The following is a 144,179-nucleotide window of genomic DNA, read 5'->3' as shown; positions in this document are numbered from 1 at the left end:
GTGAATACACATGAAAAGAACCAGGAGACTCACTCACAGTAAATATACATGTCAGACATGTAGGTATGTGCACTGACACACACACAGGTACAGTACAGGACTCTGGAAGAGAACAGTTTGCTCACCTGAGCAGGACAAAATGGAGAAGGAAAAAATAACTTTCAAGGAATTGTGTGTGTGTGTGTGTGTGTAAGGGTGAGAGAGAAAGACAGACGGAGGTCTTCAGTGACTTCATCAGGTAGACGATGCCCTCAACAGGCCAAAGATAAAACTGCAACATCTGGACCTCCTATATTCATAATACTGTGCTTAAAGGTGTGAAAACTATAATGAAATAAACATTAACAAAAGACTACTGCAATACAAAAGATGTAAATATAATGTGTAATAATATGTAAATAATATAAATACTGGCGCTGCCAATGGAACAAAATCATACAAAGAGAAAATATGTGGACAATACAACACAACAGTATCACTGCTTTAAATGTGACTCTAAATGAAAAATGTCCTCATCCACTGTCAAGTTCAATGAGAAAAAAATAGCTATATTGAATGTTTCAGTTGACACTTAAAGGGATAGCAGTAGGTTTGTTTGTTGTTTTAATTGTCGGTGCAAGCTATTTTTAGAACGGCGGAGCAGAGCCGCGAGCTGCTCAGAGCTACGCTACGGAGGCTCATGGGATTTCTTGGTTTCCCTCATCAAACTCATCAAATACACAATCCAACAACTCCAAAATGCTCTGGTGGACAAGTTGTGACCTGCACATTCACCACGCTATGAGATAATAACAGAACGTTACCAGACAGAGTTGTTTTAGAGGTAAATACAGAGACTGCTTGCTGAAAAACTGTCCCTGAAGGCAACATGCATCAGTGGTTTTGCATTTGCATTTCCCTCTAAAACAACTCTGTCTGGTAACGTTCTGTTATTATCTCATAGCGTGGTGAATGTGCAGGTCACAACTTGTCCACCAGAGCGTTTTGGAGTTGTTGGATTGTGTATTTGATGAGTTTGATGAGGAAAACCAAGAAATCCCATGAGCCTCCGTAGCGTAGCTCTGAGCAGCTCACGGCTCTGCTCCGCCGTTCTAAAAATAGCTTGCACTGACAAATAAAGGTAACAAACCTACTGCTATGACTATAGGGATTATGGCAATGGGCCAATTTGCCAAAATGTTGAACTATCCCTTTAAGAATCACTGTAAACATGCCCAGTGAGAACCAGTGTCTCCAGACAGAGCTGTAAAAGACTAATACATGTAAGGAAACAACAACGACAACTCCCAGAGACTTCAGAGACACGAGACTCAGACCAGCCTGAACCCGTCATTCAGACCTGACACAGGTTCAGACCACATCTGGACCCGTGTCACCGCTGTGTTGTACAGTCTCAGCTGCAGACACAATCATTCAGAGCAGCTGTTTGTTCACATCTGTGTGTGTCCTCCCTCTGTGTTCCAGGTGGGCTCTCACAGAGAAGACAGCGGCAGCGTGGGCGCTCTGCGCGGCGGACACTCCATGGCAGGTCAGGTGCCGGTGCCTCAGCTGCCGGTTCAGTCGGCCACCTCGCCAGACCTCAACCAGCCGGACCCCTACCGCGGTGAGTCTCGCATCAGACAACATCCACACACAGGAAGAATAGATTGCAAAGAATGTTTCCTCTGATGTTATTAGGCAAAGCAAGGCAAGGCATCTTTATTTATATAGCGCATTGATCCATACCAAGACAACTCAATGTGCTTTACATAAAGACAAAACATTAACAAAACACAGAGTTAAAAGCAGGAGCAAAGAAGAATAAAAAAGTAAAAGAAAAGAAAATAGATGAAGTTAAAAGTTCTTAAAAAGAGCTCAGCTATAAGCACATGAAAAGAGAAATGTTTTTAACCTGGATTTAAAAGTGCTGACAGTTGGGGCTGATCTCAGTTCTGCTGGTAGTTTGTTCCACTTGTGTGCAGCATAACAGCTAAATGCTGCTTCACCATGTCTGGTTTGAACTCTGAGCTCCACTATCTGACCTGAGTCAGTAGATCTCAGAGCTCTGCTGGGTTTATACTCTACTAACATGTCATTCATGTATCCTGGACCTAAACCATTCAGTGATTTGTAAACCAGTAGCAGAACTTTAAAATCTATTCTGTAGCTGACTGGGAGCCAATGTAAGGTTTGTATCCCATCATGCTCTTGTGCACACACACAAACAAATTAATGACACAGTTATTAGTTAGAGGAAACAAGAAAGGGAGAAGAACAGGGTAAACAAATATGTGGGCATAATAATAATAATAATAATTTAAAGGTGTACAGAAATGGCCGTTTGTCCTGTTTGTCGCGCCGAGTTGTCACGAGCTGCAACACGAGTTTACCCGAGTGAGGAAAACGAATTTGATTGGTCGTTATCGAGCGGGCGGGATATTCAAAGTTTGGGGCGAGCCCGAGCTCCGTGTGTGTGTGCCTGTCTCAGACGTTTGAATGACGAAAAAAAAAAAAACATACTTTCATCCCGGATTTACTCAAAAATAGAATTTTGCACAAAGTTTGGCCTACAACGTCTGATAGATGAGTTATCACATTAATTTTATGATCCAGAGTGGGCTCAAATTCAGTTTTCTTTTCTGTACACCTTTAAAAAACTAACATTAAAAATGAGGATGAAAACAGGTAAAGAAAAATAAAGAAACAATGATAAAAAAAATTTTTTAAAGTGTTGTCATGGATGTTGGCACTGAAAAAATAAGAAAAGGCGAGACATACTGTGAAGATGAGAAAAGAAGAAAGTGATCGCAAAAACACCTTATGGGAAAGACAAGAAAAGATAAATGAGAAAGGAAGAGCAAGATGGAGAGATGTGAACAACATGATTAAACAAGAGAAGAGAGTGAATGTGGAGAATAATAACAGTAATCACGGTGTCAAAATGGCAGAAATGTGAGGTGGAAGAAAAAACAATAAACAAAATGAATAAGATAGAGAAAGAAGAGAAATAAAATAGTAATAAAGGAAACAAATATATATTCTTAAAAAAAGAAACAGGTGAAGCTGAGGAACTTCCCCCTGAATGAGGATCAGAAAGTTGAGAAATGAGAAGAGCCAGATCTCAGCTGGCGAGCCTCGACTTCACCGCCCGAGTGGAAAAAAAAACTGAATAAATATACTTTCTATGTGTGAGATGGATATAGTGGAGCAAACGTGTATATGAGTGCACTGTGGAGCAAATTAGCCCTGAGCTCATTTTTAAAAGCTGAAAATGAGTCTGCTGGCAGCAAAGTTGAGCCAGCAGCGACCACAGCCAAGTGTGTAATGAGGTGAGAGAGAAAGCAACACACTCCCTCTCACACACACACACACAAACTCAGCCAGGAGAAGTTGTTCCTTCCTCTTGCATCCGTCCATAGTTTACACTCACACACTTTTCAGGGTGTGTGGGGGCTGTAAATAAAGAATATTAAAATGTTTTTGGCAGCAGAGCCTGATGAAGTGGCAGTGCTGTGGCTGTGAAGCTCTCTCCATTTTAAAACACTTAGAGTATGAACAGTAAACATTCATGTTGTTTTGATAGGGTTCAGATTTATGCTACACTCACTAAATCTACAGTCATACTCATTCCCAACATGATCTGATCTCTCCAGAAGAAGATGACTGATCTTAACCGTCATATCATAAATCATGAGGGAGGAATATTCCACTATGAATCTACATGTAGGTCTACGGTCCACAGCCACTCAGTTGATAGCCAGGGTTCCTATACAAGTATGGAAAGTATGGAATTTGATTTTGTACATTTCCAAGTCTGGAAAAGTCTGGAAAATGGAAACTATTGTATGGAAATACATGTATATTTATCTTCTTAATACATATCTGGGTTTGGTCTCATCTCAAGTTATTTGGGTTAATTATTTTGTACCTAGCTACAATCTCCTGGAAATTATTTGGTGACATAATGGCATACAAATTCAGAATAATGAAAACAAATGATTAATTGCATCATTTATTTACATGAGGCACATCTAATTACTCTAATGCCACAAATTATTTGAATTCTTCTACTGAGAAGTCTGGAAATTAAGGTCTGGAGAAAGTATGGAATTTTGAAATGTGAAATGTGTAGGAACCCTGGATAGCTCTTTGGAGTTAGTATACAAAGATGTTTGGAAGAAAGCTTGTAAGACTGCAGTCACCCTGGAGCTGCTCCACACTAAAACCTCTTTTTGTTTTCCAAAACATTAAATATTCATGACAAAAACAAACAGTGTTAAACAATGAAAAACTCTGATGAGCTTCATCCGGCCTGTGTAAGTGTGGTTAGATCAGAAACTGAGGAAGCAGGAACACACAAGAAGCAAAACCTGACTGTGAAGCTGGCTGAGGAAATGATGTGACTAAAAGCGCTGACCTTTTAACCCCCTGGTCTGGTCTCCTTTGTCCCCCTGCAGCTCTGTCCGGAGGCCTTCAGGGCCAGAGCGCCTCCTCCGTCAGCTCAGAGATCAAGTCTGAGGACGAGGGGGACGAGAACCTCCTGGACTCAAAGTCCTTGGACGCCAAGAAGGAGGACGCAGACAGCAAGGAGCTGAAAGCTATTGAGAGGTCAAGATCTAGGTAACCCCGCCCAGCCCTCAGTTGTTCGCTTCCATCAAACCCCCTCAGCTGAGCTGGGTGGCGTCTTCCCTCAACACCTCCAGGCTGTGAAACCTTCCTCGTCCTTCATGTTATTGATCAACTACAACATCTTCAGGAGATAGTTCCAGGTGTTCCATGTGGTTGATGATGTGGAAAAAACACAACATGTAATGCATTTTTGGAGAAATCTTAATGATTAACATGATGATTAACAACATTTTTAGATGTAATTTGAGTATTTTTAATGATCCTATTAATACTTTGACTTAATTATAGATTATAAAAACACTTCCACCAAGATAATTAAAGCAATTTGAAAAGGACAGAATGGAGACGAGGAAGGACTCAACCTGTGAGTGTTTTGGGAACCAGCTTCTGGACTTTGATGAAGTGACCAAGTGTGATGAAAGGCAGCTAAATAAATCAGTTAATACAGAGACTTCTTGGACATGAAATCCGTGGCCAGCGGGCATCTCTCTTCCAAACTGCGCTGTTGAGCAAAGAAGAGAGGTTTCTGGTGGACATGAGGTTCCTATTGGATCCTGTCAGTCTCCCCATGGTCTTGAGCCTGGGTTTAGCTGCTTCTCACACACGAGAGTAGAGCCTGCCAGTCTATTTCCAAAGAGGTGCTGCCTTTTACATACAGGATCAGGAAATAAAAAAGACTTGATCTCACATTTTATCAACATTTTCCTGTCCTGTATGCAGACGAGCAGCCCTCACTCATCCAACCATAAACATGAAACTATCCCTTTATCAGCTTTTATGTTCACCCGGAGGATGATGCAAATCATTTGGAATATTTGGATCCCAAACCCCAAGATTGTTCATGATGGTGGCGGTCATGATGATGATGATGATGATGATGATGATGATGATGATGATGATGATGATTATATTAGTAGATGAAAAGTGTATCATGACGTGGTCCATCAGACACCAAGAGACATTGCATTTAGTCATCTTTTTTTTACACCCAGTATATAGGGTTGTTATTATTATTATGGGTCTGATGTCCAGCCACATACTGCATCAGATTCTGGATGTCACAATATCAGATTTTAACTACGTGGTTGTTGTGGTTTAAGAATTCACAATAAAGATATTATGGCTGTAATGATAATACACTTAAATCTTGTAAAAAAAGAAAACAAAAAGGAATATTGCAACACCAGTCTAAGATGCGTAGTAAATTCTGCATTGGTTAAGAGTATGAGTGAAAACAAGTGAGTCTCCATGATGATTCACAAACAGAAGTAATATTTCTCAGACTTAAAGGGATAGTTCAACATATTGGCAAATTGGCCCATTGCCATAATCGCTATAGTCATTTCGTTAAGTTATTTTTAGAACGGCAGAGCAGACCTGCGAGCTGCTCAGAGCTACGCTACGGAGGCTCATGGAATTTCTTGGTTTCCCTCATCAAACTCATCAAATACACAATCCAACAACTCCAAAACGCTCTGGTGGACAAGTTGTGACCTGCACATTCACCACGCTATGAGATAATAACAGAACGTTACAAGACAGAGTTGTTTTAGAGGTAAATTCATGCAAAACCGCTGATGCGCGTTGCCTTCAGGGGCAGTTTTTCAGCAAGCAGTCTCTGCATTTACCTCGAAAACGGCTCCGTTTCGTAACGTTCTGTTATTATCTCATAGCGTGGTGAATGTGCAGGTCACAACTTGTCCACCAGAGCGTTTTGGAGTTGTTGGATTGTGTATTTGATGAGTTTGATGAGGGAAACCAAGAAATTCCATGAGCCTCCGTAGCGTAGCTCTGAGCAGCTCACGGCTCTGCTCTGCCGTTCTAAAAACAGCTTGCACTGACAATTAAGGGTAACGAACCTACTGCTATGACTATAGGGATTATGGCGATGGGCCAATTTGCCAAAATGTTGAACTATCCCTTTAAGAGACTGTAGTAAACTGTGATGAAAAACCTTTTGTGCATAGATCTAATCACCATACCGTTTAAACAGTGGATTTGGGGAAACCTTTAGGGTTTTTTAAATCACTCCCTGTAATCTGTGAAATGTCATCACAGTGAAGTCCCAGTTCTTTATGAAGTCGTCCAGTTAGAGGGTCACACAGAATCTCCTGCAGGTCTGGACCAACATCAGGCCCAGACGCCTCCTTTCTCCGCTCCTTTCTTACCTTCATTCTCTGCATTGTCTCCCATCTCTCCTCCGCGTCCCCTCATTATTGGTCACCGTAGCAACAACGATGATGAAGACCTGTCTCCGGAGCAGAAGATGGAGAGAGAGAGGGAACGGAGGATGGCCAACAACGCGCGAGAGCGCCTGCGCGTCCGTGACATCAACGAGGCGTTCAAGGAGCTGGGCAGGATGGTGCAGCTGCACCTGAAGAGCGACAAACCTCAGACCAAGTTACTGATCCTGCACCAGGCTGTGGCCGTCATCCTCAGCCTGGAGCAACAAGTGCGAGGTCAGTTTTGTGACGTAGTTACATAAACAATATGAACCAGACGTACGGCACCGCGCTGAATTTTGTTGTGTTCATTTCTGAGTTGATTGTGTGCAGCAGAAATTGTGACTTTACTGTTTGTTCACTGAAAATGACAAACCTTCTCATTGTGAAAATAAATAATTTTATATTCATACATGATATGAGATCATGAACCTGGATAGTTGATCAGGCTCTACTTTGCAGAATTGTGAATTTAAGTTATATTAATAATTAATTGTATTCTAATTGTTCTGCAAAGTCCTGGAAACAATATACCATAATCTTTAGTCTTCTCTTCATGATGCTAGTTTATTATTAAAAAGAAGGCTTTGGAATGGAGCAACAAAAGATCTGAATTAGTCAAATCAGTCTTATTAAACATGAATATGAACTTACTCTGATACTGTACAAAAAAAAAAGATTTTCTTGTCTTAGATTCTGCTGTTGTCCAAACACACAGTGACACACCATGAATACACACATGAGTTTGACTCATTCCTAAATACACCAGCCTGTTGCCAAACTACTCAATAGAACCTTCAAATGAGAATTAATCTGCCACTGAAAATAAACCTGACAATTGCTATTGTTAAATCGATAAATACTACAATTGCTTTAGGAAATCTTCTTCATTTTGGTCCTTTTCTAGTTGTTACTCCTATCAGGGTTTAAAAGCCTGTTTATTGACTTCTTTTTCAATTCTGCCCGAGCCAGCAATGGCTTCATCTACACAAACTTATTCTGAACAACAAGATTTGTTGCGACTCACATCAGTGTATTTAAAGTTCTGCCTGAGGGTTTGAAAGTTACAAAGAGGCAGCATCGCTCCTAGGGGCGGGAATCTTTTACTATCTCAGTTTTAAACATTTATCCATGCTTAGATGGAATTGTTGAAACTGTTGCATAAAAGCAATATCGCTTTTTGCTTAAGTAACAACATTAAAATAGTGCAGTTAAACATGCTGCCTTTTAAATTCTAAGGAAATGGAGGCCGACAGCCAGCAGATTTGTTTCCTTTTTTATTAAAAAATAAATAAAAATTTGGGGACATTTTATATCGATTCTGAATCGTATTAAATGAGAATTGCGATTCTTATGTGAATCAATTTTTTGGCACACCTCTAATCGCTCCATCAGTGTATCTGATGGAATGATGCAACTTCAGCAAACCATCACTTACATGAAGTGTGAAACTTGTGAAAGTCAGGGTCACAGGTGAAGCCTCCCAGCACATGTAGTACTCCAGCAGCTCCAGCAGAGGGCAGCAGTAGCACCTGTTGATTGTGTTGAACCAGACTGAACTCTCTGGCTTCTGGCTGATCCAGGTGCAGGAACCAGCTCTCTGAAAACAGAAGGAAAAGGACACATTTCTATAAATGACGGTGATAACAAACTCTACCCCCTCTCCCCCACAGAGCGAAACCTGAATCCCAAAGCGGCCTGTCTGAAGCGCCGTGAGGAGGAGAAGGTGACTGTGACATCGGATGGGACTCCCCTCTCACTGGCCGCCGCGCATCACGCCGCCACCGCCATGGGTGATGGGTCAAACCCTATGGGACAAATGTAAAATGCAGCAACATCTCCTCCCCCCCTGAATGGTCAGAAGATTTCACTTATAAACTAATCTGCTGTTGTACCTTGGAGTCAAACCAAAATCATGATTCAGAAACCAGTTCAGAAACATCAGTCATTTTATAAACCCTATTATTGACATTGACATTATTGAATTGGCAACCGCAGGCAAACAAAACAAGCCTCCCATGAAAATAAATTCCTAAATAAGTTCAAGGGTATCATTTTTTCACCCTGTTTTTCAAAGCAATTTGAAATGATGGATAGGTGAACAATTGTCCATCAGCCATCTGAAATCCATCGATTTGTTCTCTGTGTACGTTCGAACCGTTTGGTTCCTGCAGTGTTGAATTACACAATACCTCTGCAGATACTATTCAAAATCTCTTTCAGTTTTTGTCACAAGACCAAAATATAAATTGATCTGTTTCATTGTGCACAGGTGCACTAACAGGCCAACCAGGAAAGCAACTCGTCTGTTTGGTGTTTAACTTTCAAAATAAAAGAGAGAGTACTGCTTCTAGGAAAACGTCCCTGGATAATTAAAAGTGAACAAAAAATACACATGTTCATATTTGATATTGCATCCAACCTTGAGTTCAGATTGGTTGTCAATAATTTTATAAACACACATAATGGATAGATGTAACTATAATAGAGAAAATGAACAAAAAAGAGATCTGCCAGAAATGGGGGTTAAAACGTACACAGACAAAAAAGATTAGTTCACACCTTTATTCCTAATTCAGTTCCTGACAGTTACTGTAACGTCTGGCAGAACTTCTAATACTGTGGCTGGTTTAAATCAGGAGTTAATTCTGTCTGGTCTGGGTACATTTTAACAACAGATTGGCAGTAAGTGTGATTTTAGTGTGTGTAATGTGTGACTGTGTTTGTCGCTACTTTTACTGGAAATGTGTCTTGTGTGTTCTTGGCTCTACAACTTTGCTTTCTCTCAACAGTCAAATTGTGTTTGTGTTTGCATGTGACTCCAGTTAAATGTGTGATTAAGCTTGTTGTCTAGTGTTCTGTTGTGTTGGAGCATCGACAGGTCCTCCATTAGAATCAAATCTGAGACAAAACTGCACATGTTTTAAACTGGAGTAAAAGCAATAATAACGCTTCAGTTTCTCCTAACACTCTTACAGTAACTAGTAATACTAGAATACCATGGTGGCAATTTATGGTCACCTGAGGATGGATCCTAATTATTTAGTGGTGTCTGACCTTTTCTTCAGCATCACCATCAGTCCATAAATGTCTGTAACAGATATACCAACATCTCTACTGGAACTGGATGTAGTTTTAGATTGTGTCAGGCACATTCATGATCCCCAGAAGATGAACTCTTTCCAGTTTCAGCACTGGTCCAGTCACCTTTTTTTTCCCATTGTTCACTAGTAGACCTTCAGTCAGTGAACATTTTCCATGTACATGTTTGTATGTGCCTAATGCTAATTTCCTCCCTTTCTTTACTGATCTTTTTGTGTCTTCAGGTCCAAGGTGCCAGAGTTCATCAAGATGATGAGTGACCACTTCCTCTGATGTTGTTTCCATGACAACCCAGCAATTGATCAAACCCGTCGTTGCTTCAGCCTGACCAATCAGATCAGCCTTTCTCTCCTCTCATCTGTCGTCTCTGATCCTCTTCTTCGCCTTTGTCTCCTTCTCCTGTCGAGAACATGAACTGCAGAGTCACATTAGTCGCTGTCATCACTTTGCATCTCCAGCTGAAGTGAACTGGATGCTACTTTGTGGAGACATTAAAATGGCTGCTGAAACATGGCTGCTACAAAGTGGCAGTTGGTGGGAGCTTTTCACACAAAGTGACAAAGTGACAGCAATGGACAAAAGTCTTTGGAATCACATCATCCAAGAAAATTCTTCTTGTAAAACTTGTTTTATCAGCATTCCCAGTTTTAAAGAACAAAAGGTGTAATATATATATCTATATATATAGATATATAGATAGAAAATATATATACATATATATATTGCAACTGGGTGTGGGCAGTGATGAGGCTATGGGTTGGAGAGGGTTGTTCAGAATGGAACAAAACATATCACAAAGTGTTTGAGATTTGGTTTTCTTTTTTGTTTTGTTTTTTGTTTTTTTTCAAGAAACATTGCGCAGCTGTTGCTGAACGCAGCCTCGGCGCATCTCTGACTGAATGGCAATCTAACACCACACTGTGGATGAAGCTGTGCCTGATCTCCTCTTGGATGCAAACCAGTCAGATAGATACACATGGAGACAAAAAGCAAACAAAACAGGACAAAAAAAAAAAAAGAACAGGAAATTTCCAGGAAGTATCACAGATGCAGGTTGCACAATCATACATCCCCTCACAAACCACACATCCTCAAGCATAAATTAAACTGAAGAAGAGATTAGGAAGCAAAATCTGTTGTGACCCTTCTGCTTTTCAGAGAGGTTCGGATCACTCAGTGATTCCAACAAAATCGAAGATAACAAATGCTTTCTGACTATCATAGATGCCTAGAAATAAGCAGGAAACAGGGACAACACGTTCTTCCCCTTCTAATGCATTCCCTCCTAAACATTTAGACTGTAAGTGAAAAACAAACATTTATGTTGTTGTGTTTTTTTAAGTGTCTCATGCTAAGAGCCATGTTCACTTTCCTAGGACTGCAAAACGGTGTGAACAGACACATTTTTAGTGTGAACACAAAAATACAGAAACCTTCAACGGTCGTACCAAATGACCTGTGTATATCTACTCGCAGGAGGAGAGTTCCAATCCAAGTGAATCAATCAATGAATCAGCCAATCAGTGAGCGACTCCAGAGGGTGTGGGGTGTGAAGGTGAAGGCAGAAGAATCACAGAGAACGATGGGGTGCAGGACTCAGTAATGCAGAGGTGTACTTCTAAATACAGCAGAAAGGCGAGGCTTCTCTTCATCTAATGTTTGTAGTGCAGATAGATAGATAGATAGATGGATGGACGGGCAGATGAGAGGAAAAAGGGCTGGTCTGAGTACTGAAGTGAAATCTATTCCATGTTTAGGACATTCCCTGAGTCACAGTTGCTATACTTGAATCCACTGCTCCCAAGGTCCTAGGGGCCCCAACTACAGGATGAGTGGGAGTCATGGGGGGGTTGAGGCAGCCCATCATCCTGAGGAGTTAGAGCTTGAGGGAGAGAAAGACCAACAGAATGGTGATGACATTCTAGGGGAAGCAAGGGAACAATCATTAAGACGAGGGGTGTGTGATTTTACTTCTGCAGTCAAAGCATTCCTGTGTTGGATTCACTAGATTCCCTCGTGTCCTGGTTTAGTGCCTGTCCAATCATAACCCTCGACCTCTAACCCCTACTTCAGACTTCACCCCTGCCCCCAGTACCGGGCTTTGGGGGGCTTTCTGACTGACACTTTGTGTTTGGCAAAATGTTACTTCAACCATTTGTAAAATTCTGATTGGGATGAATTAGTCGCCCTCAGCTAGTTTGAACCAACGTTGTTATTCTTGGTGAGGACGACTCAGAATGTCGGTGACAAATATGACTCAGTGAATTAAATGAAACCATATCAGAGTCGACATCTTCTCAGAGTTAAGTTTTCGATTCGGAGCAAAGATTCTAAGCCAGGATTTCTGAGTGATACAGGTTTGGGAGAGTCAGGATCCAATCAAGGTGGGTGACAAAACTGGTGTCAGTCTCGAAGCCCCCTTTCACCCCACCCTAATTCCAACTCTCCTGGGTTCAGGCCTGTGTTTAATCCCCAGTGGCAGTACTGTCTTCTCTGCTGACCCTAGCCTTATTGTCCCTGAACGAGAGTCCTAGCCCCTCTCCCCAGCCTCTTAACACACCCAAGCGGTCCCACAGATGCAATTTGAACATTCACACTTCTACCAATGTGCCTTTTTAGAGTTCATATCATTCGAGTTACCAGAGGAGGACATTTACCTGGTCTTTTAATAGGATGCAAGCTTAGGGAAACCTGTTCTTAGTTGTTAGGTTCTATGCAGTCAGGTTTTTTACCAGACCTGGGAATTTAAAAAAAGCTAAAAAGGAAAAAAAAGTATTTTTTGGATAAAAAACAAAACTGTATTTAATGTACTGTACGCTTATATGTAAGTAGACAGCGTGTTCTGGCTTTAAGCCAATGGGACAGACGCTTGATTTAGCAAGACGAGCCCCCGTCCCAGTCCCCCCTGTCCCCCAAAGTCCGTCATAACCCCCCAACCTCACTTTCCTTTTCCAAGCCCCATCCCTGTTTCCATGGTGAACAATGCGTCTCTTCTTGTATTATAGCTTATCAGCTTTTTATCAATATTTGATCGGCTTGATCGTAAGCCAATGTAGTCTTCAGTACAAAGTGTGTGGTTGTATGTTGTAAAACAGATTTTCTTTCTTTTCTCTCTCTCTCTCTTTCTCTCTCTCTCTCTGTTTTTTAAGAAGACTCTTTTCTCTTATTACCTTTTCTTTGTCTTTTCTGGTTTACATGTCTATTACAGAAAATGTAAAAAAAAAACAAAGCAAAAACAAAAAAAAAACAATACAATTCTCTGTCCGACAGCATTGTTCTCTGTCAGTGGTCATTTTGACGCGGTTAAAATCCTACCCAATCAAAAGGAAGGCACAGAAACTGGAAAAGATTCTATTTGAATAAATCAATCTATATATAAATGTACAAAAAATATATACGATATATATGGAGGGTGCCGTTTTCTGTTATTTTTTTATTTTCTGTTGCAAAGAAGTGTTCGCTTGGGGAGGAATTATTTTCTCAAAGACTGAACTGGCAGAAGTTGGCGAGGCCCCTCAGTGTTATAAATTTTCAACTGACTTTGTTGTGTTCTTTGTTGTTGCCATGACAACATCCTCTGACTAGTACGGCACCCTGCGCAGGACAAATGGGACTGGAGTACCATCAGCTCCATTCACAGCTATCTATCCAAGGCAACAACACATAGACATTTGTAAATTGTATGCAACAAAATGGCAAACTTTACCATTATTTTGAAATTGTGTATGTAAAAGTTATATTTTTACATGTAGACTGTTGTTATTTTGTGTTTTAGAAATATGTTGTATCTTTTTTTTTTTGTTTAAAGATGAAAAAAGTAAAATTCAGTGTGTGTTAAAAAAAAATGTGTCACATTGAAAATGTAGTGAGGTCAAAATTTCAATCTCTTTTTTTCTTCCTTTTTTATTTTTATTTTTCAATTTTACATTTGTTTGTAAAATGTGGTGAACATTTTGAGGGTTTACAGGAGGAATCATAAATCATAAAAAGATATATGATATTTGTTTAATTCTCCACGCCTCATGACATTTCCATTTTTAATTGTATTGTTTTGCAGAGAAATGTGTAAATAGTCATAAAACATTCTCTGTAAGGTTTCTGTGGGGTGACGGCTTGCCAGTGAGATGCGACAATGATGATGATGATGAACTTGTTTTAAGTTTAGTGCGGTTGTATTCGTCCAGTTACAGTAGCCAGGTTCCAACTTTAAGTTGCGGTCAGTGGTGCTCAGTACTGTATGTGGTTTTGGTTGCCAACCATCTGATGTGTAAGTCAAATTATTGTCTTTGTTTGCACCAAGAATCATTCCAGTCAGAGCCGGCTCAAGCCATTTTTGGGAAAGTGTGAAGTATTTCTTTTGAGATAACAAAAACCCGTTCAGAAAACAAAAACAACTTTAAACCTAAAAGGTATACCTGTAAAATGTTCTTCTTTTTGTAACATCAACATGAAATATTAATCAAAATCAGAGGATACCACAACTCTTCAATACCTAATTTGTTAGACAACCACGATCATTTGATGAGGTTCCCAGAGATCACTTGCATATTCAGTTCACTTGTCACCCCCTGGTGGCTGTGGGTCAGCTCTGGCTCTTGTGCATTTATTTCCTTCAAAATGGTTTGTAAATGTTGATTAAATGAAAGACCCTCAGCACCTGATTCAATATTAATATATGGAAACATTTTGTAAAGAATTGGAGCATTACTAATATAAAAGATCAGATCGTCAGCAAACAATCGTATAGCTATTTTCCCAAAAAGATATCTGATGATGTGCAGGGCAGTTTCAGTCACTTTTTTAGTGTTTGCCATTAAAATTGAGCTTTTTGTCAAAAGGAAAAGCTGCTTTGAATAGGACCTAGGTGAAACACTAGGATTGGATCTGTCAAAGTGCTAAATGTATTTTTTAAGTAATGTTATTTTTACAATGCTTCATTTCATATTTTCTCTTTGTTGTATAATCAAGTCATCTCTCGAAAACAGTATCTTCATTTTTATGTTACCCCTAATGTTTCTATTAGCCAAACTGTCAACTTTTTTTCCCCTTTTCCCTTCATGTTGTACATATACACCTCATTTCTCTTTTTCAGTGACTGTGCCATGAGCTTTGTAATCTGTTACTCTGTACCAGTTTTACTGCAATAATGAGTTGAATTCAAAATGGCCACTCCTGTCCTTTGTTTTCTAAGGAAGTATTTTCGTATTTTCTCATCACATCTGACCCCATTTAAATGAACAAGTGCACATTTGTACACACTAGACATGAACACTACACATCAGTGGCACAGCAATTCTGAAATGGGTATATTTATTGATTAAGGTCAATCCCCACAAAAGAATTGGGGGGAAAAAAACATTTTATAGCAGTTGGCATGGTGGTTAGCAATCTCAACTTTGCATGTCTGCGTGGGCTTTCCAGCTTTACCCCCCAGTCCAAATACATACACTCTCTGTTGATTGGAGACTCTAAATTGCCTGTTGGTGTGAATGTGAGTGTGTGCGTTGTTCGTTTTATATGTGGCCCTGCCATAGATTGGCGACCTGTATTCCTTCCTCACCGTTCCTCACCCTATGTCAGCTGGGATTGGCTCCAGCCCCCATGACTCTGCACAGATAAGAGGTATTCATTTCACACAAGTTGCCCGAAACATAGACATCACACAGTTTAATTCACACTAATGTCCCCTGCCAGAAGAACTCATTGAAAACAAACATTGAAAACTATCTGTAATCTTCTCTTCATGGGTATTTACGTATTTTGACATTTGTACTGTAGTTTTCCAGTTTCAAATTCATACATCTGTACACATTATTCGCGTCTCTTACTTTTTGAAAAATAATCTAAATTTATACATTTTAAGGCCATGCTCTTTAAACCACACCAGTATTTACATTTGTATTGGGTTTTGCAGACAGAGGTATAAGGTGAGTTAAAGTTCATAAAATTGTAAAGGTCATAAGTAGGGCTGCCACAAACGATTATTTTGATAGTCGACTAGTCACCGACTATTTTTTTCGATTAGTCGACTAATCGGATCATACGTAAATTGAATGTAAAACATAAAGCTTATCGCACCAGCATGCAGCTGCTCTTATATACCATCATTAGCTTTCAGCTTGAAGTGTTTAAGGTATATGCTAACTAAAAATAAAGACAATTAAGATGATAGTTCATTAAACTTTTAATGAAATATGCAGCTTTAACTGTAGCATAAAGTGCAAACAGCTGAGTAAAATAAGGATAAGGCACTGGCCTAAACAACACCAAAATAAATACTTAAAGGTTTTTTGTCTTTCCTTCATTTGTTTCTGGCATTAAACATAGCTACATTTAAATAAAATGAGGTGGACACCTGAAACTAAGGAATTGTTCACAATAATAAAGTTTTGGTAGGCCTATCAATCAAATATAACTTGTGCTCATTGTAAATAATAGGAGTCGTTCTGTTAAAAAAAAAAAAAAAGTTTATAAGACAATCGTCTTGTTTGAAAAAATGTAAATGTTCCCTTTTTACTGTCACAGAAGGAGAAACATAGAAAGACTCAACAGAAAGTTCTGTGTGAAACTGTCAAATGAAAACAAGTGAAACTGAGGTGCAGCTCAAACTCTGCAAGGTGTGGACTGTGATGAGAAGCTACCGGAAAATATTGACGTAGATTTACACCGGTAGAGAAGACTTGCTCGTTAAGATGAGCGCTCATTACGTGACCAGGACGCTGTGACCAGACGCGGTAACGTTCCAATATTCTCCAACACCGACTCTCAAAGTCCGCGATTTTATTTTTAAATGAGGAACGGCTGTTTTTCAGTCCGTGATTTAAAACGGTGGAGCGGCGGTACCGCTCCTTTAGCGCTTCTCATTTAAAATGACGAGAGAGAGAGAGAGAGAGAGAGAGAGGAGCGGCGGTGGCGGCGGCGGGGGGGCGGGGGGTTACACCGGTGCCGCTTGATGAGGGACAAGACAGGTAGAGAGAGAAAAGAGACAGACCACCTGTAAACTCACCTTGAGTGAGTGAGTGCACGTGTGTACTGTATGTGTGGTGGGCGGCTGCAGTGGCGGGTGCGTGTGTGGAAGGTGCCCCAGCAGTTTTGAGAGAAAAACAAAGTTTAAAAAAAAGAAAAGAAACGACGCATCGACTATTAAATTAGTTGTCGACGATTTTAATAGTCGACGTAGTCGTGACTAGTCGACTAATCGTGGCAGCCCTAGTCATAAGTGAAGAAAAGGGCCTTTGATCTGACAGTTTAGTTTGAGACAGATTCTTAAAGTTCCTCAGTATTTCTACTTTACAAAGCTGTATTTGAACTTTATTAAATAATTTGCTCTTATTGTTCAGTAAAGATGTGATCAACACTAGCATAATTAGTATGATCATACATCCCCTCTTACAGAGAGTCACATAAGAAGATACGATTGTGTCTTTGTGCATCCAGGATGTGTTTAGCTTAGCTTAGCTTAGCTTAGCGCTAAGGGAAACAGCTATAGCATTACTCCATTAGATATTATATGTTCCAACAGGTCTAAAACTTCAGAGTAGAAATCCACTAACCACATTAGAATGACAGGATTTTTAAGATTTCATTGCTTCAACCATTCAGTGCCAACAACTAAAGCTAAAACCACACGGTCCCAGTTTCTACATGTGTAGTTCTATTCATGTTCAATAAACATAATACAACATATAAATCAGACGGTTCTCCAGTTGATGATGATTTTCTGGAACATAACTCTTCCATTGTGTCTGGGTGGTGGATCCATCCACAACAAATACAACCAAAACTATGAGCAAGGCTGGACACTACCAAGCCTGTGTAACAAGGACTTATTAAAAATGTGTCTGAACTGGCTGTTTATAGAGAGGATGGATGTTTATTATTAAATATATGTTACTGGGACTACATGCTTCTTGGTCCACAGAACTTCAACAGTCTGGGTCTAACCCTTACCCTTACTCTGATGGACCATCCTCTCAAAACCTCTCAAATTCTCACCGTGGAAACCTGCATTGTCATGGTAATTATAACAAACATGGTTATGGTCATGGAGTAGTCATGGCTAAACACATAAACGATGATTCGGGGCATTGGTTTCAAACAGGAAAATCTCCTTGCACTTGCAGCTTCTTAAGTGCAGCACTCGGGATGTAAGTGGTGGAGTGAAGGCACCTGGACCTGAAATGTTCACCTCTCTCTGAAAGGCTCAGACCTGAAGAAGAAGAAGAAGAAGAAGGTGAAACATCTTCAAGGAACCAGAAAGAAATCCAGCTGCCTTTGCTTCAGCACTTAAACACAACCTATGGGTTTGTTTGTTACTGGGCAGCCTGAACAGCTTGTCTATATCATCCTTGCCAGTTGCCTGAGGATGACGTGTCTCCACTCTTACTGTAATCCAGCCTATTTAACTCTGCTCAGTGATGACTCCAACAGGCATCAATGGGAACAGCAGACTACTTAACACACCAAAATGTGCATGGTGACTGTGGATGATGTCACTGAAATACTTTTTAAAAGATAGTTTCTGGCAACAATATGAACAAGCACAACTTGACTCATCTCCCTCTTCAGTCAGTTAGTCGTATTGTTTGTCATCTTACCAACGACAAGCCTCCTCGGTATAATACTCATTATGTGAAGGTGAAAATACAAAAACCCTGGCCTTCTTCCTTTCTCTTGTTCCTTGTGATGCATTCAGTGAAAAGACGAAAAAATCCTAAACCTGCCGTTCATGCCCAGTATGTTTGTTGAAGCTTCTTTTGTCTGGTGTTCATTTGCCGTGGGGTTGAGGCTTAGTGCACCCTTGTACAGAGGCAAAATTTCAACTAACCCTAACCCTGACATTACTGTAGTATTCAAATGTGACCCATTAAAACGTTATTTTTAAGATCTTATTTTACTACATTTGAATATGTTTTATTTCAACAATGAGTTGTTGAAGACAAGCCTGTGAGGTTTCCTGTGTTGTAGTTAGAGGGCGTCCCATCCCAGCTGGCAACAGATGACAATACAAATATCAGAAAACAATTTAATTAAAAAAAACAAAACAAAAAAACCCACCACACTTACACTTTTATCCAGTGTGTGGCTGAGTGCCTCAAGTCTTCATTTCTATGTATTTTTCAGTGTTTTTATTTGCCTGCCTTTTTATCGATCATTTCTGGTTAATGTTATATTCCTTTACCCTGTTCTATTATATTACTGTTTTTATGGTTGCTGTTATTGTTGATGATGTTATTATTACATTCTGGTTTTACTCCAGAACAGTTGAGATGTCAGAAGAAAGGTCCTTTGTAATTTATGTGCTGAGGGTTTTCTTCTTCTTAGTACCAGCCCAACAGATGACCATTCTTTGCCTGTTGGTTCTCATCTTGTAGTGATTCAATGACATTCATGTTCATGACAGTTCTGTAGCAATAAATGTGCCATTTTTATAACGCAGTGCTGTGAATGCCTCTTTCTTTTTAATCTTAAAAACTGAAAATGCATGCAAAGAATGAGCCACGCAGTAGTTGTCTAAAGTTGAACCCAGATTTAGATAAACACACTCAAAACTTGTTTTAGCCACTTTCCTTTGGGGCTAAATTTGGACAGAACATGGTGGCTATTCCATCCACTTCACCAACCACTGAGACACAGGTGGTGTCTGACTGGGGACCGATGAAACTGGGAACATGGAGAAGCTCAAAGTACAGGAGGACAGTTGGAGATATTTGAGGCAACAAACCTATGACCTCTGCTCTCATAGGTCATCTGTGATCCAGGAAACAAGGGACGAATCTACACTCCTACAGATGGGAGCCAATCCTTCCGTTGTCTCCTGGATCACAGATTACCTGACAGAAAGGCCATAGTCTGTCAGGTTGGGGAACTATGTTCCTGGGACATGAAGGAGCAGCACGGGGGCTTCACAAGGGACTGTCCTGGCTCCATTCCTGTTCACATTGAATACAGCAGACTTCCAACACAACTCTGAGTCCTGCCAGAAATACTTCGATGACACTGCTATTGTGACATCTATCGGGAATGGATAAGAATCTGCATATAGGGATCTCCTATTAAACACCTCAAAGACTAAGGAGATGATAATAGATTTCCACAGGTCCAAGCCCCCTCTCTACCCTATGAATAATTGCGGTTTGGACATCGAGGTGGTGTCTGGTGGGGACTGGTCCCCTAACACAGACACTCTACAGAAAGGGGCAGAGCCGCATCTTTTTGTTGTTTGTCTTGACATCTGCAGTAAGATGCTGTAGATGTTTTATCAGTCTGTGGTGGCGAGTGTACAGTTCTATCCTGCAGTCTGATGGGGAGGCAGCACCAGACACAAGGACCAGAAGCGTTGCTACAGGGCAGGCAGCCCAGGCAATTGCCTAGGGCCCTGAGCTGGAAGGGGGCCCCCACATTGGTCCATATCGGTGACCTGATGTTGTCACTGGCTGTGTACATTAACCCAGTATATAAAAATGTAACCAGAAAACATTGCCGTTTTGGATTATTCTGACTAGATCTGAAAAAACAACAAGCAAGCAAATGATTATGTACATTCAGTGAGCGAATATTATGAAAATAAAAAATATATTTCTCGCTAGAAATGTAATCAAAAGGCATTTTTATGCAGAAACTACCTCAAAATATAGATTTTTCCACTAAAACTTATAGAAATATTTGCTATGTTTTCGTTCTCACGGCCGGAAACTTGAGAGTCACGTGACTTGGACGCAAAAAAATAGGTCTATGTACAGTACTATTGTAATAAGATACTTCACTGTGGGTTTTTGTTCTAAATCTATTATAAAAAGGCCACTATAGGACCCGAGGGCTATTGAAGGCTCAGGGAATAAAAGCAAATCTAATAAATAGGATCATCAAGTTAAAGTATCAAATCAAAATCAATTCCACCAAATACCCAAACATGGTTTAATATGTTCTCTCTCTGTGGTCTTAGTCAATACATATCCTGCTGAGATTTGAAACAATTATTTTTAAGATGTATTCCTCTGAGGGAGACCAGAAAGCCTCTGAGTAGTTACTCCAGGTCATAAAAGAATACAGTAAATGCTACCTGGCAACATTCTTCAGATGATAAAAATGTTTTCTTAGTTTTATTACTAACTGACGCAGAACCTGTTGAAAACATGATCACGTTGCAACAGATCTGAGAACACAACACCACTGTAAATCCAGGACTAGCTTTAGAAACAGTGACAAATTACAGATTCAACAAATATCCACTAAATGAACAGAATATGGACATTACGCAATTCTGGTTTTGATATGAAGTTGATGAGTTGTTGACTGTGTTGTTGTAGGACATTCCGAACACCTGAGGTTATCTGTGCAGTGATGATGATCGGTGCTGAGCTGTGTGAGAGAGGGGTGACTACAGCTGCAAAAGCCAGAGTGTGTTTGTTTTCACGATTATATCTCTTGCATTTCTTACCCAAATTCAGCACTGCACTCATTGTGGTATGAGCAAGACACCTGCCACGTTTGAATTTAGTCGGGCAAACCATTTGAGAGCTAATCCGACAGAGACACACACAGACATACGACTCTTGCATTTGTAGAGAGATGTGGGGCTCAAAACTTGTGGACCAAAGAGTCCAAAATGACGTCCAGTTTCTTCACTTGTTGACAGGGGTCTGATGCCAGTGCTCACAATTTTTTACCTTGAGTCTCTTTCTGAGCCTCAGCATCAGTGACCAAAACCATTTTTGCCCTGAGTGAGTTAAAAATGCTCAATCATATCTTGGATCAGAAATACATACGGGTAAGTTAATTAACGATAATTTCCTCCCCCGGCATGACGACGTAGTTTGGCCGGCCAAAGAGCTCAGCAGAAGGATTGCTGAGCTCGCTGGAGCTTCACTTCTCCCAACGTCGGAGAAAACTTCTAAACAGCCGTCATTTGGATAAACTAACCGCACATTGGGGATCTAAACCCTTACTTACTGACATGAAAAAATATTAAAACTTAATAAAGTGATGAAATAATAGCGCTACAGTGGGAAATAAAACAAGTAATGGCGGCACCGCGGAAGTCGGGGTGGTGGAAGAGAGGTGTGTTTATGAAAGCAGGCTCCTATGGTGACGTCACCATAGGAGGAGAGTCAAAATCTGGTAATTTTGTAGTATGCAGCCTCATGAGCTACTCTGGCTTAAACAAAGAGCCCAAACGAAAAAACTAAGCCTCTTTCAAACTCCAGATTTTCAGGAAAGTTTCCACCAATATACATGTTTTAACAAGGAAAAATGCGATTTCCAGGTGATGACTCCTTTAAAGAAAGGGCATGGACTGGCCCTGGATCATCAGGAGACACAGTAATGTGTGTCAGAATCGGAGCTCTGTGTGATTTTAACAGTTATTGCTGTGTAAAGGCCTTTGAGACAAACTGTTTGTAAAAATGGACTATACAAATAAAATTGCCTGCCTTGCCTTATTTTGTTGGTGAAATGTCACTAGAGAAGTTTTGCTCACTGAAATAATGGTGATAATTTCTAGATTATTGTCATAGACATTGGGTTATTATAACAGAATAAGGAAATGGACCAATGACATTTTTCCTATGGTATCTGGGTGAATCAGTGACACCTCCTGGCAGACAGGGTCTTCAGTAGCTGTAACGAAGGCCTTTGTAATTCATGTGAATGAGAATTTGATATTGACAGGTGTCTTAGCCAACCATATTTTGCTTAGTTATGGGCGAAATACTTTCCCAGCGTCTACCACAAATTCACAAATACTGAGTGGAAAAGTGACTTGCAAAATTCAGTGAGCAAGGAGGAAAAAGTAGAAAGGACAACCAAAAGAAATGATGGAAATTAGTGACAAAGACTGTGTGGCTGCTGGATTCATTCAAACCCACTTTTCCAGATTACCTTTTCAGGAAAAACTTGAAATCACCCAGACAGGCCGACCATCACCCAGTTTAATGCTAGCTAGCAAGAACTACCATTTTGAGTTAGAGGCTAGATCCATGGCACCAACAAGATGTACTGCTGGAATTGCTTTGCTTTTCAATCTCAATAAGGATCTGGTCCAGCACAGGGTTCAGTACGGCAACTACAACTTGTATTGGCAGCTCTGACATGTCAGTCCACTCCAGGACACCTGCTGCCACACTGTCTTTCTGAAGACTTTTTGGAGACACAGAGACAGCAGCAGTGAGAGAGACCTTTGCACACAAAGAGGAAGTGACACAAAAATTTACCCGCTTGCAATTTTTCATCTTCGGACTGTTCAACATCTGGGATCCTCTCCTCCAGGACATCCTGACAGACCATAAGCTGAATGAATCTAGTCATTCACGTCTGTCAACCCTGTGTCTCAGAGGGCCATCTCGCATAAATTTATGTGGGCAAAATTTGGTGGGAGACATTTTTGAGAATAGATGGTAAATTCATGCAAAACAGCTGATGCGCGTTGCCTTCAGGGACAGTTTTTCAGCAAGTAGTCTCTGTATTTACCTCTAAAACAACTCTGCCTCGTAATATTCCATTGTTATCTCATAGCGTGGTGAATGTGCAGGTCACAACTTGTCCACCAGAGTGTTTTGGAGTTGTTGAATGTGTATTTGATGAGTTTGATGAGGGAAACAAAGAAATCCCATTAGCCTCCATAGCGTAGCTCTGAGCAGCTCTGCTCCGCCGTTCTAAAAATAGCTTGCACCGACAATTAAAGGTAACAATACTGCTAGGACTATAGGGATTATGGCAATGAGCCAATTTGCCAAAATGTTGAACTATCCCTTTAACTGTGCTGGGCTCATTGTGAGCATTGTAAGTGATTTTGACATTAGGCTCTGTCTATTGTTTTATTGATTTGTTGGATTGCTTGTTGCCATGTGTGGTCCCATGGTCCTATAAAGGCCCAGAGTCTGGGGCCATGGGTCACCACTGCGTTCCCATGCTGTGCATTATATACTGTTTATGTTGAGAAAAAGAAAAGAAAAGAAAGAAAGAAATCTCCACTCAAAAATCATCCCTCCATGATTTTGAAAATTGCTTTAAAAAATGACAGTAAAATAAGACTGACTAGAGATGTTAATCCAACCATAAATTATTAAATCAAATTGTCTACCAAAGGCTGCCCTTAATTCAAGCAGTAGGCTATGAGTGCTTTGGCAGCATAGAAATAACCTGCTAGTTTGCTTAACTGTTATATCTTGTGCCATACAATCAAGAGGAATCTCATCATGTTCGTCCCATGTCTGTGCAGGTTTTCTGTGACTACTCCCATTTCCCGTAAAATGAAGACTCATAACTTTCCTACTTAATGTCTGTGACCGTGACTTTATTGTCATCCCCATGACTGTTGGTATGTGACCCACAACAGGATACGCACGTGATAAAGAAGGTAAATAATTTCAGTTTCAGTCTTAGATCTGTGTTTAGATGGATGGTTGTTAGCCAGAAATAACCAGTGGTTTGGAAATGGGGATTTTCCACATCTTTTTCATATTGTCTCAACTTCGTAGGAGCTTTTATTGTGGCTCCGGTGATTTCTGTTGAATTGGGAGAATAAATGAAGTCCCTGCTTGACACTAATCCCACGTGTTTCCAGCGTGCTGCAGCAAGCCTGAACAGGTCACACATCACGTCATTGTGAGGAAATGGTTGTTCAGGAGAAGGGATTGAATCCTGAGCTCTGCAGTGACTCTTCATAAGAACATTTTACCTTAAGGGACAGTTTAGATATGAGTCAGGAAAGTCCTTACTTTGAACAAATTTTTATTGTTTTTCCACAGAGACACAAAACATACAACTTGCCATCATGTCAGTTACAGAAATAGATCAAATAAAATATTGCCATCAGGCAAATCTTGCAGCTGACTGCCCCCTATACACCCTCACAGCACATATAGGAGCCCCTCCTCATATTGCTCTGTGTACACACATTACACCCATTAATGTAGTCACAGTCACATCAGCATCCTATACAGTAAGCAGTGATCAATCAAACAGATTAAAAACAATAATAGAGTCACCTCCCTTGAGGGGAGGCCAAGGATGAAAAGGCCAGGGTGGGTCCTTCCTCACCTTTATTTGAAAGATGCCACTCAGTTCCTGTCAGATTGTACCCCAAAATCTTTTTTATCAATTTACATTGCCAGAAATAATGGTAATATGTTCCAACCTCTCTATGACACTTATTACACACAGGTGAAATCTGACGGTCCATCTTATTTAGTATGTATGGAGTTAGGTGTAGGCGGTGTCGTATTTTATACTGTGTCTCTCTCAGTCTGTTGCATGTAAAGGTGGATTTAAATACTTCAATGGCCTCCTGCCAGTCATCTTCAATATAATCTGTGTCAAGATCTTTCTCCCACTTATGCGCAATGCTTGTGATATCGCCTGTAGGTACTAAGAGAGTATAGCAGTACATAGAAGGAAGAAATAAAACGGGTGAGACCTTTTCGGGAGATACCTTACTCTTTTTTTTCTAAATTGATAGTTCCAGTCTTCCTAAACATAGAAACACCTGAGACTGTGTAGACCCATGAACCTCAGATGACATTGCTGTAGAAAGGTCCAGAATTAGATTAGATTAGATTAGATTATACTTTATTATCAGATCACTCTGAAATTTGTCTTGCTTTGTCATTGCACTTTTGGAGAAAAATATGTCCTCATAGTCACTGAATTCATTTCCAAGGGAGATAAATACACTCCTGGGTCCTTCCTTACAGTACTGCCACATCTGGGCAGATTCTGGTCACCATCCTTTTTTTCAGTATGTGCCAGAATTGGTCCAGATGTGGAAAAAAACTATCTGACCTATATGGCTAATACAGTATAAGTCACATCTAACCATGGAATCAGGGCTTATTCTGGGCTAGAAGAAGCATAAAGATGTGTCAAAAAAAAAAAGTGTGTTTCCTCTCAAAAAATGAGGAGCAACCACCTTTGTCTCTGTGGCAACCATTAGATCACATGTACACATATCAACCTGTTCATTCCTTCAACAGAGGTGACATCTGGCTCATTAGAATGACTTAAGAAAAATGATCTGTGAGTTTTATTAATAAATAAGAGAATCACCCTTTAACTAAGCATTGTCTATACTTCAACATGGTTTTGGTTTGTTAGGTTTCATTTTGAGAGCAAACTTTTCAATTTGACACTATATTTTAGTTTTCACAAAGGAAAAGAAACATAAATCACTGAAGGGTGGAGGTTTGACCTTGTCTCCTCCATTAACAATGTCCAGGTCTTTTTTCCTACACTGCTGAAACTTTAACAACCTGCTCAGTTTGCGGTGCATTTTTTCACCTGATGCTGGCAGAGTTACAGGGTTTTCTGTCACAAGTCATCAGGTGTGGCTGCTGGATGTTTTCCAGCATGTTGAACTGACGTCATCACGGATAATCTTTTAGCCTTTTCCTTTGGGTTTCTTTGTTTCGTCCACATGGATGTCTCCAACTACATGATTTGAATTCTCAAGAATAACATTTCTGTTGAAAGCACCTGTCATAAACTTTTTCTTTTGCATACAAATCATGGTCATTGGATGTGTGTGAAAATCTCATATTGTATTCGTAGTGACACAGCAGTAGCAGAACGGGAGAGTTAGAAGTAGTTGAAGAAGCTTATTCAGTAGTGGAAGAGAAAACAGTGGAATTAAACCAAACGTGTGACCTCAACTGCACATAAGAACAAACCCAGAACAAATCATGTCTTTGGATCTGCTGGTTTATTGACACACTCCCCTCATGATAGCACATTTGTCCTCATGTACTGCTGGATGTGATGTTCTGCCGTCTTCAGGTGGGTCTTCATGTTGGTTTTAGGATCAGGCCTTTTGTGTGTATGTCATCATTCCTGAAAAATCTGTTTTCATCTGAGCCACCTGATTAAATAAAGGCTGAGGACAGAAAATCCCTCTAGAGGGGTCAGTTTCAGTTTGAAAGGTTTTATCCACACTGTGGCTTCAGGGGTGGTAATGATTAATGGGTCAGTAGCTCCACTAGTATGATCCAGACCACAGGTCCAGATCACAGGTATCACATGGATTATTAAAATTTGCACTATACTTTTGAATATTACTGACATTAACCTCCTCTCCTCCTGATCGATTCACTTATTTCACATATAGATGAAAGACTAATGACATTCCCATGAGCTTCAGTTAAACTTTGTTTTGTGCAAATTGGTAAATGTTTAAAAGTTAAAGCAGAAGTAAGTGGAATGTTTGTGTTAATATAAGTCTTAAATAGTTATATCTTCCGACAGCAATCACTTATATAGAGTGTTTGGTCTGAAACACGGGTCTGTCAGTCACTCTGCTCTGCTGTAAGCCGAGGAGAAAACTTTCCTTGTATCCTACAACCTTTATCCAATGAGGAGAGAGAACGACATAAAGGGGCGGTCCTCTCTGTGTGTGCAGCCAAGGGATGCGCGTGAATGTGGTGACGTAGGGACGAGGGCGGGGACTGCTAACTCCATCGGCTGACAAGAAGTTAGCCAAAACGACCGGATCGCTTACTTCTGCTTTAACATCATACACCACCAGAGTGAACAGAAAACTCGCACCAATGCTTGCATTTGCCATGAGTGCAAGAAGTGAAGAAGTGAAACTATTTTTTACAGTCACACAGCAACAAGGTAGAACATGGAAATAAAGGTTTTAGTGATGTAGGCAAATAAATAAATAAATACTTATAGGTAAAAGGAAAATCATTCTAAGAATAATGCTGACTTGTGTTTCAGCTGTGTAACTGTAGAAACACATGGCCTCAGATGTCTTATGTAAGTTATTGCAACAGTATGAGTTATCAGTGTGTGAGCAAAGGTTGTCTCACTGAGACACTCCCATCTGCAGCATGTTCCTCTGAACTGCAGCCACACCCTGAATTACAATAACATGGCGTCCAGCTCTTTGTTGGCTGAATCACAAGCCTGGAATACAAAGATGTGTGAGATGAGGACTTTAACTACCTGGTAGTTGGTTTCATCACACTGCTATTCCTGAAGCTACGTCATGTTGACGCTGAGTCAGACATTCAAACCCAAGACTGGGCAAGGATGGAAATACTCAAGATGTCTTGTGCATCATTTTACACACTCCAAACCCAGGCTAACAACAGGATTTTATCCCCAAGTCCCACCTTGGCTAAACATTAAACTTTTGTGTAATGTTTTGACTTCACAAATGCAAAAGACAATGAAAACAATGCTGCTCTACTTTGTCACAATAAGTTTCTCATTGAAGGACACATACTTGGGTTACTACCATAGGCCTAAGGTGTCATGGACATCATACCTTGGGGCTTACATGTGGGTTTCATGCCTCCTCCCTGACATATTTGTTCCCAAAGAAAACATAAATACTATATTAGTGAATACATCTCTTCAGCCTCTAAAGTTATTCCATTAGTGCATTGCCTCAGTAGAAAAGTTCTATGTGGGAAAAAAAAGAACATGAGAAAGTAAACTCACATCAACTCCAGTGTGCACAAAGACACACCTCTGACTGCACGGTTTATCTCTCCTCTATCAGATAAGAGCACATAAAATGTGCACCTTAACCTGAATGGTAAACAATAATAAATGTATAGATGTTCATGTAGAGCAACATTAAACATGGCAGAAGTACTTGTTCTTTTACTTTACCTTGATTTGTTGCCAGGTTCTCTTTTTTTCCCTCAATTTCTGTTCTGTATGAATATCAGTTAATGATGATTAATGTGATAATATGATCATTTTTATCAGACTGCATTTCTTATATTAACAATGCACTTATCTGCAGTACTTACACTTAAGCCAGGATATAGGTGAAGCTTTGCTTTTTCAGTTATCCTGGATTTCTTAAATTCTGCTTTTGTGCAACAGCCCCCAAAATGTGTAATAGTAGCCTATTTGTGGGTGTTAAGGAGAAATAGTCCTGTAAACATTAGCACAAACAACTCTGCACCAGTCTAACAGCAGCTTTCACATTATGCATAAACAGTCTCTGGTTCACCTGGATACATATGGACACTTTCCTCTGCCACATTTATTATGAAACTCAACTTACATGTCACTTTGCATATTCAGAAACAAAAATCAACTAGGAAATTATCCTGCATTTTGATAGATTACACCAATTACTGATGTAAAATTTGTCCCACTCTCACTTACACATGCTCACACATTCATTTACCATGTTTATGATGAATATGTATTATTCTAAAATCAGCCATTACTTTAGCTACTTTAAGTTTAATTTGATGATCATATTTTGTTTACATCAGGTAAATTTGAATGCATGGTTTGTGCTGGTAATGCTGCTATAAGTTACGTATATAAGTAATAGCAATAGCAGAATTATCTATATATAATATAGACGTTTAGCTGGACTTGATCCTCCATCACGATCATCAATAATCAATTCTAGTCTAATGAATGAAATAAACTGCCTTATGGTTGTCTGGCTCTTCTCTGCTTAGATAACCCTGTTTATCCACAGGCGTATAAACAGTTGTGTGAAATTTTGTCATTATTGCTGTTTTAGGTATTTGAGTCACCGTGACTTTTGACCCTTAACCGCCAATATCATATCAGTTGATCTTTGAAGTGGATATTTAGCTACATTAAATTTGTGTTGTGTCAAAAGGTGTTATTGAGATACTGCAGCTGAGAACAGGACGTATGTTCAGATAGTTAAACGTCATGACAACAACACGCCACAGGCTTTGGCTGCTGCAGAGGCAAAAAGAAGTCAAGTTTAAACATCTGTCTAATACAGGTAGCCTACAGATATTCACATCGATGTAAATCAATCAAAGTAGTAAAAACTCAAGTTACAGATTTTTTTGTGAGTTTTTATGAAATGCCACCTGAAGAGTTTGTCTATTATAAAACCTGTCGATTGAATTTGCGTCGAGTAAAAAATATTTATGAGGAAGAATCCACTGAAATCTGTCTGACGGAAGTTTACACCTTTACAGAGTTCAGTCTTGATTACTGTATGTCTATAGAAACTACAACACAACACTATACATCTGTACAGCTTCTGTCTCGTGCTCACCTGTCAAGCTCATGAGTAGGTGTGTCCACTGATATGTGCATGACAAAGTGCCATACACTGCACTTTATTCCAGCAAACTGATTTAGTTTATTCAAATATATTCATTCACAAACAAACAACAAAAGATTGTAAAGGACATAAGTGCACTTTGAGTATGTGTCTCCAATTATGTGAATGTGTGTATGCATGCGAGTCCATGGTATAACCTGCTGATGGGTGTGTTCTCTGCTCCACCCAGAGGAATGTGAGGAGTGGTTGCCTGTCTTGCCAAGCACAAAGCCTGTCAGTGTTCAGTGTGGCAACCAGCACCTGTTTAACCAACACAACCCTGGTGAACTGACTGTCTACAGCTGACCCAGGGTCAGCGTATCAAAGTTCAGATACATGTGTTCAGATACCACAGTGGACAGCCACCTTTCCCTTACCAACATCTTACAAACTACATCTGTCTGTGTCTCAGCTTCACTGACAGCGCAGAGAGACTTTGTCACTTGAAGACTGTTGTTTCCATGGAAACGTGCCCAACGTGTTTGTTTGAGGTTTGGTTACATTTAGGCTTTAAATACTTCCTCTGGTTTAGGAAAAGGTGGTGCTGTGGGTAAATGACCTTAGTTGTCATGGTTACACATAGATAAATAGGATATTGTGAATGCATAGTATGTAAATGTTTTGCTTTTTTTATCCATAAGTAGTTATCAGTTCTAAAAAGCATACTTAGGCCTACAGTACAGGGGTCAAAATGAAACACTTTAATCCTTGTTTTATTGTCTTAATGAATCTTTTTTATTATTATTTTGTTTTATTTTATTTTATATAGACAGACAGACAGACAGACAGACAGACAGACAGATGATTCAGCATCTTGTATTGTTATGAGGGAGGAGAACAGTAATCTATAATTCCCTCTGGGCGGCTCACATTCCTGAAATAGTTAGAATAGTAGCATTTTGGTGGGACTGGTGCTCTACATCTCCAAAAATGGTGCTGGAGAGGGAGGGAGGGGGGAGGAGAGGAGGTGGCGGGGAGAGGAGGGGGTCACATGCTTCATAAAACTTTGTCAGTGGCTTTCTCCATTGGTTTATATCAAGTGGATTTTTTTCCCCTCACCCTCATCACCACGGTTCCCCCCTTTCTCCTCAGGTAAAATAGTTCTGCGTGCGTCAGCGACGTCGTCGTGCGCGCCTTCATTACGCATGCGGCTCCGGTGTGCGCCGCAGGTGTGTAGCCGTCGGCCCACCCACAAGACAAGTTCCTACTAGGCAGGTCGGAGAGCGGCTCCCTGTCAGTCCACAGCGGAGCGCCACAGGTGGAACACGGTCTCAGGTAAGTGGCTCAGGTTTGACGGGACCGGGTTCGGTTCTGGTGTGTGTGTGTGTGTGTGTGTGCCCGCGCCGCGCGCTGCCGCTGCCTGGCTGAGGCCAACACCACAAGAACTGTCGGAGTGTCCTTATTATAAGTTACTAAGGTAGTTCACGGCTTGTTTGCTCCATTGTTGGCCACTTGTGTGCAGGTAATGATGTTGTGTCCACTTGCTGTTATTTAGTTGGTCAGACTGGAGCAGGAATGAGAACATGTAACAACAATTAGGATACATCCATGTGCTGTGTTGAGTGTCTCACTGCTCTGTGATCAGCAGCACAGCTTATCTCTGTTCCATCAGGGCGGAGGTTTTCATGTCCCTGGCTTCACATGGTTAGCCATGCTGTCAGGTATTAATTAACCACACCAGGAATAATAACAGGCCACTTCACTTCACTTTCTATTTAACTCACGACACACAAGTACATGGTATGGAGCTCAAACAAGACAATATCAGTAATCAAGGGTTGTACATGTTTTCCATCTCTGACAATTGGAGGAATAAAAGAAACAGAAAAAACAGAGAGAGAAATAAATAAATAATCCATGTAATAAAATATCACTTAAACAAAGGAAGGACGCTCTTCAGAAAGGCACCTAACTTATAAATAACTTTTGCTTTATCAGACTGAAGTAACACAATTAGTTTAAACAGAGATGGGCCACCAACATAATGCTTTGGGAAATATTTTTCTCTGAAATGTACAGTATGATACTTGTGTTCTTGCACTCAAATAAAATATGAAACTCATCACCAAGACAGTTATAGTCACCAAGGTTACAAAACCTCTGACTTCTATATAGCCTTTATACTGTAGCCTACCTTCCAATGACTTTTGGTATTCTGGTGTTATTCACTCTAAAATTGCAGATGGCCTGTCTAAACTTTGAATTTGGACACAATAGGTACTTTTCTAATTTAAACTCTTGTTTAAGCTCTATATAAATGTCACATGACATCATGCTACCAAGTTCACTTTTCCATGTTTGCAGGAACTGATCAGACCACAGTGTTTGTACTGTGGGTCTTTAATCCTACCTGGGCCGTTGTTCAGTGTTGCTAAAAGGTTACATCTCTGGCAATGATGTTATGCAGTACCATATGTGTGTGTGTGTGTGTGTGTGTGTGTGTGTGTGTGTGTGTGTGTGTGTGTGTGTGTGTGTGTGTGTGTGTGTGTGTGTGATGCTAAAGATTCAAATATGTCTGGATGATGTTGGCTCTGGAGTGTTGGTCACTGTGATGTGTTTTAGCATGGTGGATGTGGAGGTAGGCTACTGTAGCTGTTGGCATGGTATCTAAGTCAGGTGTATAAGCTGATCATATATAGGTTCAGTAAAAATAAAAAGTCTCTTCCATCTATGACATCAGTGGAAATGTTCTCATTTCAGTTGCTGAGTTGACAAACTGGTGGATGATAAGCAGCTTTTAACACAATGCCAGCGTTACGTTGTGGTGTTACCAGGGCAACCAAAGCGAACCCTATGTGTCGGTTTCAGATCCAGTAAATGAAAGCAGTCAGATAGACCTGTGCAGGTGTGTGTTGGCTTTCTGTGTGCACTGCAGTGTGTTGCATTGAGCTCACCACAGTGTTTTCCCAGGCTGAGGAATGCTGTAGGGCTGACTCCTATCATCTCACTCTGTTTTATCTCTCTGTCCATCATGCCTTGATATCACTCTCTCTCACTTTCTCCTTCTCTTTTCACTTTCATTGTCTCTTTTTCTCTCCTATCTGTCCTCTCTTCCCTCCTTGTGCCTTTTCTCCAGAACTCTAATAGTGATACAAGCAGGTCCCAGTAAGGAATTCAATTTTGAATTTTCCCTGTTTTCATTTTATATTTTGTTTAATTATATTATCTTTTTGTTTTCATTTTACCACACTCCCTCCTCATAATGTGCTGAATGAGTTTTTGTCTGACAGTGATTCCCTCTAATGATGTTCCCTCTACAGAAGAGGCTGTTACACTGTTACACTCAGTAGTTTATATAGACTTTAGAACTGTCTGTCTTTCAGACACAGAGCCGTTGTCCTCTGCTCCTCTCTCTCCACTGATCACTCTCAACCTATTTTTTGTTGACGGCTTCACAGACCCCCCCCCCCCCCTCCTTAATGTGTTTTAATGGGACTGCATTCTTTCCCTTGACTCCAGTCCAAACACTTAACCAACCAGACCAACAGGAAAATAGAAAGGTGCTTTCAAAGTTTTGCCTGGCACACACCCACTGCACTCTCTCCCACCTCACTGCCCCATGGAGACAGCCTGTTACTTTCTTCAGATCATGAAGGTAAAACACGGTGATAACACCAGTAGATGAGATGTGTCTCTTCTGAGGCCGACCTAAGTGTCAATATTTTTCAGGATTGTTCCTAAATGATCATTTGGTTTTTTGTCCCACGGCATATGAGGCTTCCACCTGTCAGTCACAGTGGTCTGAGTTTCTTTTCTGTTTTCCTTGGACTGAGCCACTTACTCCCTTTACAAGCAAACTGATAGTGTGACCAAGCCTTTAAGCAACACCATTGTTGTTGCATGTCATAGTTGTGGTAAAATGTCTAGAAATTTAGTTACATAACTTTAGCCAAGGGAAGACAGACAGTTGGACTGTAAGTTGTAATGTCGGCCAGGCTTTGGGGTTCAGGTGTGAAGAGTGTTTTTTACTTGAAGGTTTAGAGATGAGGTCTGGGATGGTCTCATCAGTGGAAGTCAGTGCAGGATGCTTCCACAGACACAATCATGGAGGCACCTGTGCGGAAGCGAGAAAATTAAGCACCGAACATTTTGTCTTTGTCCATTACGACTTTTCTCTCGTAAAAGCAAACACAGTGTTTTAAAGACAGCCGTTCTTATGAACCGTGCTTGCAGCTGTCCTGGATGAGAGATGCTCTTTTATTTGTGTTCTCTCACTGAGAAGGGGGCTGGTTTTCTAAATGTACATCCATCCATCTTTATTGAGCAGCATCAGGGACCGTCTCCCACACAGCGGATGTGACGGTCGGTCGCTACTGGAGCCGAAGGGTTGAGGGCTTGGGAAACTTGTGGGCTGTGTCAGTCAGCGTGGGGTGTGTGAGAAACTGGAATACGCAGTCTGATGATACATGATGTCATTGGCTTCACTTCCAGCAGATACCTGTTCTTTCTGTTTGTGTGTGTCTGTGTGTGTACTCCCATTAACCGAAACTTACATTTGCATTCAGCTATGCCATAAAAAATTGAATGATGACCTCAGACTTGGCTTCAACACACACACACACACAGTAAACTGGTGAAAGGTTTTGATTTGCACCATCATCAACCGGCTGATATAGTGGCATAAAGGCAGATAATCAAGGAAACAAGCTGTATATTATATCCTCCTCCTTTGTCTTTTTCAAGGATTTATTGATTCATTGACAGGATTCCTCCTCCAGTATTTGGTTAATATCCCTTAAATGATTTGGCAGACTCAGCCTTGTACATTGTCTCCTCTTTTAAAGTGATCTTCTGATCATCACTGTAGGGAATGAAGACACTTTAAAATCTTGACATTTTCTAGATGTTTTCAAGGTGAGCACCTTTCTGCTCTGCTAAAAAACATTACCTAGAGAGCAGCAGTTAGTCAATTGTTGACATTTTTTGCTCAGGTCAGTGAATTTCTCTCACAGCCGCACAATGACATGTGTTATTAGCTTGTTTCGGTTCCATAGCTATGTGATGAGTTCTTCTTCAGGGTGTTGTCTGTCAGCTGTCAGGATGTTAGATGAAGAAAAGTATGTCTGTGTTTGTTTTCAGGCTTTCTTTAGCCTCACCTCTATTCCTTTCATGTTTGCAGAAGTGATCATGCACATCGTGCAAGAGGCCCAGACCTACAACAGATACCTGTACAGTGAAAACTATTAGAGCTTCTTAGCGAAGAAGCACTAACACATGGGCAACCCTGTAGAGAATATGACCTTCATCAGAATGTAACTTTTATCACTACCAGCTGATGGATATGAGAGTAATGTATCAAATAATATCAAATGTAACATGGAAACATGTCTGGTCTGATACTGTTCAAATGGAATTGTCTCAGTGCTGTCCTGTGCATGAGTAAATACCTTCTGCCCCTCCTATGTTTTAAAACACAGGCCAGTGGTTGTGTGCAGTTTTTTCATGAATCAAATGTCAGGTTATATTGAGGAATGAGAAGGTCGGAGGAACACCCTTCTGGTGCCTACCGATCATAAACAAATTGGAATTTAGGTAGAGCAGGAAACGGTTATGTTAGCCTGGCATCAAGGTTTTATTCTGTACAGCACTCGGGACATGTCCCCAGTTTTGGTCCCCTGCAGTTTTTACTGTCCAAAAACAATGTTACGCTATATATATATATATATATATATATATATATTTCTTTTTTAGTATATTTTTTGGGCTTCTAATGCCTCTAATTGACAGCACAGTGGAGAGAGAGACAGGACATGGGGAGACAGAGAGGAGGAATGACATGCAGGAAAAGGCAGCGCCGCCTGCAGTGAGGACTAGTAGCCTCAACATGGGGCGGCAGCTCTACCCAGTGAGCTAAACATGCCCCGCCCCATGTCACGCTATATTTTTAAACGATGACGCCGGTTCAAGCACTATAGGACCAAGCAGAAAACGGCCGTTCCAGCTGAAGCCTGTTTCCCTTTTATGATTTGTACAATGATAGAAATTCATGCGCACACTGAGAAGAAGAATTGTGTTTCCTGGTAAATAAATGATGAAGTGTTAGTGTGTGTGTGTAGTGGCTCTGGTGGTGTTCATGTTGTCCTGTTGGTAGAGAGATTCATTTCACAGATAGTTTGTATTGTGTCTCTTATCACTCAGCAATCTGCATGTTGCGGTGTGAGCATGAAGGCCTCTGTCACTCTGTCACTCATCACTATCACTGACTGACATTCCTCACTCATGCAGGATGATAATAATGACATGACGATAACAATGATAATTACTATTATGAAGAGGATGATACAACATACTTAACATGTTGCTTATTTATCCAATGGACCACATTATGACTTAGATTATTATTGCACCTCTTCAGTGAATCATGGGAAAATGGGAAGGTGGATGGAGATGGCAGGTACTGTACGTCAAGAATGAGGGTGTGAGCGACATTTATACACACACAAAATTGTTTGGAATGATAACATTGCATACTTACAGTATGAACTATTTAATTTGTGTGTGCAATGCCATTGTTAAAGTGAACCCCGTACCATTTTTGTGGCAGCCATGTGGGTGGGGGGTTACGTAATTCAGATATCAGTTTTTACTACAGACAGGACGGATGTTGGTGTGTTTGGTATAAACACAATTCTGCTGTGATGAAGTCTAACCTGTCCTTTGAACAAAGCCAAGTGACATTAAAGTTTACAAAACCCATTATAACCCCAGTGTGTGCAGTAGATTTAATTGAAGGGCTGAATCAGAGCTTTCATGACCTGAGGGAACACAGTGTTCTGATATGTTCTGATACTCCATGTGACATGAAGGCAAACGAAAATAAACGATCCACGTGAGAACACTAACGCTCAAAGCCATTGATGTACAATGTGGTGCTTTTCTAAATCAGAAGCAGGAGTGTGTCTACATAGAATATCTGCTGGAATGCATTGAACTTAAACAGATTTATGATGCATTATATTTCCACTGCAGGTGATCTGTGTTAAAGTACCCTACCCCTCACTATAGTACTGAAGGCAACAGGACCTGGGGCCTCAGTAAGGACTTACTGTATGGTGGTTAATGTGTTGTAAGTGTGCTCATATACTGTACAGTGTCTTGCTAAGTGTTGGATGCAAGGATAGATAACACATATGTGTCCCAATCCAAGTATGTATCTATAGCTAAAACCAACACCTGTTTAGTTTGGCTTAGTAAGTTAGCTTAACTTAGCACAGTGTAAAACTGAGAGCAGGGATGCAATCAGCCTGACTCTGAGTAGAAGTAAAAAACAAGACAGGCATTAATCCTTTAAAACTGTCTTGTTTGGATTGTGGGATTGTAGTCTGTGTCTGTGTGGTTCAGTTGCCGTTGACAGGAGATAAAACACCCAGTTTGTTGTGTAACTTGACCTAAGCCTAACCATAGACAGGAGTAGGAGGTCAGCTCTGCTCTCTGAATGGATGAATCATTTCATTCACTGATAAATGATTGTGTTGCCATAATCTAGCAGGTGATTATGTTTCCTACAAAATGTAATTGGTGTTGCAATTTAGTAGAAACAAAATTAGGTGAAGTCAAACTAGGATATTTTGAATGCATAGTATGTTTTTTTTTGTTTTTTTACCCATGGAGTATTTATACTGTAAGTAATTAGAAATAGATAGATAGATAGATAGATAGATAGATAGATAGATAGATAGATAGATAGATAGATAGATAGATAGATAGATAGATAGATAGATAGATAGATAGATAGATAGATAGATAGATAGATAGATTCTTGACTCAAGCAACCTGCCTACTTAAAGGTTATGTCACTGAACTCGTCAAAGAGCTTCACAATGTTTGTATGTATGTAAAAAAATAAATAAATAAATAATAATTTCCTTCTATCTCATTTCATCATCATTTCATCTTTTCCAGAGCTCACATCACATCACCCACCTTAACATAATGTTCAGCTCAAGCATTTTAGGTTTTAGGGTCATGAGTGTGTTTTGTAGCCCATTTTTTGTATCTTGTAATTTCTCCCACTAATGGATGTCTGAAAATCCTAATTATTCATCTCTGTCATTTAGAAAGTGCCACAAAGCTCCTCCTGAAATGCATCTTGGTGCATTTTTTTTTCTTTTTGCATTTTATAGCTTCTTGTTTTTTCCTCCAAGTTTTAATGAGTGTTGTTTTGCATTATGAAGTACCTCCAGGCTTCAATTTGGCATCTGGGAAAGTTGGCTTGACTCCAAGACTGTGGTCACCCAGTGCTTTTTACTCATTAAGCCTCATTGGAGGGCCGAATGGGTGCAGACTGGGTGGGGGCTGTAGTGCTTGGAGATTAGATGTTGTTGTTGTTGTTTTTGTCAATGTGCTAGTTTTGAAAGAGATGAGAAAGTAAAGGACTTTGAAAGTAAAGTTGTAATCCTCTGTGCCTGTTTATTTGTGTAGGCTACACAAGGGCCACAGAATTATTAAAATGACTATGGGCTCCTCTTATACAGTCAATTACATTTTGAAATAAAATGTTTTGTTTAGACTGTCTTCCTGGTTACAGATATTCTGGGTGCAATTCTTGTTCTCACATTAAACAGCTATGTTAAAGTTAGAAGTACATACAAATCTACATCTAACTACCGGTACTTTTGTGCTAAATTAGACCAGTAGAAGAAAGTCCTCATTTACAGACCAGTCAAGGTTGATTATTATGAAAACAAAAGCGTCTGAATAAACGGCTGATGGTGTCTTCTCTCTGAGGACACTGCACTGAAGCCAGCAGGATGCTGAGCTTCATAGCTGCCTGCTAGAAGATCTGTTTTCTACATGTGGATTGTGGACATGTCTGCTCCTCTGTCTTCGTCTTATTGTTCCTGGCTGTCAAACAAATGAAACTCAAAGGAATTTATTCTTTGGGAAACTTTGGGAGGAGCTCATTGTAACTACACACACCTGTGGGTGTGTGTGTGTTGGGATGTGATTGTGTAGTGTTCAGAGCTGTATTACTGACTGAACCTGTGGCACTACTTGTGTGCACTGGAGACAGCTCATTAATCCGTGTCATGTGTGTGGATCTTGTCATTTTTGGAAGGACTGCACTTTTTTGGCACAGTTTGCCTTCCATATTATAGGTAAGTCACTTTCTCTTCAACTTGTATGAAAGCTGCTTCTTCGCTCCATCTCCTCTTTATGTAATCACTAGTGAAGGTAGTTTAGGAGGTGATTAGTCTGAATGGTGCCAACAAAGTCCAGAATGTGACATAGAGAATCAAGCACATTTTCCATTTGAGTGCTTTCCACCAAACACAAAAGCTGAAGAAACAGGATGTTTTGTTCTGAGTTGGGTGGATAATGATAGAGGAGGGAGAGAGGGAGATGTGTTCCTCAACTCGTGTGATTGTTAAATACACAGCAACTGGTTTGGTTCTGCTTCAGATGACAGACGAGGAGCGGAGAGGGAGAGTAAATACAGGAGAGGAGATGTGTTGCTTATTCACAAAGCACAGACAAACTGGTTTTACTGTTTTATCTGAGTTGGTTTCATAGAGGGAGAGCTGTAAAGCACACTGCACAACCCAGTTTAAATTACAATTCATCCACTGGGGTTTGGGTTTGGGTGCACTACCTACAGTATAATGTAGGAGAGAAGGCAAAGTGGAATTCATTTCTACAAAATTCCATCAGTATTTTTTATTTATATTTTATTTTAATTGTTCTGATCATGCCAAAAAGGCCAATGTGGTGAATGTACCTGTGCACAGGGCCCTGTTCCTAAATGTCACATCAGTTTACATTGTAGATAGCTCTGGCAGGTAAATCACAATAAGATTGATGTAATCTACATTATTAATATTGATGCTGACAAATCAGTTTTATTTGTACAGCACATTTACAGACATCTGCTCGGGTTGGCATATCTGTTTTTATTAATCATAGCAATTACTCAGTAAAAATTGAACTTTTACTTAATTTATCCAGGAGGAAAATAAAAGAGTTGAGTATTTAACTTCACTGTAAAATGTTTGATGTAGATGTATGTTAAATGTAGTCTGATGATGTTTTGTGCCACACAGAACTACATGTATGTGCCACTATGCTGTGCCGAAAGCAAATTCTCCCGACTTGTTGTGCAGTCCTTAATAAATGAAATGGAAATGGAAACTTGAATCTGACTAACCGATTTTTATTTTTTTATTTTAATACATCAGGGCCAAATGAATGGCTAATTTAGAAAAGAACAGGGTGTGTCTGTGGTCTTACATTAACTTGATCTAAAATAGTGTAAATAGCTGTCTATGTTTTGCAGTGACAGAAGATAAACAATCATTATATTAAAAAAATGTAGATAATCATTTTCTGTAAAATGATGACGGACCATTTTTTGTGTGAAACTGTATATTCAGTTATATTTGTGTGAATTTGCATTGATCTGAATCCTGAGTTGCTTCATGGTGATGAAACAGTGGTGGGCAGTAAAAGAGGCTGGAGGGCGTCTCCAGACGTTCACTCTGTTTAAAGCTTCTGCCAGTTCCAAAGTCCATGAAGACACAAGGTAGCATACCAACGCTGTGAGTCATGGGCAAAGCATGCTGGGTCTTTGGGAGTTCCCTCCTGTCCACAGACAGACATGTCATCCTCATCGTGGTGCAGGTCCATGGACTTGTGACCTCTGGAAGCAGTACAGTACATGTGATCCCAGAGTCTGAAGCAGGTTGATTTATTATTCCTGTTTTCCCATTATGATGATTCAGATTTTACCTTTTTGGGAAAATATTTCCTAAAAGTGTTTTTACCTTTTTGGTTATTTTTTCTTGGAATACTCTGACTATGCATTTTAATGGCTTTTAACACCTTGCCAGGAGGACTATATTAGCCTTTGGCTAACACTGGCACCTTTTCGTTTATTAATGTTCATTAATGTGCACTGTCCTCCTTAGATAAATAAATAAAATTAAAAATTAAAAAATCTACTGTACCATTGCAAGTCCATAACACTGTACATAAATAGATACACAAAAAAAAAACTGTATAAAAACTGGGATGGAAAGCGTGAAGATACTGTGCTGCTGCCTCAGCACAGCCTGCATGCTTGAATTTGTGGTTGAACAGTGGATATGCAGTGTAAGAACATACTATGTAAATGACGGAGATGATTCAGAGTGATTCATAACGTTCCACGGGTGGAGAAGAAACCTCACCTGATTGCATAATATTATTTGTTCGAACAGGGAAGGAACAGGGAGAGTCAGTGAAAGAATGAGCCACTCCTCAGAGGGGGAGAAAGAAGTCACTGAAATTAAACTTTCACAGTTGTCGATTTTTGATTGAACAAAAATTTGATGAATATTAGATTAAATGAACGAATGGTGTGGTTTGTCAGCCTCCCAGCTTCTGGACACTGAAACGGACTCAAAACTGAGTGAATGTTGGACTTCGGTTCACCAGGGACACAGATATGACTGGGATGCATGGGCCACGGGGTTCTTTGCACAATCATTGTGAAGTTTCTGTGAAGTTAGGTTTGTTGTGTAGTTTTTCCTCAGAGAATGTAGACAGCACATGACATTACATCTTTTTAGTTTTCAACTCAAGTCATTTCCCCTCAACTTAAGTTTAGTCCACAATAAAGGTGAATATGGTAGGACACATTGCAGAATGATCAGTCTCAGTCCACATCAAGTCAAATCTATCAGGTCAGATTTGCATAGAATTAGCTGTAAATATTTATGGTCAGCAGAGGAAGTGATATTTTTGCTGACCCTGTGACCTTTTCTACATTAACACTGATCAAAGCATATCCAAATTAGTGGCTATAACTCTAATCCTAGACAATAGTGCTAGTGTTTGTGCGTGCGCCTCTTTTATATACAGCCTATGGCGCGTGCATATGTGTGTGCGCGTAAGTGTGCATGTGCCTGCTTTCATATTACTGAGAGACATGAAAGGAACAAAGTCAACAGCCAGAGACATGCAGTGCAGACACAGGGAGGCTCCACCCTCCTCATACTTATCAAGGTGTGTCAGTCTTGGCAACCTGCAAGAATCATCAGACCCCACCCAGACACACCCTGCAGGGTGGAGGCGGGGGGTTGGAAGAGCAACCCAGCCTCCCCTTTAGTCATGGTTCATTTAACGACAGTACAGGCAACTAAGGCTTGTTCTGCTGTTCTGTTTTATCACTGTTCCTTTGTTTTTACCCCAAGATGAAAAGTGAGAACCAAAGAGGATCGTATTGTTGATGGTTATCATTGTTTTATTGGAATATAGATTTTATATTTAATATTTACATAATATGAAATTATGATTTTTTAAATCTTTTTTTAAATTTTATTTTACATATTGTGTACAGTAGTTATATTTTCTGAGCTTTGTTGTTCAGTTATTGTATCTGTCTGTGTTGATTCCAATCTAGTACTTTAGTTTCCATTCAGGGCTAATGTTTTCTCTCTTCCTATACACACACACACACACACACACACACACACACACACAAGAGGAAATGAGAAGCTGAGTAAAGTGACCAGTCAGGTGCAGAGACTCTTACAAACTCTGGTTGGATATTAACAATCTCTCTCTCTCTGTCTCTCCCTCTCTCGTCCATTCTCATCAGCAGGGAGGTTGTAGTTAGGGTCATCTCCATGTACACAGTGGTGCAGCCCACCCACTAATACACACACACACACACACACACGCAAACCCCCTGTGGTCTGAGCTAAGTAAAGAAATGAGTTCTGAGCCAGTTTGTCATCATGAGCGCTCCTCTCTCTCCGGCTGCTGCAGTGAGTATTATAGAAACAGAAAATGTATGTGAAATATAAAAGTGGGATGCGAACAGTAGTGAAGTTGGTGTGTTCAGCTAATCTTGTAAAATCCTTAGTTCCATTATGGTTTGATAAATTAGCAGTAAGTCTAACTAATGGAAACTACAGCAGCAACAACATTAGAGACTTAAAGGTTTTAGTTTTTTTGACACTGAAGTATTGAGATGTTGGCACCTGTTAGTCATGTGGCAGCATCAGCAGTGGGAGCCATGGTAAAGATGGTCTCCTTTAAAGCCTTCAGTATGGTATAATACTGTATATTGTACCTGTAGTTAGTCACATTTAGCATATCGTATGGACATTTGTAAAATGATGTTTTATTTTAAATTTCATTTAAAATCTCAATGGAAGCAGGTTATGTTATTCTGACATTAAAAACCCTGTCTCACACAAATTACATTTATATATTACTAATTTGTTTTCCCAATTATGTTTTGCTGAGAAACATAATTGGAAAAACAAATTAGCTGTATATAAACATAATTTCTAGAGGACAGGGTTAGAAAGTAATGAGGAGAGAATTATGGCAGTCCACATTCATGGGGCTCTATTTTACTTTATAATGAGGTGTTTTCTCTTTTTTTTTTGGAAAGAAAGGACTTTGTTGGGTCCACTGAATGTTACATGCTACTTCAACACTGTGTTTGACTCTTTTTTTTCTCTCACTTCCATCATCCTCCAAACAACTACAAATTCCTCTAAGCTGCCCAAGCTCCTCTGGATGCATGTTATCTTTCTCAGAGGGATTAAAACACAATGGATTTGTTTTGATTATATTTAATCAGACAACACAGACTTGCTGTGTCACGGACACCCAGCCCACTCATGTTATAAATGCATCCTCTCATATGGCGAGAGAAGGAATTAATTGCCTCCTGTTCATCTGTAGTTTTTATATACATGGTGTATGAAGATTGATTTCCTCGCTTTAAGATGAAAAGATTAGGAGCCACCCAGCAGGTTAGCTGCCTCAGCACAGTTTTACAATGGTTCTCTGTTGTGGATTTCCAACAGTGGTGGGTGGAAGGCTTCCAACAGCTGAGGGTCTGCTCAGTATAGACAGACTGGTGTTGTGGTAACCATCACCTTACATTTATAACTCTCATCTTCAGATCTCTGATGAAGGTTTCTGAGGTTCGACTATAGAGCCCTTTGAGATTTCACAGTTCAAGCAACTAAAGATGTTGGTGAGGTTCCCATATTCAGGTTTGAATTAGTTTTACTGTCTTCTTTTTTTCATATGAAGTCAGATTTGAGCTTGTGGCCATACTGTTACTGCTGTCACTCACTCAGCTCCAGGCTTGAACAGTGGCTTCCACAGAAGAGTAATCCATCACAAACCGCGGCAGAGGGCCATGTTAAGCGTGACCCTTTGCTTCCTGTCACTCACCTGTTACACTGAGCCGTCCCCTCCAGGACACTGTCTCTCTAAACAACATGTCACCTAACAGTCACCAAAAATGCTGTTATTTTATCAATACAGTCAACTTCACCTCTAGTGGTTTGTTTTCTCTTTAAAGGGATACGCCAACATTTTTTTTTCGTGTCTTGCCTCACTCCTGAGTCCATGACCAGCAGATAGACACCATCCTTTCGACTGTGCATGCAGTAACAAGGGAGATAGAGCCGTCTCGCCCGTAATTAGCTTAGCTCAAACGCTGGAAGTGTATAGGTAGTGTTAGCCTGCCTCCTACCCCAGTCGAAATCAGCAGTCAGAAGCTGATTTCATTTTAGCTCTAAACTCTGTAAATATATCACTTTATCGACATTTCAAACATTTTTAGGCGAGAAAGTAGCCGTTTAGATCAGCAGTGTGTCGTTAATTTGTCTAAATACCAGCTGTTTACAAACAAATTCAAACGAATTTGGCGCTATTCAAGCTAGCCGTTGTGACCAACGTACTTCCGGTTACTTTAACAAAATAAAACACCCGTTGCCCACATGCAGAAAACCATGACGATATAATTTGTGCTTTTACTTTGAAATAGGAAGCTAACCTCAAAGTAAAAGCACAAATTATACTGTCATGGTTTTCTGTATGTAAAGGGCAACGGGTGTTTTATTTTGTGAAAGTAACCGGAAGTGTGTTGGTCACAACGGCTAGCTTGAGTAGCGCCGAATTCGTCCGAACAAAATTGTAAACAGCTGGTATTTAGACAAATTAACGACACACTGCTGATCTAAACGGCTACTTTCTCACCTAAAAATGTTTGAAATGTTGATAAAGTGATATATTTACAGAGTTTAGAGCTAAAATGAAATCAGCTTCTGACTGCTGATTTCGGCTCGGGTAGGAGGCAGGCTAACACTACCTACACTTCCAACGTTTGAGCTAAGCTAATTACGGTTCTATCTCCCTTGTTACTGCACGCACAGTCGAAAGGATGGTGTCTATCTACTGGTCATGGACTCAGGACAAGACACAAAAAAATGTTGGCGTATCCCTTTAACAGTACATAATGTAGTGGGGGAGTCACTTATACGGTCAGCATATCTTAAGTGATATAGAGTGTGACTGCATAAAGAAAGCTTTCCACATGAAATAGTTGAAATAGATGCTGCAACTTTTAGTATCACCAGCCTTTGAAGAAACTTTGCAGTGGACCGTGGTTCGTACGTGTTTCTCACGCTGCAAAACTGAACCAGTTACAGACAAATGGCAGGACTGTGCCTTTTCTGGGAACAAACTCTTCATTTACGCTGGAAGTCATGTTGCTGTGTGTTTGTGATGAGGTAAACAAGGAGGGAGGACTACGGGAGCTAGATCATAGTCAGTTTACACCTTGTGCTGTGTCAGCTCTGTCAGTGAACGGATGGATGGTGCAAGTACTCGCCCCAGCTTCAACAAAAAGCTCTAAGCATATAGAACGTGTTGTTCCATTCATGGGTGCGTCCTGTTGGAGCCTTGTGGTTTCATGCCCAGCTGTGTCTGTAAATCTTTCAGACAGGCGGCCAGGTTAGAAGTGGCCCGCCCGCCATTTTCCTGCCGATGGAGCCACAGTCTATGATGCTTCTCTGGCTCAGCACAGCCCTGCACTGTAAAACTGGAGAGCCCTTGTTAACCCCACATTCCTCCATGGCCTTGGTCATACTGTGCGTTGCATTATCACAACTGGGCACAACGCACACTCTTTGTTGTACTGCACTGTTCAAACACAGTTACGAAAGCTGGCCATATCGTTGTCGCTGTATGTGAACCACAGCCCTCCTGCGCACGCAGCATACTTACTACATATAGGGGACTATAACGTCAGATGTTTGTGGTCAAACTTATGCTTAAGCACGTCAATCAGATTGTAAATGTGTGTTGCAGCCATATCATAAAGGGCAGGGAGGGGACACCAGGAGTAGTAGAGGGTTCCTTATGAGAGTAATGTGCTATTGCTGGTGATAATCTTGGTCTTGGTTATCATCAATTTCATAATCAGAGCAATAAAGAATAGGTTACTTTGCCCATGATGAACTTTAACTTTGTGGCCTATATAACAACAGTGGCATGAACAATAAGAGTTATTTTCTGGTAGTGTATCAAGCCCAGTTTTGATGGTTATTATCAGTGCTGCAACAATTTAGAGTAAATTAGTTGAATAGATGTTTTAGCAGATGTTGACTGATGATTTGCTTTCTGAGAAGTGAAGGGCCCAGTGTTGGAGCTTCCTGGAAACCTAAAGAGAATACATCTCAACCTCTGTTTCAATTCCAGCCACATTTTTTGTTTAAACAGTCTCCTTTATGATTCAGAATTGAATTTGCTGTTAAACAAAACTAGACAATACAAGACAAATCCTGTGGGTCTCCAAACTTTTAATGTGCTTTTTTTTTAAATGAAAGGTTTTAAAAACTCTCTGGATCAATTATTGAAAAGTTGCAGCAAAAGTGTTTTATTTTTCCTATTGCATTTAACATGAATATATCCTAATGGTTTAAAAATGTACAAGCTGGATCAAACACAGTGAACAGAAATTGCAATATCCTTATTATGCTTAGTGTAAACCTACAGCCTTGCTCTCCAAAGCCAAAAAGATTAACCTTGGTAGCATGTCTTGTTGTGTCCAGTTATATTATAGCCTAACATACAGATGATCAAAGCATCATTAAACACTGGGACATCTGATGTGCTTTAAACCCCACTGTGTAGTTCAGTCAGTTTCCTGTCTGCCTTATTCTGACTGAATGTAGTCCACATATGTGTTTCTCAGATGTGGAGCAGTTGTGTGCTGGTATTTAGGGCATCCTCTCTGTGCTTTAGTGAGCTAAGTGCTAAAGTCTTTGAAGTGGTATGGTGTTGAGTCTGGAGGGCACAAGTCAGTTCAGCTTCTTTCTTTGTTTGGATCATTCCTGTTTCTCTCCATTCCTTACTGATGAGAAAAATTAGTTAAAGAGTCAGTTTAAGAGTGCTAATTTGGTGTAGCCCTAAATTCTGTCTGACAATGGCTTCCAGACATTCAGGCAAGACAACGTGCTGCATGTCCTACAAACATTGCTACAGTACAACCTCTGTGCATGTAACTACTACACTCTGCCAACAGGAGGGGACTCTCAGTAGTGTTGGGTCGTTGCAAAATCTGCTAAATGTGTAACATAGGTCAAATTCACTGAGGGTTGCTGTGTTGAAACCAAGGGATAACAATGCTAAAAATATTTTCTCTCTTTCTCTGAAGTCTCCAGAGTTCCAGAGACACACAGAAGACTTCCCTGCTTCTGTGGACAAACTACGGCAGCTGATAGAAGATAAAGTTCACATCCCGCAGTCCCCCATCACTGAGAACCACCAGGTAAGCGACATGGGAAATCATTATAACATACGTACAAATGTAATGCCGTTAAACCAAGGAGATAAAATTTGGTAATACAAAACACACGCATGTTTTCTTAGTCAGTGGATCATTAGCTGAAGGCCAAATTTTGTCGTTGAACAGATGGAAGAAAACATTCAACTTTTTAATGAGTCTAATCTCCACAAATTTCACTGAACTTGTTTCAGGAACATTAAACATGACACCTCTAGTAAAAAACAGTTAGATGATCATCTGGCGTGCAGCAGAGGTATCAACTGTCATTTTGTCTTTGCTGAGGTTGGAGTTAGCTTCATTTTTTTTAACCTGATGTTTTTAAAACGTGGTTCTTTGCTAGAGGGAACAGGGCTAATTGCTCAACTCTGCCTTAAGTGCATTCCTCTTAACAGTGTATGCGGGGATCTGTTTTTGTTGGCACTGTCTTTATTGATTTCCAGGATTTTCTCTCCATTTCTCAGAATTAACTGTGCTGTTCTCTCTTTCATCTGTATTTCCCTCTCTTTCCTCTCCCTTGTTGTTGGTTTATCCCAAGGCCACGGTGAGCTCAAATCCAAGTTATTGCTCCTCCCTATAGTGTCAAGTGTGTTTTTCTTCCTGAAGCCTAATTGCAGAGACCAATAAAGTGCACAAGAAAAATCAGATTAAACCTGTTTTAAATGTTTGTCAATGGGCTTCAAACTAAATCATTTCCCTCATGTGACCCATATTTGACATTAAAGTCGTCTAAAACATTTAGAATGGGAGCGTGATGAAGGAAAATACAAGTCAACAGAGAAAAGCAATTTCAGTTGGTCACAAGGATTTCAATGGGAAAGGACTGTTCCTTTCTCTGCACCTCAATTCTAAAATTCCCAGTGAATATTACATGATATAATAAGATTAATACAAATGCAAATGCATCCTGACTTCTTTGTAATGACAGTGACAGATAGCCCTGTGTGTTCTCCAGCCTCTTCTTGACCCCGGGTCACTCTCAACTTCCTCCTCTTACCTAAACTGTCAACTTCATTCATGTATGGCGTGAGCGAGCACTGACTGAGGCACGGTTACCTCCGAGACATTTGAGAGAAAATAAAGCGACAAATGTTCGGTTTAATCATTTCCAGGCTAGTTAACTGCATAAGGTGGTGGTACCAACCAGTCTGGATACTGAGAGTGGAACAGAAATCAACTTATTTAGCCCCTCACTATGTACGTTTTTACACAGTCACATTTTGGCGACATTAGATCATTATAGACTGATTCTGGCATATATGTCAGGCAATCTTTAACAGGAGACTGAAGCACTGAAACATTCTATTCACCAGATCGTGATACCAAGTTTACTTATAACTCATTCATTTGTTATTTTGTTATTTATGTCACGCGTCGTGTGAAGAGATGTTGTGTAGGTCGATAATAAATCTTGATTATATAGGCATTGGCCTTAGAAATTGTGTGTACAAAACAAAAAATGTGTCAAAATATAGATTTTATGCTGCAGCTCGTATGTTAGATGGTGGACGGTGAGGACTAAAGATCACATTTGAAAAGCAGATCAGATTGGCTGCTGTGTGAACGTAGTGCCAGTTTGTCTCTCAGACTGAGTCACATGGACACAAACAGACAGACGAAGGGGAGGATGAGGGTGAGCATCATGTTCTGCCAGAATGACTCAGTCAGTCTGTTGTCTCCCAGCCCACAGCCGCTCTCTGAAGGACTCCGTCACCTCGGCTAGTTCAGACACGCCATGTTAGATTTCACTTTTTCCAACTTCTTCATTGCTCTTCATTGTCCTCGAGTGTCTCTTTTTGGTTTCTCCTCTTGTCTCTGTCTCTCTATGTCACCTCCTCTTGTTTGTCTGCTTTCCCACTCTCCTCCCTCAGTGTGAATCATCACTCTTTTCTGTTTAACTCAACATGTTGCTACGTGCGGCGAACTGAGACAGCAGACTACTGAAACCTGTAATGTTATACGGCTAAGTTCTCATATAAAATACTCGCCGCACTAAATATTAAATGATGATGGAGCATTTTGCCTTTTTTCTTTGACATTAATTATGTTGCTTTACACCCTGTTAACTATTGGGTGTGTCAATCCTGAGGATACAGCAGTGTCCTGTTTCCCAGCAATAAAAGTGATCATGGTGCTGTACCTTTATTACTGTCAGAAACTAACCAGTGCCAGCCTCTGAATCTTCTGGCCTAAAGGGATGGCTGTGTTTCACTCTTAGATTAGTAGAGGTGCATCTACGCAATGGACTGGTCACACAAGACCAGTTGTGTCCAACATATGGTTGCAAAACTCCGGGAATTGTCAAAGTTGGAAACTTTCCATGGGAATTAATGGGAATATATGGGAATTAATGGGAATATATGGGAATAAACAGGAATCAATGGGAATAAATCCGAAATTTACAAAATTGAAGGTTGGCCCTTAACAGGGAACCTAGTTGGGGAAAATATATTGTAGCATAATCTTGGCTAAAACAACCAGATTTACACTTTAATATCTATGCTCTTCCTCAATCACATGCACACAGTGCATAAATCTGTTGAAATGTCATGTTTTTTAATTGGATTATTTTGCATGGATATCTGCTTATGACAAAACATGGATATGATACAGTTTGTCTAACATTACCCCCAATTTCCAGTTATTTCCCAATAACTCCCATAAATTCCCATAATTCCCATGGAAGGTTTCCAATTTGGAATATTTCCAAAATTCCCCAACTTAACTTCCCATGGAAAGTTTCTGGAAATTTACCAGAAATTTACTGGAAATTGTCTGCCCCTTTGCAACCCTAGTCCAACAAGGCTGTCCTATTTCAAAGGCCTCTTTACAGTAAATGAAGATGAATCCATCCTTAGTTTCCCTGGTCAGTAAAGGACCCAACGGATGGATGAAGCAATGAACCACTTTTTAAAAAGAGAATAAAGTAGACAGCAGTCTGCAAAGGCGTTCTTCAAGGGATGCATTCCAACAAACTAGCCAAAAGAATTGTTTAGCACAAGCTAAGCTAGAAGATGAGTGTGGTCAGCAGACTGTGTTTTCCAGCTGAAGGCTCCTCTAACCTCTCTTGTCTGCTCCTGGGATCAGGACTTGTTGTCTGAGGACGGCGCTGGAAGAGAGGGACCGTTGTGTGAGCGGCTGAACTTTGACCTCCAGCAGCTGTGGAGACGGACAGAGCAGGAGCTCAGAAACATACACACACAGTGAGTCGAGGACATCTTTTTTGACCAAGCTATTGGACAGTGTCAGATTGGGGTCTTTTCAGCAAGGTGGTGCTTTTCTAAGCTTTTGAACCACAGTTGATGTGTCTCTCTTTTCACTCAACCCTGGTGTCCATCCCACCTAAGATCAGTTGTCCTCATACTTTGATTTATACAGTAACACTCTCAACCTTGTGTCTTTATGACAAAATCCTATATACTAAAAAACTAAACATTTTGACTGTTTTGGGTCATAATAATTAGGTTATGACTCTCAGAATCTTGATTCTGTAATGAGCACAATGAGGCAGAATATTGACTGAAATACGAAGCTAAAAGCAAACACAACAAAACACCAAAGATAGAATCCTCTTAGGAAAACCCAGACTGTCCATTCTCACTGAACATGTTCACTATATTCTTGATCGTCTTCTGTGAAACTGGACACTCCTCTTTCTAAAATCCGGACCATGTTGTGTGCTGTTTGAACATGTGAGTAAGAGGCAGCTCTGTGTTGGGTTGTGGGGTTTTGTCACAGAGCTGAAACACGACTATTGGAGTTTCGCTGTATCTCAGAACAGCAGCAGGTTCTGCTCCACCAGAGAAAACAACAGGATCCAGCCTGCCTCTGTGTGCACCAGTGTGTGTGTGTGTGTGTGTGTGTGTGTGTGTGCGTGCGCGCGTGGCTGACAAAGCGTGAAAGATGGGGGAAGAGAGAAAACGAAAGTGAATGGTTCCTTTATGCGTTTTGCACTGTACATGTGCGTGTGCACGCTAAATTGAGCTTTTAAAGCTGAGATTATTTTGTTGCTGTTCCCAAGAATCCTGAATGACTCACTAGATTTATCTATTTTTTTTATTTGTATTTGATTTCACAGTTGTTTTAAAGGGACATTGTGTAACTTCTCCTGTTATATATTCATGAAAATCGATTATTTGGTTCAAAAGTCTGTTTTTCATTAATCAGTAATCCCCCCATCAACAAACTGAAGTGTTCCGGTTAGCTCTGAATTTGCCGTTCATATCATTCATATCTACATGTAGCGGGTAAGCTCGGTGCTGGCTGCCATGTCGTGTCGCCATGTTTTTACGTTCAGTGGCAGCATGACGGTAGGAAACCACGGAAACTCAGCGGAGACACCGGAGCTGTCGGCTCAGGTCGAGGTGGCGTCTGTGAAAAGTCACCGCGGTAACGCAGTGAGGAGGAATGGAGCGTTACACTGATGCTGCATTCACCTGCAGTCGGGCAGACGGCCGTCGGTAACAAACCAGATGTCATTTTAGGTAAACAATACGACATCGCCATGACAACATATTGTCACGTGTATTGTTTTGCCTGGTGCTGACGGACCACTTGTTTACATAGAGGCTTGTTTATGCCGTTACGTGCAGTGGCTGTCGTTCGTCTGCCCAATTTCAGGTGAATGCAGCATGAAAAATACGATTGAGTTGCTTGCGATATACAGTACAACCGCACCGCTAGATGGGAGTAATTCCTACACAATGTACCTTTAAGGACACAGACACATCTGCTGGTAAAGAGCTCCACCCTGATACCACTGATATTTTTTCCCACAAATTTAAAATGTGTTAACCACTTTGTGTAGAACAAATTACCTGTTCATTACAGTATTCCTGTAGTGTTAGTGTGTGAAGTTTACACAGCAGCGTGTTTTCTTGGCTTATATAAATATTAATTAGATTAATGGGTGAATGAAATTCCAAAGCATCAGTCTTGACTTCATGAAAGTGTGCCGTGTCATTCCTGCTAACAGTGCAGGAATGACACTGTCCCAAACAGTAGGGAGAGATGTAGCCCTCTTCTTCGATTAAAAAGCAGCTCTCGGCCTGCACTTTTACTGTTACAAACCCATTTGGTACAAGTTTCCAGTTTTCAGTTTTCCCCGTTAGGTTTTTAATCAGCTCTGTGAAAGTGAAAGACTGGTGAATGTTCAGATTCTCTGTGCTGACAGTGAGTCTTCAGATGGTGGTAGATGGCTGCCGCCTCGTCCTGTTCGCTCCTACTCTCTGTAATCCTGCCATGATGAGCAGTTTGGCAGAACAACACTTCAACTGGTCTCACTTCTGTCAGACAAGACAAGCTAAAACACATCTCAGGATTCAAGGTGTGCAAGCTGGCAGACACACACACACATACAGTACAGTACCACTCCTAATTTCTCAGTAACCCGGGTTCTCACCGCCAAGAATGATCAGCTCCAGTCACAGCTTGGATAAAAGGCTTAATGACAGGAGATGAAAAGAAGTGTTACATGTCTCGATCACGTTGCCCTTCCCGACATGATACCCATATCTCATATCCGCTCGGCTTACTGGAGAGAGACGTCACCCTGCTTTCATTTTACTGGGGTTTTCCTTGGCTTTCAGGGAGGCTTATGTGCTAATGTCAGTGACAACACTGGGTTGGGTTTTTGTGCATGAAAAAAGGATCGAGCTAAGACTCTGCAATATTCACTAACACAGATAAAGCCATTCTTTTTCCCTCGGAGTAGACTTTACGCTGCAGGAAACAAGCAGCTTTCACACTCAGAACTTCTGGAACAGTTTTTTTTTTTTTTTTTTAACTCTTGCTGTAGTTGAGTTTCTTGGTCAAGGTGATAAAGGTGCCTTTAAAACATCATCTTCCTCCTCTGGCACCTCCTCTGGCAGGAGAACCATGCTGCTGTTTGTTAGAGCTGAGAACTCCATGCAGTTACCTTCACAGCTCTGTGTTAAACCTAATCTGCTTTTAATGGTCTTTTCTCACAGCGAGCATAGGATGATGAGCATCATGTGAAGAGACATTCCACAGAGCAGTTATATGGGGTATGGCAAACTACAGACAACAGAGTCCAGACAGTCATAATAGTTATGACACTTTTATTTCATACCTTTTTAAAAAAAAAATCATTAGGATGTTACTCTGTGAATACAAATTTTGGTGAGGTGCGTTGTTCTTGGTTGTTTCTTACCGTAACACTGCTTGACTTGAGTTTTTGTATTTTTTGGCTCCACCTATATCAACATACAGACTTTCACTAATCCTTTACTTTATAGAAACTGCTATAGAAAAATTTACTTGAAAGCAAATGAGGGCTTCTGAAAAGAAGCCAGGTCTAAAATTACTAGAGATTTTTTTTAAGTCGACCAACTCCTTGTTAAGCTTTCTACCTGAGCTTGTTGAATCTAATTAGCTAAGAGTCTCTTATTGTAGTTGAATTAAATGGTAAATAAACTGTTGATATAGAGAAAAGGCTCAGTGACCACTTGACTTCCTTATTTAGTCCTCTCATGTTTACTTCCCTTCTCTCTCAGAAGTGTGCTGTTCATACTGTTATTACCACTGACGTTTAGTGGAATTTTAGTGACACGTTGTCACAGAACTGCAACAGAAACAGGAATGTCACAGTGACTCTATTAACACAAGTCTTTCCTGCCCTGTTGAGGTGACCTTCCTGTCTGTGGAGTGGGAGTTGTTTTTTTCTTCTTTATCATATAAACATTATAGCTAGGAAGATACAGATAATAACATTTTAATTATGAGTATAAGATCAGCTCACACACATGTACAAATATCTATTTGTCCAGGATTTGAGATCTGTGAAAATCTGCAGAATTCTGTTTGTTTTTGTTGCTAACTGTACTGTATGTTGTTTATTAAAGGCTCGGTTTCAGCTTCAGTCCCTCAGGGATTATTCCTTTATTTTGCTTCCAGTGTTTTGTGGGTTACCCAGGATAACTAGGGCACCGTTTTTGGAAAGACATGTTGGAGCTTGTGATTACATTCTTTAAGTGCTTTACTTGTCTTGAAGCCCTGTGGACTAATTACTTAATCAATTTGACTCTAAAATCTCTGAAAGATCAGCTTTAATTCACTTCTATTGAGCTCCTTTCAACTGGTGAATAAGACCAAAACTACATGTGTGAGAACACATGGGCCACTGGTGTGAACTAACCCTTTAATAAGTAACACGCACACATGAGAGCGAGGGTAGAAGGGGTGATAACTGACAGGTGACAGGTGCTAATATCAATATCGTCCTTTAGAGGTCTAAAGAAGCATGAAACCTCAGTTCCTTACATGGCTCATTTACAAACAGCTACTCTTCAGTGGTGTTTTCCCATACAGTAGATAGACTCAGAGTCTGGTTATGCAAGGAGAGATCCTGCTGACTGGCAGTTTGGAACACACCCAGCCGAACTCTGTCAACCCTCTTCTTCATCTTCCTCGTATTCTCTGAAGGAGAATCGGCTCATCTTCTATTTCCTAAATTCTCTGAAATTAATCAGTAAGGTGGCATCACTCACATGTAGGTCAAAGGTCAACATGGTCTGATAGCTGCTGTTTTATTACAAGGTGCACGCAGTACTGTAGCTTCCTTTGTAGCTCTTTTATTTTATTTTATTTTATTTATTTATTTTTATTGTGTGATACCAGTGACAGACATTACGCAAACATAAAGACATGACATAGCACAAGACAGGAAAGACATGACACAGCAACACAGTAAGCAAGTAAATAGATTGAGATAAATTGTGATAATGAGCAAAACAAGGAAATAAATAAATGAAAAAGGGAAAGGAGAAAGGGAGAAATAAAGACAAAACATTTCTTTGTAGCTCTTCCAGTAACCATGTCGTGGTCCTCTGCAGTGGAGTTGTCATCACTATGGCACATCAGTTATTTATTTCTCTTTCACTTTTCTTTATTAGTTCTTTGTTTTGATTTTTCATATTACTTTCTTTGTCTGGTTTTGTTCTCACCCTGTTTTTCTTTTACCTGTGAAACACACAGCATCCCTGAGTAATTCTCCCCAACACCCTGTCACAACATTTTGCCTACTCCTTTCATTCCTCTTTCTCTCCTTTCATCTTTTCTTGCTTCAAGATTTGTGTCTTATTTTCATTCAAATCTTTCCACTTGTTCTCATCTCTTTTACCTTTCCATTCCTCCTCTCCCACAGTCTTCCCCTTCTCCTGGTCCACTTTTCCTTTTCTCAACAACTTATTTTTCCCTGTGTTTCATATTGTTATTAAATGTATGATTATTGTATTATGTAATTATTATTTTCAATTCATTATTTTTTCAACAGTTAATCCTTAGTCTGTAAAATGTCACCAACAATTCAAATATATTTATTTTACAATAACAAAAATATAAAAAAAGCAAAGAACACAGAAGAGAATAAACTGTGGTAAAAATGACTCTGTCAGTCTGAATTCTTTCAGCACCGAACTTGTAACTTCTGCTCACACAGTTTTATCTTTAATCGCAAATATACTGTACTGTACTCAAAGAGTATGAAGTAGAAGTGGAGATGAACATTAACATTTATCTTCATTTACATACCATTTTATACCATCAACATAGTTCATGATAGAAACATGGAGGTGGATTTTATTCTTCAAAGTTAATTCTTTTTTTGTGCTATAAATATGCACACAAACACACACATACACACAATCCCGCCACAGATTGTGTATATCCTGTTGTAACCTTGACACACTGAAAATGTATGTGACAGGCTGCCAGAGGTGAGATACATTAATGTACAATAAATAAATAAATAAAAAACACCCACACATTTTTCACCTGCAATTATGGAGTGAAATGTGTTTGTCACATACATTCATATAATTACGGAGCCCTATTCACGCTTCTCTGTATATAAGCACCTAATCAGAACACACTGACAGCTGGCACATTGTGTGTGTGTGTGTGTGTGTGTGTGTGTGTTTCTGTGTGTGATTCTCAAATTGTCAACATCTCACACACACAGATATTCATTGGTAATTACTGATTTTCACAGCAAAACATGATGCTCCTCATCACATACACATGCACACCGTTTTAATGAAGCCATGTGATTGGCTGAGATCAGTTTTGATTGACAGGTGATGAAGTAGCTTATTTGCATGAAACTTTATTCTTGAAATCTCATGATTGCACTCAAGACGTGCACTTCTCCTAAAAGCACGGTTATTACCTTTTTTAGGTTTTTGAATTAAAGTTGAATTGGGGAGAAATTTCCCACAATCCTACAGGAACGGGCCTATGGTATTTAACATATGGAATGCTATGGTAATGCTTGTTATTGTTGGTGCCGGTTTTGTTGCATCCTAATTTCATTTTATTTTATTTTATTTTATTTTATTTTTTTAAACGGGTAAGCACCAAAACTACAAAATAATATGAATAAACCTCCAACATTCTGAGACTTCGAGCCTAACTTTTCTTCTATAGTTATCAACCATGAGTGTTTGACAAGGACGCTGTGGCCAGATGACGGTAGACGACAGATCAGTGATGTCTTTAGGTTTACTTCACATTTCCATCCCTGACAGTCTCATAACACGCACAGACGAGTCCTTAGGCCTCCTTGAAAACCTCATCAACACAACATTAAGATATTTCCCAGCAGGCCTTTGTGGTTTTGTACCATTGTCTGTGTGGTTTCTCCTAATTTGCCGTTTCTCTACACGTTGATGTCACTTCTTCAGTTAGTTCATCAAAGGCTTCGCTCAGATGAGCCTCCTCTTCTTCCTCACAAACAAAACACTTGTGTGCCTCTCGTCACCTGCTGTTCTGCCAGTCTGTCACAGAGGTTTAGTGTCTCCCAGTGGACAGATGCTCCATTACACTCTGATGTCTGACTGCACAGCTTCACTGGGGCCTTTGTGTCAGGCTGAAATAATGCTGTGTACTATTTGTTATTACTACCGCACATTCGCTCATTGGAGTATTACTGTTTTAAAACTTATAGCATAAGAATTGTGGCTCAGGAGGTAGAGCAGGTCATCGGTTTGATTCCTTAGCTTTCCTTAGCTTGTGACTCTTAGCTTTCAAATTGTATTTTGGGGTCTCTTTTATTGTATCGATTATCCTTGTCTCTTTGCTACCTTGCTCTTACTATGTATGTTTGATTGATTGTTTTGTAATGCTTCCTGACCAGGACATCCTTGGAAAAGAGATTGTCAAATCTCAATGAGTCCTTCCTAGATAAATAAAGGTTAAATAAAAAAATAAAAAAATAAAAAATACAAATTCCAGGCTCCTCCATCTCGACATTGAACCCACACTTGCCCCACTGGGTGTATGAATGTGTGTGAATGGGGTAGCTTTCAAGCTAGTGCTGTATGAATGTGTGTGTGCAGGGTGAATGGGACATACAGTGTAAAGCAATTTGAGTGGTACGAGACACTAGAAAGCACTACTGTATATACTGTAGGTGCAAGTCCATGTACCATTACCATTTTTATTTCTTCTACTACACCTCAGTTAGCTACAATTAGCGTTGCTACTGTTACAAACATTAAAGGTCCTAGCCTGATAATTGGCCCCATTTTACACACTGGACCTTTAACACTTTTAGTCAACTTTTGCACTACTGCTGTTACTCTGTAATGTGTCGGTATAGTTTTATGTGAAAGCAGGTTATTTATTGTTATCCTAGTATAGATTATAGTACACGTTGGTGTAAGTCTTACAGTTGGATGACCTGCTGTACTGTAACTTAATGAGGTTTTAGATATTGGCTGCTGTTGACTTTAAACAGGGAGAATGAATCACTCACCCAACAACTGTTGAGCTCTCTGTGTATCTATGTAACTAAACAGTGTTTGTTGAAGGGAGGGACAGTGTCATGTTAAACAGGTTGGCAGGGGCCCACTATCAGGAGTGTTTGATGTGAGGAAGTTACTGGCTCAGGCTTCTGTAGAGTAGAGACGAGGGGGAGACAGAACATTGATGGTCCCAAACCTGAGAACACATTCAACCTTACTGTTTGTTCCAGTATGACCTCTGAAAACCAACTCATCAGAACTGACATGTTTCAGAGAGGATCAGACTATGTAGCTGTCATTAGTCTTGTAAGAGCAGTTTGTCCTGATTCGTCCTTTACACTGAGTTCAGAAGCTGTTTTTTCTAGTGGCACTGAAGGTAAAGTAAAGTCCTCCCAACAGTTATTACATGATGCATGGTTAGTGCATACATGAAGAGAGATTTAAGTACAAATAGTTTGTCTGCAATGAATCAACAAACGTATTAAATTACCAGCTAATTGAATCTTTTTTGGGGGTGGTTGAAGTATTTTTTCTAAAGTTTGTAAGGTTGTGTATTTGTGTGTTGTCAGACTTTTTCAGATTGAAGGTCGTCGTCAGCTGCTGACCACTGAGCTCTTTCATCTTCAAGAGAGGAAGAAACAGAGTGAACGTTTCAGCCTTCAGACGTCCACTGTAAGTGACCACAGCATTAAACTGATATCATACACACTGATACAATGAGTGTCTGTATACTGTATATAGTACAGCTCTGGAAAAAATTAAGAGACCACTTCAAAATGATCGGTTCCTCTGGTTTTACTATTCATAGCGATGTGTTTGAGTAAAATGAAGACTTTTGTTTCATTCTATAACCTACTGACAAAATTTCTCCCAAATTGGAAATAAAAATATTGTCATTTATTTGCAGAAAATGGCAACAGGTCAAAATAATAATAAAAAAATTTGGTGTTTTCAGACCTTGTATAATGTAAAGAAAACAAGTTCATATTCATTTTAAAATAACACAACACGACTTTTTAAACTTAGGAAGAGTTTAGAAATCAAAACAATTTTTAATCACAGCCGTGTTTTGTTCTTTTAATTATTTATAATCTTTCTTCCTCATTAAATATGATTTGGTTCAGGCGATCAGCTAAGTGAGGTGTGCTTGTGTTGGAGTTCAATAGACACTGGAATCCATGGCTGCCACATGTAGAGAAGCTGATTTATTAACATTATCAACATTTTGGAGTGGCCTCTTTATTTTTTCCAGAGCTGTATATCATCATATCATATGCAAAAGTAAGCAAATGAGCAAAGGCTCAACCATACCAACCATAGGGTTTGTTAGTATTTGGTGATAAACGTTGCTTATCGAATGGAGATCAGAGTTTGTGATCAGAGTTTGTGGAACAGCCCTTTAGTCAAACACATCCTGTGTCCTTTCCCTCAGTTTCCGTTTTGTACTTGTCAGGAGCTTCAGAGCTCCATCGCTGAGCGTCTGGTCCAGTCAGAGGAGCTGCTGTTCCAGAAGGAGGCCCTGTGTGCACTGCGTCGCCTGCTGACCCAGGACCTGCAGAGGTACCAGACTGAGACTCAGAGACTAACCCGCTTCACGCAGAACATACTCCAACAACTGCACAGGTACACAACAAGACCACATTCTGTTTAACAAGCACGAGAAAGAATTATTTAATTTCACTAAAGCTTTGATATGTTTCTCTTCCAGGTCAGACGGAGAAGAAAACTTTACCAAGAGACAGAAAAGCAGCATCATGCAGGGAAAGAACGAGATGGAGCAAGGCAACAACATGGTACAGTTCAACTCTGCTGTTTGTACAGGAGTCTGTACATGTGTCTAATGCTGGACTGCAATCACACAAATGCAGCTAACCCGTACTGTCGGTGGTCGTCAGTCACTCGTTCAAACCTTTTAAAACACATTTGAATAAGATGTTTCTAAATCAGCATCCTCACCAACAACAACTACAACACAACTGAAATAAGAAGCTGATGTTGCTGTGGATGACAAAAGTCACACAATAAAAAACAGCCACATAAAACTGGTCAGTGTGTGTGTGTGTGTGTGTGTGAGTGTGTGAGTGTGTGTGTGTGTCTGGCATTGGTCCAGATGTTGTCAGTCTTTTTCAGACAGTCGGAGTAGAGACAGAGGAAACATCTGGCTGCTCATCTGGCTCTGTCTGTCACACACAGATGCAGACCTACACACACACACACACACACACACACACACCTCTCTCTTCCTTTGTATGTGTGTGTCTTTCTCGTTTAGCATCTTTCTCCTAAAATAAATAAAAAAATAAAAAAATAAAAAGTATAATAAACTGGCACAGTTGTGACAGGAAGCGATGATGGAAGAAACCTGGTTTGGAGTCTTATTATAGCAGAAAACCTGTCAAAGTGTCATCACAGTTTCACTTGTGAAGCTTAAACACCAGCAGCAGACAGGCCAGCTGCCAACGCGCTGCATCTCCCGCGCAGACACTCATGTAGCAGCGTTTCCTTTTCCCAGTTTTGCGGATTTTCATTGAAAAATATCAGGTTTTCCACAGTGCGTTTAAGCTGAAGCTGCAGCAGAAAATCTATGGAGTGAGTGTGATTTTTAGAAAGCTCCTTCACATCTAACAGCTGCCGTGGTTGCATGTGTTCAGTATCAGTTATGATCAATTTCAGTGGATCACAATGGATAATTAGGAATCAGCACATCTGTGGAAACTTCTCCAGCCACTCCTCCACTGTAATCCAGCTCTGTGTGATCTTTGTGCTCAAAGTCTTCCATCAGCAGCTCTGCAGAAAATCTGCAATTTTATCACATTAGCTCGACCAGCTGCTACACCTTGATTATTTCTGTATGTAAAATTATGTACATTCCACTGGCACAATTCATCCACTCAACAATATGGCCAATGTATACTTTTATACTTGTATTTAGAAGTTTGTTATTATTTGACACCTATCTCTATAACGCATTATAACCATACTTATAAGAAGTTATAATGCAGTTATAACACTGTATAACTATAGTTATAAACAGTCATAAATTATCATAATGATTTATAACAATAATCACAACACACACTATAAAGCATTATATCATGACTTATAAGGTCAGGTAATATAATATAATATGTTATAATTGTTAATAAACACTCATAAATGATCATAAGGGTTTATAACAAAAAGCACAACACATTATAGAGCATTATAACTCTATTATAATACTTGACCATAATTCACGCAAAACCGTTGATGCGCGTTGCCTTCAGGGACAGTTTATCAGCAAGCAGACTCTGTATTTACCTCTAAAACGGCTCCGTTTCGTAACATTACATTTTTATTTCATAGTGTCGTGAATGTGCAGGTCACAACTTGTCCACCAGAGCGTTGCGGAGTTCTTGGATTGTGTATTTGATGAGTTTGATGAGGGAAACCAAGAAATCTCATGAGCCTCCGTAGCGTAGCTCTGAGCAGCTCACGGCTCCGCTCCACCGTTCTAAAAATAGCTTGCACCGACAATTAAAGGTAATGAACCTACTGCTATGACTATAGGGATTATGGCAATGGGCCAATTTGCCAAAATGTTGAACTATCCCTTTAACACTCAGTCTCACACTACTGTCCAGGGATAGAATCAGTAACCTTTTTATTAGGTCATTTGTGGTTAATCTGTCAGAAAATGAGCTAGGATTTAGATAATCAAACATTATTTTGATTAAATACAGAGTTAATAGATCTGGATTAGATTTGATACTGTAAAGTGCTTTTTGTGCATTCAGTGATCCATCCCAGCTATATTCAGTGCAAAACGGTCGCTATGTAGTCGCTTATGTGTAAACTGTCAGTTTGGGGGTGGGGCTGCAATAACAACACAGCAACATATTGCCAAGCAGATTGCCTCAGACTAAATGTAGCTGGATGTTTTGCTCTCTGACAGGACTGTTGTCAGTGACTGCTGCCACTACCTGCTCCTTCAGTCTTTCACTACGCTGCTGTTTCCTCTCTCTCCCCCTCAGAGTGGAAAAAAGAGCACTCTGTGTGTTACACCAACAGTTATTTAGTCACTACTGCATGTTCTGTGTGCGACACTGACAACTCTGACTGTGAGACAATACAAGTGAAAAGCAGTAAGAAAGAATTTGAACTTGAGGCACCGAGGAAAAAAATCATGTTTGTGATTCTCTGCAAATACGGTGTGAAGACACTGAGGAGAACACACACACTCACACACACAACCCCATGTGTTGCATACAATTCTCTCACCTGCTCAAAGTCCAGAATGAAAGTAAATTCCAAGAGAAACCAGGAAATAACCAACGCCAAAACTAGAAAATGAACTAACACTAAAATGTCAGACAGCCCACAGAGAGTAGAAAACCAGCAGAAGAAGCCCAACATAAGAACATGTAAAAAAAGGTTGAAAAACTAGAGACCTGACGGAAGGCCAGAAGGAAAACAACCTATAAAAGCTTAAGAGAGCGTAAGTGTACAACAACCATGCAAATCTAAACAACATGAAGCTGAAGGACAAAACCTGACAAGCCAAAATCATTCACCTACAAAACAGCCTGACTACAGTACGTGTACAAAACCTGAAGAGCAACTAGAGGAAGCTTTCAAATAATAGCACAAATAACCAACAACAACTGCAAGAAGCCAGAAACTAAACAGAAAAACAATGAATCAATTATAGGAGCCATGAAAACAAGAGGATGACCAAGGAAGCCTGAAACTACTAACCTTTAAAAAATTAGAAAAACTAATTAGAAAACAACAAGAAGTTGGAAATGGCCACAAAATTCAAGAAAACAAGTGTAAAAATACTGGACAAAAAAGACAAACACAGATTAGGATCTGTGATTAAGATATTCAGAACAGCCCTCTCTACTTCTTCCTGGTGTGATGTGTCTCATGTTTATTGTTCTAAAATTGACCACAACTTTATCTCCTTCTTCATCCTCGGTGCTGCCAGGTGGCCACAAACACTGCAGTAATGAAATGTTTGGAAATCTTTGAGTTAAAAATGCCTGAGGCTGCTCGGTCCTGACAGTTGATCAGATTTATTGTTGCAGAATTACAAAACAAGTTCTTCTTATATTCTCTATTGTGTGTGTGCAGATGGCCAGGAGCTGAATCTGTGTGTGTGATCTCTGAGTAAACCAGCCTGCCTATCAAAGAAATCCATGTAAACTCACACGGATTTCAAGAACCTCTGCACTAACTTAGCTTTTTCTCACTCTAGCACCCAGCAGGTGGGTCAGGGGAGGTCAGCTACCCCTCGTTTTACTCACCAAGATCCATTTACCACTCAACACTGTTCAATCCCAGCCCTAAACACAGTTGTGTAATGTCTTCTGTGTCGTCACTGTGATCATATGATGTGTTCAGGGTCGTATCAGCTGGAGCTCAGGTTCATCCAGTCCTGAACAACCATATCACGAGTATCTCAGTTACTGTACAGTGCAGATGAAAACATAAGTTATGGCTTAGCTTCAGGAAAAGATTGTGATTTTAAAAAAAACAATATAAACTGCTTGTGTCACGTGGGATTTATTCCTGTGGTTTCTAACCAACATCCACATCATCCAACCTCCTACTGATATATTATGAACATTTCCATTTGCTCCTCCTGACATAATCACTACATCTGCTGGATGTCTCTTAGCAACAAAGCATCATAACCTCAACCACAGTGCCTCCACTTCAACTTTTATTCTAGAGAATAAAATCCTGAGCGCTTCTGCACCAAATATCAGCCAGGCATTTGCTGTATTTCCCAGGGTGCAATGCTGTCATATATCTGGGTCAGATGGTGTACGGCTCTACACCATATGTCTGTACTGTAGTGAGGCCACAGGGAATGGCAGACTAATGTGTGTGTGTGTCTGCGTGTGTCCTGGACATAGGGAAATATGGACCTGGTTTCCTGAATGAAGCTGTCTGTAGATCAGCTCCTAAAAACTGAGGAATATTTGTTTGTCATGAAGTCACATGTTTAAAAAAAATAAAAATAAAAAATTCTGCCCTACAAAGGCAAAATGTAGTATCTATAAAAATGCCAAACTGAGAAAAACAGCTTTTTGTGTTTTTCAGGTTTAAGCATCATTATGAATAACTACCAAGTCTATAATTGATTAGTTAAAGGTGGACTGAATTAAATGTATTTTGTAGTTTGTCTTTCTGACCAATTTTGACCGTTTTATGGCAGATACGGCACTTTGCCTTGGTTTTGGTGCAGATACTGCACTTTGGCTTGGTATTAGCTACAGATACGACACTTTGCCTTGGTTTTACTCCAATGGAATTATAGAGTAAGAGAGTCCAGTACTCTTTGTAGATACTGCACTTTGCCTTGGTTTCACTGTGCTTTTTTGGATGGACAGCAAAATAAAAAGCCCAATAACTCTGGAAATTGTAGCAGTACCAATATCAAATTCTACCAGATTGAAGAGAATATGCCACACTTTTGATTGGTCAAAAAAAAACAGGAAACAGGAAATTCTTGTTCCTGTCCAATCTCAAACTAAAAAGATCACCAAGACCATTCTTTTCCCCACGTGTCTGAGGGACTCAATGACTAACTTCTATCAAAACTAGCATCACAATGGATTTGAAGATATTGACTTAAAATAAAATAATAGTAATAATAAGTATCATTATTGTTGGAGATATATATCAACAGTGTTCTGTGACCCTGTTTACATGTGGGATCTTGACCTGCATATTGAGCAATCACATCAAATAGTTTACATGATGTAGTTATTTATTTCATTGATGGGAATGATGCAATTAGACATCACTTCACAACAAGACATGAAACTAATGTGTTCCACTGTTGCTAATTCTCGACTCCCGCCCCTAGTTGGGCTTTAACATGAGGACACACACATTTCATCATCAACCACTGTGGTTGAGTCAGAGTCCAAACTGAGCGCACTCAGCTCACAGGGCAAAAATAATAACATTAAAAATCATCAGCTCAGAGCTAATCCCACCACAGCCTGTAAACATTTTAATACTGGTGATTAGCAGCGATCCTAAACCCCAGACAGCCTCCCTCCCCTGCAGCCCTCCCCGGCCCCGGCTCCTCTCCCACCCCAGCCTCGGCTCCGTGTCCCTGGGGAAGCTGGCCAGGCGAGTCCCTGGATTAAGGCCACTCGGTGCTTTAGACCCTTGAGCCCCAAAAGTTAAACCCCTGGATGCTCGCCACTTCATTTCTCTAAGTGCAATCGGCCTCCTTGTTAGGATTGTTAATTAAAGTTGGATTTATTCAAGTGGCTTTTTGGCAAAAAAAAAAGAAAGAATAATGCTTCCATTTTCTATTCCTTTTCTCTCTCTTTTTTTTGGTCTTTTAGCTGAATGTATAAGTTAGTTTTTTGAATTTTCAAATCTCTTTGTCTCTGGCCATCTATTGTATCTGCTTTTTTCTATTTGTGTGTTAGAAAGTGGGATGCTATGTTTCAGGGGAGGGTAGTGATTTTTTTTTTTTTTCAGATGAGTGAGCAGATGTTGCAGTTTCTCAAGGGGGATTTATGTCAGGATAGGAACAAACACACACACAAACACACACACTGAGCTTCATGCCATTATGTATTTCATCAGTCAACATCTACACACTACATTAGAGGGTAGATTTTAAATCTAGACATGTTCCTTACAAGGAACAAAACGTGCAAATCTAAGACCTCGGCAGTTTATTGCAATGTTTTGTGAACTAATCAAAGCTTTAGCTCAGCTTTTATTTTTAATTAAAATTTTAAAATAGTAGTATTAAAAGTAGCAGATTCTCTCACCTGTGAATGGGCTGCTATTTCAAACAGCTGAATTACTCTTGATAATGTCTTGAAGTAACTAACTCAAGAGAATCTTTGGCCATGTAATTAGCCAACACAATGGTTTCCATAAGCAACCAGGCTCACAATGGTCTAAAACACCCAGAACTGTTAATGCAGCATACAGTAGCATCATCTAAACTGTATGGTAAATGTATATAATCACTCATATCACCCACCACTAACCTCCTACACCTGATACTCAGACTCTTGCCTAACAGTTGTTGGGGCTCTGTTACTGTGTTCAACTCTTTCAGCACTCGCCTTGGTCCTCTTCTTCCCAGTCACCACTCAGTCCTCAGCAGACCACCAACCAAGAAGAGGCAGGGCAGGCTTGGAGAGCCGTTCATAAGAAACCACCCACAGACCTGAGCTGTAGTACAAATCTGAGAAGAGCCGGCAGCATCAAAGACCTAATCAGTAAACTCTCTAGTCCATGCCCGGTCTCTCCTGTTGGTTTACGAGTAGGACAGGCCCTCAAGACCGCCTCAGCTCAGCCTCCCAAGTCCACACCCAGCAGTGTGGGACCAGAGGACAGTCCACTCCCCAACATCACTGTCACTCCTCCTCTCAGGCAAACCAGCCCCATGGAGGCTCAGTCAGTTCAGAGAGGCACCACAACAACAAGTCAGATCTCTACACAAACTGATTGTCCAGTCGGAGGCAAAACACAAGTCACAGACTCTGGTCCAGACTCTGTGACTGACTCTGGATTGGGATCGGTAAGAAACTCTCGATCGACCAACAATTTGGACATCTTTGCATGAAATGCAAATCTTGCATTTTCACATTGTGAAGACAGCACAGCAGCATGGCAGTACGGGCTTTTGAATGCATCTCCTCGCCTGCTTCCAATCCACATGATGACTTGAACACATAAATCCACAGGAACATGAATCCTACTAATCAAAACTGCCTCACAGATCCAAGTTTCATTCACATCTTCGATTCTTTACGTGTAAAGGAGCTTCACAAATTCTTGTTTTTGAACGAAAGCAACAACAATCTTCCCACTGGTGATTTGTACTGATGAAGTGACTGGAACTACATGTTTTCTATTCTCTTCACCTGCGTGTGTGTGTGTGTGATACTTTGCTTGATGAGGAAACAGGAGTCCAGCAGCTTATTGTGGCCTGTTATCTCCCGTATGTGCAAAAGATCGAGGGACTCGTCTGAGCAGTCCTGAGTCAATCACGCAACATGATGGCTGATATCAAGTCATTACTTATTCTATACTTATTTCTCAAGCATTTTAGCCTTTATTAGATTGAACAGTGGAAGTATGACAGGAAATAGGGAAGCTCTACAGGATGCTAATATGTTAGCCATAATGTTATGCCAATATGTTGATAGTGTGTAGCTTGTGTGGAGTTCTTCTGTCCCCTAGTGGCCAGGGAAGACATTTATAATGCAGGATTAAAGAAACTCCAGTTCGCACCTCTGAGTGCTCATTTTGTAACTGCTTCTTTTTTTCCATGTTAATCTTATTATAATTTATGATTTTGTGCACAATAACTGTCTTTTAATTTCCCATTCAATTAATCCACTTTACCTGTTTGTACCACATGCATTCATCTTCTCTCCGCTGTCAATCACACTGCACAATGCTCAGTAAAATCAACCTTGTCACTGTTTAAAGTCTGTACATAAGTCTGTCAGGATATATACTGTATATACATATTGAGGTTCTGGTCACAATATCATATTATTACAGTATGAAATATTACAAGTACAGTATAAAACCATATTTCCAACATTCAAAAAGGAGCAAAAAAGACAAAAAACTAACAGTCAAATAGACAACCATACTGTAGCAAAACAGAGAAAGTCTCCAGCCTGTTCTTAGAGCAACTGGAATATTGTTACATATACGTTGTCGCAGATGTATCCAGGATTATTTCATCCCCATATCCTCACTTTCTGCTCTTCTTCTCCAGGAGTCTGACTTTGATTCAAGCAAGCGGCCGGACAGCCCATCAGAGGACGAGCCTTCCACACCCAGATCTGTGTCGACCAGCCAGAACCCCAAATATCAGCTGTTCCTCAACCATGAGATGAAGACCAACGGAGTGAGTGGCAAGGAGGCAAATGGCCCAGTCAGCAGTGGGTCATCTGCAGACTACAGCCCAAGGATGGCCCGATGGGAGAGCACCCGGCTGGGGATGAACCATTACCGAGGCTCCCTGGAGTCCCTGGCCTCCCGGGACGGGGACAGTATGTCTGACAGGGTGAGTGAACTGGACCGTGGAGTCTGTGCATGTGTGATTGTGTGTCAGATCAGAGAATCTGGAGGTGAGAGATTATTCTGATCAGATGGAAGCACACAGTGCCATCTTCTGGATAACACACTGCTTTAAGTCCTGTTATGGACTTCAGAGATAACCATGTTTTATCTTTTATCCAGTGTCTTTCATTCCAAATCTAATTATAGCTAATTTAATCCACCATCATCATTATGTCACTGATGCAAAGTACTGTAAGATAATATTGGTATTGGTTCTATCTTTAATATTTCTACCACAAATATATCTTTATTGGTAAACATTTATAATACAGTTAAAATAATAAATGTCATCTGCATTCAAATAAAACATTTTTTTTACATTCTATTTATTGAACTACAAAACAGACATATTTCAAATATAACAATGTTCCCAAATAATGAAAGTTATTTTGATTAAAATTTTCAATTTTAAAATAAGGCTGAGAAACTCTTATTTGACAAAAGCCTTTTTTTTTTTTTTTTTTTAAGAAATCTAATATAATTAACTGGCACCTTAAACATAAAATTTCATGGGGCGTAAAGTGCCTCAGGAGGTTATGCAGGCAGCCCCGGTTCGAATCCTGCATTGGGCGGCCCTTTCCTGCATGTCATTCCCCCTCTCTCTGTCTCCCCATTTCCCGTCTCTCTCGACTGTTCTATCTAATAAAGGTGTGAAAAAAGCCAAAAACATAAAATAAAAAAATAACATCAAATTTTCACTATGTTTACTGTATGTATTTACTTGACTAACTCCACTGTATGTAACCACAACAGCTAATGATATAAAAAATATAATAATCCTCTTAAAGTGATAAATGCATCCATAACTGTTATGATAACATTTTTGTGATGCTTTTTACCCAGATGGTTTTAATTGATACATTTTCAATATATTTTGAATATTAATTTAGAAACTGAATATTGCAGTGTAAAGATCTGAGAATGATCTCCTGTTTTATATTGGAGTAAGAACACAGCTTATTTCAATAAAGTGACAGTCACAGCTACAGTACAGATGCACCTCTGAGCTTGTTGTCAGGTGAATTGTCCGCTCCCCCTCTCTCCTCTTACATCAGCCTGTGTTGTTTGCTTGCAGCTCAGTGTTGCTGATAGCCCCCCCAGAGTGTTCAACAGTCCATACTCCACAGCCGCCTCCATGGATTTCAACCCCATGTCTCGAATGTCAGATTTCAAGGTTTGCAACTCTTTCTTATCAGCAGTGATGAAACACTCAGTACTAAGTACTCATTATTTCAAGGGTTATACTGTGGTTACTTCATTTTCAGGTGAAGATTATACATGAAGATGAAAAACTGACAGCAGTCTGACAAATATGTTTGTCTTGCATTGCTTTTTGTAAAGAAAAGATTAAAGATAAACATTATCAGAATTAAATTAAATTTCGTATTTGATTGATTGATCATTTCATATGCTCAGATTTATCTGGTGACCTTTAGGAGCTTGACACAGTCTAGTTTTTATTAGCAAAAATCAAATATGTCTTTCATACGTATTTCACTGAAGTGGAATCACATCCGCATACAAATGAAAGCTTTCTCGTACCTTAGAATGAGTTGTTACAAGTCGTTACAAATACATAAGTGGGCGACGCACCGAACCGAGGCGGCCATGTTGTATCGCCATTTTTTACGTTGAGTGTCAGCGTGACCGTAGGTAACCACGGAAACTCAGCGGAGCTGTCGGCTCAGGGAGAAAGTTTTCCAGGTAGCGCCTGTTAAAACTGTCACCACTGTGTAGTGTGAGGAAGGACGGAGGCACTGATGTTGCATTCAGGTGCAGTCAGGCAGACGGCCGTCGGCAAACCAACCGGATGTCATTTTACTCCACGAGAGAAAGATGGTAAAACATGGGTCAGGTAAACAATACGACATCACCATGACAACATATTGTCACGCCTGTATTGTTTTGCCTCGTGCTGGCGGATCACTTGTTTACATAGAGGCTTGTTTATCCTGTTACATGCAGCGTCTGTTGTCTGTCTGACGTCTGCCTGATTTCAGGTGAATGCAACATCAAGAATACGTTCAGATATGCAACCGCACCGCTAGATGGGGGGAATTCCTACACATTATACCTTTAAAGCTACAGTCACAGGGGGCCTACTATGTCTGCACAATATTCCTCTTGTTGCATTATCACTGCTTATTACTAGTTATAAATGTATTATTGATAGTTCATATAAAAACCTTTCAAATACTTTCAGATATTAAATTAAATTACGTTTGTGAGAGCTGAGTCCAGGTTAGTGACTCTCCTCTGTGTCTCTCTCTCTGCTCAGGGTGGACTGTCTCCTGCCACCTCAGAGATGAACCTGTTCAGAAGCACCAGTCCAGTGGCAGCGGGCATCTCCCCCCCCACCACCGCCCTCAACTCCCCCCGACATCGATTCTCCACCTACGACTCTCTGGTGAAGAGGAGGGCCGGGGTCAATAACACTGTACGTTTTACTGACACTTCCACATGTGACATATACGCACACCCACACACACACACACACACACACACACCATGCTGTGTTTTCATGTTCAAATGATGTGTGTTTCAGCAGCAAGTGATGCCCGGGCACTACAGCATGCGCTCTGCCACTCTGGGGGGCCCTAATAAAAAAGACTACATAGAAGAACTGACCAAACAGCTGGATGGCTGCCAGAAGGTACAGTAGGCCTCATCACTGTTGGATGGATGCCAGATAAAAAAAACAGCATTAAAACCACATTTTACCTAAGTGCACTGAAGCCAGAATGTCTGTTGCATGAGGAGGGTTGGTGCTGTCCCAGTCTTTGATCGTCTAACAGTATTTTTAATGGCGTGTGTCTTCTCTGCAGCGTAACCAGTTCCTGGAAGCAGAGAGTGTGGAGATGGACAAAGAGAGGAATCAGATCAGGTCGGTATTTTTTTTTATTTCTTCAAAGTTTTGTCCCCTGTTGAACTTATTTGTCTTCTTGTTAGGAAAACAGAAACTTGATACATGCTGAGTATGTAGGTTTTTGTGATGTGGTCACTACTGTAAATTGGTGAATGTGGTTGTGTGTGACATGTTTTTAAACTTCAATCAGAGGAAATTTGGAAATGTTTGGAACAAAGCTGTTGGCCTGGTATTAAGTTGATCTGCAAAGAATTTGTATTCAGATAATAAAGGATGAGACAAGGAAAGGAATAGTATAAGTGAGGAACAAAGTGGACCAAAAAAACAGCTTTTTGCAGTTTTTTTGGTCAAAATAACATTCAAGTTGGGCAAGTAGGCTAACTCATAGCTTTTTGTGTCTCTGTGTGAAGGCTGGAGATGCGCAATCTTCTGGTGAACAGAGAGGATCTGCTGAGGACCAACAGCCAGCTCAACAACGAGCTGAAGAGGATGAGGGAGCAGATGATAGAGATGGATAAACAGACCCAGGCCATGGGAGAGAAATACAGAGAGATGGAGGTATGTCTATCTATCTATCTATCTATCTATCTATCTATCTATCTATCTATCTATCTATCTATCTATCTATCTATCTATCTATCTATCTATCTATCTATCTATCTATCTATCTATCTATCTATCTCTGTCAAACAGATTAGATCCATAATGAGTCTTGTGTTGCCTTGTGCAGATAGAGGTGAAGCAGGCTCGTGACGTGATGGTGGAGGCCAACACACAGGAATACGCCTTCAACTACCTGCAGCAGTCCCTCAAAAACAAGATTCAGGATGCTGAGGTAAACATCTCCACAGAGCAGCAGCAAACATCCCATCGTAGAACACATGCCTTTTTCACATACTGTAGGATCTGAAAACTAGATGTTGTGTTTAAATCTCTGTGTGACAAATTGTATAATATTACTGATGGAGGAGAATGTGAATTATTAATATCCGTCAGGTCGCACATGAGAGGATGGAGTATTCTCAAAATGTTTTTTTTTTGGTGGGTTCAGTTAGTTTTGGGAATCTCCATCAACACACATGTTGTCTTAGTCTTAGGAGGCTTTGGAGGCTCTGAACCGTGTGTGTGTTGTGTGTGTTGTGTGCAGGAGAACCTGGAGAAGCAGATGCAGCACTCTAAGACTCTTTCTGACAAGCTGTGGCTGGCAGAGCGACAGCTGGAGGAGCTGGAGGTGGACAAAGACACCAAGTCAAAGAGGACGTCTGAACTCAACAGCAACATCCAGAGACTGGAGACAGAGGTACAGAATCACTTTGGCTTTTTATTGTCAAACATTGGCTCATTGGCTTCATACTTAGTGCTGCTCTAGTTACAGTACAGTAATGTGTAACATCCTCTGTTTCCAGCTGGCCGAGGCCATAAAGAGCTCCACACAGGCTGCAGCAGAGATGAGCCTGCAGCTGAAGCTGCGTGAGGATGCCCAGGTCAGGGTGGAGGAGCTGGAGGAGTCTCTGCTGGAGAAGGACCAGGAGATGCAGAGACTGGAGGTCCTCGTCATCAAACTGCAGGGAGAGGTACAGTACAGCACTCCACCTGTCTGACACTCTGATGAACTTTGAGACATCAAAAAATCATGATACCATAACACAATTAAGCATGTTCAACATGCACCTGAAATTGAGGTTATTTGGTGCTATGTTGTTGGTGAGACACTACAGGTGAATTGGGTGAAATTTAAACTAACAGATATCACCATGACACTTCACTGTCACTCACACAAATACAAGTTTTGTCAAATTTTATGTATAAATATGTAAATAAGTTAATATCAAATTAAATTTGCATACATTTCCAGAACTGAAATCTGGAATAGTAATGGATAAAGCCACTTTGAAAATTCTTGTTTTATTTTGTTGACATACTAGAGGGGATTTTGGATATCTCTTTTTATCACTCTGTAAATGAGAAAATACTATCACCAGCCCTAAAAAATCCAATTTCGCCCTGTTTTTAGGAATACAATGTTATATAAATCAGGCTTTGAATCATACAGTATATCAACAATCCCCTCTGTAAAAACCTTCAGAATATATAGAAAGGGATCAAACTGGAAGGTTTGGTGTCTGTAAGTGCTGCTGAAGTGGAGGTTTCTAGCTCAGAGTCTGAGGAAAAACTCAAAATTGATCAGTGCATGAGAAAACAATGTTTTTGCCTGTAGTGTCTCACCTTAAATGATCAAACTAACTCAATTTTTGAAAAATATCCTAACAGCCTCATGATCTAATGCACGTCTTCCTATCTGTGTGTGCAGGTGTCTGGGAAGCTGATCGATAAGGAGCAGACACTAGAGGAGGAGATCCAGCTGAGAGAGAGGATCCAGCTGCAGTGTAAGCAGGCTGAGCGGACGGTGGAGGATCTCAGGATGGAGCTGCAGACCGCGTACCAGAGCAGAGACGACCTGTCCAAACAACTCAAGCAGGCCCAGGTACTGAGCACTAAAACCACAGCCCACTGGTTCTTCTTCAAAGGCTCCATCTTTTTTTTTAACAGCTGTATTTTAATTTTCTTTTATCCACTGTAAGAAAAAACACATGTAAATCAAGAAATCCTTGAAATAACTACATGAATAAACCTCAGCTACTGTATCATCAGTAAAAACACAGATGTATTGATTAGTATTCTCTATATTACCCACTATTCTGCTCGACTCTGTCATTTAAAATATTCTCTAAATAACTGCAGACTGGTAACTGAATACCTCCTCCTTTTTCATTCCAGATGAATTTATTCTTTTTATTTTTATTTATTTATTTTTTTTAGAATGCTTTATCCCTAAACGTTTCTGTTTATATGCATGACCTAATGATTCAAACAGAGATGTCCACCTAAATGAATCACTTGTGAAAACCATCAGTTTGGGGTTAATGCGGCATTAATTATGCAAATCCTGTTTTGCAATCACTGTGCTAATTCCATATAATCCCAAATATTCATCATGTCTCTATTTCTGAAGATACTTAATCTGTCCCATTTCCAAATAACCTGAGTGACAAACTGTTGTAGTCATGGGCACTGACCTGAAATCAGAAGCTAGCTGAACAAAGTTTTGCCTTTTTTTCTCTTTCAGGAGAAGCTAATTGACCTGGAGAGTGACCTGGAGGAGCTGCATGACAGTGAGCAGAGATGGGCGGCCAAACACAAGCGAGCTATTGAACAGGTAACCCCTAACCCTGAATGGAGGAATATGAAAATCTTTGCTAATCTGTTTATTAGTTATTGACACATGTTCTGTGTTTCTGTGGCAGATGGAGCAGCTGCAGCTCAAACTCATTCAGGAGAAAGATCTGAACGACGAGCTGGAGACGGAGAAGGTTGTCATGGAGAGACAGGTACTGTCTGCAGCGGTGTGAACTCTTGTCCCCATCCTGTCTTTTTCCTCCTGATGACATACGCAACATGTTCAACAGCCTGTCCTGGCCGATAGCATCTCACTGTAGCATCCAGTCAGTCCTGAGGATAACCTCCTTTTTAAAGGGATAGTTCACCAAAATTGAAATTATCATTATCTACTCACCTTCATGTCGACTAAGGGCTGGGAGAAGTTTCAGAGTTATCCGTGGCTTCTCTGAGTTACAGGGGGTCTCGGCATAGCAGTGCATGTCCATATAACGGTTGCAAATGGATACCAACTGTCTTCGTAACAAAAAGACACACCAACAAACATCCAAATACCTCAATGCTGCTCGTATGTAATGTCCGTCTTGTATTGAAGCCCCGAAATGCGAAATTGTCCCGAAAAAAATTAAATAAGTCTATATTTCAAGCTTCTCTTCCCAGTTCGTCAAATTTGGACGAACTGGGAAGAGGACAGACCCTGGTTCGTCCAAATTTGACAAACCGGGAAGAGGAGCTTCTGCTAAAAACAAGCTTGAAAAATAGACTTATTTAATTTTTTTCGGGACAATTTCGCATTTCGGGGCTTCAATACAAGACGGACATTACATACGAGCAGCATGGAGGTATTTGGATGTTTTTTGGTGTGTCTTTTTGTTACGAAGACAGTTGGTATCCATTTGCAACCGTTATATGGACACGCACTGCTACACTGAGACCCCCTGTAACTCAGAGAAGCCACGGAGGACTCTGAAACTTCTCCCAGCCCTTAGTCGACATGAGGGTGAGTAGATAATGAAATTTCAATTTTGGGTGAACTATCCCTTTAAACACAACAATGGCCAAAGTTAATTACATAGACAACCACCACCATAGACAAGAAACCACTCATTTTAATACACACATGATGTCAGCTCCCTCTAGTGGACAAAGAATGGACAAGGTCCCAAGTACATCATTTCATCAGAATGATCAGCCATGCTTCAGTCGGGCTGCGATAGCCTTTCTGTGTTACACTGATATATTTATACAGACAAGCTGTATGAATGTGCCTAGAGTTTATCAACAACACTGTTTAAAAAAATAAGGTACATGTAAATAATCAGCAGTGGAACATAAGGAAAGAGAGTTTATGCATGTAATGCTCCATCTCTTTGTGTGTTTGCAGCTTCGTGAGCTGCGTCTGGAGGTGGACGAGCTCCAGAGCTCCAGAGTCCAGGAGGACGTCATCTCCAGGGCCGAGAGCCGAGTCAAAGAGCTGGAGAACTCCCTGAGGGCCGAGGAGAGGTCAGTGTCCTGCTTTCTGTAAAAGAACAACATCATCCTGGTGGGAGTAGGGTTGCAAAGGGGCGGAACATTTCCGGTAAATTTCCAGAAACTTTCCATGGGAAGTTAAGATGGAGAATTTTGGAAATATTCCAAATTAGAAACTTTCCATGGGAATTATGGGAATTTATGGGAATTATTGGGAATTTATGGGAATTAACTGGAAATTGGGGGTAATTTAAACAAACTGTATCCAAACATGAATGTAAATATTTTGTTTTGTCATAAGCAGTCATCCATGCAAAATAATACAATTAAAATACATGACATTTCAACAGTGAAACTGCCACAACCTGCAGCCATTTTTACCAGTCGTAAGTAGGGATGTCACCATTATAGATTTTCTTACGTACGTACGATTATTGTCAGAGAAATAATCATGGTATTATGATTATCACGATTATTATGCATTAATTAATTTCACAACACTATTAATGTGTAAAATCAAATATAGTTAAAATATACATTACTAATTATAAAATATTTTAAATATCTGTTAAAATATGACCAATTATTAATCCGCCAGGGGAAGTGTCATCGATACCAAATGTTTAAAGGTGTACAGAAATGGCCGTTTGTCCCGTTTGTCGCGCCGAGTTGTCACGAGCTGCAACACGAGTTTACCCGAGTAAGGAAAATGAATTTGATTGGTCGTTATCGAGCGGGCGGGATATTCAAAGTTTGGGGCGAGCCCGAGCTCCGTGTGTGTGTGCGTGTCTCAGACGTTTGAATGACGGATTACGGATCCAATATCAGTGGCTAGTGAATCGTGTACAGGCTGACGTATAATCCGTGCGCCTGCATTATCCAATACGAAAAAAAAAACTACACTAAAATACACACTTTCATCACGGATTTACTCAAAAATAGAATTTTGCACAAAGTTTGGCCTACATCGTCTGATAGATGAGTTATTACACTAATTTTATGACCCAGAGTGGGCTCAAATTCAATTTTCTTTTCTGTACACCTTTAAGTTAATTTTAATCTTTTTTTAAAATTACAAATGACATTTAAATTCCTACCAATTCAATGCTACGTTAGGTAAATGGACCAGTATCTGTACATTTACCTTTACTTTGGAGCACATCTGTCGACAATTCATACTGTACATGATCTTTTTTTTTTGAAAGTGACGGTATTTAGGAAACTTTGCGATCAATTAATTTTAATACCGTTTAATACTGCGATTAATTGTGAAAACAAGTAATTGTGACATCCCTAGTCGTAAGAGAACAGCATGAAAAAACTCACTCACTCACATCTTTACAGCCGCAGCAATAAAAATGTCTGATAGCTGTGTAGATAGACTAGAGGAAAGCAGGACAAAAAAAAACATTAGTTTCAATTCAAACAAGTCCAACAGTGCAGCTCCAATTTTTGGTCAGACTTATTTGAAAAAGAATAAAGACCACAATGCTTTGCAGTTCAGTCAATTGTTGTGTACTTTGTGCAGGAATAAATCTGTCCTGACGAACACCATCAACAAACTTGAGAGGAGGATCAATGAGCTGAGTGATCAGATGGAGGAGGAGCACAGGGTAGCCACGGAGCAAAAAGACCTGGTGAGACACACACACACACACACACACAACCACACACACTTTACTCACACAAGACCAGTGAAGTGCTGCAGGACAGTCTGACCATGTGACAGGCAGATAACAACATTATTAGAGGAGTATACAGCAGACAGTAGTTACAGTATATTGTTTTGTTTTTTGGTTAACTTAATGCAAACTAAAACAAATGCAAAATTGGTTCGATAAAACACGTGTAAAAATCTGTTTAATTCATCGCTCTGTATTTGGGATCAGGTTTGCTTGCTTTATCTGATTTTTATCTGATTTTGTTAGTTTGATTTAGTTTTAGTTGCACTGCAGCATTGCTTTTTTAAAGGGATAGTTCAATATTTTGGCAAATTGGCCCATTGCCATAATCGCTATAGTCATAGCAGTAGGTTCTTTACCTTTAATTGTCGGTGCAAGCTATTTTTAGAACGGCGGAGCAGAGCCGTGAGCTGCTCAGAGCTACACTATGGAGGCCCATGGGATTTCTTGGTTTCCCTCATCAAACTCATCAAATACACAATCCAACAACTCCAAAACGCTCTGGTGGACAAGTTGTGACCTGCAATCTCCAAAGAAATAACTATTACAATGAACCGCAGGTTGCTGACCTCTGCTATAGGGATTATGGCAATGGGCCAATTTGCCAAAATGTTGAGCTATCTCTTTAACTGAAATATACATGCCTACCAAAGTATGATTCTTTCCCATTTTTAGGACATTCCTTGATTTGTGCCCAAAAGAGTTCTATTTTTTAGACATCCTTTTTAGGAGGTCTGTTCTTAACAGGCTGCTGTCTCTGGGTACATGTCCTTTTGTAGTAGTTCCTTTGGCTGTCTGGTCGGTGACATACCCAAGTCTCCAAACACAAACGAGGCTGTGCTGATGCAACACATGGCAGTGCCAGTGAAACTCACACAGACATAATGATGTCACATGATGGCTTGTGCTCCAAAGTGAATTTATTAGTCAGCCCCTCAAAGGAGAGGAGGAGAGGTTTTAATGACATGTGTCTGCTCCTCCAGATGACCCAGAGGATGCGCTCTCTGAAGCGTCAGCTCAATGAGGCGGAGGAAGAGACGAGCAGGAAGGACGCACAGTACCGCCACACCCAGAGAGAGCTGGCCGAGGAGAGGGAGACAAGTGGACGTCTGCAGAGACAGCTGCTGGACCTCCAGACAAAGTATATACACTCCACACACACCTACACTGCAAAAACTCTAAATCGTACCAAGAATATTTGTCTTATTTCTAGTCAAAACAAATCTAATTCTACTAAGAATAAGACTCATCACATAAAAAGTAGCTTGTTTTTAGACACTTTTTACTTGTTTCAAGCATATTTTCACTTGAAATAAGTAGAAAAATCTGATAGTGGAGCAAGTTTCTTATTACAAACACAAAAAACTTACTTTCATTGGCAGATTTTTCTACTTGTTTCAATTGAAAATTAGTTTGAAACAAGTGAAATTATCTAAAAACAAGTTACTTTTTAGGTAATGAGTCTTATTTTAAGTGGAAAGTGGATTAGTCTCAGTCACACATCTCCCCATCATTTCCAAAGACAAACCCAACATCTTCTGTGTGTCTTTCTAACAGGCGTACGGACACACTGACCATTCGTCAGACTCTGGATAACTTGAAGCTGGACCTCAGCATGGATGATGAAGATGAGGAGGAGGATCAGCCACTAAAAGAACAGACAGGCAGCGTCACCAAAGTCTAAACCACACCATCCATAAATACCATATTTAAAAGAGAGTGATTCTCTCACTCCAGGCAGAGCGATGTCAACTCTTTTCTGCAAAAACTCCTTCATGTTACCACATGCAAAATTCCACCAAGAGTTTTTCCATTATGTTTGTTGTCTCTCTTGTGATAAAACTTGAAATCATGAATAACATTTTACTGTAGTTCATTCTTCCTGTAATTTCCTGGAATTACAAAGACAACACATTGAACTTACATTGAATTAGCTGTGTTGAGTTTTATAAGCACTTGTCCATTTAAAGAAAGTTATTCTCTATTTCACAATGTACAATGAAGATGATACAATAATTTTAATTTATTATGCATTTATCACAAGTAACTTTAGACAGTGGTTTATAACGTACCTGCACTGCCTAATAACTCCAAAGGTCACACTTGCAATTGATTTGAAGTAATTATTTGGAAATGAAGTCTGATACTTGTTACAGATACTTGAATATTATGAAATCAAAGTACATAATAACTTCTTGAAAATGTCCTGAGAACACATGAACATGAAATGAATAAAACTCACAAAGAGCACCGTAGGGAGAAGCTCCTGGTGGACTCACTGTCACAACACTGCCAAGAAGCCAAATGCTTCTTATACTGTAATATGTTAAACATCTGCCTGTCTCTGTTTCCTAAAGATCCACTTCCAGGACATATAGTATATTGACACAAGCTGAACAGGTGACAGTCATGAGGTGGTTTGATGAAGGTGCCTTGAAGAAGAGGCACAACAGAAAGAACCGGTTAGAATCAGCTTTATACAGGCAGGGCTAAGCTTTGGAGTGTCAACCTAAAATGTGACAGACTTCAGTTTAATGAGTTTCTCTGACACTTTCTCATTGTTTGGTGGAGCTTTGCTGGCAGTTCTTCCATAAAGAGGCCTTGTCCATATTAGTTTTCAGTTTTACATATCACATTCTTCTGCAGTATTGGAACATATCCCACACTGGGTGCAAAGATATTACCTGGTAATGGCAAACAGCATGGAATAACAGAGGGATGTCTTTGGTTGTGATTGTAGATGATTCACACTCAAAACAAATTAAGATTATTTATATTGAATACTTTGTATGAGTGCTTATGTTGTTATGATTTGAAGATTACTGAGTTTTGTGTACATGCAGTTGCTGGTAGGGCAAAAAACTTCTTTTAGAAAATGACATGTTTGATTTTAGATTTCAGTTTAAGGTACTCACGGGGGTTTGCTGCTGTATTAATGTATTAAGATTTAAAGGATAAGATTGTTGGCGTCAACGAAGAAGGCCAAAATAAGATGACACACTTGCTGTTATGTGGATGATGATTGTATTTATCCAGATTCAGTCAAATGTAAATGTTTAAACGTGTAACAACCAAGGTATTTTATGTCTGAATGCGAGATGACTGTTGATGCAAAATGTGGAAGAGGGAAACAACACAAACATGTTTATTGTTTTTAGCTATGTGTTTTTCTTCACCATGTTCTCTATGTTCTTGTTTTGGATGAAATAACTTTTTTTCCAAAGGAAAATAAGGGCAGACAGAAATAAACAGGACTGGTTCGTTGGATTCAAATCATCAGCAGAACATGAGGCTCATTCCCTGGTTTAATTCTCAGATCTTGATTATGGCCAGTCCTGTTACAACACACTCGTGCATGTTCTCTGTTTGTATTTTTTGTGTCTGTTAAAATCACATGAAGCTACAGTTATGATACTCTTTGGATCTTTATGTTTACAAATGCTGCATTTTGCTTTTTGGAAAGAGGAGCATAAATCAAAGTTTTCTCTATGAAAGAGTTTCATGTCTTTGAGCTGTTGGGAATAATTGCTTCAGTGTCACTAGTGTTATCTCGTTAAAAAAAAAGTGGCAGTGCCTACATATATATGTAAAAAGAAAAGAAATGCATTCACATATTTTTGTACTACACTTCACATTCACTAGTTCTACTGTTCTCTACTGGGTATTTATTTTTGTTTTTCATATTCTCTCTTTTGGTGAGAAGTGCAAATGCAAAGGGCAAATAAACTCTTCTCTGCTGTGAATTCTACCGTGTGTCTTTGTTTAATGAGAAAATCTCTTTAATAGAAGCTATCTGTAAGTTTTGCTATTGCTACATAACTAATGTTAGGTTACCAGTCTTGAAGAAATGTAAGTTCAGCATCAAACTTCATTGGATTTTGCTTCTTTAGGAAAAAAAAAGTGCCATCACCAACAATGAACCCATAAGAACCCAGACCCATTTCTCCTTTAAAGCAGAAGTAAGCGATCCGGTCATTTTGGCTAACTTCGTGTCAGCTGATGGAGTTAGCAGTCCCCGCCCTCGTCCCTACGTCACCACATTCACGTGCATCCCTTGGCTGCACACACAGAGAGGACTGCCCCTTTATGCCGTTCTCTCTCCTCATTGGATAAAGGTTGTAGGATACAAGGAAAGTTTTCTCCTCGGCTTACAGCAGAGCAGAGTGACTGACAGACCCGTGTTTCAGACCAAACACTCTATATAAGTGATTGCTGTCGAAAGATAGAACTATTTAAGACTTATATTAACACAAAAATTCTGCTTACTTCTGCTTTAAGGAAAATTATGGGAGATATAAAACTGATCAAATTTAAATATATATTAAATACCACATGACACAGTAGGCTGTGTGTCACTACCCCTAGTATCTGAGATCTGTAATGTTAACATACTGTATATATGTATATCATATCATATTTGAGGCCTTCTCAACAATATACAGCTGATAGAGTTGCAAGAAAAGTGAGCAGGAAATTAATAGAAAAGAATACTGTACATAGTGCAATATGTTTTGTATGATTAGCACCATCTGTTATGCCAGTTTAGCCTACAATAGGTCCAAATGAACCAACATTTGAAGCAATTTCTCTCCTCAGTGAAGCAAAGCTGCACATCACATTTCTCACAGAGGGTGGTACTACAGTACAGCAGTTGCATTGACTTGACAGAACCATGATGCTTCACATCTTTCACACACCAATGTCCAACTCTATTACTGCAAAGATCATCTGGAACTCCAACACAATCTCTGCATCAATAGAACAACTGTGCCCCGGCCCTTCACTCTGGACCAGTAGGTGAGTGAGTATTGTGAATGATTTTTCTTCAACAACACACAAAATGTTTGAAGTGAACAACAAGCAACAGACTCCAAAGTTATAGTACTAATTCATCTTTAATCAGCTGTCAGATTTCACAATTCCTGGATAAATTTACTGCAAAGTCATCATCTATAACAAATGCTTCCGCTAGATAAAATGCAAACAACTGACTGCAAATATACTCATCAAAACATACATGTTCAGTTCCAGTTTTTAACACTTTTAAAATTGTCTGTTTTCACATTTTACAATTGTCTTGAGCAAATATATCTTGACATTTCTACTTAAACTGGACAATTTGGTTTCTTTGTCAAAAATAAGTAATAAATCTACACGTGAAAAGTGACAAAAGAAATACAAGCAAAGTAAAGTAAAGTGGGGGAAAATTTGAAATATGATCTGATAGTAACCATTACAGCAAGGCATTCCTGTACTGAGGGTAGTGAAGGTTTTACTATTTCATCTATTTTTTATTTTAATCCATTCATTGTATAACAATGGCATCCTATCAACATTTCATGGTTTCCTGTTTGTCAGTAACTTATATATAAATGTAATACATGCTAACAAAGTGTGTCCATGTGTTCTAAAATATTAGCTTGTGACTTGTCATTATTAACGTACTAGCCAGGCTCCTTCCAGCTCAATGTTAGCTCGCATGTGAAACTAAAGTAGCCTAGTACAGACGACTAGCATGCTAAGGCTACAGGGGAAACACTGGAACTACTGGGACTAATCATGTATGAGCAGTCGGTAAAGCTATTTAGTACAGCATGAGATATGTTTTACTACTGTCTTACTATTCTTGCTCCATGCCAATGCAACCTAGGCCTACTTAAAATTAAAATGCATTCTCTACAGTCTTGACTTGTTAATAAAACTCTGCTCATAAAGCTGGATAAATAATGTTGTAAAGTTTCGTAAAATAATGTCAGAGTTGTAGAGGATAGGTCTGCGAGGAAATACCAGAGAAATGAGAGAAAGAACCATGATAGTAAGTAAAGAAGTAAAATGACTTGTTTGTTCTTTTGTCAGGTGTTTATATTTCACTTATCTGAAAATGAAATGCATACATTAATTCTGCCCTACAAAGGCAAAGTGCAGTATCTGCATTTTTTCTTTTTCTTTTTTGACCAATCAAAAGTGTGGCATATTCTCTTCAATCTGGTAGAATTTGATATTGGTACTGCTAGAATTTCCAGAGTTATTGGGCTTTTTATTTTGGTGTCCATCCAAAAAAGCACTGTGAAACCAAGGCAAAGTACTGTACTCCCTACATTCTATACTTTACTCTATAATTCCATTGGAGTAAAACCAAGGCAAAGTGCCGTATCTGCACCAAAACCAAAGCAAAAGTGCAGTATCTGCCATAGAACTGTCAAAATTGGTCAGAAAGACAAACTACAAAATACATTTAATTCAGTCCACCTTTATCTAATCAATTATAGACTTAGTAGTTATTCATAATTTGATGCTTAAACCTGACAATGAAAAACACAAAAAGCTGTTTTTCTCAGTTTGGCATTTTTACAGATACTGCACTTTGCCTTTGTAGGGCAGTATTGTAGAGTTGCTTGGTAACCAGAGAAACAGGTGTTACAGCAAAGCAGCTCTTCAATGGTATGGCAGTGTATTTGATGTTACATTTTTGCCATTTGTATATTTAAATATAGACATCCTGCATATCTCCAAACTGATATGAGAAATACATTAATTCTCTGACTTTGTATGTTTTATATGTAGGCTATATATTTTGGAAGTAGCCTATGTAGCTCAGGGGTGGCTTTGCTGTTACCACACCTCACCAACCTATAGGAACGCCTTGCCGTAACTGCTATCAGACTCCTCCAGAGAGTTTTGACAATCAAAGTTCAAACTCTTTTTTTTTCTCTCCTTAAAAAACAGCGTTGACCATTTGCATCACATCAAAGCAGAGTTCTTTGCAGCAAAACCCAAAGGGTAAAAACAAACAGATTTATTTGCAGCTCTGACATCAGAAACACTAAACGCATCACAGGTCATTCCATTCTTGTGGTGTCAAACATGCGAACAGTGCAACAAACCCAACAAACACACAGGCATCGATACACACAGTGAAAACTGAACAAACGTGTACAAACCGCAGGCATCAGAGAGAATTCACACACAGAGGATATCCAAAAATAAAAGCTCTTAGAGGTACTTGGATTGATTAGTTGTTTGGATATACTGAGCACGAAAACAACATAACGACTTCTGCTCTCTTTTGCCTCTGTTTTGTTATCTATAATTAATAATGCATTAAAATATTAAGTAGCTCACACACTTTACAGAGGATCAGACAGAAGAGTTAACAGGCACAACATGTCTCTTCTGTGTAAACTTTCAAAGTGAATTCAAAAACTACATTAAAGACTGAGAAGGTTTATGAAAGAGATGCTTTCAGAAAACCATGATTTAAGACAGTGAAGTATATAAGACATAAGACACAACTGTGGCACAACTGAATAATAGATTTAAGAAAAAAGGAGAAAGAGATTTAAAAAAAAAAAAAAAAAAAAAAGATGAGACGAAAACATAATCAGGAAGTCTCTGATAAAAGCTAGCAGACTGGTTCAAGAGATTGTCATGGTTACAGGGGGTTGGTCCGAGATGTTGAGATCCTCCAGATTTTCCTTCTGACTTTTTTGGAAAATCTCAAATAGGAAAATCATTTCCAATCATACCTATTAATTTGGTAGCCTACTGTTTATGCATCAGTTGATTTTGTCTCTGTGCTTTATTTGTTCTAATCTGTTGGGTATATATCAAGATTCATTTGAATGTAATGTCATTTGTCTTAACAACACAACATTAAATGAGTTGCCAGTCATCCTGATCAGTAAGACTGCATGACATTTAAGGCCCTTAAATTATTGACCTGTCAATTAATGTAAAAATAAAAATAAAAATAAATTAAGAATGTAGAAACCTGACAAGTGACTTAAATAAATCAATTTTGATCATTATTTATATTAATAATGATTATAAGATTAAAAGACATAAATCTGCATTGGTCAATATTAATAAAACGTATATAATAATAATATAATAATAATGGATGACATTACTATGTGTAATTTGAAAGGTGACACTTGTAGTCAACCCACAGAAAACTATGCAGCATGTTACGGAGCTTTTTTAGCCTCTTTAAGCTCATTGTTTTGGTTTTACTGCATGTCATCAAACAGCAGCAGGCAGAAAACAAGCTCAAATAAACCCACCGTGCTCCACCTGCCCAGCATCAAACACCATACAGACAAGGTTAGAGGACGGAATCAAAATCATTTCAATTGGACACAGCCAAGCTCAGTGGAATCTGCTTTGAGTACAGCATTGTGGGTAAGTTCATTCAACTGTGTCAGTGATATCAAACTTAGGCTTGGTACAGTATAGAGCTGTTTGCTGTGGAAGTAGGGAGATGTTTTATGGTGGTAATGTGACAATATTCCACTTTGATTTCATTTGCAGCTTCACCACCTAAGACTTACTGTAATGACGTGATTTTACTTAAATATCACTTGCTATATTATATATTATGAAATGAAAGCTGCAGCAAAAGAAACAACAAAACCTTCAGCAAGGTGCAGTGTTAGAATAATGTATAGAAAAAATATATAAAGGGGCTATTATAACCTGTACACAATGATTACACACATAGAACCATAATAAAACATCATATGATTGGCTGAAACAGTGCAAACAAACCTACAGAGACAGAATCATCTGGGAACATGATGACTATAATGCTGCTGAACATGTGGAGTTATGATGTGAACCAGCTCTTTCTGTCAGTTTTCATTAGTTTTTCATATGGCACTGAGATCAGCTGTTGGCAGACCAACCTACCATACTTTTAATAACATGTTTCATTCTTGTGCACCTCAACTAGTCTCACTATTTTTCATGAAGTAAGGCAGATCAGGGTGTTAGTTGATAAGAGGAGAAATGCTGAGTTGCAGTTGAATCGAGACCATCAGCTGATGCAGATTTTTGACACTTGACACAAACACCTGTATTTTCATGGTAAATTTCCATCTAAATGGCTTGTGAAGACTGATGAAGACTGTGTGTGTGCGTGTGTGTGTGTGTGTGTGTGTGTGTGTGTGTGTGTGTGTGCTCAAGCAGCTCAAGCATATGGTGCAAAACATGCAGCCTTCGTACTGAAATCAGGAATTTAGTTTCAGTGCGTAATGGTTTCACTGGGTCATCTGTACACCAACTAACAGTTGATCCATAGTTACTTCAAGTGTTGAGCAAACAATTTCAACTCTACTTTTTCAGGAATCTATAACAGTGGAATTTATAGTGTCTTCATGTGACACATTATGTCACTAAATGTATGATTTGGGGATCAGATAAGAGCACTACTGTACATAACAATGGAAAAATGTATAATTACAAACATGAATGCAGTAGAGAACATGTGCTCTTGATGACATGAAAAAACAGAAAAGATGATCATGATTGATATGAAAGATATGAAAAAGATTTTATAAACATGAAATATGACAACTCAAATAATATTCTATGTTTTACATTTCTATGAATATAAATAATTTTGACACATTGGTATTTGACTTTGGTCAAATTTTGCCTGATTTTCTGTGGAGATGAAAGGTCAAGTATAAAATTAGCAGCACTGAAGATCTAACATCACCTGACTGACCCTTTTTTTCAGAAAGGTTTACTTTCATGATTTAAGAAAAGGATTCTGATTAGGTACAAGTATTTTCACCTCTCACCTTATACTGCAACTACAATTGACTAAAATCTCATGTTCTATCTATGAAGTTTTGTTTCTAGTTCAAAGTTAGTAAGTCACGGTGACAATAGACCCCCCGAGCAACCAATTCAGTTGACATGCCTTAAACTCCAACAGAGATCCAGTTGGTCCCTCCACAGTGGAACAAAGGTTTGAAAGCCAAGGCAGTTGGAAACACTACATCTACTCTGGTCTATTATCTGCTCTCTAATCATGTCAAATGTAAACGTTTTCCTCTATTACACATGTAACATGCTGTACCCATATTCATCCTACAATATGAAATGTACAATCAGTCTGACACCTGGTCAAGTATCTAATCATATGTCAAAGCATCCAGAGTATCCAAAAATGCCAAATCTAATCAATCGTATGGCAGTCCTGCACAAAAAGACCAGTGTGTGTTAGCTGAACTTCACAATTGACTTGCATTGGTATCAAAATCCAGATATAAAGATGGATGAGCGCTCCTCCAGAGCAAACGCTACGTATTGGCACAGAAAGCTAATGATTATCAGTCACAGCAGCCTTGAACACACAGAGCTAGAAGACCATGTCAGCTGGGAGATGACTGATACAAAAAGTTTTTCTCCATGTGAGTTGCTTCTTCTGAAAGTGAACGAAACAAACACAAAAGACTCATCAGCTGCTTACAGTATGTCTGCAGCTTGTAGCCAATAGTAACACTGAAGGGCACTGCACTACATGTGAGCTAGTTTATGGCTGCTAAATAGATAGCAAAGGGTTTGCCACAGACTTTCCTACATGACACTGAAGTGACAATGTCACAATTTCATCTCATATTATTGAACCACATAACACTGTTGAGAAAAATATAATATAATTTTGGCCAATACAGGTACAGCATAGATCACAGTGTGGAACAGGGGAAAAAAAGAGAAATAAAACACATTGGTCACACAGATGTTCAGCCTGGTCCAACCAGTTGCAGCCTACACAGGAGGAAACATGCACACCTGCTACAAAGTGGTGGAAAGATTGGAGTAATAAATAGCTCAAATTTAAGTGTCAAACATCATTTGTGACTTATGATTTAGAGTCATTTAAATCCTCCAAACCACTTGTGCAGAGGTTAGTTCCCAGTTTCAAATGATGAATGAAACTCTGGCATTCTGTTTTAACTGTACAAACAGAGCTGAAAGGCAGACAGGCTGAGACTGTGATATCTTAAATATCCACTAGAGGGGAGTAGGATTGTTTCATTATCAGAGAGGCAGACAGTTTGGGAGAATTAAGAATTCAGAAGATGATTAGAGTAACTGTCTTTTTTTTATTCACTACTTGTTTTACTTGTCACCTTATTGCGATGCTGGGACCTGAGTACAAATTTAGTTATTTTCATGGGAAAGCATATTTTAGAAAGACAATAAATTAACCTTGGATCTTGAGGTTAATTTTAGAGTAAATAAAGTGAAGAGAAGACAAGGAAACTAATTGAATCAAAGGTGAGTAAAAGATGGAGGGAATGTGACAGATAACAAAGGAATGCTGACCAGTTGTTTCCTGATTTGCCTCTTGATCTAACATGCACATTTCTTCTCAACGGGCTGTGCTTCACCAAGCTTTGTGGCCCCGTTCCCATTGGCAGCCTCGGCAGGCGGTTTGTCGACACATTGCTCCATCCTCTTCATGACCAGGTCCAACAGTGTTATCACCGCCTTGTCCACCTCTGTCCCCGTCGCTGCACTCGTCTCAAAGTATGGGATCCTGGGTCAGCAAAAAGAAGAGAAGATTTTTTTTTTTAAAGATCTGTAAGCTCAAAGGTTTCAGCAAAACATTTATAATTGATTTCCATTTCAGTTAAAGGGATAGTTCAACATTTTGGCAAATTCGCCTACAGTATCACCATAATCCCTATAGTCATAGCAGTAGGTTCATTACCTTTAATTATTGGTGCAAGTTTTTTTGAGATCCGTGGGGCAGAGACGTGAGCTGCTCAGCTAACACAATGGAGGTGAATGGTACAGGTCCACTGCCTCATCAAACTCAAATACACAATCCAACAACTCCAAAACGCTCTTGTGGACAAGTTGTGACCTGTACATTCACCACGCTATGAAGTAATCATGTATAATTATGTAACATTATGATACATGAAGCAAATACTCGGAAGTACTTTCACTTTTGAAATCACTCCGCCCAGCAGCCGTGTCTGGAATGTAGTTCCGGCTACGCATCTGCCTCGAAAACAACTCTGTCTCCTAATGTTATGTCCATGATTATTTCATAGCGTGGTGAATGTGCAGGTCACAACTTCTCCACAAGAGTGTTTTGGAGTTGTTAGATTGCGTACTTGATGAGTTGAGGGACAGTGGACCTTGTACCGTTCGCCTCCATTGTGTTCACTGAGCCGCTCATCTCTGCCCCACGGATCTCAAAACAACATGCACCCCCATGACTATAGGGGTTATGGCAATAGAAGAATTTACCAAAATGTTGAACTCGCCCTTTAAACCACTCTGGAGCACTGTTATGCCTTTATTTGACAGCCATTTCTTGTCCAATGTTACATTGGCGTCTGAGAAGCTTCTTGTCATCCAGGTCATGGTTAAGTGATCTTAATGAAGGGAACCAGACTTGTTTGAGGTTCTTGAAGCTTTCTAGATAATTATTGTGAGGTGCATTAGGTGTTCATGGAGCCCACTGGGAATCATAGAGTAGTAAGAAAACTACACCTAGAGAATGAGGTTGGTGAGGTGAGACGATGGAATCTGTAAAAGCTTTTGATGGATAAGATTACAGGATGATGGAGCCAGAGGGAGGAGTGTTCAGTTTAGGAACTTTGGGGCTATGTGCTGCAGCTGGGATGAGGGAGCAACATCTCCAACACTCAGGCCATGGTTCTTTGCCCAGAAATCAGGGATTGCTCCTTTGGGTAGAGGGATATGGGAGGGTAAATGGAGTGTGATAATGACAGACGAACTGGTGCAGTGTCAGCAGTAATGGTTGACTGCACTGTTGTGAAAAGGAAGCTATGCTAGTGCTTCCTTGTCTCATGTTGCCAGGAAACATGATGAGAATGGCACCAGGAAATGATTTTTGACCTGTCAAACAGGAAGTCGTTTGTGTAAAACTTGTTGTCAGTGCTGCACAGCAGTCACATACTGTCTGTGATGTTGAGTTAGGCCTCACTTGTGTACAGTTAGACTACTGTCCATGTAATGTCTGCTATTCACTCCAGCAGTCCTTACCCAATATGAAAAACAAACATACCCATATTTATCTGCCAGCTCCTTGGCCTGTTTCTCCTGAACCTCCCGCTGGTCGGCGAGGTCGGCCTTGTTTCCCACCAACACAATATCTGGGTTCTCACAGTAGGCGTTGGCCTGGAGCTGGCCTGGAAAATGATACGAATCAGCAACAACAGAAAAGAAATTAGCTTTGAAATATGAGTGACAGCAGAGGTTTAAGACAGGTAAAAATCTGAAGTCAACAACATACTCATCCAGTTTCTGACATTGAGGAAGCTCTGCTGGCTGGTGAGATCGAACATCAGCAAGAACCCCATGGCGTCTCTGAAGAACGCCGTCGTCAGGCTGCGGAACCTAGATCATACACACAAAAACTTTAAAGGGATAGTTCAACATTTTGGCAAATTGGCCGATTGCCATAATCGCTATAGTCATAGCAGTAGGTTCGTTACCTTTATTTTTCGGTGCAAGCTATTTTTAGAACAGTGGAGTAGAGCTGTGAGCTGCTCAGAGCTACGCTACAGAGGCTAATCGGATTTCTTCGTTTCCCTCATCAAACTCATCAAATACACAATCCAACAACTCCAAAACGCTCTGGTGGACAAGTTGTGACCTGCACATTCACCACGCTATGAGATAATAACAGAACGTTATGAGACAGAGTTGTTTTAGGGGTAAATACAAAGACTGCTTGCTGAAAAACTGTCCCTGAAGGCAACGTGCATCAGCGGTTTTGCATGAATTTCCCTCTAAAACAACTCTGTCTGGTCTGGTAACGCTCTGTTATTATCTCATAGCGTGGTGAATGTGCAGGTCACAACTTGTCCACCAGAGCGTTTTGGAGTTGTTGGATTGTGTATTTGATGAGTTTGATGACGGAAACCAAGAAATCCCAATAGCCTCAGTAGCGTAGCTCTGAGCAGCTCGCGGCTCTGCTCCGCCGTTCTAAAAATAGCTTACTGTACACTGACAAATAAAGGTAATGAACCTACTGCTATGACTATAGCGATTATGGCAATGGGCCAATTTGCCAAAATGTTGAACTATCCCTTTAAGACAAAATATAAAATGCCATACTGTACATTAAAATATTTTTTAAAGCATATAATTTAGTTTTATCAGACAAGATCCCCAGACTACAGCTGGTTTCAGCATTAGAGGGGGGTCTTGAAGACTAGTTGCTTCACAGCAGCACAACTCAGGTGTTCTCATTCAATTGCTCCTTCAAATTCAGCCCAGAAATACAGCCCTCTTCAGCTGAACAACTAAAGATCCAATGTGTGGCCCGTGTGTGGCCTGTGGCTCCTGCAGCTTCCCGCCTGCCCCCACTGGGCTGGGACAATGATCCTGGACTCCGGTGATGGTTCCCACACTGGGAAATGCTCAAATGCATGTATGCATGTTTGGTCCACGAGCCATTCATTTTTTTTCCTATTCCACTCCTCATGTACTGTCTGTGTATGTCCCTTACCATCTGTTCCTCAATACCCTGTCTGTCCCTTACGTCCCCCTTGACCCACCATGGTGTTCCATGGCCTTCTGCGGCTCATATAGGAACCTCTTCTCTATAAAGTTTGACAGGGAGCGTTGGTGACGGTCACAAACATGCACAGTAATAGTATAAAATATTCAGATGCAAGACTAACAGTGCATCAATCTTTGAAAAGGTCAAATGCAGACAGATTGAAAAACAGACTGTGGGATTCAACTACGTACTGTACAGGGCCTGGAGCTGGAACACCAACAGCCAGAAAGAAGCTACAAACAGAATTCCCTGCCTACATGACAACGCTGAAGCTTTCTGAAAGTCCTCACCTCAGCTGGGGTTTCAGAGACCTCAGACTGAGTTAGCATGTACTAAGTTTTAAAAAATACCCACTTGTGTGGAAACTGGACTTAAGCATGGCACTGGACGTATTTACACCTTTGAGCAGCTTATTGTGTGTAGATCTGCAACTGGTCTAGCATCTAGTGGTCAGACATCAGACTTCACTCCCTATGAAATCATCAGAAGTCAACGAGCAGTCCAGAATATTTTAAATGTCATGTGGATGACAAGCTTGACTAATATAAAGACAAAACATGCATAATCTGAGGGGTAAAAAAAGATGCATTCCCATTGGGGCAGGTCACCCACCTCTCCTGTCCAGCTGTGTCCCAGAGCTGGAGATGAACCTTGAAGGTTTTCCCTGTGGTCGTCCCATTGGGATTGGACGCTGTGTACATCTGAGGCGAAAGAAGCATCACTGATTTAGTTTGTCTTTAGCAGACAAAGTAAACATGTTGTAGTGTGTGTTAATGCCTGATAGAGCACATGAAACGCTACTTAGAAAACAGAGAGCCGTGAATCTGATTAGTGATATACTCAATACATGTTCTCTCCAGTATTTAACACCCTAACTTCAATAACATGACGGAAACATTTTAGAAACAGGTCTCTGCACAATGAAGCCTCCAGAATGACCATGGAGCAGAAGTTCTTTGACCACACCAGTGATCATAGTTGGGTGTAGTCAGTTGTAGTCTCCTGCATTTGGGACCACAGACTCTAGGGTGCAGTTTACTCTGTGAGTGTGAAACACCCAGTCACACCACAGCAAAAACAATCCAAATCATTTCAATAGGTTTTCTACAGACTTTTAACATCAGATTCAACCTTGGTGAATTCTGACATGTACAGTTTCACAGGAAGCACATATTTAAACTCATGGTCTACTTCAAATCAATTTACCGTAATTGCTTTTTTTGTCTAACCTGCACCCAAAAACAACAGTTTTCAGTCTGACAGTCTGGTCAGTGCATTCCTCAGCTCTCCACTGTTCTGTTGTTGAAAATATTTCATCAGGTGTGCCTCTTGTGCGCTGCAGCTGGTTGTGTTTGTGTCTGTTTGACTCTTCAGGCATTACAGTACCTGAGTCACACCTCTACTGAGATGCTCTGTCACCTTGTCAGACACTCTGTTAGCCGCATTAACACTGATCCTGTTCAGAGCAGTTAGGCCAGTGGTTGCCAACCTTTTTTGGCTCGTGACCCCATTTTGACATCAGAAATTTCTGGCGACCCCGTCAATCAAGATGCGCCAGCTCAGATATTTTTATATGCTGCATTTTATTTGAACACAATTTAAGTGAAAGTATAGAATACTGTTGTTTAAGATTGTGTGTGGTGTTTTTAATCATAATTTTAAAAAGAATAATAATTAAAAAATATGTTTTTATCAGTAATTTTTTTTTATCAATTACTAGACATTTCAGGCGACCCCATTTGAATTCCAAGCGACCCCACATAGGGTCCCGACCCCAAGGTTGAAAAACACTGAGTTAGGCTCTCCAGGTGATGACTGACCACAGGTCAGTTGGAAAATGATAACAGTTGTCTAAAGTGACAGTTGCTGTTTGTTATTGGATTGTTGCTGTAGCATGATGCTGAGACAGAAACAGCTCTATAAAAACTCAACAAATTACAGTATTATCATTTAATTACAAGACAAGTGAAGAAAACTAAAAGATTGTCACTGGCCACTGAATTGTCAGAAGCATCACAGTTAAAGTACAAGTTAAAATGTTAGGATCATTCCATTTTAATTTGCATTTTATTCCTTTTTTTCCCCTTTAATTATGCACCAAAAAAGAGTTTACTGCTTTGGGGTTGTGGATGGCAGGTAAATGAAAATCTTAATGTATGTAATGTTAATGAAACCACCTGGACCGATGTTCCACTTCAGCATATTCATATTCAATTTAGCACTTTACCAAACGTTTCCATAATTACAGCTGTGATCACACACACAAACAGTGGAGGTGAGGAATCAATGGTATGAGTCACCCAGAGCTGTTCAACCAGCACTGAATCCATTTTCAGTCTAAAATCAACCGTACACTTCAATGGTTGTTTCTTCATATCACATCACAATAGATTTCAATAATGACTTGGTAATACACCGGCAAAGAAAGGACATCCAAATATGTTCAGATCCATTTCTCCACTGCTGTCTATAAGTATGATCACTATGTTTCAAATAAGTGCAGCCAAACAAGGCTATGTAGCCTACATATGCTGCTTCTCACCCATTTGCCAACAACAAGTGATTTTCTCACATTCACATGAGAAAATTCTGCTACTTTTCTAACCAAATATGGTGAGCATGGTGCAGGCAGTATGAAAGGCACAAGCATCAATTTGAATATGTCACATGGTTTGTGACCATGAACTATTCTTAACCTTAACCAAGTAGGTTTTGTGCCGAAACATGTCAAAACCTCAACCACAGTAGCAGCAGGTTAGAAAATGTCACCCAACATGGCAGGCACAAATCACCATAGCTGAGGTTTAGAGTTTGTCAACCATGTGGCAAAGGAGGCACCAGTTATGACACTGTCACAGACTTGACTTTTTTGAGTTGGACCATGCCCACTGTGGATGAAAACATTAGTGTTAGGCTACACAAAACACAAAAATTCCATTGTTTTTTCTGCAGAATTTGTTTTGTGTTTTTCATTTTCTTTATGCTTAAACAGAGGGAACTAGACTTACTGCTTCATGTTTGTATACCTGCACTGAACACTCAAGCTGCAGTTTAAAATTATTAATTAATATTAAAATTAAATTTAAAATAAATAAATATATAGTTGCAAGAAAAATTTGGAATTTCCCAGTTTTCTGTTTGTATTTTTTTGTACGTGTGGTGTAAAAATGGCTCTGCATAGCAGCATGTAAACATCATGTCAGAGGTGAAGTCTGGTGGAGCAGCATCATGGTTTGGGGCTTTTAAACCCAAGGGTTCACCTTCTTTTTCCACCTGCACTGTGAATGTTTAATGGATATGTTCAATAAAGACATGCAATATTATAATTCTTTGTGTGGTATTAGGTTAAGCACATTGTGTTTGTTAATACTTGTGACTTAGATGTAGATCAGATCACATTAAATGGCCAAGTAATGCAGAAAACTAAGAAATTCCAGTGTGTCAAGAAAAAGTATGTGAACTCTTTGGAATTTCTTAGTTTTCTGCATTAATTTGCCATTTACAGTAATGTGATATGATCTACACAGTCACAATTACACAAAAAATTATAATATTTCATATCTTGATTGATATAGAAATGAAATATATTTATATATAAGTGTGTGTGCGTGTTATATTTACACATGCACACAACAAAACATATGGGCAAATGCCATGATGACTATGATCAGGGCCGTTGTATAGGGGAGAAAGGTGATGATAATTCTTGGGGCCCAGCGCCCAGTCGGGCCCACAAAAAACCCCAGTAGTCTAATCTTTGTATGGCTGAATTATTCTGCATAGACAAAACAAAAAAGGCTAAATAAAAAATGATAATACATACGTAGTCTAAGAAAAAAAAGTGTAAAAGTCAGGGGGTAGGGGCCCACTTTAGTAATCTTTAAGGGGGCCCAGAATTCCTAGCAACGGCCCTGACTATGATAACCAAGTACAGCATGAATTGAATAAATGAATTAGCTGGGAATTAAAAGCCACACAGATCAGAACTCACCACTCTCTTTTCCCTGAAGTCGATGCCGACTGTGGTGATGAACTTGGGGTTGAACTTGTTGTCTGTGTATCGGTACAGGAATGTGGTCTTTCCCACGCCGGAGTCCCCCAGGGCAAGGAGCTTTATAAGGTAGTCATAATCCCCATCAGTCATAGTGATGACTGCAATAAACCTGTGGCAAACAGACAGACATGTTGACATACAGACACACACTTTGTGATCTAACATCAGGTATGTGTGGGAGTGGCACGACTAAATAGAAGAAGAGGAAATAAGAGGCAAACGAGCACTGAGAGGAGATGGTGTCTGCATCCGTGTCTTACTTCCTACTACTGAAATTTGAGAGTGGAGATCAGAGGGTCCTGACAAGAACATGGTTGTGGGAAAATAGCAGCTATGCATGTGTGTGTGTGTGTGTGAGAGAGAGAGAGCAAGAGAGAGTGGGGTGGGGTGGGAAAGAGAGTGTATGTTCGTCATCATAGTGTAAGAAAACAGAAGAGACTGAACATCATGTGTGCAGAATTACTCAGTTGTGGCAAAATACCAGAGTTTTGAGGTACTTGTACAACATTTTGGACAATATTGCCCGATGGATAAAGTAGTAAACATATCATGGTGAGGTCAGTATTCATGATGCTGGTGGTGCGTGGTGGTGTGGTGAGAAAATCTCCAAAAGCACAAGTGAAGTTTCTGACCTGGAGACAAACTATCGAGGAATGGTTGATGTACAACAGGCAGTGTGACTGATTTGAAGCTCTTTGGCTGGTTAAGAGTTGCCAACGGCAACACACCAGTAGCACAAAAGGCAGTAACTTTGCAGTTAAAAATGGACATAGAAAGACTGTGGTTTTAACTATTCCAACAATGAGAGACTCACAGACAGAGTCAAACACAGCAGCTCATGTGAACTTGGTGGATAGACTATATAGTGGTCTGTGGTCTGATGAGGCCTGTTTGTCTCTTGGCTACAGATGGTATATTTAGAGTGAGGATCATAAGACTCTTAATTCACTCAGCTGAGCAGAGGCACTTAGAACACAGCGCTGTATCACAGTCTGGACGGTGGATAGCCAGCAGCTCTGATCGCTTCACAATAACCTCACTGTAACTCAGAGCGCTGCCGCTGACCAACCACAGTAAAGACAGCACACAGACATTTGACCTGCAGTACAGTATATTCAATCAGCACGCTGTCCTGAATACAACACATTTTGTATAATTTGCAGGAATAATTAAGGCTATGAAAGGCCACAAGAACACTGCCTGATAAAACAGTATGGATATAAGAAACACTCTGCTACAGTGTACAGGGTGACATTCCAGGGAGAGAATAAACAAAGTCCTTCTAGACAATATAGGACGTCTCTGGTAATACTTGCTGGTGTTTGAAAATGTGTAAGACAGGTGAAAATAAGTTAAACCAATGGAAGATTAGAAGGCTACTAATGACCTATCTCCTGGCTGGCTCCTGGTAACCACTGGAAGAAATGATTACAATGTCTTGGTTGGAACCAGAACCTCATATCATAAAGCCATGGTCTTTATTATTATTATGGAAGACACTGCAGTAAAACTACAATTAAAGATGGAAAACAATAACAGATATAAGATAGTTCCTTTAAAAAAAAAATTATTCCTTTTATTTACACGTGTTCTTCTTGGTTTTATATTTTCCCAAGGAGAAATCACAGAATACAAATGAATGTTGTGTGTATAAAAAAAATAAAAATGGAAACAGGGTAATGTATGTATGTAGTTGTGTAGTATGGTATTGATATGACTGGAGGGTGGGGTTTTATATACGTTTTATCTGTGGAATAAACACAAAGTTCCAAAAAATGGAAATTATATTTTACATTGATATTACTTTCCATTGACTGTACATTCATTGTGACAGATAAATACATTTAAAGCAAGGGTTTGACACGATGAAACATCTATCAGTCCTAGTATTGATGAAGCCCTGCAGAGCGGTGAGGCTTGGGTGAGTAAAGGGGGAGGGGTTTGAAAACCAGTGATGTCTTCATTGTGATTAGCCCGTCAATCATTATTCCCTGAGGCCAAACCAGTCCACATGTGCTTGGTCAGCTGACGGCAGAGAACAACCCGACTCACAGTCATCCCAACAATGAATAACAAAGCAGTGCTAAATAGTGTAGAATGGGGAGAGAAGATATTTTTACATAAATAATTTAATAGTTTCATTAAAATTATATTCCACCAACAAGTTTATAAATTTAGATTTAGCCAAATAATAATGTGGAAACAATGCAACATCATCTAAGGCTGGCTGGAATATGAAAGATATTTGTGTTAGATAATAATATAATAAATGACCATACTTACAAACATGCATTACTGGATAATCTATGGACAATTTAACAGTGTGAAAACCAACACATCTCTCTCGTCAATGCAAGTCTCTGTAGCAAATTTCACAATTGCACTTCGGCCTAACCATATGAAGTAATAAAGCTCTCTCGTTTGACAAAAAAAGAGCACTATCTCTGAGTCCTGGCCACAAGTTCCCCTTTTGAGTGACTGTTTTGCACTAGTGGTAACACTGAGGTACCACCTTCATGACAAGGTCATAGTATAAGGTACAGTTTCAAAATATTCATTAGTTTTTATTCTTGTTTAGTTTTTCAGTTTTCTTTTTTTTCAGTTTAGTTTTAATTAGTTCAACAGGTGAATAATCAGTTTAAGTTAAGTTTTTATTTTGAGGAATTGACTAGTTTTAGTTTAGTTTCAGTTTTTCAGGTATTAGGAAAGCCTTGTTCTGTAGAAGCTTCTCTGTGAAAGCGCCGAAGCTGAAATCAAATCAAATTTGTGGGATTTATTTTCACCGATTATTTTCACCACTAGTTTTAAACTTTTATAGAACTACAATAACCCTGCTTCATGCTAACATTATTTTTTTATTCTAATGCTGGTTGGCATTATCATGCTAACCAGCCTAGTGTGACTCAGTCATATCTGCCCTGAAGACATAGCATTCACAGACTCAGAGGACATATCATACCCTCATGTCTTCCAAACACATGAGGGCTTAAGCTCTTGTTGAGCAATGATCACCACTACAAAGTACAACTATGTTCTCATATACCTTTGCTTTGAGCATTCAACTGTTTTCGGAGACACAGCTGGTGAACACAGTGGAGCTCTTTGGTAGGCTACTAAATACAGACATACAGTATATTACCTAGAAGCACGACTGAATGAATGCTAATGTTTGAAGGATCATTTAAATCACCAACTATTCTCTGACCCTTTGCCATTTCCACTGAAAAGATGATGAAATGTCAATCTTGTTCATATAATTTGTGCAGTAACTAGGCTTCCACAGCCTGTTACACAGCTGACACACTCAGATGTGTTATAAGATTATTGCTTAAAAAAATGGTAGAATGTCCTCCAGACACATACAGTATGCTGTCTGTATTAGAAAGCTAGCTCAAGCTACAGTGTAATAAAAAAAAACATGCCAGTAGGCCTAAAGAGTCAGTCCTGTGAGGGCTATAATGACATGATGTGTGGGTTTTTAAACTTTACATACACTTTTAACTTGCATTTTTTTATCGGCTAATAAAGCAGTTATTGAGTACATACAAGGGCCAGAACTATAAACACACATAGCCTATACCATTAAACAGGAATATTTGTTTCACCGCTTTGTTACATTGGGGTTGTGGGGGAAAGGTTTTCCCTGGTGCCTGCTAAACATTGTATCCCAATAACAAGCAAGAACAAAACCATAAAACACAAAGACACATTAAAAATGTATGAGCTAGTAGGGGAGAGGGGAAGCCAACAGGAGCGAGGGCAAACAAAGAGAAAGAGAGGTGGAAAGCAAGAACAGAGTCTACAACAAACTGTGCTGCAATAAGAAATGACTTGAGAGTGTTAACAAGGACACATTAGAGTCAGTATCAGAGCATCTATCAGGATGCTGCGTCTTGCTATCTGTGACATGTACATTTCACCACTTTCAGTCAGAGGTGCGAACACTCTGAAGCTTTACAAACAAATAGTACAGTTATATGGTGTGGGGGTGTTTTTAATTTTAGAGTGCCAGAATACGCCTTTATGATCACACTGAATCATACTCCTTATAGGATTGACCAAACATTCGTTTTTGGTTGATTACAAACTATGATGGACTATGTTTTCTTTTTATTAGTGGGTAAAGGTAATGAAAAATAAGGTTCCTGTATACTTTCACACAAACACTTACAGTAAATATCAGATTCATTTTATCACCAACAAATTAAAGTCTATCCACCCACATCTAGAGCATCAGATATGAAACTGAATTTCCCTCCATATCTGAATCTTTGTGATGTAAACAAGAAGACTGACTTCCTGCTCTGTGACAACTAGTTTATTCAGCAGACTGATGACTGAAAGACAGGAAGATAAACTGACTGCACATACAAAAAGTCACACGTGAAACGTAGCAACTCCACAATGTTTTTATTTAGCTTCTCTTCTTCTTTATCATATCAGATTTAATACATTTTTCTGCAAGAAGAAACAGAGCAAACAAGTGATATCACTGCAACATGGAGCCACAGGGTGAGCTCGGCTAACTTGAAGAGACTGCACTCACAGCAGAAAGAATGGTAGCCTATCTGTTATAGCTCAAAACAGATGCTGAGCTTCTTTTATTGAGCAGCAACAGATAAATGTGCAGTTTGTGTTCTGATACAGCTACTTTTCTGTGGAGTTCTAGATATAATGGATGCTGCATGAAATACAACACATTCATCCTTTGTTGTGGTGTTACTTTTAAAAATCAACAGGTTTAATCCCAAAGTGAACTACTACATAAATCAGCTGCGGCACCAGGGAAATCTACACCTCCATGGAGGAGCATAAATCCACCTGACTGACTCTGGCTGTAATTTGCACCGTTCACTGCTGTGCCGCCCTAAATACACACAGATTTATTACAGACTGTGCATTGACAATGAAATCAAGCAAGAAAAAGAAGTGAAGATTGTGTGGAGTCTCACAGCATGTTTGCAGACCTGAAACCTTCTGATCTGTATTCAACAGATTATAAAAGAGTGATTGTTTCGTCACTCTGGCAGTTTAATTCTAAGAAGACAGAAATCATAACACCTCTTGAAACCTTATTGTTAACATGAAGTATGCTACTAACCTCTGTGGCTTGAGCCTGATGTAATACCCTCAACTGAGGGATATCTACAGTATAATCCTATCTCTAAGATAATAGATGGGCTTTAGTTTTAGTTTTTGTCTTGAAAATTAAAGGACTTGGACATTTGTCTGAGAGGGTCAAATGAAAAGATGTTATCATGATGCATTACATGTAGGATTTATACATTTTTCACAGTTTCATGAAGATGCAGCACAAAATATCAACCAATTGTGCCATAGGCAGCTCGGCAACCGCAGCGCAAACCAGGGCAAACTATATTTCACACATCAGCCCAGTCTTAAGTTAACTGCACTGTCTGGGTCTGTGGTGCTGCATTACAGAGCTGCTTGTTGCCCTGAGAGATGTCTCTCTCCAATCAGTTCATTGAGGTCTTTGAACCTGGAGTCGAGCTCTCTGAGCCTGCACTTTAAATACAGTGCTTGCTTTGATCTAAGTGATAATTTTAGCATGATAATGACAATGCCAAATTAGTCATTCAATATATCATGTGGGACCTTGAATGTCTGCAGCACTAGTGCTACTGGCATAAGGAGTAAATAAATTGGTTTCCTGATTATTATTATTTTATTGAATGTAAGAGACCCCGAGGAGTTTGCTTTTGTTTATAAAAAAAAGTCTCATATTAATGTGGATGAATCTGTGTTACTCACACTTGTTAATGGGTCCATTTTTGATAAATATGTAAGGGATAATGTATAGTTCGTTGATTGTTATGGAGAAATAAACCCCAACAGGATTTATGGAACTTTTTGTATCTATGGAAAATTTTACAGTGCATGGTCACACCATTGCGCGTTGCAGTTTTCACGGTCATTACAGGATGTAATTTCCGGTGTAGTTCTTTTCTCTTGTGATGCAGTGTTGTGAGGCTGAATGAAAACTACAACATGGCGACGGTGATTTTAAGCGCAAGGCTTGGGAGAAATGTTCAGAATCAGATATCGATTTATTTTGAAATAAAATGTAATGCATCATGGTTTTCAGACAGTCCCATCCCGCTCCCTTCTGCTCCCGTTCATTTTTACTCACACTCTTGCCCAATCACGTGATTAGAGGTGAAATTGACTACCATCCCACGGGAATCCCACGGGAGTCACGTGACCCGTGGGAATTCCCGAAAAATGTCATCCTCTACTTCCAACCTCCGACTTGCATTCCTGATCAATGAAAACATTCTTGGCAAAGGTTTTCGCTTTCATCTGTCTTGCGCCGGTCCAAGAATTTCACTGTGCGCGCGGAGGCTCATGGGAAATGTGGTGTGAAAACACTTCGCTTTCCAGAACTCCTCATAGTCCCTTTAAGTGTAATAAAAGACGTCACAACCCTAAATAATTCAGTCTGGGAAAAGAAAGTGGACCAAATTCATCCTGCTATTCATGCCTTTATTCTTGGAACAGATTGTAATCTAATATTAGTTGTATTACTTTGTTTCTGTATAAGAGTCATAAACAACACCCTGCACTTTTTGTTGATCTATAACATTTCTATACATATACATATTACTGTTGAGGATAAGCGTTGATAAAGTCTTTATATTTAGTACCAACTGAATCTTTTAATTAAATCAATAAATAATTCATATCAGTTTTACATGTTTTCCAACTGAAGTTAGATTTCAAAATTAGATTTATTCTCATAAGACCAGATGGCTCTGGGCAAAAACACAGAGTTCAGAGCTGCTCAACATGTGAGGATTCAAAGTGTAAACGAAAGGAGGCAAAATGATTTTCAAGAATTTTTCAAGAAAGTAAAAAGTTCATAATCGGTAAAACGTCTTCTAGTAGAGTTTTATAACGTATCAACAGTATTTTGTTCTGTAGAGAAGACGGATGTTTCTTTGAAGATACCACTAAAAAGCAGGGAATTGATGACATCTGTGTTAACCATCACACCACATGACCAATCTGAGAATGAATCTGTGTCTTCTCATTGAAAAGTTCTCAAAGAAAGGTAAAATTGATTTAACATACACAAGGCAGCCACAGCACCATGCAGAGGTTAAAGTCTGTGAAATGTATTTAAATGCTTCGACGCAAAAAAAAAAAAATAAAAAATGTTTAAAAGGATTACAGCAACACATTTTGTGTGAATATCTCCTCTGGTCCATATGTGCACAAAAAACAACCGTTGTAATGAGGCTCTGAGGCTGACCAGACTGAGTAACACAACTATATTTCAGCCAGTCAGCAACGGGGGTGTTTGTGCTCATGCAAAGGACAAGGGAAACGAGTGGGAGCAGTAGATGGTAAATCTGGCACATGATAACAGATAATGCCAATTTAAGGATTACCAGGGGAAAGAGGAGGTGCAGTCTGCTCCTCTGTTATCACCAGACTCTCTAGACTTTTTAATGAGACTGACATAGAGTGGAGCACAGTAAAGCACATTAGGCGGAGTTGAGCAGTGTATAATATACAACAGAATTACACTGTCAAGAAGGAGAGATGGTCTGAGCAACAGCCCAAGAGAAAAAAATTGAAAAAGAAGTGTCATGACATATGAGAACGAAAGACAGAGAGAGTAAAGGCTTGGTAGTTCCAGTGACCAACCCAGGTGCAAAAACCTTAGCTTTGCTGTATTTCATAAAGACACTGGTCACTGTTTTTTTTTTTTTTTTTTTTAGGCTACTTTCCTATAGGGCTGCAACTAACAACTATTTTGATCGTCGATTGATCTATCATATTAAAACGATTAATCGACTAATCGGATAATGAAGCATACAATCACTCAATGGCTCTTATTTAGCCATCATCTAAAAATTCAGCTTTAGGTTGTTTAGGTAGCTGAGAATACTGAATAGCTACCCTGAGCCCAACCTTCCAGATTCAGACAGAAACACAAATCAATGGCCATTCAGCTGCTTGTCAAAAGAAAAAAAAAATTTGGACTGGTTTGCATCAGTAGTAACTTAATAAAGCTCTGGTAAAGGTGTGGGAGAGTACTGCCTGCACCCTCTCATAGTTAAAGGGATACGCCAACATTTTTTTTTTCGTGTCTTGCCGCACTCCCGAGTCCATGACCAGCAGATAGACACCATCCTTTCGACTGTGCGTGCAGTAACAAGGGAGATAGAGCCGTATCGCCTGTAATTAGCTTAGCTCAAACACTGGAAGTGCATAGATAGTGTTAGCTTGCCTCCACCTAAAATCATCAGAGAAACTCTTCAGCAACTCTAAACGGAAACCGGCGGGCCGATCTTCGTCTCAGAGCTGACAAAACTCTCCGGTAAGGCATCTTGAGCGGTCAAATGCCGGTAACGGGACGAGATCGGTCAAAACGGAGGGTTCAAGGTTTATTTTGGTTCAAGCTAGCTACATCGAGGGTAGGTTAGCTTCCTATTTCAAAGTAAAAGCACAAATTCTATCGTCATGATTTTTTGTATGTAAAGGGCAATGGGTGTTTTATTTTGTGAAAGTAACCGGAAGTGCGTTGGTCACAACGGCTAGCTTGAGTAGCGTCGAATTCGTCCGAACAAAATAAAAATTGTAAACAGCTGGTATTTAGACAAATTAACGACACACTGCTGATCTAAACGGCTACTTTCTCGCCTAAAACAGTTTGAAATGTTGATAAAGTGATATATTTACAGAGTTTAGAGCTACAATGAAATCAGCTTCTGACTCCTGTTTTCGGCTCGGGTAGGAGGCAGGCTAACACTACCTATACACTTCCAGCGTTTGAGCTAAGCTAATTACAGGTGATACGGCTCCATCTCCCTTGTTACTGCACGGACAGTCGAAAGGATGGTGTCTATCTGCTGGTCATGGACTCGGGAGTGAGGCAAGACACACACAAAAAATGTTGGCGTATCCCTTTAAGATGATTAACAGTGGTATGACATGCATGCATGCCTGACTGTCTCTAGTGAGTGGCAGACTGCATTACTAACAACAACTACAGCTTGTATTTACAGAGATATTACGCACACATGGAATGCACTGCAGACAAGGGAATTTGAAACAATAAAGGGATGATTAAAGATGAGAGGCCTGAACAGACATGTGATTTCAGCTGTCAGTTCTTGGCAAATACATAATGATAAAGATGTCATAAAGGCAGTCAGGTTGGAACCCCTTGTTAAGGTTAATTTCCTCCAACCTGTGTTTACAAAATGTCTTTTTATCTATTATGTATAAAAGATCAGCATTTGTCAGCGACCTTTATTGACTGACGTGACCTCCACATCCTTTTAAACAGATCAGACACCTGATTTGTTGTCCACTGGTCCCATGGACTCTGCTGACCGCCTCTGCTGTCCTTGCCAATCTGCTCTCTAGAGTCAAAGATCAATAACTGCTAACATGGATTAAAGATTGACCCTAAGATAATCTAATTTGTTCAGATGTCCTCTGGGTTTCCCCCTTGGATTGTCTGAAACCTTTCAGCATTTTAAACCCACTTACGCCTGGTTCACACTGGACGCCGAAGCGCCGCGACGCGGAGCGGCCGCGGAAATCGCGCGCGAGCCGCGTCCCTCCAGTTCACACCAGACGCTGATTTCTCCGCGGCGGTCGCGAGCGCCTCTGCTCCTCAGCTGTTGTTTACTCACATTCAGAGCTGTGTTTTTTACATCATGGATAAGTAAATAACCTCATATAATTATAACACCGTGTGCTGTGGGTCAAACAACTCCCTGTACATCACTTCCAAGATTAATTTCACGTCGTCCTTCACTTTACAACAACTCGTCTCTGCCTCTCTCTTTCTCTCTCTCTTTCCCTGTTTGTTTGTGTGTTTTGACCCCCCCTCCTCCCCCCTGCAGCCAGCCCACTCCGTGTCTCCCTATCCTGTGTGTGTGTGTTTTCATCTCTCTTGTTCTCTGTTGAGTCTGACAAATATAAATACGGTCGCATTTGTCAATCGCGGTATTTTATTTTGAAAATCGCTTTTATTTTGAAAATTGACCGGATTCTCTCGTGTTTCTTTGTGTGACTTCCTGCCAGAATTGACGCGGTCGGCCGCGGCTCGCGCACAAAATAGAGCAGACGCCGAAACCGGCGCTCCACGGCGCGAGCCGACCGCAGAGGACCGCGACGCTCCGCGTCTAGTCTGAACTACAACACCAGTTAACGAGGGCGCCGAATGGAAGCGGACTCCGCTCCGCGGCTATTCGCGGCGCTTCGGCGTCCGGTGTGAACCCGGCGTTAGCCTTACAAATGATGGCTTCTTCTAAAACACTGCATCACTTCTTTTTCTTAGACGACACAAATAAGCACAGCTCTTCGTGTAAAAAACACAAGGTTTGATTCACACATAGTTTGGCGAATGGACAGTAGGCTACAGTGTGTGTGTGTGTGTGTGTGTGTGTGTGTGTGTGTGCTTGATGCTAAGATCTTACTCCACTGGGAACTGGTTTTAAAGTGCTTTCATGAAATCTCTGTGTGACACTCAACTCAGGTGTACTATTTCTATTTAATAATCCACCAGTGAGTCCCAATGGGGCTTTCTCAATCCCCCCTTAATCTCACAGCAGGAATTAGGCTAACATCTGTCAGCTCACACAGCTGGATCTGAAAGGTCAGCATGGATGTAGTAATACTGTGAAGCAGAAGAGGACGGACCAGGAGGCCAGAGAGCAGGAGTCAGTCATTCCAGAAACCAATCAAAATTCCTTGCATCTTATTTCTACAACTACAAAGACTGAAAGACAGTGGCTGAATAGAGTGTTTACAGTGCTGAAGTAAAAACCTGTGACATTTCCATCTTAGTCAATATGTTGTGCTGCTCTCTGTCTGTGGTGACTTTAACACAGTCTGACACTCAGGAAATGATGCTTTTAAACATTTTATGGGTTTTCTGCACCACAGAAGAATAATTGTGAGATTCATGTGTGCAGAGCAGCTGACCGCAGACAGATATACAGAAAAATGAGCGCCACCTTCAGACACTCAAACTACACAACAACAAATGGAGACTGAAAAAACAGGAGGCAATAACAAGTCACACTTTAACATGTCCTGATAGAAATAAACCCATTCAAGTAAAGGGCCTTAATTCTATTACACCCAGCCACATGAAATTTGATCAAATACAAATCAGAACAGAACACAGTGGAATTCAAACCAATGTGCAGAGACACAACTGAGCATTGTGCTGTGACCTGCTGGTCTCATGACTCCAGTTTAACCTGGTTACATTTAACAGTTGCTGACTGGTAAACAACAAACTGCACAGACAGTTGCAAGGTGAAGACTGAAGACTCTAGACCAAGAGTTGTTTTGTTTTTTTCCCTACAATCTGATTCTGTTATAACATGATGGCAGAGGCTGGAATGGAAGGTTGAAAGATGTTGGACAACAATGTTTTTTTTTTCTGCTAACAAACTTTGGCTGCATGATGAGAATACAGTGGGTTAACAGAATCAGTTATTCACTAATGAAGACTTTAATTTAATCTCAGAATTTTGTATACCTGGGTATTTTGCCAACATAGAACCCTATTCATCTGGTTTGCAGAACCCATGTGCTTGATAAAACCATTACCATTAGTGGCAGAATATGTAGTTTATGTAATGTAAATGACTGCAAACATGGCACAGAGAAGAATTGACTAGTAACATTGATGGTAGAACAGACAATCAACAATAACTGGTAGGTGTGATGGGTTATTACCCCTCGTTCGCCACAGGACATGAGTGAAACACACAGGATTCATTGTTACAGCTAGAAAAACATCACCATTGCACAACTTAGCTATTTGTCCCATTTCAAATTTTAGTGGGAAAGAGAGTAAAAGCAGAGATAAAACATGTATACCCACTTGAACCACGAAATCTAATTAATGCTTCTCAATCAAATCAAAAGTTTCCTTCTCTGATCCTATTTTAGGTCCAAAAACCTCATGATCTCTGCTCTTCACGTTTTCACGTCAACTATATTTTCAAGAGCATGACATGTACTGTGTGGGTTAAAGTAATATGAAAAATGTGATTAAAATCTCTGCGATTTATTCTGCTGCTTTAATATCCATTGGTCAAGCAAATTAATAGAAAACCACATGGAACTTTGTGTTTAAGGCAAATAAACAGATCCAATCTCTCCACATGGGCAATACTGTCTATGACCAATATCAGTTTTGGTCAATTTGATGAAATTGTCAATATAAATACATTCAGAAAAACAACTCAATGTGATAAGTTCTGAATCTCTGCCCTTGGATTTCCTTTTGACAAATACTTAAACTGAGTTAAACACTGAGTGAAATGTTTAATTCAGGGTTTCCTGTTCCAGTCACCCTTTCACTTTGGAGTTTATTAACTTTACTTCCAGTCGCTGCTGGGTGTTAGGGTGGCATTTGGTAACCATTTAACCTTTAACCATTTGACCCCTGTCACAGTAACTGTTTCACAGGGTTCCTACACATTTGAAAATACCAGACTTTTTCCAGACCCTAATTTCCAGGCTTCTCGGTAAAGAAATTCAAATAATTTGTGATATTTGAGTAAATACTGTAGATGAAAAAATCATGCAATTAATTATTTGTTTCCATTATTCTGAATGTGTATGCCATTATGTAAACAAATCATTTCCAGGAGATTGTAGCTTGGTACAATAACACATACAAAATAATTTATCCAAATAACTTCAGATAAGACCAAACCCAGATAAATATTAAGATAAATATATTTCCATTAAGATAAATATATTTCCATACAATAATTTCCATTTTCCATACTTTTCCATACCTGGAAATGTATAAAATCAAGTTCCATACTTTTCCATACTTTCCATACTTGCGTAGGAACCCTACTCACTGGTTTGGCCCTGAAGACCACAAACTATTACAACGATGGTGTGTTCAGAAGTACGAGTGAGCGGAAGTCTAGAGAAACTCTCCTCTTTCACAATAACTAATATCAACTAATAGTTATATAATATACAATTCTACTAGAAACATAACCAGTGACTGCTGCTACAGAGTTCTGCTCCTGCCTCTGCTTTCACTTTACTCTAATAAACAGCACTTACTACCCACAGGAAATGGTTTATACACCACAGCATGAAGTCCACGAATGAAGTATAGACACACAGGCTGTCTGTCCCAACACTGGCGATCCACCGAGGCATAGAACTTCTGATTTATGTTCTGAAGCTGGAAGCAGTGCAGACTTGAGATTTTAACATAGTGGGACCTACAGTCTATTATTATAATGCCTTCATCATGCACACACAAGTTGTCTTCCTCTAAGAGCAGACAGAAGGGATTGCTCACATGGCTGACTGGATTGACAAAGAGACAAAGAGAGTAGGGGATGTGGATGTAACACGTGGCCTCTCACCAATCATATGAATATATCAGCTCCTATTTTACAACAGCAACACATGTGAAGTCATAAAGAGTGAATGTAGGCCTGCCTGTGAAATAGAAAAATGAAAAAATCTAACTTCTTGTTGAATTCCTTTAATTTCCTGGCTGGAAGCTAGATATTTGTACAGTACTTACCACTGGTGTTTTACACAAAATGTTGTCTGTGTGTTGACTATAATGCAGATGCCAAAGTCAAATATTTGATCTGTTGCAAATCACCAAAGTGAAAAGGCCATTGCTACATGAGGAGGGGGAACAGACATTTTTAGTGAACTGATTCAGTAGCCTATTCTACCATCTTACAGGCTTATGGCACCATCTTAAAAGACCCCAGTCACAGTGTGAGACTTTTAAGTCCAGTTCTCAAATCCCACCAAAAAACAGAGTGCAGTAAGAGAAATGTGCTCTGGATGGTATTAAAGGGACAACGAGGAGTTTCTAATCGGTTATAAAAAAGTCTCACGTTAATGTGGATGAATCTCCGCTACCCACACTTGTTAATGGGCCCATTTTCAATAAATATATCATTCTGTCTCTATCGTTATTTTGTTACTATTAGTGGTGGCGGAGATGCTGGTCGAGCCGACCAGCGTTTCTTTACTTTCAGTTTCGCAACGAGTCATGAGAATAACGCAGCTGAATCGCCGTTTATGGTCGGAACTACGACGGTATGTGAACCTCTTTGAACCTCTGACTTTAATTATTGATGAATGAAAACATGAGTCCGTCTTGCACCGGTCAAAAGAATTTTACGGTGTGCGTGGAGGCTCATAAATGTAGTGTGAAAACGCTTCGCTTTTCCAAAACTCCTTGTTGTCCCTTTAAACACAAAAAACATTGAAGCTGTCCAGCGTGACTGGAGAACTCAGCTGTTAACAGTCAGAGTTTTGTTCTGTGTTACTGTTTACTGCATGGTATCTGTGAGGGCTCTCTACACTTGTCTGGCTCTGAGAGTAAATGAACACGTCTTTTAGGACAGCTTTTAGGACATTACAATGGGTGCTGCGGTTACTTTATATTTTTTCTCAAGGTATAAGGATCCAATGAAAAGGCCAAACCATCTGTTCTGTTGTGCATCTTCAACATTTTCTTTTTCAATCTTTTCAAAAGGCTTGCAAATAAATGTTATTTTCATAAAAAAGACTCCACAACCACTGGACACCATGGTCTAATGTTACTCAAATAAGAGTGAGTAGCTCATTTGAAGGGGACTAGGCTACTGTCAGCTGATTATTACACATTTGTAAAGTGTATTCGTGGCAGCAGAGCAGTGATTGACTGAAAAATGACCAGTGGCCGTGTTCATGCTAATGAAGGAACACATCATCCACACATTGTGTTGGCCGTCTTTGCTTTTGGTCTTTTCAAAAATAAAAAAATATTAGCCACTATTATTATTGTTAAATCAAATCACAGCATTTTTGATGTGAAAATATCCTTGGTGATCATGCAAAGTTAGTTCTGTCGTTATAGAGGCTTAGTGACATGAGTATGGCAACTTGGTGGACTATTGTAGCTGCTAAGCTAACCGCTAACATGCTCGCCAGCCAGGTAGTAGCTAAAGCCTGCTCAGTGTCTCCACATGACGTCATGTGAATTTACAAATTAGTTACGTCATCACTGCTGTATTTCCATATACACATTTTTCAGATGAATGTTCATATAAGACCAAATGCACCTGATTCTACACAATTTCATCATTTCTTTCATCATTTCATTCATTTTCAAGTTGCTATCAATCCATCCATATTACAGTATAAGGACAAATAATGGGGATCAGCAATTACGCCTGTTGTGTATCTGCGGGGATTGTGGTGCAATGCCAGTCCATGGCACATTTCATCCCATGTGCATCTAAAAAAGTAACTATTCAAGTGATAGAAAGTTACACAAAAATCAACAATTAGTGTGTCTATGGCAAAGTGTGAATCCACTGGGAGTAAGAGGGTAAACACACAGGTTTCTGCTAATTTGCTGTTAAAGCTGCAGCTTTGCAACAGTCTCAAAGAAACCAGACCAAACCAGTGTTTCTATGGACAGTTTCTGTGTATTCAAGTTTGTCTGTTCTGAGCTCACCTTCTCTTCTCTTTCTGGAAAACGCTTCTTCATTATGAGATGTGTATTTGTCAAATGAGCCAGTTGCTATGGTAAAAATGTTGTTATATATATAAATGAAGTCCCATAAAACTGAATTTGTCATGAAACTTATTTTTAATTGAATGTGACTGGCATTAATACACAGAACAGATTATTTAACTGATGTGAGTTTTTGCTGATCCAAACACTGAGATGATCAAGGTCAGCTCTTGAATAAAAACAGATTGGAGCAGAGAACAGCCGCCGTGAGGCTCCTACTTTCCTTCTGAGCATCACCACTATCATGAGACTCGGCATGAGAGACATTTTGTGGCCAGTTTCCATCCCCGCTGCTCCACTGTTCAGAGCCCAGACAACCAACCAACCAGCTACTATACCTGGATGATGCAGCTCAGACAGTGCAACAACACCAGCAGTTATCTACTTGTAGAAACGTGTGTGATCACATTCCACAGCTACACAATCGCTGATCACATTTCCTGCTAGAACTCCTGTTTTTCTTTCATGTCCACAAACCCTCCCTCTCTGCCCGGCACACAGACAGGGGAGCACACACACACACACACACACACACAGACACACAAACAGCTCCTAAATCCACTGGACAAACTGGCCAGAGTCTGCTGAGTGTCTCTGAGCTGCTTACCTCTCGGCGGCTCCTCTGCTGATTCAATAGTGGGAGATCCTTAGGGTGGTATGAGGCGTCCAGAGCAGGAGAGCAGCAGCCCTGCATCGACACCCAGAGACAGTCTGACTAAGTGACTGACTGACCGACTGACTGACTGAATGACTGAATGACTGACTGAATGACTGGCTGAGTGAGTGAGTGAGTGGGAGGCTGGGTCACTGGACGAGTGGATGACTGACTATCATTGAGCTGGAGGCAGCGGAGCAGAGAGTCACTCCCCTCACGGAGCAGCTGACTGGCTGCAGGGATGGATGGATGACTCTGACTCGCTGCTGTTGTCCTGGTGGTTAACGTGCTAACTGCATTAATGCCTGAGGAACTGACTGACTGATTCAACAAAGAGCTGACTAAAGTGAATAATAAAACTTACATATGAATGAAACATACAGAAGATTACTCCAATAACTAACCACCAACTATGTATTTTAAATGGACCTACTGACTAAACTTATGAACAAACTGACAAGACTCGTTCATGAACAAACTAGGTGACTGACTATCCAATTTAATAATGAACCATTAAAGCAGGAGTAAGCGATCCGGTCATTTTGGCTAACTTCCTGTCAGCAGATGGAGTTAGCAGTCCCCGCCCTCGTCCCTACGTCACCACATTCACGCGCATCCCTTGGCTGCACACACAGAGAGGACCGCCCCTTTATGCCGTTCTCTCTCATTGGATAAAGGTTGTAGGATACAAGGAAAGTTTTCTCCTGGGCTTACAGCAGAGCAGAGTGACTGACAGACCCGTGTTTCAGACCAAACACTCTATAGAAGTGATTGCCGTCGGAAGATATAACTATTTAAGACTTATATTAACACAAACATTCCGCTTACTTCTGCTTTAATGTTTCTGACCACCCACTGTGCTGTTCTGTTCACCGTCTGTCTAACAAACTGATTTCCTCACTCAAAAATTCAACCACCAGTAGACTCACTGCAAAAACTCAAAATCTTACCAAGAATATTTGTCTTATTTCTAGTCAAAATGTAATTTCTAGTCAAAACAAATCTCATTATACTTAAATAAGACTCATCACATGAAAAAAGTAGCTTGTTTTAGACACTTCTTTCAAGCATATTTTTACTTGAAATAAGTAGAAAATCTGATAGTGGAGCAAGTTTTTTTTTTCTTATTACAAGCACAAAAAACTTGCTTTCACTGGCAGATTTTTCTACTTATTTGAAACAAGTGCAAATGATCTAAAAACACGTTAATTTTTAGGTGATGAGTCTTATTTAAAGTGGAAAGAGATTAGTTTTGACTAGAAATGAGAGATTTTGACAAGAAATAAGACAAATATTCTTGGAAAGATTTGGAGTTTTTGCAGTGCTGGTTGTCTTACTGGCTGATTGGTTCATTACCTCCTGACGCAGTTTCCAGGTTTCTCTTGTTCTTCCTTCTTTTGTCCTGCTGAGGGCGGGGCCTCTCTGTGAGCGCCACACACACACACACACACACACACACACACATACACACACACCAACTTCCTCCACCTGCATGACCTGAGGCTGATCTGCTCTGTTCTAAGTAACTGATAAGGGTGTGTGTGTGTGTGTGTGTGTGTGTGTGTGTGTGTGTGTGTGTGTTCAGTGCAGCAGTGGGCAGGGCTATTTATTCTATTCTTTTTTCTTTATTCTTCTGACTGTACCTCAAATGAAATAGATTTTAACAAGAGACTCAATAGCTAGTTCATTATGTCCATATGAAATAATCAGTTTCCTTTTTTCTTTTCCAAGACAAGAATTTTCTCATACCTTTTTGTTTACAGTTTCGGCGTGTAACTAAGACTCAATAGCTACTTCATATGGCAAATAAAAATCTCACCTTCAGTACATAATAGAACAGAGGAGGAAATGAGAACAGAGGAAGAGACGTCTCACATCTACTGATAAAAATGTAAAAAATAAACCAACAACAACAACAACTGACAATACAACTAGTCCAGAACAGTTCTGCCTGGAAACAATCAGTTTTTTTCATCTCAAATAGAATTATGAAATATAAACTTAGCCCTAACTAAACCTGTGTCAGTCTGCTACAGGCAACATCACGGCATCAGTGTCTCTCCAGCGAGCTGTCAGCCACCACAGCTTCATCACACACTTCAATCATCCAGTGTGACGATAACATGAGGGGACAACTGGAGAGCAGAGGGAGGAGGGGGGAGGGGGGCTAAACACCATCTGATACTCCTCACTCTTCTCCTTTCACGCACAATAACCCCCCCCCTCACTTCACTAAGATAACTGATTATCATTTTCTTTAAAGTGAGTTGGTTAATTTGATGTGGACCATGACTACAAGTCACACTGTGCAGGGTTTATTTAAGGTTCACACTGACTTGTTACAACCAAGATGGCTCACATAATACACAGTAGTGTGCAAAAGTCTCAGGCCAAATTACATTCGCTGTTTTGGCAATACTATAATGATCATTTATAATTATTTCTCAGTCTCTTTACGACAATACAACCAGTAAAAACCTAAATATATGAATTATAAAAACAGAAAAAATGATCTGAAAAAACAAACAAATCTTATTTGGCCTTAGACGGCTTCAAACCTAAATTGAATGAAACCCTAATTCATGTAATAACACCTGTATTTGTTTGTGCAAAATATGCTTGAGCATTTCATCCACATGTTGTATCAGTTGGAACCCTGTTAATATGGTCAAACTTAACATAACCAACTTTCACATCATAATTTGGCAGACACAACATCATAATTTTGCATCAGCGAGTTAACTCTCAAAGAGATTTCAGCAGACCGACTGGATACTCAATATGTGGTATTCAAGCTGTTATCAAGAAATCTGAAGAATCAGGAAGTCTAATGAAAAGTTTTTCAGAGTTTCCTCTTTGAGAGAAAGGAAGAAGTCCAATAAGGACCTGGCTCAGCGTGGACTGTAGCAGCTTCATGGAGATGCCAAGTTGACCCTTCTACAGAGTGAAGAGGCTTGATCAGGATGAATGGTCTCTGTGGAAGGGTAGCAGCCAAGAAACCACTTTTTCAGTAATGTAACAATCAAGCACATTACTAATGCAGTGAAATTATATGTGGAGAGAAAACAGCTGATGAAACACTGACAGTCAGAATATTAGACGCAGTATGGGATCACTTGGACAGAGAAGGAAATATAGCCGTTTTCCCACTAAAATTAGCGGGTCGACACGGGTTTTTTAAACACAGGTCGACCCGCTAACAATCGGCATTTGGCCCCTTTTCCCATTGACCAAAATGAGATCAGACGGAGCATAAACCAGTCGCCCCGCTCTCATCCGCGGTGCAAGAAACTTATGCCACAGCCGCCCGCTGCGCAGTGTGAGGTCCGCCCGCCTGTATTTATGTTTTTATCTTTAAAAAAAGACTGAAAAATAAATATGGATGCAGAGTGAAAAGCTAGTGGTGGCCTAAGACTTTTGCACAGTAATATAGACTCCTTTACAGACTGTAAACATCCGGGTGGGTAGGGCATAGCTGGAGGCAAAACATCTGAAACGCCGTAGCTTGTAAACGCTGGTTAGCATGTTTTAACGGACTGTTTTTTCAAGAATGGAGGAGGAAAAGTCATATTTTAGTGAATATGTTAGTACACCCACCCTCAGAGACCGTGAGTGTTACTTTAAAAAGTTGACTCCAGACCGTCATATGTACCGTAATTATAAATTCTCAAATAAAAGCTAAGTCTCAAACAGATGCCCGGCCGGGTCTATCTCTATTTTCTGCTAGTAAATGTAGTAAGTTAAACCTCTGAAAGCCCACGATCGCCTGTTTGAGCAGTTTCTAAACTGCTTCAGTCCTGCTACGTTCTCAAAGACCTGACCTGGTCAGATCCGCAGGTGTTGAAGCCTGGACCTGATGCGGCCCCGGGCTCACGTCACGAGTATTAACCGGACGGCGGCAAAAAAAAAAAAAAAAAAAAGAAGCCGGTGGTCCGCCGATCCGAGCTATTAAATGTTTTCAACCTGAACCCGGTACGTCCGGTCGTGTTGTTCGGTCCGGCCCGTTGAGACCTCGGACTGACACAAGGAGAGAGCCGGGGGCTATTCAGTCTGTGGGCGGAGTACACGTTTACTTACAAGAAGTTTAATCGGTGCTTGTAAATGAATGCTGATCCGACTCTTTCTTTCTATTCTTACTCTTTTAAACAGAACCTATTATATATTTTCCATGTTTGCTGAGCATAACATTTGTTCAAAATGAATTTAAAACCTGTCCCGTGCAAAGTAGACGCCTGTCTAAACAGATGCTGGGTCAGTTGTTTTGCCTCCAGTGAACGTCTTGACGTCACAGTGACGTAGGCCGCGAAGGGGTCTATAGCGCCACTCAAAGAAACAATTACTAAACAAATATTGTTGGCTAACTGCTCGTCAGAAACATGCTAGTGTCAGTCACAGTGTGTATTGTTTGTACTAGAAAGAGAAAAGCTGCTCCAGCGGCAGGCTTAGCTTACCAGCTGTCTGTTGGTAAAACTGCTAACAGGCTAATAGTTTGTTCAACACAGATGTACTGGACAAGATTCATACCAACTGTCTGCTGACTGTTTATTCATTCTGTGCAGCACTTGATGCTACAACAAGTGTTAAGTAAAATAGGAGTGACACAGTGAGTTACAATTACTACTTCCTGCACCTGGACACACTGGTGTGGGAGTTTCTCTGGCTTTCTGTGTTTTGTTTCTCTGATGTAGGGGAAATCCACTCATTCATGTAGTATTACTCATGCACTGTAAAAACAAACACACCAAAAAATGATGGTAAAAAAACCCCACAATTAATTAAAATGTACCATATAAATTAATTAATAAATAAATAAAAACAAAAACACTGTTTCACAATGTAATTGATATGATGATTCCTATGGTCAAAACTTGTATTTATAATCTGGTAGCAGTACTTATATGCAGCAAAGGTGCAGTAAATGTTACTGTATGTGGATCAAGGGTTTTGCCAGGTTAACCAGACTGAGTTGCAGTGATGGACCCTACAGTAACACCAACATCAGGGAGAAGAGGGAAGATAATTACAGTTTTTTTTATCCATTATAGACTTGATGTTTTTTTTTTTTTTACTGTCATCTACAAACAGATTTTACAGTGTGGGTTATTTTGGTTACCAAATGAGGTTGCGTAATCATAAAACACTGCTTCCTTGTGAATCCCCATGCTGAGCAGGTGGACTGAGGAAACTTTATAGCAGCAGTTTAAGCTCAAAGCCTCGGTGTGAAAAGCAGCTTTAGATTTCACTTCCTGCCAGGTGCACACTTAAAGGACAATTCCGGGCAAATTCAACTCGGGGCTGTATTTTCCTAATTTTAGGTCTAAAAGAAGGAATCTGAAGATTTTCAGTTTAATGTCTCCTGTTTTGCGGTAGTTGTGTCTGTCCCCGCATCGCCACGGCAGCGATGAATGGGAGCGGATGCAAGTTCCGCTGCTTAGGCTGTTTACATCCCTCAAAGGCGCAATTTTTTTCCGCAGTCGGAAGCTCCCGTTTGTGTCATAAACACAGGAATATCAACTCTTGACTTGCTTGAAGTAAACAAACTTCTCGGCGCATGTTTGAGTAGACATCTGACGCTGTCTGTGGAAAAAAATGTACACTTCAAGCAAGTCAAGAGTTGATATTCCTGTGTTTATGACACAAACGGGAGCTTCCGACTGCACGTGAACACACCGAGCGCGTCAACTTGGGTCTCACGCGAGACTCTGCGAGACTTGGAATTAGATCTAGTTTTACAAACATGTCGGCTTGCTTGAAGTAAATAAACTTCTCGGTACATGTTTGAGTAGATATCTGATGCTGGCTGTGGAAAAAAAATGCGGCTTTGAGGGATGTAAACAGCCTAAGCAGTGGAACTTCAATCCGCTTCCGTGGTGATGTGGGGACAGACACAGCTACCGCAAAACAGGAGCAATTGAACGGAAAATCTTCAGATCCCTTCTTTTAGACGTAAAATGTTAGGAAAATACAGCCCCGAGTTGAATTTGCCCGGAATTGTCCTTTAAGAATGTCTGATTGCCTGCCCACAACATACACAGTTTCTTGTCTTATCACATGATGTCACAGACAACTCTTGCAGTAAAAAAAAAGAATGATGTCTGTGACTGGAGAGACGTGGCTGAAAACAAATGAGGAGAAGACATGTCCTATGTGTCCATCTCTCAGCTTGTTAGCACAGTCCATGTGTCCAGATGCTGAAGCATCAACAACTCATGTTGGTGACCTTTAGGTGACATTAAGGGCCACCTGTCCACTACATCGACAGTTACCATGACAAAACAAGATCTACTGCCACCTCTGACAGCAGGAGACCATTTTCTGTTGCGTAAGGATTTATCCGTCTCTGTCTACTCTTTTCTATTCTTTAAGAAAGTACAAGGCAAGATATGAGCATCGGGAGCAGAGAATTTCCCCTGCTATCATCCAGAAGCAAGAGTCCTGTATTTTTGAGGGTTACACTTGCACTTTCTGTGCTGTAAAGGGCTGCTCTTTAAGGATTTTCTTAGATAAATCCATGTCTTTTCTAGCATGTGGTCCAAATGCAGTAGGAATACATATCTGCTGCTACAGTAGTGAACAATCGAAAGCCAATACGTTGCACATTTCACACCATGAATACATCAAATCAACTGCAAAACCATAAGATGTCAGATTGTTGAGCATTCTGTATGTGATTATGCACACAAATGTTTAGGTGATTACTGGTTAGTCAGCTGACAAAAATACTTAATTGCAGACGTCACTTTTCTATAAAACAAAGATGCTACAATCTCTGAATCCAGCTCTCACATGTGGGGCTATGCTGCTTCGATTGTAAACTGTACAAATTGGCATTTTTTTGGTCTGTTGGTTGGATCAGAAGACTGAAAGCAACACAAATTAATTGATTGACAATAATCACGAGTTGCAGCCCTTGGTTTCAGTCTTGGTTTGTGTAAGTGCTGCTGGGTAAATATTGTGTAAAAAATAATTCATAAGTCTATGTTAAAGTAGTGATAGTTCCCACTACGCACAGAGGCAGCATGGAAGCTGTAGGAAAAATGCTTTGGAGACTTATTCATAGCATAGTATGGAAAACAAACCTATGGGCAGACAACAATATGCTCCACAGAGAATTTTCAGTCTATCTCAAGAGCTGCAAATCTGCAATTTCTTACATTAAAGGAATAGTTCAACATTTTGGCAAATTGGTCCATTGCCATAATCGCTATAGTCATAGCAGTAGGTTCGTTACCTTTATTTATCGGTGCAAGCTATTTTTAGAATGGAGGAGCAGAGCCGTGAGCTGCTCAGAGGTACGCTACAGAGGCTAATGGAATTTCTTGGTTTCACTCATCAAACTCATCAAATACACAATCCAACAACTCCACAACGCTCTGGTGGACAAGTTGTGACCTGCACATTCACCACGCTATGAGATGATAACAGAACGTTACGAAACAAAGCCGTTTTAGAGGTAATATATAATATATTTATGCTGCCCAGTGCTTTCATGTATTACTGTAACATGCATTGTCCTGTACAACAGTTTCAAAAACAGTTCTCATGGCGTGAGAATAAGATGAGGCCAGACGAGGATAAATGCCCGTTTGAAAGAACTGATCTTTATCTGTTGTTGTTGTACAGTTTGAATGTCAGAATTTCAGATGCAACAATTCGATTTTCTTGGTTGGGTCCCAGGGAATCTGTTAGTTTCAGCACGACGTTCAGCAAGAGTCGCCATTCCTTCTTAACTGTAAGATATTCCATGATACACCATTATAATAGTAATATAGCTAATATGTTTGAGCTGCAGGCTTTAGCTGGCAGATGACACAGATCAGCAGAGTGGTGAAATATTGTTGAGAATCACTGATTCAGTCTTCGTTGCCAACTCTCACTCTTTTGGCATGAGGCTTCTGCTGCCAGGCTCTGTTCATGCTGCCAAGTCCAATCTCACACCAAGTAGAAGGAACTCAGATATTTCTTCATGATTCCAAGATTGATACTAAAAAAGAGCACAAAGACCACAATCTTCTCAAAAATTACACCACAACCGATAAAAAGTTAACTCTGGCTCATCCTCAGTCAGACTGAAGGATGTTCCTCTTTCATTTATGTGAACTGTTACATCAGTAGCAGACTTCTTGAACCTAAAATGTTCATTGAAGGTAGGGTTGGAGATCCTGGAAAATCGGTTCAGGCCACACCGTCGTCGGTGAAGACTCTGATCGTGCACGCGAGAGGAGGGAGAGAGGGAGAGGGACGGTAGCTTGATTGACACATCACGATCAAATTGACTACAATGTGACATTGCACGTGATTGTACGGTGTTTTTTGAGGCTTGTTTGTTCTCCAGGCAAGTGATTTTTTCATTTTTGTGAAAAAGCCTTTATTTACTCAGTTGCAATCGGATGTTAAGAGGATTTCTAGCAGATTAGTAAAAAATGATCCAGAATAAGATCTCCAATCCAACCCATCATATTGCCTATTTCAGGTGAAGTATTAGTGATCTGAAAAGTAGATTACTGATGATCATCAAGATCTGCAGATGTTTGCAGATGTGCCTTTCTTTTGAGTCAATCAAACCCCTCTCACAGTAAACACACAGCAACATGACCTTAGGTGTATTTCCATTACAGATCTCAGCTGCCGCTACAGCTGCTGCTGTTATTGTTTTTAAAGGGATAGTTCAACATTTTGGCAAATGGCCCATTGCCATAATCGCTATAGTCATAGCAGGTGCAACAGACATTTAACGCACATGAAAAAGTTGCGCACTGTATCTTATCTTATATTAGCCACTGCTAGCAGAACAAACCTAACCCTAAAGCTGACACACCAGGACCATCACTTGTTCCACTGTATCCTTTGCATGTCCAACTTTTATTGTCACACTTAATTAGTTAGGAAATCCCTACACTATCTTGTTTAAGTCTACCTCATTCTATTCACTTTTTGTTCACTATTCAACTAAAGTCACTCAGATTCTCACTGAGTTGGATGGAACACCATCACTCAGTCATGCAGTTTCTATTACTATCCTGTTAAAACCAAGGCATGTTTAAAACTGTTCACCCAGAGTCTGTCATTCAGCACAACACAACAACCAAGTCATTGTCCCAAGAGGAACTTGTAAACCATCACCAGTTCACATCCCAGTTAAGACCAAGCTGCTCCTGATGGAAAGAATTTTAATGATGATGGGTTTTTTTTTTCCTCGCCAATGTTATAAAATACACACACACACACACACACACACACACACACACACAGGCTGCTACAGCTGTGCAGCACCACATCCATTGTGGTCGGCACTCAGATGGCGGTTAGATCGTCCAATTTTGAACTCTTTTTATACATTCGAAGTGACTACAGTATAGACCTCCACATCAAATTCACCGTGTCGATATGGGAATAGGGAAAATAACTTGTTTTGCTGCTATTCAACAATGAAGAACATGTTTAGTTGTGTTCCGACAGCAGAGCACTCTTCTGATAGTCTGTGCGAGCTACAGGTGAGCTGCAGGTGAGCCAGCTAGAGAGCCCCGTCCTTACAGGCGATGCACATGCAGATGTCAGTGTAGGTTTGTCATCTGACTTTCTCTAACTCTTTTACAAAGTGAGCAAATCTTGATTTAAACCCATAGTACACCCAAACGGGCGATGTTCCTTTTTTTCTGTAGCTCCATGTTAGTCGCGCTGTTAGAAACAAGTGCAAAAACTTCACTCGCGCAGATTTTAAAATACCACTGCTCACCACACAGGAGTTGTCTCATTCATAGTTTTGTCTCAAAACAGTCCCCAGGTGTCTTAAAGACATGTCTGTGACATGTTTTAGTCAAAATCCCCCAAGGATCAAACATCACGGCTCTTTTCATCCTCTCAAAACAGCCCTGTTCACAACGGCTGATTTCAGTGCCTGTCCCTTTAAATGCAAATGAACCACTGCTTGCCCCGCCCCTTCTACTGGTACCAGGTAGGGGTGGGGTTATGCAAATTTGAAAACTAGTTACATCACTATCAGACAACTGAGTAAAACCACATGAATTTCAACCTAGAGAGCCTGCAAATTACTGTCAGTTTTGTCAGTTCTCACATTTTGGGGGCTGAAAGGCAAGACAAACACCCAAATATACAGAATGTTAAAGAGTCTTCAAAAAGTGATATTTCCATAATGTCCCCTTTAAGTTCAAAAAGAAGTGCAGTTGCCTTCAACAACTACGATGACCTGGATGACTGAGAAGTTTTAAGATAAAATCACGATTATAAATTGATTAATTGCACAGCCCTATTTAAGATGGATTTAGGGAACCCTTATCACTAAGTCAATAATGTTTATTTCTAGATCATCATCTGTAAATAGAGAGGTAATTAAAAGACATCACAGCTGTCAGAAAACATGTAGACAGTTTGGAGACAAGATGATTTTCCCTGTGAGCTGAAAGTATGGAAAGATAAAACTCATGCTGCAGTTAGAAAATCTCAGTTACATCACGTCTGAACTGAGACATCCTGCATGAGACGACAAGCTGAGGCTGAACACAACAGCTTCTCACAAACTGACATTAATTGTTGAGACAAAATGTGACTCAGTGAGCACTGGACTGTTGTTTCCTGCCGGCACAATGGACACCACTGTGGCTCCAATGCTGATCACCAGGTCTTAATGTCATGCTCCTAACAGGCTGCAGGCACAGCCACCAGTGAGCAGAACTGGCAGTCGCTGATGTAACGGCTGCCTCCTGTTTTCTTTCAGATTAACACCGCAGTAGTCAAAAACCAATCCGTTAAATGGGATGAATAACAGCATTTGTATTATCGGATAATGGTGCGTTTAAAATGTTCACATTCACCATATGTCTGAATGAATTAAAACTCCTCGAATCTGTATTCTGTTCTCCTTAAAGGGATAGTAGCATTTTTTTAAAAGTGGGGTTGTATGATCTACAAATAGCCCCTAAGTACTTTAATTGCAGTAGAAGACTCTCTGCACTCCTCCCTTTAGCAACGCCAGCCCATAGCCCTGCCCAGAGATTTACAACATACAGTGTTGTGAATGGACCCAAAAAAACTGCCTATTTTCGCGGCCTAAAAGAGGTTTTACGTGAAAAAAAAAACACAGTTCCATTGTTCGCTATAATGTATTTTTTTCCAGCCCCTCAAAGTGCAGGAAAAACACAGTTTTTATTTAGAGCTAACCAACTCATGTATCCCTCCGCCCAGGGTAAGCGCCCGCCGATCAGCAGTTGGTTAGGTCCAAATAAATACTGTGTTTTTCCTGCACTTTGAGGGGCTGGAAAAAATTATATTATAGCGAACAATGTAACTGTGTATTTTTTTTTTCCAGGTAAAACCTCTTTTAGGCCACGAAAATAGGCCGTTTCTTTGGGTCCATTCACAACAATGTATGTTGTAAATCTCTGGGCAGGGCTATGGGCTGGCGTTGCTAACGGGAGGAGTGTAGAGAGTCTTCTACTGCAATTAAAGTACTTAGCTGCTATTTGTAGATCATACAACCCCACTTTAAAAAAAATGCTACTATCCCTTTAATAGGTCCACTGCAGTAAACAGGTGAATCCTCAGCTTTGTTGTTGTAAAGTTAGTGCTGCAGCGATTAGTCGACATAATCAACTCTGTCAAAAGAATGATTAATCAATGGGAAATTTTAGTGTCAATAAGTCATATTGGGAGCATTTCACCAAAAATAAACTGATGGAAAAAATAAATTGAAATTTTGCAGCAGAACTGGGTGACACATTATCATATAAAATGGAGGCACCCTGAAGAGGTTTAAAGCAGATATCAGTGGAATGTTTTTGTTAATATAAGTCCTAAATAGTCCTATTTTCCGTCAGCAATCACTTACATGAAGTATTTCAGCCTAAACACGAGTCTCTCCGTCACTCTGCTCTGCTGTAACCCGAGGAGAAAATTTTCCTTGTGGGATACAAGTGTTATCCAATGAGGGGAGAGAACGGCATGAAGGGCTGTGTGTGCAGCCAAGGGATGCGCGTGAATGTGGTGACGTAGCACGAGGACCAATTGATGCCTGACAAGGGCGGGGGCTGCTAACTCATGGTGCGTTCAAGGAAACTCGTACTTTGTGTTTTTCCTTCCTGTGAAGTCATACCAGTTCGATCTGGTACGAGTTCACGGGTTGGAAGTTACGAGTGGCCGTTATAGGGAACTTTCACAGACAACAGGACGGTAAAAACACGAGCTACGGGTTACCTGGAACGCTACCAAGTCGTAGTTGTGACTTGAAGCTGTAACTTACGGTTTCAAAAGCCTGCCTTGAACACAGCATTAGCCGAAACAGCCGTGCCGATGATATCTGCTTTAAGTTAGATTTCCCCCAGTGTTGTGGTCTGTAACACTGTCACCACCTCCCACAGAAAAGAGTCTTTTACATTCAGTAGACAATCCTACGTGTGTGTGTGTGTGTGTGTGTGTGTACATCATGTGCTGCCATGTGTGTGTATGTGTGACATTTACTTATTTACCAGTGGATTTGATTGCTTCTCTCATTTCACACAGTGGTGATGATATTTCTGTGCGTGAGAGAGATAGAGAGAGAGAGACAGAGAGAGCAACAGCGAGAGAGAGAGACGCCTCTGTTTGACTTATAACAAAGTCATGTCAGTATGAGTCACGAGTGGCCAAACCAGGAGGAGGAGGAAACAAAGCTGCTAGGGAGGGGAAGCAGACCAAGGAGGAGGAAGATAAGGAGAAAGAAGGGGGAAAAAAGCGGGAGAAAGAGGACGAGAGGAGAGAAAAGTGTGAAGAAGGGGGAGAGTGCAGGGGAGAATGAGGAAAAAGAAAAAAAAATAGGCAAAGGAACAGCATGAGAAAATAAAGGAAACAAGGAGAAAATGAAGAGAATGATGCAGAGATTAAAGAGGATAAAATGAAGTGAGAAGAGACAAGAAGAAGAAACAAGAAAGATTGGCATTAATCTTTGAAAAATAGTAATTATATTAGTTATTAGAAGAAGTGCTGGTTGATATTTGTCATATTCTGAAGTATCTATGAATGTTTAGTCAGTACATGAAAAAGTTAAAGGAGCGATATGTAAGACTGTGGTCAAAACTGTTGCTGCAGTCAAATTCAAAATACTGCAGCGGGTTGGTCCCCCTCCCCCTCCCGTGGCTCTGCTACATTTTTACCTTCATTAAAAAGCTCTGGAGTAATTCTGATCATTAATTACATGACTTGTGACTTGTTACAGTGAGAACGGAGACTCTTTGTCTTCACCTGGCGTCTCACGGCTGAAAACCAACCTTGCAACATAAGTGCAGTAGCTACCTGGTCGCCGCCCCGGTGTCCCAGCTCTCCTCTCTGCACACCGCAACACAAACGCACTCCGTAACCCGTAATCTTTTGTTCGTGACGGTTAAGACTACACAAACACACACGCTGTAACATCGTATATGTTATATAATGTTATCCACCGCTCCATGTATTGATTTTTGGCCGGCTTCGTTGTAAACAAATGCACATGGGTGAGAGGAGCGTTAGCAAAACAGCGGAAAGCCGAGCGGACTTGCATAGGTCCCCTTTAATGTTAATAATGTCAGACATAATCCACAGTGTTCGTAGGTGCAGCTCAGTGGTAACTGGCAACCTGGATGCCCAAATGCTACTGACTTGGTGATTGGGAAATAGCAGTGGGTGGAGCCACAGGCCAAAACACAAAATCAAAACATAAACATGATTTGCATGATTCCTCCTAAGTCTCTGGTGACATACAGTATTGGGTGATTTGATGAAACCTTGCCATACATTTCTTACATAGAGCTTCTCTAAACCTCCATATTTTCTTCTAACTGAGATATTTAAAGTGCATTAAAATATTATCATTCCATAGTCTGCATGCTGAATTAATGATAACTGATGTGTGGATGTTTTGCAGGAAACTGCAGTGACTCCCAGTGGATTCAGTTCTATATGACCTCAGCCATAAATAATGAATTCCTCCTCCGAACCATCCAGAGAGCAGGGTGAGTCTGGCTGTGGTTGACTCAAGTCGTCTGAAGGTAAATATATGAGGAAAATATGGATGGTGGAAAGTTCAGATAAATATGGACAAAGAGGAAGAACAGGAGGAGAAAGATGAAGAGCACGATGAAACTATAGAGAAAACGTTTTTATTTCCAAAACTGAAATGAAACTCCACTGATGGAAATGTTTGATCATCATCTTTCAGCATACTGATTGGAGGTGAGTTCTTGGAGTCACTGAAACTTGAATTGAGCATAGCTGTTCACCAAATCCTAACAGGCCAATCACATAGCAGCAACTGTAACTTTCTGTTGTTTCTGAGACTGTTGCTCCACTGGGATTTCCAGCCCTAACTATCTCTAGAGTTTAACAGAGAATGGTCTGAAAAAGAAAAAAATATCCAGTGAGTGGCACTTGGAAAGTGACTCAAATAACAACACATGGAACCTTGAAGGAGACACAGAAGCAGAGAATCACACCAGGTGCCACTATTGAGTAGCTAACAACAGGAAACTGAGGTTTCTGTTCACACCCACCAACACTGGACAATAGAAGAGTGTGAAAATGTTGCCTAGTCTTGATACGAATGGTCTGGACAGAAATTGGAGCAAACAACATGAAAGCATGAATCCGTCCTGCCTGACATGGACAGCTGAGGCTGGTGGGGATGTGATGGTGTGGAGGATATTTTTTGGACAACAAACCAGCAGCAGCTGTTTGATAGTATCATGAAACTTGTTCATTTCACCAATATTTAGTTCTGATAGGCTAGTGCTGTTCCCCTCTGAGTCCGGGGTTAGCTGTTATCAACATCCGGGGTCTGTAGGTTGACCTACTGACCTCTGACCTGGATGATGTCATCTCCGACCGCTGCCCGGCTCATTCTGATAATAATCATTCCACTTCGACATTTGGGTCCATTTTTATCTCAACTAGCCGGAGCTTTAGTGAGTCCAGGTTGAGGAGAGGAAGCCTGTGGAAGCTGAACTTCATCCAGCTGCTCATTTTGTTCTGACAAGTCGGAAACACGCAGAAACGAAATGTAGCATTAGCGGTAGCAACAAGCCGCGCCACACCGCGGTTGGAGATGACATCATCCAGGTCAGAGGTCAGTAGGTCAACCTACAGACCCCGGATGTTGATAACAGCTAACCCCGGACTCAGAGGGGAATAGCACTAGCGTATTATAACTAAATATTGGTGAAATGAATGAGTTTCTCTGCAGATAATGTGTTATTTAGAGGCTGCATTCCACTGCCCCATGTTCTCGCACTATACGGATATACGCGGCTCACGGCTGGAGCTAATTTCGTCAGAACGACTTGTAATTAGGGCTGACCCGATTATCATATTTTGATAATCGAAGCTTCGCGAACATAAAATCGATTTTAATCGAAGCTTCGATGGCCGGTGGGGTGCGCGATCGGGGGGGGGATCGTAGCGGAAATAATGAAAGTAATGGCAAACAAACACTGCATGTCTCAAAATCAGGCAGGTTTCCAGGATGCCAAGTCGCCTAATCATTTTAATGTAACAATTGCTGATGAGAACCGGTGTTAAAAAGGAAAAAAGGAAGAAAAAAAAAAAATTGATCACAGACTTCATGATCGATTACCATGGCAACGAACGAAGCTTCGAAGCTTCGACTTTTTTGGGTCAGCCCTAGTTGTAATGACACCAAAGTTATCTGGGTGAGTAAATGATCATATTTTATGCTAGAAATAAGGTCCAGATTGTAAAAACCGGTAGGCTAATTATCCTTTAAGGCAGTTCTGAAGGAAGGAGGGTCCAACCTAGGAATTAGCAAGGTGTACCTAATAAGGATATTAAACAAAGCATATTCTCAAAATTCATGATACAAAATCTATTTTGGGCTGTCATAGGGCTTTCTAACAATTAAAACCACTAAATCATTATCATAGTCATTAAAAAGAACAAAGCATGAAAATAAGGAGACATCTTTTCGTCCCCTCCCCGAAGAGAAAGAGTGCAGTGGGAGGGATGGCAGCTGCAGATGTAACATCGTGACCAGTAACTTTGCACTTGGAATACAACTCCACATCACTCCTCCTCCTCCTCATTTTCTCTCCTTTCTTCACCTTCTCTTCCTCTGCCTCCGTCACCAGGCAACTGGCCTTTTCTCCCTCCCTCTGGTTTTTCTCACTCTCTCTCTCTCTCATGGTTGCCACTCCCCCTTTTCTCACATGCATAAAACCTTCCCTGTCCATGCATCATATGAAGGCTTTATACTCCATGTTGTGTTGTGATGGATAATGAATTGTGGAAATAAGATCAGTCATTTTCATTACTTCAAACGCAACTTGTGTAATGTCACTGCTCTCACTTTTGTTTATAAAGGCTCTCTAATAAATGAGATTCACACATTTTGCAGTAAATGTGATGTAGCCTAGATTCATTGACAGTAAACATATCCACACTACTGACCACATCTGTAACACACAGTGTCCATGTGTTTTTGCAGCTGTGGCAAGTGAAGCATGATTTGGATTTGAATGGTTCTGTTTAGAGAGTGTGGTTACTTAAGACAGGCAGCACTAAAGGTTAAAGCTAGTTAACATTTCCATCAGGTCTTCTTCTTGTGAACCTTTAGCTTCGACCTGTCACGGCTTGTGAAAACTTGCAGGATTATTTTGGACTCCTCCCTAACCCTGATGAGTTATGGTGAAGGCTCTGACTGATCAGTCATTTTGACCAGATCCTGGTTCATGTAACATTGGGATAAATGTTGTAACTATAGCTCACAGCCTAATTAAAGGGCTGTTTGTAATTTCCCTCTGACACCGAATGAGCAGGTGGTGGCTACTGTTGCTTGCAGAGACCCAGCACTAGGCGGTTAGAATACCAATTTATCATGCATATAAGATGTGACAGAGACAGGAGTTAACATGGTGCTGCTGTCCACCTCTGGAGACAGATGTTGGTGAAAAAAAGAATGAGTTTTGACATGAACTCACAAAAAGCTCCTCTTGATACAGTAGCCTACATACCTGAGCTCTAGCAACTTCACAACTTCACCACCCAAAATGAAGATTTTAAAAACAAAATGAACTAATGGAGCAACACAACCAAGTTCCGATGAAAAGAGACAAGGTGAGGAGAATATTGGGTAACACTTTATTTGACGCCTATCTCTATAACCATACTTAAAATGAGTTATAATGCAGTTATAACACTGTATAACTATAGTTATAAACAGTCATAAATGGTCATAATGCTTTATAACAATAATCATAACACACTATAAAGCATTTTATCATGACTTATAAGGTCAAGTATTATAATATGTTCTAATTGTTAGTAACTGGCTGACAATGCCTACATCGATAATGCATTATAAATATAGTTATAATGTGTTATAATTGGCTTATAGACGTGTATAACTGTCATTATAAACACTCATAAATGATCATAAGGCTTTATAACAATAAGCATAACACATTAAAGAGCATTATAACTCTATTATAATACTTGACCTTTAAAGCCATTATAAAATGCTCTATGATGTGTTATGCTTATTGTTATAAAGCTTTATGATGATAGGCGTCAAATAAAGTGTTACCGAATATTGTACTATTTTCTACAATGCTAGATGAAAAAACGACTGGCTGACATCACTACTGACTACTGCACCAAATGAACTGCAAACAAATCTGTTCAAGTTCCCTTCCCACTGCCGGTATATCATTAACTAAACATACATTTTTGATGGAGAACATTAAAGCATCTGATCAGAGGACCTAGATAAACTGACCATGATGAGTAATGACTTGTATATGTCACCGCCAAGAACTCGTCGTGGAGTAAACACGATCTGGGCTTGTTTGTCTGTTCCTCTCATCTCTCATTCAGTCTCTGTCTTTGCTTCATTCTGTCTTTCATGAGTTAAACCTCTTTTCTTTCTCACCACGAACTGTCTTCCTTTCCCCCATACCCTTCATCTTGAACATCAGGGATTTCTCTTCTATGAAAACGATTCAGCGTATCTCTTCTGTCTGTCAGCTGCCTGTTTTGACAAATAGAGAAGATTTTTTAATTCCTTTGCATCAAACAGGCTTTGATGCAGGGATATGGAAGCAGCATGTGTAATGTCCTTTGGTTCAAGGGAAAACCTTGACATTTTGATTTTTTCCGAACATCATTTTCTTTTATTATTTTTCATCACTGCTCTCTCCACTTTGACAGACTCAGAGTCAGGCGAGGGCAGAGCGATCTCATGTTACACCGCTGCCTTGGCATTTTGTGATGCGGTTCCATAAAATCTGTTCCCCCTTCCAATGTCATGTGTGTTCCAACACTTCAGGATAGGAGGACATTTCTATACAACTGGTTGCATATTTTCCTTGAACACTGAGCTAAATAAGACTGGTGGACAAAAAAAGATCACAAAATATAACTTCCACTTTTGTGGCAGAAAGTAGATGAGAGCGAAAGTGATAACTTTTTCATTTCTCCCACGTTTGGCTTAATCTGAACACTAGAACTTCTGTTAGACAACAGAGGATGGCATCTTCACTCACATCCCGAGGATTAAAATGTAGGCTACAGTTCTCAAAATGTCATTGCAATTTCACAAAATCACCCAGTGACTGGTTCATCGGTGGGATGTAAATGTCTTCATCCTAGTGCCCTGAGTTCTCTACAGCCAGACGCAGCACTAAAACCACCAGGGACATGCTGTAGGTTCACTGCTCTAAAATAATGGCACAAACACTGCTATTGATGACGGATCGCCGTATCAACCAATACAGTAGAAAGGATACATAGTAAATAGGTGCGTTTACATGGACACAAATATTCGGAATAAAGGGCTGATCCGAATAAAAATGTGTCATGTAAACACGTCAATTGGAAGATTCTGATCGGATTCGGCTCGATCCGAAAGAAATTCTGTTCGGATCGAGAGGGGTGGTTTATACCGATCGTTATTCTGAACGAGGTCCATGTAAACACTTATTCCGATCATTAGTACATCCTTTCCCACTAGCGCGACACGGCTGTCTACACAGTTCTACTCGGTTCTTATTTATTTAGCCTATTCATTTTTGCTTTTACACACTCCAGTGTGACGTCCGACAGGAATCAAACCCGCTAAGTTTAAAAACACACTGGCAGCAGCGCACACGGATCTACTGAGACTTGTTATTCTGTCAGCTGAGTTAACGAGGTGGACGAGTGAGTTTGGAGCTGATGAGAGGAGAGAAAAAAGAGAGCGGGTAGTAGCCTACCGACCCGATATCGCTGTGTATCTCGCTTTCAGAGTAATCCCGCTTCTTTCCCCGCTCTCTCTCCGTTGTCTTCACCGTCTTCCACTGACGTAACTCCCCAAATTTCCAGAGCGCACATGGCTAATTAATATGCACGCGCTGTTTTGCATTGACCATATGGTTGTGTTTGGGTGTATAGAGGGCGGGATATGGCGTGTTCACATCCGCACTTTTCATGGGTCCGGTGAGATTTATCAATGGCAGGAACAGTAGTACACGTTGCTGAGTCTGCTTAATAACGATATAGGAGTACAGCAACAGCTCTTAAAATCTGGCGCAGGTCCATTTTGAGTAGGCTACTGAATGGGATAAATTGAGCCACTTCCACGTTTATTGGTTTGTTTACAGTAGTACAGGAAGTACAACTCTTCTTCTGCTGTTGTTTTAGGGAAAAAGACAGCTCTGCGCATGTCAAAATGCTGTTATTCTGAATAAAGCTCGGTGCATGTGTACGCACGTCATGATCGGATTATTTGATTTTGCGCCCATGTAAACAGTGGATTCGGATTTTCCGATCCCTCAAATTTTTAATCTGATTAAGAAAATTTGCGCATGTAAACACAGCTAATGTTGTTAGAAAGAGTTACTTTAGTTAGTTAGTTTGCTGTAAAATTTGCAGATTACAAATTAAAGTTAAAGAAAAGTAATAATAATAATACATTTTATTTGTTGGCACCTTTCTCAACACCCAAGGTCACCTTACAGGTGAACAGCAAAAAATAGACACAAAATAGACATAAAATATGATCCGAGGACGATTCTGGCAGCGGTGATAATATGAAACTTATTACAGAAGACTAATGTCAGATATTTTAGGCAGATTGGAGTTTGAGATGATTAAAGATTAAAGTTTAGTAAATTGAGAATAAATTTCCTTTTTCTATGATAAAACAAAAACCAGTGACTTCAGAGACAGGACGGAGAGGGAGGGGTTCAGTGTAAGAAAGGATGACAAGGTCAGACTGAAAGAACAAACTCTGCTGCTTTATCTATCTAGTTATATTGAACTTGCTGAAAATCAGGATGATAGGGAATATGTAGCCAATCTTTTAGTGTGATGTAATTCTATGTACTTCATATATGTGCTTCATTACAATGGGTCCAAAATCCCTTGAGAGATGGTCCAGCTTACCACTTTCTTTATGGGGCAGGGCTGAACTTTTGAAAATGAACGTTTTGCCTAGACTTACATATATAATCTCTTATATCCCTCTTAAATTCCCTGATTCTTGGTTTAATGAAATACGTCACCTTTTCATTAAGTTTTTATGGTGTGACAATAAACCCAGAATCTCATATCAAAAGCTATGCATCCCTAGATCTAAAGGTGGACTAGGTGTTCCAGATTTATTTAATTACTATATCTCATTTAACGCAAGGTATCCACTTTCATGGGCATATAAGGATATCTATCAGGCAGGCAGCTGGGAACAGCTCAAGGAATCTTTAATAGCTCAATATAAAGATAGATCCTTAGCTTCCTTATGGTACCACCCCAAACCTCCTACTGCTTTGGATAATTGTATTATCAATTTCTCATGCTCCATTGTTAGAATTGTACACAAAAGGTTTTAAAATGTTGATGATTTGTGCTGGCATAATTGTGGCCTTCGTGGCTCATTATTACATCTCTTGTGGGAATGTCCAGCGGTCCAAACCCTATGGTCGGAGATGCATGCAATTATGACAGAGATCCTTGATGTCACCTTCACCCTGTCTCCCATGGTATGCATTTTGGGCTGTACGCCTGACAAAATAACCTGCCCCATTATCAATCGTCTATGGGCGCTGGGCTGCCTCACAGTCAAAAGGTTGATCATTTGTAACTGGAAGGAGCGAAAGCTGGCCTGCTTTTCAAAGGAAGTATGGCTTGAGGAATACTTAGATCTCCTCAACATGGAAAGAGCAGCCGGTTTCCTGAAAGATTTTGATAGGGGTCTTGGTAGACAATAGGATGTTATTAGGAGATATTTGAATTAGATTTGGTCCTTCCAGTATCGTATTCTCGTTGAGTTTTTGTGTTTCCCCGGACATTGTTTTGGAGTATCATGTACCCTCCCCCCCCCCATTTTATTTTGTGTGTGATTTTGTCCTGTCTACGTACCTGCCGTGTGTTTGGTTTATGTTATGTCTTGTCTCCATAAACTGGAAAACAAAAAAACAATGGGTCCAAAATCCAAGAAAATGTTTGCCATAAAACAGATATGCAGATTGATTTGTGTCCCGGTAAATCACAACAGTGAAGGAGTTTGAAGAAATGTAACAACCATTCATCAGCTCATTTGTGATTGTCCCACTGCAACGTGGCATGTAACATGAAGCTTTTAGTGTAGCTCACCAGTTGTTTGGACCAAGAAGAAACACCAGCAGGATCGTCTATGTTCATTAATGGATAATTACCGTTTCTTACAATCTGGACCTTATTTCTAGCATAAAATACGATCATTTACTCACCCAGACAACTTTGGTGTCATTACAAGTCGTTCCGACGAAATCAGATCCAGCTGAGAGCCGCATATATCCATATAATGCGAGTCTATAGGGCAGCAGAATGCAGCCTCTAAATAACACATTATCTGCAGAGAAACTCATTCATTTCACCAATATTTTGTTATGATACGCTAAGGCTATTCCCCTCTGAGTCCGGGGTTAGCTGTTATCAACATCCGGTGTCTGTAGGTTGACCTACTGACCTCTGACCTGGATGATGTCATCTTACGCTGGGGACGCTGGGGACATGTCCCCACCACTTTTTGTCAAGCACAATTTTGTCCCCACCACAAAATTAACTTAACATTATCCTAAGGAAGAATGACGAAAAAACGTTGATAAACTATGACAAAATAGGCAGCTGAAACAGTGTGCACGGCGCAGAGCTTCTGCCGGAGCCGACTGGCAACAATGTAGCTTCGATTAAAGAGTTCTCAGCCCGGTGCGGCGCGCTGCGCGCGTCCTCGCGGCCGCTTGGCTGGTTACACAGGGAGCTGCTTCTCTCTCTCCGCGCCGGTAAAACATCAACCACTCGTCTGTACTCGGTTTTCCACACACACAGGTCTGTCCCTAGCTCTGTATGTATGGATGTGTGTGTGTGTCTCGTGTGCAGACGCAACTGACAAATATTTATAGACGGACAAGCAACAACTTCATTACCGGTAATCATCATTTTATTTTGAAAATTGACTGGATTCTCTCGCCTTTTCTGTGCCCGACTTCCTGTTTGGTACGATCCGTCTGTCCAGCTTGACAACAGCGCTCACGGCTCGCGTGAAAAATAGAACAGACGCCGATCTGAAGGGCTGCCTCCACGCGGGGTCGATTGTACCGGATGAGACAGCACCCGATATATGCTTAATGTTTGGGTGCAAAGTCACTGTTAACAAAATCAACATCTAATCTGTCCCTTCAAAATAAAGTTTGTAACATGTCTGTTTGGAGCAGCTGCTGACAGAGACAGTTCCTCATCACTAAACCTGAGCCATCATCCGATCCTTCCTCACTCACGTCGTGACGACGGGACAAAGTCTTTTGGACATATATTGTATATTCTGTGTTTTTCCTCTCTATAACCGTCTCGTTTCAGTTTTTGCCGGTTGGCAATCATCTGGTGTGCACCCGCTGTTTCTCTGTTTCTCACTCACTCTCGATGCGCATAGATGTTATTAAAAAAATAAAAAGGAAAAAACACAGATGCGCAAATTGAAATGACCTACTGTACCTAGTGTAGTCTAACAATTCAATGACCACAGCTGATCACCAGCTTGTCATGCCCCACCTGTCATGTCTCTAAACACAACTACGGGCTTCTTCTTCTTTTTCTTTTTTTTGCTGCAGTCTGGCGGAGAATTAAAAAAAAAAAGAAAATGCTCGTGAGTCCAGCCGCATCGGGTCCAGGGTCCACGCTTAAACACTGGTCGGACCTGGTCTGGTCTTTGCTCATTTATTTGCTCAAACTTGGAGCCAGACCCGGTCCTATAGGAGACCAGAGTCTGGTTGAGAACGGTAGCCTTTGACGGTCTGGGAAACGGTGTCAGCCAGGTGCGGTGCGGCGGCGTCGGGAGGGGGGGGGGGGGGGGTGGTGCGCATATGGTCATTGTCCCCACCACTTTTCAAAGTAAACCATAGACTGTAAAAAGAATGGACGTAGCGTCCGTGACGTCACCCATTGGTTTTGGGGAGTCGTTTTTGTGACTCAAATATGGCGGCCTGAACAGCGCCATGTTGGATTGGCCGGCCGAGAACCCGCCCACTGGCCTCGAAGCAGCTGTCCACGGAGCTGCTCGGACCTGTCACTCAACGTTTCCGCGCCCTAATTGGTCAGAGTTTTAACCTAATAACAGTAAAACGGCAGAGTTAAAAAAAAATTCACCCCCCTCAGAGTGCGTGCGGGGGTAGAAACTATCGATTGAGACGAAAAAACGTTCTGACACCAGGCTTTTAACATGTTTACTGAGGATGTAAAGTCGGCGATTTTAACATGGGGGTCTATGGGGAATGCTCCCTTCTGACACCAGCCCCCAGAGGAATCCGAGGGGATTGCAGTTTTTTGAACGCGGAAGTGAGCTTCACTTCTCAGACCGACAACTGCCCCCTTGAAGTAAACTGACGCCCTTGCCGCTAACGCTACGGTTCGTTTCTGCGTGTTTCTGACTTGTCAGAACAAAATGAGCAGCTGGATGAAGTTCAGCTTCCACAGGCTTCCTCTCCTCAACCTGGACTCACTAAAGCTCCGGCTAGTTGAGATAAAAATGGACCTGAATGCCGAAGCGGAATCATTATTATCAGAATGAGCAGGGCAGCGGTCAGAGATGACATCATCCAGGTCAGAGGTCAGTAGGCCAACCTACAGACACCGGATGTTGATAACAGCTAACCCCGGACTCAGAGGGGAATAGCACTAGCGTATCATAACAAAATATTGGTGAAATGAATGAGTTTCTCTGCAGATAATGTGTTATTTAGAGGCTGCATTGTGCTGCCCTATAGACTCGCATTATATGGATATACGCGGATCTCGGCTTGAGCTAATTTCGTCAGAACGACTTGTAATGACACCAAAGTTATCTGGGTGAGTAAATGAACGTATTTTATGCTAGAAATAAGGTCCAGGTTGTAAAAATCGGTAATTATCCTTTAAGTCTTCACAAATCTGCACAGCAGCAGCTGGGACCACAGGCATTTCATTATACTATATTTCCTGGGCGCTCCTTTTTATGCACGCAAATTTGGTACTTTCATTTGTTTGGACCCAGGGATGAGCTGATTAGATTTTGGTGGTCAAAGGTCAACTTCACTGTGGCATTATATTTTCCTTTTGGTCATGCTTTCTGTTCCACTCTTTGCAGAACTGCATCACATCTCATTACATGAATGATCCTTTGTAGAGTAGCTGCAGCTAAAAGATGGAAAGTCCCTCAGAGACCAGTGAACTTCTGCTGTACAGACTCAACATTATCTCCATCTCTGTCCCTATGGCCACAAGTCCCTGTAATCTTGGTATTTATGAGTAAGGATAAAAGTGACAACTGAGAGGATGTAGTGCCCAGCTGATTTACTGTCCAGAAGATCTGTCTTTATTATTGATCAGACCCACATCTCCTCTTCTCTGCTCGCCCTCTCAATCTGTCCATCTCTCCGTCCCTTAGTGGCACAGCAAGCTCTACTTCCAGGAATGTTTTTTATCTTTTATTTTTTAACAACCCCGGGAATAAATGATTAATTGGATAGGATGATATGAGCCAATTCAGCCACTCGCCAGCATGCTGCTGGCAAACAAGCAACAAGAAACTAAAATGTTGCATATTTAAAGTCTAATAGGAGTAGGCCTATATCGAACTAAGTAAAAAAAGATAGCTTGCCAAATTACTATTAATTAAGTTCAACGAATCCAATTTCAGTCATGGTCTCAGTCGAGGACTGAAGTTTCTCAGATTAAAAGACTAAAACATTCAATCTAAACAACAAATGACGCAATTTGTTATTTTCAAACTTAATGCTGAGTGTTTCTCGGTTATTCATCCATCCGTACATTACAATGTCACTTTTTTGTGAACAAGACAGAAGATGTAACTAATATATTATACACTACACACTCAATTGTCAGTCTTTGTCATCCTAAGTCTTTGAAGCCCTCGCTCTCCCTCACACTGGCTGAGCTGTTTATCCCGCTGTGAATGATGCAGACTGACGGGCTGAGCTGAGTGAGGCGTTGGAGTTCCAGTCGTTACTCTGGATGTGTCACTGCATCTCCAACACCCAGCCACTCTACAACCACACCAAGGGTGACCTGGTGCTGTACACGGCTGAGACTCATTGTCATTATTAACTGATCTGTTAGTCTAGATCTAATGATCACGCACAATCATGACAACTGATAACAACTACAGTGTCAAATGTGTCGCAAGACGATGACGACACACCGAACCATTTTATAGCTACGCTGCTATAGGCTTAGACTGCTGGGGGACACATCTGGTTACATGGAGCCCTCTCCTCTCCTCTCCTCTCCTCTCCTCCCCTCCCCTCTCCTCTCCTCCCCTCCTTTCCCCTCCTCTCCTCTACTCTCCTCTCCTCTCCTCTCCTCTCCTCTCCTCTCCTCTCCTCTCCTCCCCTCCCCTCCTTTCCTCTCCTCTCCTCTCCACACCTTTTGAACTGTCATTATCATTATCTGTTGCACTTGTAGTTTGGCCCTGGTGTCTCTCTTTCTGTGTTTCCACAGATCCACGGGAGCTCCATCTCTCTGCACCAGCCGCCGCCTGCATCGCCCCCCCTCCCGCCCTTTCCCCTGCTGTTAGACCGGCCTGCCCTCCCTTCCCATGAACCAGTCTGCCACCAGTCCCCCCATTAAGCTGGCCTGCTCTCCCTGCCTCCCTTGCCTACCAGAAGCTTCCTCCTTCAGCTGTTGTTAACATTTCCATGTTTCCCACATTCTCTGTTGTAAACTGTTTTCTTGTCTGTAACAACATCTATTGCACGTCTGTCCGTCCTGGGTGAGGGATCCCTCCTCTGTTGCTCACCCTGAGGTTTCTCCAACTTTTTCCCTGTTAAAGGGGTTTTCTATGGAGTTTTTCCTCAGTGGATGTGAGGGTCTAAGGGCAGAGGATGTTGTTATGATGCCATGTAAAGCCCTTTGAGACAAAACGGGCTATACAAATACAGTAAAATTGCCTTGCCTTGCCTTGCCTATATAAGTGCAAGTGACAAGTCCATTTACCATGATCCAAGTCTAACCTGTGTGCACACTGATTCCTGCTGTAGGAGGACCAGGAGCAGACAGCATCACAACATACACAACAAAGGCACAGACTCCTCTTAACGGCTGAAATCTGTTGTCAAGTGTGATGAATCACATCTGCAGCTAATTATTGAGTTTATACTGACCACTGTGTATTCACTCCTGCTCTGATCTGTCATTTATCTCATTAGTGCTATGAAGACAAGCAGGTTCTCCACCTGGCTACTGAGCTTTAACTCAATCAGATCATTTCTGCCAAGACTTATTCCTATCTCTAAAGCTTAATTCTGCTCACAGACACACACACACACACACACACACACACACACACACACACACACACACACACACACACACACACACACACACACACACACACACACACACACACACACACACACACACACACACACACACACACACACACACACACACACAGACAAACAAACAGGCAGGCCCCCGCTATCAGGTGGAAATCTTATCAATGCATTAGAGGGCTAATTCCTGCTGTTCCTGGTCAATACACCGCAGGTGGAGGTGCAGCAGCAGCAGCAGGAGAAGAGAGCGAGAGAGAGACAGTGACGGAGACAGAGAAGGACAGAGAGCGAGAAGAAAAGGGCACGGTGGTTAGCAGGAGCCATCCACGAGTTAAAAGGTCAGAGAGAATCATCACAGCAAAACACCTGACCTCAACTCTCTCTATAACCTTAACATTCTGACATTATTCCACATTTCTGATGTATGGACTGCCACCAGCATCTCTGTACTGAGTCTCAGATGTCAACATATAGCTTTGTTTAATCACCCATCTATTCTCAATTCATCCTTTAGACCTGTGTTAAAGGGATAGTTCACCCAAAATTGAAATTTCATTCACTCATTATCTACTCACCCTCATGTGGACTAAGGGCTGGGAGAAGTTTCAGAGTTATCCGAGGCTTCTCTGAGTTACAGGGGGTCTCGGCGTAGCAGTGCATGTCCATATAACGGTTGCAAATGGATACCAACTGTCTTCGTAACAAAAAGACACACCAAAAAACATCCAAATACCTCCATGCTGCTCGTATGTAATGTCCATCTTGTATTGAAGCCCTGAAATGCAAAATTGTCCCGAAAAAAATTAAATAAGTCTATATTTCAAGCTTGTTTTGTAGCGGAAGCTTCTCGAAGCTCCTCTTTCCAGTTCGTCAAATTTGGACGAACCGGGAAGAGGACAGACCCTGGTTCGTCCAAATTTGACGAACCGGGAAGAGGATTTCGGGGCTTCAATACAAGACGGACATTACTTACGAGCAGTATGGCGGTATTTGGATGTTTTTTTGGTGTGTCTTTTTGTTATGAAGACAGTTGGTATCCATTTGCAACCGTTATATGGACATGCACTGCTACGCCGAGACCCCCTGTAACTCAGAGAAGCCACGGATAACTCTGAAACTTCTCCCAGCCCTTAGTCCACATGAGGGTGAGTAGATAATGAGTGAAATTTCAATTTTGGGTGAACTATCCCTTTAAAACGTGAGCAGGTTTAGACATGTTTTACAGCTAAACAGTTCCACATAGACCAAATGTAACCTCCTGGATTATCATATTTCATCTGTCAGCTCTTCACAGCAAACTCTCAGACACAGTCTGCTGCTATTTCACACCAAACTGCAACACTTTCAAGGTGTTTGAAATGACACTGAAGCAGACACAATCATATTATGATGTTGTAATAGAAATAAGAAACCTGGTGGTATTGTCCACAGCAATGTGAGCAAATAAAAAGCACAGACAACGAGCAGCCAGGAATCAGCAGCCAATCAGTTTGAGTAATGACATGAGAGCTTCAGTCCTCAGTCTGTCTGAAGTCTCTCCTCAGCAGCACCTGTTGAGAGCAACTCTTTGTCTAAACATCCCATAAATGACACTTCTCCTGTGTTTTATCTGAAGTCTGACTCATGAAAGGATATCTTTGTTGTTCTAAGAACCAAAAATTGTCTCTGTGTGGTTTTTCATGTTCTATCACTGGCTTCTCTTTGGAGCTCTAGTAACAACAGGTGAGTGAGAACGGGGGCACTGAGCCTCTCTTCTGATTGGCTGACTGTTTTCTGTATGACACAGTACAAAGTAGTGCAGATTTCAGGTAAACCTTCAAAAAGAGACCAAATCCCTCAAGGTTGGGTGTTGGGTCCAGGTGGGCGGAGCTTGGCCATGGCTGTGTCACAGGGAGTCACAGGCTGTGTGTATTTCTCTGTGGACTGAGGCTTTGATACTTTCACAGTATGCTTTATATTAATCACACTACACATGGACATCTATGCAATAGTAACGTAACACTCACTTCTCTCTCTGTCTCTGTCTCCCTGTAGTCAGTCATTCATCTTAACCCTGACAGGACTTGAATGCTTGTTTTGTTGACTCATTTATCTTTTTATGACATTTATACAAATGAATAGCACTTAAGAGGATGCAGAGGCATTCAGTGTATTATAACAACAGCCGCAAATCAGTTATTTATTTCCATTATGAGTCCATCAGTGAGGAATCAACTTGGACCTTGAGTGGAGACAATAAAACTGCAGCAGCTCGAGGGACAGAGCTACATTACCAACACAATAAAGCTACTTCCTCTAATTCCCTCTACTGCCACCATCTTTGTTGATTTATGAGTCAACACATATCCAGGCTCCGCCTATGGACTGGAGACAGATCGTTTCTCTCACAGTGGCAGGGAGACACTCATCTTTACGAACCTGGAATATTGTGAATGTGAATATAGTGAAACACCTGACTAGACACTTCACAGACTTTGAAACAACCCATAACTTATTGTTCCATGCAGCCATTTGGTCTTCACTGACACATGCCAGGGTGTGATTTGATTCCTTGGGATAGGCTATTGGCTACATAGGTAACAGTCACAGTTGATTAGCAAAGCATATTGTTAAGAGGAAACCTGTGGTTTCCTTGTTAAATGACACTGGTCAGTTAGTTTTGTTCATTTAAATAACCAGTTACCCTTACAAAATTAGCACAAATAACCAAACTGCCAGAAAAGGAAAGGCCATTTTATTTGTATTGGCCATTTCTACAAACAGTTTGTCTCAAAGGTCTTCACACAGCATCATAACAACATCTTCTGTCCTGAGACCCTCACATCCACTGAGGAAAAACTCCTAAGAAAACCCTTTTAACAGGGAAAATTTGAAGAAAAACAGCAAATCAAAATAGAAAATGAATACACATTTACATCCCTTTCTGCAACTTTTGAGGTCAGTTGTTCTTGATGAAATATTTTCTCTCAGATGCCAGTCAAATCTCAAATAAACAAAACTGATGGTTTAAACTCTGTGGAAGCCTGATAGTTCTCTGTTCTTATGATGGACAAATTGAAAATATGCACAAACAGTGTATGAAAGCACAGTGAGAATAGCAGAGAACATAAAGACTCATCTGAAAATGATCTCTGCTGCTCACACTTAGAAAAATAGTGTGTGCTGCATGAAACAACCCAATGCAGTAAGAAGCTGCTCAGGGTCTTTAAACGCTCCATCTGAGCGTGCCAGTAGAACACCTGCTGCTGTTACAGACTTCAGCACCTGGCTGCAGTGTCAGCGAGGTCCAACACGGTGACCAGTTCACCATTAAGCAGTGGTGTAGTCTTTTGCAGTGGGTACAGTATACTGCTTTTTATAGGTGGGTAAACTGTAGTCGTATCACATAGACCGGTGGTTCTCAAACTTATATCAAGGACCCCTAAATTGACACAAATTAGACCACGGACCCCCATTGGACATAATTTTGAAGCAAACACCAGAAATACACAAACAATCAATGTACGTTTCAATTAGGCGTACATTTTTGAAAGATTAGCCTATAGAGAAATTTCTGGAAGAAAAGTGGTACAATTTCTCAAAAAAGTTGAAACATTTCTAGAAAATAGTGGGAAAATTTCAAAAAAACAAACAAACAACAAAACAAATTTTAGAAGAAACTGGTAAAATTTCTCAAAACATTCTTGTAAAAGTGGTAAAAAATAGATTTTTAAAAAAGTCAAACAATAATAAAGTGGTAAAAGTAAAAATAGTATATAGGCCTAGTAAATAGTAAAAGAAATTAATAATAATAATTTAGAAGAAACTGGTAAAATTACTCAATAATTCTAGAAAAAGTGGTAAACAAAAACTAAAAAAAAAAATTATAGAAACATTTGGTAATATTTCTCAAAAAAAAGGGGGGGGCAAACAATAATAGAAGTGGGAAAAAATTATTTTGAAAAAATTATTTTAAAAAAATAGTAAAAAGAACAGAAAAATTGAGAAGAAACTGGTAAAAAAAAAAATTCTCAGAAAAAGTGGTAGGATTTCAAGAAAAAGTTGGGGCCCCCCTTGAAGCCTGTCAACCCTCCCACTTTGAGAACCATTGACATAGGTACTTTAGTTAGATAGTTTTGTTGTACTGGGTATACTGAAATATGCATTTTCAGTGGGTAGAGTATACCTGAGTATCACATCACTACACCACTGTCACACACTCCAGCGGGAAGTTTCCCTAGGCTTCAGTAAGTGTAGTGTCATGCCACACACATGTGCTCGCACACCCACACACATTCAAACTAGAAACACTGCAGCTCAACTCCTGATTCCGCGCGCACACAGTGAGCTACAGCTACAGCCAGTCCATTGGCCTGAACAGGTGCAGCAGCTTTGCATGTGCAGCGGCAGAGAGGATGGAGGCAGCGGAGGGAGGCTGAGGACGCTGCTGCTCCTCGGCCGCTCCTTGGCAGCCCTGCACCGGGCTATGACTCATCCCTCCACCTTCTAACGTAGCCTACTACTGATGCTGCTGGAAACCAAAAACATCACGGAAACGCAGCGAGAAACGACAACCGGACAGCGACCCGCTCCACGGCCCCGGCTGCAGCCTGAGGGACACTCCGGGGAACACGTCAACTCACCTTTGTTTGACGTTGACAGAAACAAACTCAGATGCTCAGATAAGGGCTCTGCTGCTGTTGCTGCTGCTGCTGCTGCTGCCTGGCCAGTTCGTCTCCTCCTCCTCCCCCGAGACGTCGCATCTCTCCCGCGGTCCTAGTCGGGAGGAAAATCCGTGTAAAGATCACCAGCCCCGGCCGGAGCGAGGTGTGACGGCGTGCGGAGAGAGCGGGGGCTCAGCGACACAGACCCGGGCTTGTTTAGAACAGTCCGCCGAGTCTGATGGATGTCGCTCGGCTTCTTCCTCAAGGGGTGGAGGGTTGACGCTGCTGCTGCATTCACGGACACCTCGGAAACTCGTTTTTTTCGGTCTTTTCTTTTCTTTTCTTTTCTTTTCTTTTTTTTAAGCAATTGTACTAAATTAACTAGATTAAAATATTTATTTTTAAGATTATTAAAATTCACACGAATGTCAATTGGCACAATTCTCTGAGTGGCGAACTGATTCTGCT

General features: G+C 40.4%; 3 protein-coding genes across 13 annotated transcripts in view; 2 read left to right on the top strand and 1 right to left on the bottom strand.

Moving 5' to 3' along the window:
• Positions 1-10,636, top strand: part of tcf4 (transcription factor 4) — a 217,779-nt gene extending 207,143 nt beyond the window's left edge. For 6 of the 11 annotated variants that reach the window (XM_085794229.1, XM_085794233.1, XM_085794237.1 and 3 more), the window contains 5 exons: positions 1,465-1,603; positions 4,437-4,599; positions 6,838-7,067; positions 8,504-8,651; positions 10,157-10,636. In XM_085794229.1, coding sequence (XP_085650355.1) covers positions 1,465-1,603; positions 4,437-4,599; positions 6,838-7,067; positions 8,504-8,651; positions 10,157-10,205 — 729 coding nt within the window. In that variant the 3' untranslated portion in view covers positions 10,206-10,636. Of the gene's footprint in view, positions 1-1,464; positions 1,604-4,436; positions 4,600-6,837; positions 7,068-8,503; positions 8,687-10,156 lie in introns of all 11 variants that reach the window. The other 5 variants (XM_085794234.1, XM_085794230.1, XM_085794240.1 and 2 more) reach the window with 4 other exon arrangements.
• Positions 10,637-45,596: 34,960 nt separating this feature from the next.
• Positions 45,597-81,388, top strand: LOC146977798 (uncharacterized). The gene is made up of 23 exons (XM_085794349.1): positions 45,597-45,605; positions 45,724-45,872; positions 47,401-47,554; positions 50,657-50,772; positions 58,902-59,004; positions 59,786-59,955; positions 60,041-60,125; positions 68,099-68,389; positions 69,521-69,619; positions 70,724-70,882; positions 70,991-71,098; positions 71,271-71,329; positions 71,722-71,869; positions 72,042-72,146; positions 72,459-72,611; positions 72,718-72,885; positions 73,623-73,796; positions 74,439-74,528; positions 74,617-74,700; positions 75,873-75,991; positions 77,487-77,595; positions 78,624-78,781; positions 79,198-81,388. Exons 1-23 carry the CDS (start codon positions 45,597-45,599, stop codon positions 79,322-79,324), a joined length of 2,937 nt encoding a protein of 978 aa, XP_085650475.1. The 3' UTR covers positions 79,325-81,388.
• A 6,652-nt stretch (positions 81,389-88,040) lies between these two features.
• Positions 88,041-112,386, bottom strand: rab27b (RAB27B, member RAS oncogene family). The gene is made up of 6 exons (XM_085794221.1): positions 112,208-112,386; positions 95,973-96,144; positions 92,594-92,682; positions 90,707-90,810; positions 90,479-90,602; positions 88,041-88,972 (listed from the first exon to the last, which is right to left on the bottom strand). Exons 2-6 carry the CDS (start codon positions 96,123-96,125, stop codon positions 88,786-88,788), a joined length of 657 nt encoding a protein of 218 aa, XP_085650347.1. The 5' UTR covers positions 96,126-96,144; positions 112,208-112,386; the 3' UTR covers positions 88,041-88,785.
• Between the last annotated feature and the right edge of the window lie 31,793 nt (positions 112,387-144,179).

This window comes from Trachurus japonicus, chromosome 12, assembly GCF_045865225.1.
Source record: "Trachurus japonicus isolate A0001 chromosome 12, Traja_1.0".
Classification (NCBI taxonomy): domain Eukaryota; kingdom Metazoa; phylum Chordata; class Actinopteri; order Carangiformes; family Carangidae; genus Trachurus; species Trachurus japonicus.
This window is presented reverse-complemented; position numbering and strand designations above follow the sequence as displayed.

Excerpts from the sequence above, each read along its gene's own strand:
- LOC146977798 (XM_085794349.1), top strand. Across the intron at positions 50,773-58,901 it reads CTCAGAAACATACACACACA|ACTTTTTCAGATTGAAGGTC; the intron begins GTGAGTCGAGGA and ends GTGTGTTGTCAG. Across the intron at positions 77,596-78,623 it reads CCACGGAGCAAAAAGACCTG|ATGACCCAGAGGATGCGCTC; the intron begins GTGAGACACACA and ends CTGCTCCTCCAG.
- rab27b (XM_085794221.1), bottom strand. The coding sequence starts at position 96,125 with ATGACTGATGGGGATTATGACTACCTTATAAAGCTCCTTGCCCTGGGG. Across the intron at positions 90,811-92,593 it reads GACACAGCTGGACAGGAGAG|GTTCCGCAGCCTGACGACGG; the intron begins GTGGGTGACCTG and ends TGTATGATCTAG. Across the intron at positions 90,603-90,706 it reads CAATGTCAGAAACTGGATGA|GCCAGCTCCAGGCCAACGCC; the intron begins GTATGTTGTTGA and ends ATCATTTTCCAG.